The sequence below is a fragment of the Mya arenaria genome, chromosome 16 (genome assembly GCF_026914265.1).
Source record: "Mya arenaria isolate MELC-2E11 chromosome 16, ASM2691426v1".
Classification (NCBI taxonomy): domain Eukaryota; kingdom Metazoa; phylum Mollusca; class Bivalvia; order Myida; family Myidae; genus Mya; species Mya arenaria.
In genome coordinates, this window is record NC_069137.1 from 43500790 (window position 1) to 43638099 (window position 137310).

General features: G+C 34.5%; 2 protein-coding genes across 2 annotated transcripts; both read right to left on the reverse strand.

Annotated features, from left to right (window-relative positions):
• Positions 1–31308: 31308 nt before the first annotated feature.
• Positions 31309–32862, reverse strand: LOC128221101 (uncharacterized). The gene is made up of 2 exons (XM_052929548.1): positions 32474–32862; positions 31309–32178 (listed from the first exon to the last, which is right to left on the reverse strand). Exons 1-2 carry the CDS (start codon positions 32814–32816, stop codon positions 31769–31771), a joined length of 753 nt encoding a protein of 250 aa, XP_052785508.1. The 5' UTR covers positions 32817–32862; the 3' UTR covers positions 31309–31768.
• A 30077-nt stretch (positions 32863–62939) lies between these two features.
• On the reverse strand, positions 62940–115773 carry LOC128222353 (uncharacterized). Its single transcript, XM_052931329.1, has 6 exons — positions 115487–115773; positions 71956–72427; positions 70549–70713; positions 69732–70185; positions 66643–68705; positions 62940–63369 (listed from the first exon to the last, which is right to left on the reverse strand). The coding sequence occupies exons 1-6, from the start codon at positions 115603–115605 to the stop codon at positions 63334–63336; spliced, it is 3309 nt and encodes a 1102-aa protein (XP_052787289.1). The 5' UTR covers positions 115606–115773; the 3' UTR covers positions 62940–63333.
• Positions 115774–137310: the final 21537 nt, after the last annotated feature.

Consider the following 137310-nt stretch of genomic DNA (forward strand, 5'->3'; position numbering starts at 1 on the left):
TTAAAATGTTAATGAAATAAGTTGTAGCATGTTTTTGTTTTTTAAATATCTGGAAAAAAATGAAAAGAAATGTTGCGCCGTTAGTAGAAATCGGCCCTAGGTCCTTTTTGTCTGCAATCGGGGACACTATGTACAACACCACAGTACACATATGGTAAGTTACGGGGCTAGAAGTTGACCCGATACGGTGCAAAGGAAACCATATCGGGTGGGAGCGAATATTGTTTCCTGCGCCCCGTATATCCCATATCGGGTCACCTACTAATCCCTGTTACGTAAAACTCAAGTCGACAACCTGTTTACATGTTCAAATGTTTCATTTGTTCATCGGAATCGGAAAATAGACGCCATTTTGGTACGGTATAAATTTGGTAACCCAATATGGAAATACATGGGGTCACCGCGTGACCAGTCCTGGACCAATGGCGTTGCGTCATTCATGTTGGAGGCGTGATATGATAAGTTACGGGGTTATAAGTTGACCCGATAAGCGATATGCGGGGAGGAGGAAACCGTATATAGTTTCCTGCACCCCGTATATCCCATATCGGGTCACCTACGTGACGTATATATCACGTCGACAACCTGTTTAAATGTTTCATTTATTCATCGGAATATTCATCGGAATCGGAAAATAGACGCCAATTTGGTACGATATAAATTTGGTGGCAAAATATGGAAAAATAAGGAGTCACCGCGTGACCTGGCCGGGACCAATGGCGTTGCGTCATTTATGTTGGAGGCGTGATATACATTTGTAACTTCATACGGTTTTATGTATTCTGAAACTATTACGGTGAAAAATCATTTGTTTTCCTAATAATTATCTATAAATCACTGGAAAGCCCATACTGATCTGTGTACTTTTCTCGTTTCAGGACAATGTAATGAACCGTAAGTTTAGACTTCATTTACCATTTACGTTTTTACTTTATTCGGGATTGTTGGGATGACCCCCCCCCCCCCCTCAGTAAATTTACATTTTACTAACCATTCCAAGGCGGTACGTAACAATCCTTAATAAATATACCTGGTTTTGTATATAGTATGTATATATACTGTGTTGTTTGTGGAGTATTGTGCTGTTGATCCATGTTTCTGGTTTGTGATTGTTAGTTTTTGTGTTCCATGTCTTTGGCGTTTACCTTGTGCCATTAAACCGGGTTAATGTTTAAACTTTCGACCACTGAGCTTGTTTCTGTAAATTTTCATATTAATACTTTATTGAGAGAAAGCGAAATTGTAGAGATACGCAAATTGTACTGATTCTTTAAAAAAAATAAGTGGATGCTAGTTTTTGTGGGCCACGTCATCATTGTGTGGCACGTCATCAAATTGTACGGTTACGTATTACGTATACCTGCATGCTAGTTTTTGTGTGTCACGTCATCATTGTGTGACACGTCATCAAATTGTACGGTTACATATTACGTATACGTGCATGCTAGTTTTTGTGTGTCACGTCATCATTGTGTGACACGTCATCAAATTGTACGGTTACATATTACGTATACGTGCATGCTAGTTTTTGTGTGCACGTCATCAATAATATCAACAAAGCAAACAATTAAGTTAGATTTCAAACATTAAGGTTCTTGATTGTAATGCTTGGAAACTTCCAGGACCTTTGGAGATAAATTTTCTTTAGCTATGGTGACTGATATTCACCCCGTCGCATGTTCGCATTTTCGCCTTCAAGTAGGTATTCGCAACGTTAAGTATACCGATTGATGTCATTGTAAACCGCCCATATACATCCGGAGTTGTTTTCGGTAGAAAATGGCCGAGGAGTTTCGAAAGGATGAAGTGTCCAAAATGGAAGGCACGTCAAATGTTAGAAATTTTGCCTGAATCCCCCCCCCCCCCCCCCAATATTGAACAGATGCAAACGGATACAAACAACTATATTTATTTTTTCACGTACTGCCGTTTATTTACACGAATACAAAATGGCAGAATCTGACAGTGTGTGCACTGTACACTCTTTCAAGTAATCGCTTAATTGACACATTCGAGTTGTGCTCCTTACCGGAAATCACGTTGATTGAAGATTTAATACTTTCCGATATGGAATAAGAAAGCATGAAGAGTATGAAATTCAAATAAAGCTGTATATCTATGTACTTTTATTTTGACAGTTGATGGTGAATGCTTTTACTCCGACGACAATACTAACAGTCCTGTTTCTGTGAGGTTAAAAATCAACGAGAATGACCTTGACTTTGTCATGTTGGACAACGACGGAAATGACATTGGAAACGTGGAGTAAGATTTGTTTTCTTTATAAATATTGACTATAAAATTAATCGTCGATTTTACGTTATGTAAAAAAGCAATAAATTAAACGATGTTTTTATTCTTCAACTGAACGGTTTAATTTCATCATCTTCTTTTTGAGATGGTCGTGTTTTATGATCTACTGTTTTTAGATTCTCGAGTTTTATGATCGTATTCTTTTTGAATGGTTTTGTTTCAAGGGTCTAGCTCCTGGTTTGTAAAATGCGCTTTATTCGAAAAAAATACTACAAAATAAAGTGTAGAAAATCATAAGGAGTGTTATAACTAATCTACTGACAGCTTGAACCCTTCAGTAAATGTTGATATTTGCTCTAATATCGTATTCGACAGTATTCAGCTATTCATTGCGGCGTGATTGGTTGATTGAAATTACCACGTGATGCTATCAATGTGTTCTGCAAACGTCAAAATTTCATTTTTGTTTATAACGACCTTGTGGTTAAGGGGTCATTTCTTTAAAACAATTGTCTTGTTTCTACCGGCGTGGGTTTGCACTCCCCATTCAACCAACAATTTTGTTTTTTGCTTTAAATGTATTTTTTCTGCACTTTCGGTGTCAAAAGGAAAAAAATAATATGATAAAACTAGTGTTTTCAGATGCATAACCATTCTTCTTCGGTTGGTCTGTTTTGAGATCGTCTTCCAATCTAGATGGCTGTGTTTTATTATTGGTTCTATTCTTTTTCAAATGGCTGTGTTTTAGATCGTCTTACCATCTTTCTTATATAGATGGCCGAGTTCTCAGACCGTCTCCCCACCAAGATGGCTGCCTTTTGTTATTGATTCTACTCTTCTTGAAATGGCTGTGTTTTAAGATCGTCTTCCCATCTAGATGGCTGCGTTTTATTATAGGTTCCATTTTCTTCAAATGGCTGTGTTTTTAGATCGTCGTCCCATCTAGATGGTCCTGTTTTATTATTGGTTCTATTCTTATTCAGATGGCTGAGTTCTCAGACCGTCTTCCCATCTAGACGGTCGTGTTTTATTATTGATTCTATTCTTCTTCACATGGCCGTGTTCTCAGACCGTCTTCCCATCTAGATGGCTGCCTTTTATTATTGATGCTATACTTCTTCAGATGGCTGTGTTATTAGATCGTCTTCTCATCTAGATGGCTGCGTTTTATTATTGGTTCTATACTTCTTCAGATGGCTGTGTTATTAGATCGTCTTCTCATCTAGATGGCTGCGTTTTATTAATGGTTATATTCTTCTTCAAATGGCTGTGTTTATAGATCGTATTCCCATCTAGATGGCTGTGTTTTGAGATCGTCTTCCCATCTAGATGGTTCTGTTTTAATATTATTATTTTTTCTTATTCAGATGGCCGTGTTCTAAGACCGTCTTCCTATCTAGATCGTTGCCTTTTATTATTGATTCTATTCTTCTTCAGTTGGTCTGTTTTTAGATCGTATTCCCATCTAGATGGCTGCGTTTTATCATAGGTTCTATTCTTAATCAGATGGCCGTGTTCTCTGATCGTCTTCCCATCTAGACAGTCGTGTTTTAACATGTTTTTTTATTCAGGTGGTCATGTTTTATGGTCGATCTTGCAAGTCTTGATATGAACGTCGATCCCGCGGACGGAGCCACTACGTGCCAGGGGACGGGGAACAAGAATAACTACTTTATACGGCAAGGGCCCGTGAACCCTGACCCTGGGGTAGAGGAAGTGCACTACCGGACACACATTATGGAAATTGACGGTAGGACTTTGCACAGCTTATACGATAAAAGATTGTCCGCTTTGTGCAGTCGTAAGCGCACTCACTTCTCACCAAGGTGACCGGTCGGGTTTGATTTCTGGCCACAACAAAAGACCATAGATATGCACCAGTCAATTGTAATCACCTCCCCCCCCCCCCCCAGATGCGGAGAAAAGCGGGAACATTGACTTTCGGTCCAGCCATTCCCGGATAAAATCCCCGTCCTTCGGAGACAAACTGCTGGTAAAAGGCCCGAAAACTGCTCCCGCACCCCGGGGACATCCTAGGTAAGGCCCATTCCTCGCTATTTTCGGCGCGAAAATAAAACCACAACCGCATTCACTCAGCACTGCGGGGCCATCTGGAAGGTAGAAACACGGCTCATTTCCCCCGCTAACACCGGTAAACACCCGGAATAGAGGGGGCGGGAGGGTGCGGTGCGTGGTTGCAACTGACTGGTGCATTGCGCGCAAAATCGTGCCAACGAGAGCAAGACTAATTAGGAATCAAAGCATCGAAGACGTCGCGAATGTTGTTGAAACATGACTCAAAGGAAGCAGATGCAATTTACTAGCATACCAAGTTTGAGGAGCCTGGATTTAAGCATTCTTCAGATATTGAAAGAAATCGGACTTCTACCAAGTTCGAGGTCTCTAGGCCTAAGCGTTTTTCAATTATTGATAGGAAACATTGTATTTTCAATTTACGGTCACATCGACCTTGACCATAAGCCCACTGAGCCCAAAGATAAACTCAAACCAAAAGTCGGGTGGTGCTAAAACCCGGTGTCCGGTATCCGGTATCACTTTCCAGTGATACAGGGATATTATCAGATGACAAATCTCGGTACCCGCTCTTTATTGCCTATTGAAGGAATGATTATCAGATAAAGATCTTTGTCCGTAATTTTTCAAGTTTACCAATTTATCAAAAATCAGATTATTTTAAATCAGCAAAACATCTTCCTTTTTCTGAGCTTTGATGAATCGGGTTTTAAGGTGCATCATTCTCATTCATCAGAGGTTTGACAATGATAAATAAATCTAACCTCTGATTCAATCGCTGTAAAATCGAGTGCAAAACTATAAATATATCATTTTCCTGATGTCATCGTCGACCAATCAAAATGCTCGTTACATTAAGCATACTAAACTATTGATCACTGACCATCAATACGCTGTTTTGCTGCTAATTTATTTTTAATTAAATTTGTAAAGTTAATTAAGCACTCTGTTATGAGTAATCTAAGCAAATATTTTTTTCAGCGATTTACATTTCAAACACAAGGCATTCAGATTTTTATTTTCATAATGGACAAATATTTTAATGAAGTACTAGTTTAAAAGCGAACAAGTCAATCATCAAATATTGATATAAAGCTACGAAACATTATATTAATCTCAAACAATAAATATAAGATGGACATATTTCACAATTGTATGTTTTATAATGCATGTAGTTTTAAGGACACTTTTGTGCGAGAGTTCTTCTGGGGTGGAGCTGTGGGGGGGGGTATATTGACGTTGACACAATTAATTGTTCACACTCACTAAGGATTATTAAATATATATATTTAAAATATCCAATGTGGTACGCATACCATCATCACTCTGGTGAACGAGGATGAGGTCCGTTAACCAAGCTGTAAAAAAACCGTAGCCTACGATCTTGGGGGCGAGTTATCAAATACCCATTGCATGTTCCCAAAGGTTTGAAATAACGGTATAAGACATAGCCTTTTTTGTAACTTGATGTTTCCTTTTTCTTTAATTAGTTTATACAATTGTTTTTTTTATAAAGGTTTTTTTTTTATCAAACACATTTTATAGTTTTATTTTATAATAATAATTTGGCTGGTCCATTTTGATCACGTGATCCTCCATGGTACAACATTGAGACCTATCCCAAACTGACATTTAGTATGAGCTTAAATATCTTTCCTCACAACCGTTGTTAATAAATAAAATTTTAACGAACAGATACGATGTTGAACTATTTTCGGGAAATATCCTTTTTTTCAAAATGTTAATATTTAAGGAATGAATTGCGGGGTTGATGTCATTATCGGGGTATGAACGCAATTGGGTTGGCCAATTTGTGTGGAGTCCGAAGGACTCCACGCGTACTTTGACCAACCCAATTGCGTTCATATCCCCGATAATGACATCAACCCCGCAATTCATTCCTTAAATATTTACACTAATAGTTCATTATTTCATTCAAGAATTGTTAAAAAACTACTTCATTTCATTTCAGAAAACCTTCCATTAATCCGTTCTTACCCATTCTGTAAATAGAACGACCCGACTATAACCGGAAACATTTTTTTCAAATGACGTCACTATAACGCGGGAAAATATCAACCACTTGAAATCACTTTAAAACGTCAAAAATGAAACACTTCTGGCACCAATATATTTAAAATATAATAAACTAACACTTTCTAAAATGTTGATCAATATTTTACGGGACCTGCTGACACAATACAACCAATAACAAGATCAATAGCTTTCATGAATATTGTTATGCTATGAATTACGATCCGAACATATCCGAAGATGTTGCGTTCATCGATTGATGAACGCAATTACCGAAAGGCAGTTCATTTAAGGAATGGAAGTTGGGGTGTAAATATAACAGTTTAAAAATGTGATTGATAATACTGGACAAATTACTTTTATTAAATACTGAAACATTATTTTACAGACATTGACACCTCTTGGAAATGTAAACATTACAGACTGTTATTTCGTGTACTTATATTATGTTATGTTAATATGAAAGATTAAACATTTCGTTTATCGTTTACAAATGTTGGTAGTTCTGGACAAACTAACTATAAAGTACACAGGTTCGTGTGTATTGACCCTTCTTGGCAATGTAAATATTACAGATTGAAAATTTCGTTTACAGGTTTTGAAACTTATTGACAATGTAAATATTACAGATTGAAAATTTCGGTTACAGGTATTGCAAGTTATTGACAATGTAAATATTACAGATTGAATATTTCGTTTACAGGTTTTGAAACTTATTGAAAATGTCAATATTACAGACTGAAAATTTCGTTTACATGTTTTGAAACTTCTTGACAATGTAAACATTACAAAATGAAAATTTCGTTTACAGGTATAGAAAATTCTTGACCATGTAAATATTACAAATTGAAAATTTCGTTTACAGGTATTGACACTACGACACAGGGATTTGGAATACCTTGTGGAGGAGAAATTTGCGGCCCCTATGTGAGTTAAGAATACTTTAGGGCTATAATTATTACATAATAATATGTATCTTAATCTTAAAACATTGACCTGAAAACGTATTTTATTGAACTTCAAAGTGAGAGTACTTCTGTACACGTAAATTGCTAATTAACATAATGAGTCCATGTCAAAATTTAAAATATACGGTTCAGGTGCGGTATTCATCAAGCATCATAAGACATTTAAGATAACTTAAGTCGATTTTCATAGTCATATTAAATGAAATATATAATTGTATAACATTAAATTTTCTTTCATGCTTTACGATGAAATATGGGGTTTTAACAGTGAAATAACAACAGTGAAAATATCAGTTTGATATTTTCACTGCAAAATAAGGAGTGAAAATATCAACTTTCAGAACTACTTTTAAATTCCTTTGTTGTTACATGTACTTGCCTTAATCAAAACAGAACACTGGACTTCAGTAAATTATGTCAAAAAATGTTTAAAAAAAATAAAGAAATGTTTTATAAATTTAAATAAATATATAATTGGAAATTAACAACTAATCGTTTATTACCGATTATCCCGTTTATCAAACATTTTACTGATTTTTGAAGCTGAATGTTCGAACATTTGCTTTCATACCAAACAAATTACAGACAATAACAACTGTTCGAACATAAATAAAATTTTATATCATTGTTCAAATGTATTTTGAACAGTTAACCGTTGTAGTACGTAAAATGAGCTTCCTGGATAATTCACACAACAATTAACAGATAGATCCGATATTTTTTACCCCACCCACACCTCAAAATGTGTCAACAAACTAGCGTGGCATTTACTCTTTATCTGGAAAACAAACATTTTAAAGCGAAACAGACTGGTCTCTGACAGTAAGATGACTGAATATTAACTTACTATAAAACTCGCGTACATGCAGTCTTAAACTAAGAAGAATGGTTAAAATCCAATGAGTATCCACATTTGTTTTGCTAACACATTTGACCTTCCAAATTTTCATTCTTTAAATAGCGGCGTAGTAATTTGGTTATGTATTCATGCCCAACTTAAAATAAAAAGTGTTTTCATTATTTTTTGGAACATACGTGCACTAATAATACTTCATTGTTTACTGTTCATAAAGCTTTGCAATAAAAATGAGCGAATATTAAGCTATAAGAATGAATAGCAGAGAACTTTTTCTCAGCAAACCGAAAGTAGAAAAGTTGACAGCTATAATTATGCATGAGGGGCGTTCCACGGGTAGCGGCGTAAAGCCCACCCTTTTCAGAAATAAATAAAAAACAAATAAAACTCCGAAAATAAGCATAAAAGAAACAGAAAATTTGCCACTCGTGTAAATATGTTTTTCTATGACACTCGTGAAATAAAATACGATCTTACACTGAAATAAACAAATATCCTCTATATATTTTGTTTAAAAAGGTCATGAACATAATGGATTTGGGAAATACCTTATTTTTTTATTTCATATGATTAAACAGATAATTAAATTAGGAAGGTAACTTAAGTTAAGAAATGACTTAAGAATAAATATGAATATCGCCCTGAAGGTCGTAAACCGTTGGGCTAATGAATGTTTTAGTTTCAAAAGAAAGGGTCACATTTTAACTCGATACCATACTTCTTCTTCGGGTTTATTTTTCCATGAATTCAGCCGTGCTTGAAAATTCCATCTGGCACCCCCATGCCAGATGAGTAACACTCTGTGACGTAATACTTTATACACTTTATGTAACCATAATTTTGTGATTTCAATAGATGAGTTAACATTAACCTTTCAAAAATATACTTTAAAAACAAAACATTATAACCCTTAAAAGACGTGATACTGAAGGAAAACTGAAGGAATTTCTTGACGTATGCAGTGAATAAATGAAGTCAGTAAATATCACCGCACGCGTTTTTTGGTGAAATTTACAAAATCTTTTTCGAGGATTTTTTTCACAAAAATGTAATCTAAGGTACACTAGAAAAGTATAAATCATGTGTTGTGTGTCCGGTCCGGATAGAAAATTCCGACCCTCGGGCACGCTGCGTAACCGAAAGCTCGACAAGCCTCGTTACCTGGGAACACAGGTGCTCTCGGGTCGGATTTGGCTATCCGGACGGAAACACATAACAGATATACTGTGAAATCATTAATGTTCGTGGGCATGAAATTTCGTGGTTTGCCGAAAAAAAAACAATTTCGTGGGTACTTGAATTCGTGGATTTTCATTTTTTTAAAAAAAAAAAAAAAAAATCGAAGATGCGATCGTCCTAGATCGTCTGCATAATATCCACGCGCTGGCCCGTGACTTCCGTCTTTACGTCACTCGGTTTATGACACTCACTAATGTGGTACGACATGCCAATTAGTGCATATACCCATGTCACTTATCGATATAATTGGGAATAAAGGTAATAAAAGAAGATGTACCCTGATCACAAATACAGATAGTGGAAGCCATTGAATGCCAATTAAGAATTTTGCAAACTGTGAAAACACCGAAAAGGTGCGTATATTGTCACGTTCGGTGCTTAGTAACCTTCAATATACTAGTAATCGATTAATTATTTTATTAAATAAAAAAATCGAGTATGGACACTCATCACGCACATCTTGTAAACTTGGAGATTTTCATTAACAGCACACGTTTAAAACGTGCTTATAACTGTCATTTGCTGCATAAAACACATTTAATTGATTTGGTTAATTATTTGTTAAAGGCAGTTATAATATATTAACATAATAATGATCGTAAGTTATACAGTGAGACAGGTTTTAACACTGTATACTGCGACTTCTGTAAAGAATATACTAGAGTATGTACGTAACAAGGCAATTGAAAAAGTGAATAAAGGGTTTATATTTCGTGGGATCTTGAATTCGTGGATCACCCAACCCACGAAAACCACGAACATTAATGCCCCACGAACATTAATGATTTCACAGTAATTAGTCTTTTAATTCCATTTTTAAGGCATAAAATGCAAAGAAAAAGATGTCTGTTACTGTTTTAAATATAGGCTTTAGCTGGCAATATATTTCACTTCTTGAACACCAAAAGTGAATATTTCACACGTTTTGGGTGAACTATAACTATTGGTGCACACTCGGTGAAATATATTACGATCTTACACTTAAACAAACAGATATCCTCTGTAATTGCAGATAGTGTACACAGCGAGATGCACGAGAGACGTTGATTTTACGCAGCTGGGTGACAAATATCTCACATTCTTGATAGACACCCAGGAGTGTTTTTCAAAGACTATGGACTCCATAGGGACTCGAGTTAGGTAGGGATAAGTCACTGGCACCGGATTTTCAAACTGATAATTCGGAACTAAAAATCATTATACCAAAAATGTGAAAAAATATTGAAAATATTTTTTTTCTAAATATGCACTTTGTACTGTATAATACACTAAAATATTATACAGTACAAAGTGCATATTTATAAAAAAAAAAAAATTCAATATTTTTTCACATTTTCGATATTATAACTTTTAGTTCGAAATTTTAATATTTTTTTTTTTGATTTTTTATAAAAATGATTGAGTTTGAAAATCCGGCGCCAGTGGGATAAGTCACATCAGTGTGTGTATACCACGTTGTTAATGACCTCATATATGTTATGTCGGAAGGCAACATTTTGCTTAAAACGAAGACTAAAAGCAAAGGTAACTTTTCTTTTTGTACACTATTTTAAATGAAACAAAGGGCAGTCTATGCCGCTCAAAGAGCCCCGCTTTCATTTGCATCTTCTTCGTTTTATGATCTGAGTTTGCTTAGGTAATTAGTTTCTTCAAATACTTTGACAAACCTGTTTACAAAATAATGTTTGAACAGTGCTCCATCAGGCAATGGTTTTGCGAAGAGGTTTGTCGAAGAGTTTTAAGAAACTTAACTCTCTATCAAACTCTGGTAAACGTCCGAAGGCGGCTTTCTCTAAGCGGCGTAGACTGAGCTATTTCATTTAAAATGGTGAAAAAATATATATTTATCTTTGTTTAAAGTCATCATTCGAATTTCTTTAAACTGTGGGTAAACAGCCCCGCCTTGCTCAAATTTTCCGAGGCTCGAAGTATTTTTGCCGGTCTCTGGGACTTCGAGCCAACTAGGGTCGAAATGTAACCATCATTGTAGTATGTTACATTTCAGCCATATATGTCGAAATAAAATACAGTGAAAACTCGCTTTGTCGAAGTCATTGGGACCTCGGAAAATACTTCGAGATAGCCAGCATTCGATATAACCGAAATACAAAAAGTCTTTAACCCAACACATTTGAAAACAGTTGACATAGCCAGAATATCGATATAACCGAGTCCGGCATTGCAAGTTTCGACTGTATTACAAAGCCCCATTTTTTACAAAACGTTTGGTGTGCACTCGAGCCCACAAAGGTAGCCTTTGACATAGTTTTAAATAAGGCAGTCGTATGAATCAAAGTTTTTTTGTATGCACTGGTGTTAACCTAGACAAATCATGTCACACACCACTATATGTAACAATTGGGTTTCACTGTATTGCCATTTCTCAAAAAGAAAGTTTATCGACCCCTTCTTACTCTCCATAAGGAGATAAGAAGTCCCTTAAACGCGCACCTGCCACTTCCGGGTAGTTCACCTGAATGCTTCGGTTCACAACGTAAATAGAACTTGAACGACTCGCCAAATTTAGCTATGCCTTCGCACCAGCGGTATACACGGCCTCTTAATGGTGGTGCAAAGAATTGAGCTATCAACACTTCCGTGGTGCAGCTGTGACCTGTGTTTATTTCTACAGACGTGAATGTGATTTATATTTTATTTGATAATTTGATTATACGGACATATGGACATAAAATCGGAAAATGTAATACCGTGTAAGAACACTTTAACTTATTAGTTTCGTTGCGTTCCGGCGAAAATACTAAACATAACATATTTACATGCGACAGACTGTTTTTACACTGTGCGTAAGCAACGAAGTGTACTTGAAATGCTAGCAGATCTCAAAATATGCACCTGTCCGACTCGGGAGAAAAGCTCCTGGCACCACAGTTCGCACAATATTGGAACTAAATGGTAGTCAGACGGCAGTAAAATTTTCGATTTACGAAATATGTCCGTTTGATAATGTTATCAAATTAAATAAAAACCACATTCACGTATGTAGGAGTAAACACAGGGCACAGCTGCACCACGAAAGTATCGACAGCTCATTTTCTTTGTACCACCGTTGAGTGGTGGAGCTGGCGTTTAGCGGCCGTGGTATTGTTGTGTTTGAAAAAAAAATGGGGGGGGGGGTAAACTAGTTGGTGGAAGGAAAATGTCTATGCACCGTTTTACTGCGGATTTGCGAGAAGGAAATGCAGTGGTAATCAAGTTCGGAAGCTGACTGTGTGTAACCTTCTAATGCAATAGAGCTGGTCAAAGTCCGCGTGGACTCCTTCGGACTTCACACACTTTGACCACCCCAATTGCGTTCACATCCCGATAATGACATCAATCCCGCAATTCATTCCTTAAATAGTCATAGATGTAAACATACTTTTTTGTTTTGTTTTTAGTTGTTTGTGCTTTTAGAAAAAAGATCCAGATAACTTTAATACATGTAAAGGAAAACGCTAGTCAGGAACTTCTTTTAATGCATTTACCTTCTCTGCAAAGATTTTTCGTTGGCTCGAATTCACGAGGACTGGCGAAAATACCTCGAGCCTCGGAAATTTTTTCGAGCCAAGCGTTAATGTTTTCCTTCAGTATAAAGAAATCGGTCATTTACACCTAGTTTGAGCCAACAAAGATTTCGAGCCAAACGTGTTCGAGCCAACACGGCTTAATTATACAAATACACTAAAAATAAAACATGTTAAATTTTGTCACTGTTAGAGTTGTACTGATGACGCTGCTCATTAACTTTCTTTTCAGAGACCCAGAAATAACTGGTCTTGTTAGAAAACCTGAAGTGACCCTAAATATCTACTCTGGAGAACAAGGAGCCAATGTCTATACAAAAATCAGGTAAGATTACTACACTACTCGAAACATATCCGAAATAATCTTCATCATATTGACGATTGAGCGCTTGAAATTTCTTCGGTATTCTCCGTGAACCAATTAAAATTACAAAACCAATACCGGAAATTCACGAGTTTAAACGATATGCAGTTTATGTGTAGAATCTCGGTAAAACCCATAACTCACGTACCTATGACGTAGCCTCACGCGCGGGTAGCAGTTCATACTGTTTACCGATCAACAGTTTAAAACATGGTAAAGTTGATCATTATTTGTAAAACAGTCGAAAAAAGTGAATTACATTTAAATAGGTCATTGGGTAATAACGTTCAATATCTAGCATGCGTATAAGTGAAAAGCGTTGTAATTTATCCCGCACAGTCGTTACGGAACGGTTAAGCTCCGGCAACTTGTTACCATTCTAATATTTTAAGTTAATACATAGAAAACAAAAAGTAATTACTCTTCAACATGGTACAAAGAAGAAAACAGCTTTTAATAGCCGATAATAAGGGGTGCTCGTTATTTATACTGTATATCAAAATAGGTATCCATAAACTACGTAACTTATTTAAATGTCTTAAATGCAGCTAACATTAGACCAAATACATTATTTATTTCAATTGCAATGCAGATTACGTCCAAAACATAACTTGTTTGGGCGACGTAAATGCAAACAACTTAACGCCAAACTCGTACCTTTTTTATCGAACCAATGACCTTACCGTTTATGACGTAACCTCACACATGTTTCTTGCTTTAGGTACTGGAATGCGAGTAAACGTTACCTAATTCAGTGGCCTCAACGCAGATTATGTAGTTCATCAAATCCATTACTTGTCTCAGTTAACTAAATGCAGCTTACGTAACGTCATATCCATTACTTGTTTCAGTGACCTTAATGCAGCTTACGTAACGTCATATCCATTACTTGTCTCAGTTAACTAAATGCAGCTTACGTAACGTCATATCCATTACTTGTTTCAGTGACCTTAATGCAGCTTACGTAACGTCATATCCATTACTTGTTTCAGTGAGCTTAATGCAGCTTACGTAACGTCAAATCCATTACTTGTTTCAGTGACCTTAATGCAGCTTACGTAACGTCAAATCCATTACTTGTTACAGTGACCTAAATGCAGCTTACGTAACGTCAAATCCATTACTTGTTACAGTGACCTAAATGCAGCGTGCCTTACGTCATATCCATTACTTGTTTCAGTGACCTAAATGCAGCTTACGTAACGTCATATCCATTACTTGTTTCAGTGACCTTAATGCAGCTTACGTAACGTCATATCCATTACTTGTTTCAGTGACCTTAATGCAGCTTACGTAACGTCAAATCCATATCTTGCTACAGTGACCTAAATGCAGCGTGCATTACGTCATATCCATTACTTGTTTCAGTGATATAGTTGCTGCTAACGTAAAGTCAAATGCATTACTTGTTACAGTGACCTAAACGCAGATTACGTAACATCAAATACGTTACTTATCTCAGTGGCCTCAACGCCAATTACGTCGAACACATTACTTTTTTAACAAACTAAGTGTAGCTTAAGTGACGTCAAATATTTTACTTGTTTGATATTATGTAATGCAGCTTACATAATGTCAAATACGTGTCTTGTATTAGTGCCCTAAATGCAGCTTACGAAACGTCAAGTACGTTGAGTCTTTCTGTGTCATTAATGCAGCTACCATGTCATCACTACGTTTTCTTTTGTCTCAGTGACATACATCAAGATAACATTTCCTCAATCAACTATTTCACAACCATTTAACGTCAAATCCTTTTCTTATTACAGTGACCTAAATGCAGCTTACGTAACGTCAAATCAATTACTTGTTTCAGTGACCTAAATGCAGCTTACGTAACGTCAAATCCATTACTTGTTTCAGTGACCAAAATGCAGCTTACGTAACGTCAAATGCATTACTTGTTTCAGTGACCAAAATGCAGTTTACGTAGCGTCAAATGCATAACTCGTTTTAGTGACCAAAATGCAGTTTACGTAGCGTCAAATGCATAACTCGTTTTAGTGACCAAAATGCAGTTTACGTAGCGTCAAATGCATAACTCGTTTTAGTGACCAAAATTCAGCTTACGTAACGTCAAATCCATAACTTATTTCAGTGACAAAAATGCAGCTTACGTAACGTCAAATGCATAACTCGTTTTAGTGACCAAAATGCAGTTTACGTAACGTCAAATGCATAACTCGTTTTAGTGACCAAAATGCAGTTTACGTAAAGTCAAATGCATAACTCGTTTTAGTGACCGAAATGCAGCTTACGTAGCGTCAAATGCATAACTCGTTTTAGTGACCAAAATGCAGTTTACGTAGCGTCAAATGCATTACTTGTTTTAGTGACCAAAATGCAGCTTACGTAGCGTCAAATGCATTACTCGTTTTAGTGACCAAAATGCAGCTTACGTAGCGTCAAATGCATTACTTGTTTTAGTGACCAAAATGCAGCTTACGTAACGTCGAATGCATTACTCGTTTTAGTGACCAAAATGCAGCTTACGTAACGTCAAATGCATTACTTGTTTCAGTGACCAAAATGCAGCTTACGTAGCGTCAAATGCATTACTTGTTTCAGTGACCAAAATGCAGCTTACGTAACGTCAAATGCATTACTTGGTTCAATGACCGAAATGCAGCTTACGTAACGTCAAATGCATTACTTGTTTCAGTGACCAAAATGCAGCTTACGTTACGTCAAAGGCATTACTTGTTTCAGTGACCAAATACAGCTTACGTAACGTCAAATGCATAACGTATTTTATTGACTTAAAAGCAGCTTACGTTACGTCAAACCACTTACTTGTTTCAGTGCCCTATATGCAGCTTACGTAACGTCAAATCCATTACTTGTTTCAGTGACCTAAATTCAACTTACCTAACGTCAAACCACTTACTTGTTTCAGTGTTCTAAATGCAGCTTACGTAACGTCAAATCCATTACTTATTTCAGTGACCAAAATGCAGCTTACGTAATGTCAAATGCATAACTCGTTTTAGTGACCAAAATGCAGCTTGCGTAACATCAAATGCATTACTTGTTTCAGTGAGCTTAATGCAGTTTACGTAGCATCAAATGCATAACTCGTTTTAGTGACCAAAATGCAGCTTACGTAACGTCAAATGCATTACTTGTTTCAGTGACCAAAATGCAGCTTACGTAACGTCAAATGCATTACTTGTTTTAGTGACCAAAACGCAGCTTACGTTACGTCAAATGCATTACTTGTTTTAGTGACCAAATACAGCTTACGTAACGTCAAATGCATAACGTATTTTATTGACTTAAATGCAGCTTACGTAACGTCAAACCACTTACTTGTTTCAGTGACCTAAATGCAGCTAACGTAACGTCATATCCATTACTTGTTTCAGTGATCTAAATGCAGCTTACGTAACGTCAAAAAAGTTACAGACTGATGCGTCATACAAAATTGAGAGCCCTGGGAATCCTGCTGAACTAGGGGAACCGATTTATTTCGAAGCGTGCATCGGAATCGCCGACTCCAGACACTATTTTAGTAAGTTCCCTTTCGCTAAGTTGGAAATGACTGTTCAGTCGAACCCCGTTGGCTCGAATTCCCAGGGACGGGCGAAAATACATCGAGCCTCGAAAAATTATGCCTAGCTTTAGTATAAAGAAATCGGTCCTTAATATCCAGTTCGAGCCAACGAGGATTTCAAGCTAAGCGAGCTCGAGCCATAGGGGTTTGACTGTTTTTATGATAGGTGACAATATCGGTCAGGAATGGTGAATTATTTCATATCGCTTTTTGATGTTTCCGTACACACTTGCACAGCGGAATCGATAAATATTATGACAACATATATCGATAAAATCGGTTTCTCAGTTTACAGGGGACGGTATCGATTTTCTTGTCGTTTCCGTTCACTCCTACACAGCGGGATCGATATATATCGAGACTAAATATATCGATAAAATCGGTTTAACATTTACAGGGGACGATATCGATTCTTTTGCTGTTTCCGTACACTCCTGCACAGCGGAATCGATTGATATCGAGACTAAATATATTGATAAAATCGGTTTTAGTTTTACAGGGGACGGTATCGATTCTTTTGCTATTTCCGTTCACTCCTGCACAGCGGGATAAATATATATCCATACTAAATATATCGATAAAATCGGTTTAACATTTACAGGGGACGGATTGAGGCTCTTGGTGTTTCCGTACACTCATGCACCGCACAATCGATAAATATTCTGACTACATATATCGATATTATCGGTTTAACTTTTACGGTAGACGGAATTGAGGCTCTTGGCGTTTCCGTTCACTCCTGCACAGCGGAACCTATAGTTGGTGATACACTGTTTAGAACACCAACGAATTTCCCCATTTCTTTGGTAGACTCTAATGGGTATGTTCAATAGACTTAAACCGATGCAAATGCTTTATTTTGTAATATTCAAGTAGTTTAGACATTATTTTATAAAGATAACTGCACAAGTTGACCTTAATGGCCTAGTTTAAGCCTTGTATAAGTGACCCCCCAAAAAACAACAACAACAAAACAACAACAACAACAACAAAAAAACAAAAAAAAAACACCCCCAACCCCAAAAAAAGAAAAAAAGATGTATTTGTACACAAGCTCTGTTAATTGATCTTAATCTTATTGCCTAATTGGCTTATCAGATCTCCAATCTGAGTATCCAGCTGTGCAGTTTTCATGTTTTATTATATAAATGGAACCTAAAATGGCCCTGAGCTAATAAATGAATACACAGGAAATTAGGTATCATGCCAAACATTCCTTAAACTAGGCCTTTAAGACAACCTGAATACAAACTGTTTCTTTATTTTTCTAGCTTATCTTAAGTTTCGATCGAACTCGTAGATAAAAAAAACACATTTCCGAACAAAACATTCGTTTTATGTCTTAAAGGCCTAGTTTAAGGAATGTTTGGCATGATAATACCCTGCTGTGCATCTCCTGCTAATTGCACTGGTGTCACAGTAGGGACCAATTTCCTGTGTATTCGTTTACTGGCTCAGGGTCATTTAGGGTCCATTTCTATAATAAAACTTTCAAAACTGCACAGCTGGATACTCAGATCGGAACTCTGATAAGAGGGATCAAGACAAGTAGGTTAAGATCAATAAACAGAGGTTGTGTACTGTACACAGTTGTTTTGTGGGAGGAGGGTCACTTATTGAAGGCTTGGCCATTAAATAGATTTAAGAACGATATAGCTAATCGGATTACTTGTTATCAGTAACTGACCAATTGAGTGAATGAAGTCAATGATGTATGTCCGTAAAATAAACTCATGTTAAATATTGAATACCAACCCAGGTCATCAGCTTGCAATTGTGTAAAAACGGTGATTTTTAGTTTCGTCAAAGTTAGCCAAAACATTATTGATTGGTATTTATTCAAAATAACTACTTTCCAATTATGTCATTTCAAACTACATTAAAGATAGCATGTTGATGACTGCTTATCGAAGTGTGTGTAAATGAGTGTAAAGAAGTGGCTGATATTTTTTTAAGGGACACAATATAGGTTGATGCCATTGTATATATATTTATCATTTTTTCATGTTTGTTACAGTTTTATGCATATTATGATATTTTAAAATTAGATAAGCTAATACAATAAAAAGTGTGCACGTTCTTTTATGTTCTTTTATAGGTACTTAAGTCAGACTTTCAGTGATTCATAAGAGATTCAGACTTTTAAATATCATAGCACGGTGCTGCATGTTATGAATTGTGCCGAACATTGTTTACAAAAAATCCAACAAAACAGTCCGCTTCTTATACGGCCTACTTAAAAGTTTGTTCCACTTTGCTGGTGTATATTTCTTATCTAATTAGATTACGTCTTTAATGAAATGGACAATGAATACTGTTTTAAGCACATGTTTTACTTTTTATCATATTTGGTTGATCTATGCTGAAGCGGAGCATATGTAATGTCACACTCTTCTTGTGTGACAACTTAAAAACGAATATTTAAACTTCTAAACGTCTTTTTTCAACTAGCCTTAATTAACAATTTTCATTAAAATTATTTGATTTTAGTCAGAGACTCATGAATGGCCTATCTGTTTTTAAAGCTGCACTATCACAGATTGAACGTTTTGACAACTTTTTTTATTATTTGTCTTGGAACGAGCCAATTTTTGCGAAAATCCATGGAAACCAATTATATAAGACTGCTGACAAAACAAAACATGATGTTTTATGCATTTTTCGTATGCCATAAAACATTAGTTTTCGAAATGAAATATGGAAATCTACGATCTGATTTTTGCCAGCAATCTAATCATTGGTTTGGATATATTACCGCAAAAATTTGCTCTTTCAAAGACAAAAAATAAAAAAGTTGTGAACAATGGTATATCTGTGAGAGTGCAGCTTTTAACGTATTATTGTTTAAACTCAATTGATTTCAATTATCAAAACAAAAAACACCCAACTCATATACGATTTGTGTCCATTTAAACAAAGTATTAGCCTTTATAAATGGGATTTTCAATTAATGTCTTACGTAGCCACAACAGTCCCAGTTAAAAAATATCGCTACAATTTTTTTTCTATCTGTACAGAAGTCACAATTGTTTTTGTTTGGATCATTAAGTCGAATGAGTAACATAAAACTGGATTTAAATGATTTTTGTTTGCATGAATCTATATGCCCCTTTAAAGCTGCACTCTCACAGATTTACCGCTTTTACAACTTTTTTTATCTTTTGTCTTGGAAAGAGCAAATTTTTGCGTAAATATCTGCAAACCAATGATAAAAGTTTGCCGACAAAAGATCAGATCGCAGATTTTGATATTCCCGTTGGAAAATTAATGTTTTATGGCTTAAACCATTACTTACGGTTTAAAGAAAAGGCATAAAAAATCAATTTTTGAACTTAGATATAAAAATCTGCGATCTAATTTTTGTCAACAGTCTTATATAACTGATTTACATGAATTTTCGCAAAAATTGACTCGATCCAAGATGTCACGTAATGCCAACGCTCACTTAACTTTCGTGATAGTTCGTTCAGTAACCAACCAACAACTGTTCAAGTGTTCTAAGTCTTTATTGTTCCCCGTTCTTTCTAAGTATAATAATCAGTATATAATACAGCATGACATTTAAGGTAATCCCACATCCTAACTGCCGTCCATTAAGGACCCAAGGCCGGTCTCCTTGCCGTGCCTAACCCAACTCTCTAACATTATAATCATGCGTCTATATATACCACTTTTTTGTCTAGCTAGTGACAGTTGTGCATATTTAATTTCTTGTTTTATACAAAAAGAACGTATTCTACAGTCATGAACTGTCCAGCTAATTGGACTAATAGCCAGCGGCTATCACGACTGTCACCAGCTAAGTACATCTACATTTAATAATTATGATGAAGTATTTGCTTTTGTTACAAATAAACTTTGAATTCTACTATTGATTTTTGTTATTACTTTAAAGTGTTTCATACGTAACTTTTATGTTACGTGACACTTTTAAAGTGTTTATACTACGTTACGCGACAAAGACAAAAACTAAAAAAAAGTTGTCAAAACGTTCAGTCCGTGAGAGTGCAGCTTTAATGGTATACCTTAGATGCGGCACTGGCGACTCTCTAGCCTTTCAATGGACAAAGGACAAGTTCGTGTGTATTTGTTTAATGGTTCAGGGCCATTTAGGGTTCAGTTCTATTATAAAACTTTCAAAACTGCACAGCAGGATACTCAGATCAGAGATCTGATAAGAGGGATCAAGACAAGTAGACGAATACACAGGAAAATGGCCCCAAGCATTCCTTTAACTAGGCCTTTAAATAATTTAATCCTCTCTTAATTGGGTTTTCAATCAAAACGTTCAATTTCATATGTTATTTAAGAAAACACAAAAATGTCGATCATATTCTTTTTGTCTGTACTCAATCACCTTAGATGCGGCACTGGTGACTCTCTGGCCTTTCAATGGACAAAGGACAAATACGTGTTTGTATACGGAGCAGGAGGAGCGGCTGAAAATAACCCACAACTTCAGACCCCCAGTTGCTTCAGGTAGTATGTTTTGTCGGTTTGTTCCCACTTTCCAAACCCAGGGGGTCCAACGTGTTTTGTGTTTTCCGAATTTTGAGGGAGGGAAATGTTTGATGCGAAATAATATTTTCACCTGGTAAAACTAAATACACAGTTTTAAGTCAAGCAATTTTCTATTTTCACTTTGTAAACAAGCAATCGTTCAGCTTGTACATTTATTAACTTTTTTGTTAAGGCCTCTAGAAACATAGGTTGAAAAACAGAGAAAAGCTTTCACGTGTGGCCTCCGGTTAGGCGTAATTATATTGCGAGAAAAGTGATAAAACTTACTTACCAGTTTAAAATATCCTCCCAAAACACCAACATCTTATCGAACACCGCCATTTTATTCCGCATCACACATTTCCCTCACTTAAAATTTGGAAAACACAAAACACGTTGGCCCCTTGCAACCGTAAGTTCAAAAATCAGCCATATATTTCTGTTATTTTATTAAATTTATGAACCACTTTATCAAAATGAGAAACGCAACATATTCATCACAGTATAGCAATTTTCGACATTCATCAACTTTTATAAACAATTATCAACTCTATTGTTATAAAAAACTATACATCTCCCCAACCCAACCCGAACCTCAATATTCTATAGGAAGAATTAGCGGTTGGAATGTGGGAACACCCCGTTTTGTGTCGCCTGTAAGGTATGGCTGGCACTAAGTGATTACCTTGCCCGGCGTCATCATACACGTCGGATTCACACTTTCAAACTTGGTATACACATTGGTTATGGTGGATAGACAACATATATTGCCTTAAGGGTCAAAGGTTATAACGACCTTTTCACAGCAACGATGTGCATTCCCGATAGGCGAAACATCAGATTTGCCGGAATTTTAGTTTTATTTATTCACAGGATCTGTATACAATCAGTTGGGAAAATATCATCCATATTTGGGAAAAAACGATAAATTTTTCGCTAAGGGAAACAGCCTTTAGATGGCAGTAAATTACACCATAAAAATCACACTGAATATAACAGCTTAAGATACAATATAATAATATATATTACAAGATATAAAATGTTATTTGTTCATCGGAAACGTTGAAACGCGCCACACCATGGGAGCCGCCATTTTGTTTAGTCACAGGTAATTATGACGTAACCAGTTAATGTCAACAAACAGTCATATGTTTTCAGGTCTGAGATCATAGAAGCGGTGTCGCTGGCACGGAAGGACATTGGACAGAATCTCATAATGAAGATCACTTGTCAACTAAGCTACTGCAGGCGAACCAGTGACGAGGCCTGCTTTGTGAGTGACTAACTTTTGTTGAAGTTATTGATAAAAATGCGCGTTCTGTGTTCGTTGGTTACAAGATTCCTCAAAATATTTTTATCACTATTATTATTATTTTTATTATCATTAATGTTATTATTTATATTAATATTATTATTATTATTATTATTATTATTATTATTATTATTATTATTATTATTAATTATTATTATTATTATTATTATTATTATTATTATTATTATTTTGTTTCTTCTTCTTCTTCTTCTTCTTCTTCTTCTTCTTCTTCTTCTTCTTCTTCTTCTTCTTTTTATTATTCTTCTTTTTATTATTATTATTATTTTTATTTTTATTATTATTATTATTATTATCTTAATTATTATTATTATTGTATAATACGTCTATCATTGCTGCATGTTGGCAACCATATTTAAATCTCGCAAAATTGACAGAAAAGGACATCGCATAATTGAAAATACCGTATATCTAACATTCAGGGACCGTACACACAGTGCGATGAAAATACAACCAGAAGGCGTCGATCCGTCCGGGATAGAATTATGGAAAGGCATCTGCCATCAGAAATCAGCGTCAGTTACTCCGTCAATGACCTTAGCAGTAAGAAGGATGCTACAGGTAAACATGCTTTTTTTCATTTATGACGCCTAATCCGCCTTTTCAAATCTTCAATAGTTGATTGATTGATTGATTTATAAATTTATTATCGATTGATTAATCGATTGATTAATTGATTGACTAATTGATTGGTGATTGATTGATTGAACTATTGATTGATTGATTGATCGATTGATTGATTGATGATTGATTGATTGATGTATGTTCACTCAGATTAAAACACATTCTATATACACTTTGGTTAATATAATACAGTATTATAAATGTAAGAGCTTAAGAAAACTTGAAAATATATTACGGAAGCTTTTAACAACATAAAATCTAAACTAAAGGCAGACTATTAAAATCTTCAAAATAAGGCAGAATATTTACATGACTGTGGACAAAGAGCTTAAAAACCGTAGCTGATTACTCGACTTAAGTTTATTGTGTAATTACCTAGGACATTTTATGAAAGCCTTATGACGAAAATTTAGCATTAACAAATTTAAAAACATGGAGACGGAAGTGTCTAAAATCATTCAAGGGGAAGACTATGGATGTTGACACTTAATTGGACATTTCTGAAGTTTATCGTTTAGTCCCTGTTTTAGAATTGCGTATCAAGGAGAACATGTATCATAAAATGACACTGTGTAAGAACAGAACATACGTACATTCTAGTTTTAAAATCAAGACATAGATCTTAGCAAATGTATGCATACACTTCAGGCGTGAGAGTACTTTGCTAACATTATATAAGCAACTCTTTCTCCTTATAGTGAAACATCAAAAGTAAGACCTAGATATTTAGCAAACTGTGGAAAATTGATTAGTTTGACCATGAAATACATATTTACGTTTTTAACTAATAATAGCACATTCAGTTCTTCCAAAATGTACTAATAACAATTTAATCAACTAGCCGAGATCACCACGACACTTAACATTGCCAAGTGAACTCAAGGTTCTTGATGAGTAAACAAAATTACATTCTCATCTGCCTATACACACACACAATTTACACTAAGGGTCAATACTAATAAGCATGTCATTGACAAAAAACAACAACAGGGGTCCTAAAATGCTACCCTGAGATACACCACATTCGACTTGTATACAATCTCATCAAACGTTGTGTAGACCAACAGTTTGGTTTCTGACGGTCAGATAAGACATAAAACAAGCATTATTATTGGCACGCATTAATTCAACATACAAAATCAAGGTTGGTCGGTCCGCAGTTTAAAAAGCTTTCTTTTAGTCTACCAATACGATGTTATTTATCCTTAAGCACGTATACCTCTTACTACACTATCAACTCATTAAAGGGGCGCAGTATAAGTTAACACGTAATAGAAGCTCCAAAATTATTATTAATTGTAATGCATTATTATCTTGAACTCATTTGTCTGTATTGATAAAACAGAATATGATTTGTGTACATTCGAATGATATGTGTTCTAGGTACCCTGACGAACAAACGGAAGTCTGACTGTTTTGACAAATCCACCTTCCTCTCACTCGTATCCGTAAGTAATTTAATGATGTGATGGAAAATACCGGCATAATCTCGTTGTTAAACTTATAACGAATATCATGTTCAGGGGGAAATGTTAGAGTATTAATGGCAGACAACGTCACAAAACAACACAAACATACCGCACATGCCTTGTAATATCTCCACTAATAAATTGATCCAATTGCAAATGAAGCTAAATATGAATTCAATTGTCACAATATAGCTGAATTATGCTCTTAATTGTGATTTTGACAGGTTAATTTCTTGCACTAAAATGCTGCATCTATTAGAGACACGTATCACCACAAACCAATACAGATACACTTAAAATATGCATCGTAATAAAATTGTCCAAATTTGAAGGAAGTAAAACATGAATTAAATTGTCATGGTATGGCTTAATTGCATCATTAATTTAGAATTTGACAGATTAATAAATTACATTAGTAAATGCTGTATTTATCAGCATATTTCATCTTCGTTGTATATAAAATTGGCTGTGAGCGACATATTAATATATGAAATTGCTAGTTGTCACTGAAAATAACCAAAGAATTCAGATTGAATCATATAATTACATTGACGTCAAGTTTCTTGCATAGCTAGGCCTGTTTGGATTTACGACATCCTTATAAAATTGTAAAGCTTCATGGAAATAGTTGTAACGTCCAATTTAAAATTTATTGTTCGCTCGACACCGCCGTCTACTTTCAAGTTCTCGTTTAAACAAACATTGTACTTCAGGTGCTCTCCTTAACAATCCTTGTGCTCGTGGTTACTTCGATTTACCTCGGGATAAAACTGCGCATGCGTGATTACCGTGACGACAACATGACGTCATCTGGAACTGTTTCCGGGATAAACACGATTAGCAGCCGGGTATCCAAATAAAATACATGCCTTACGTGTTTGTTTTTACGTGTACGCTTACACGCATTCCTGCAGACTTTGTTCATTGGTTTTCACTTTCAAAGCAGAGAATTCCATGTAACACTATTGAAGGTTTTCAATGTTTTTCATATATGGGTGCCATTTCACTGCACTATTGACAGTTATCTTGAATTTTGATGCCTGGGCCAGTATTCATTGTTGACCTTATCCTTATCCGGAAGACATACCTCAGTGATTCCATTCGGCCTATTGAACAGCTAAATATACAGGCCAATCAAAATACTTAGTTTCTAATTTTAAATTCAATCATAGTTGTTTATTGAATACGGCCCCGGGTGACTCGACATGCAAATTAATACCTGTATATTTCTATCACTCTGTATTAACATATTACTTGTATGTCACCACAATGTCATTTGAAAAAAAATCATTAAACCAAACAGAGCCTCTGGTGTTTAAACCATTATTCGTATAACATAGTTGATGCCTTGTGATACTGCTCTATTTTGTAAACAACACAAATTCACGGAGGCCCTGCTAAGATTTTATACACGTACATGTATTGATAGTTATATTAACGTACTCACACTTATGATATCTGCACTATATCCAAGATGACTGTACCCGATTACGAACAATCAACATGGGGTTTATATATATTATTATTTTCACGTTGTGGTATATTATGTATCCTGGGATAGTAATAGAACGAGTTTTGAGTTGAGTTGAGTTGAGTTTATATTTGAAAGGACATTACTTGCTGATTACCATTATTTTAAATAAATTAAGGAACATTCTTGACATATAAAATATTACGGTTTGTAGTTAAGTTCTTTGTTTTGAACTGAATTCGATGTGAAATCACTTATTTTGCAATCTTTCAAGGCAAAGAATGCTTTGATGTAATATCTTTGCGTGTGTTTACACGCTTTCAAATGATAAGGGCATAATAATAACTCAATTTTCCATGATTTTAAATAGAAAACATTAAAGCATATTTTCATGGGACAACCAGAATAACTGTGTTTTAGCTTATTTATTATCGATCACTATGCCCACCCACTGAGTCATAAAGTCGATGAAGCGAAGTTTAAATTGCGCGATGAAAATAGTAATGTCGCCTACGTCTTGCCATAACCAGTCGTATCCAAATCCATATTGATATACTATTTCTCTAACTTTGGTTACCCAATTTATTCTTCCAATATCGTCTTGACTTTTTTTAAAATAACGTAACAATGTTTGGGGTAGCGATGTATTTGCATTTGCAGAATTTAATACACAAGTGTTTATACATGTATTTAATACATTTCCGCGTTACCACAGTATTTCGATATACGGTTAAGCTGCACTTGTAAGTTATCCGCGGTTTTCTGCGCAATTTTTAACACGTCTGCGAATAGCAGACTTATAATGTCGGGAAAACCATTTGTTGTCAAATTTCCACACAATGAAACAAGAACGTTTAATAGTTTGCCACTAATGCCTTTACTCATCAAACTAGTAAACAGTTTTTAACTAACGTATAAAACGCCTTTTTTAAAGTCGACAAACAATACGTAAAACCTCCATCCAGGCTTTGATATATACTTCGTTATTATTGATTGCAAAAAGAAACAAAACAGCTAGTAGGTATTTTGATGTATGGAAATCAATTATAAATCTTGTAATTGAATGACAACATCACTAAAATGCCCTTATGTCTGCCGGAACAAGATGAAAGGTAAATTAAAAACCAATAAAAAATAAAATTTCATGTCTTAACTATTGGAATAGTGTACACTGAAAAAGACATCCTGATTTAGAACTACAAATAGCGACTGAGGTCACCGAAATCCTTCGTACCTCTAATGGCCAGTTGCTCAGCTGTTTCTTATCCAATCTTGGATTAGATTTAAATAGCTAGCAATTAAACTACAATAAGCATAGTTCCTTTTTATCTAAATACACAGTTTAGGAATATTTTAAGCGCGCTTAAAAAACTGGACCCGAAAACGAGAAAACAGAACAGGTAGTTTATTTGAAACTAAATATAAAAGATAAAAATGAAAATATAAATAGTTTGTGTTAATAAAATACAGGATGACATTCAGGTTAACATTGGGAGTGAGGTAAGCTATCAAATAGCTATTAAAACTATTTTGAAATATAAATGAGTTGTGTATCATAAAGAATTCATTCATATTATTCATTATGAACTGAAGTTATTTATTGATGAAACTAAAATACAGATGGATTAAAATAGAAGTAACGTTTTATATAAAAAGTAGTTTTTCGTAGTTTGGAACAACATCGACAAACACATATGAAATGAAACATACTGAAATAGACATCGGATGGGGTAACCTTCAATATGCTCAATATGCTCAAATATGCTTTTGTTTAAATTGATGTACACGTGAACTAGTCTGTGTTTATCTAGGGGAGGTAACTAAGTTTCATTAGGAAATGTAGTTTTGTTCGCAAGATATTTGACTCATTTCCCTTCTACAAAATAAAAAACAAAACAAATTTATAACACTAGTGTTTTTTTTAAATGCCCGCAGAGGCAGGACTCTTTGACTATTAAATATTTGGTATATACTTATTTCTATTTAAACGTTCAATGAGGCGTATACTTACTATCAATTTTGATGGGTGACTTTGGGAAAAGTTTCCCAAGATTGCATGGATTTACTTTTTGGTCTCAAGTTAGCTCTACACAGGGTGACCTACATTCTGTCTGTGCGTTATACAGCAAAGATACGTACACTAGTGCCGATGAGTGGCATCGTAAAGCAGACGTGCTTTCCCCATTCCTTGCAGAAGGATATTCACTCTTCCAGATGGATCATCTCCATTGCAGAAGGATATTCTCTCTTCCAGATGGATCATCTCCCTTGCAGTAGGACATTTCCACTTCCAGATGGATACTCTCCCTAACAGAAGGATATTCCCTCTTCCAGATGGATCATCTCCCTTGCAGGAGGATATTCTCTCTTCCAGATGGATCGTCTCCCTTGCAATAGGACATTTCCACTTCCAGATGGATACTCTCCCAAGCAGAAGGATATTCCATCTTCCAGATGGATCATCTCCCTTGCAGGAGGATATTCTCTCTTCCAGACTGATCGTCTCCTTTGTAGAAGGATATTCTCTCTTCCAGATGGATACTCGACCTTGCAGAAGGATATTCTCTCTTCCAGACGGATCATCGCCCGTGCAGGATGATATTCTCTCTTCCAGATGGATACTCACCCTTGCAGAAGGATACTATCTCTTCCAGATAGACCATCTCCATTGCAGTAGGATATTCTCTCTTCCAGCTGGATCATCTGCCCTGCAGAAGGATATTTTTCAGAGCACCCATTCGGAATACATCGGCCATTTTCCATCGAAAATGACCTCGGATGCATGCCGATACTGCAGTAGATGTAGTTCGTAAAAAGTAAATAGCAGCAATAATTAATTGTAGTGTTTTTAAGTGTATTTTCAATTACTAAGTTTAAATTGATTAACAATTAAGTGTGTTATTGCGTAGATAATTAAGATTCCGAAGAATAAAGTCATTTAGTTTAACTGCTCCTTTGAAATGACAGCGCGATCTACTTGCAGCGTAGTCAAACTGTAAAAAAATATGACCTAGTAAACCGTCCATTTATATACCAGATGTTATTTTCGGTCAATGCAAGGGGATCTATAAATAGCGCTCAGTAGAAAACTCATATATTCATCCGAGGTTGTTTTCGGCCGTTGCAAGTGAATCTATTGATAGCGCTCACCAGAAAACTCGCAACACATGAAACAATGAAGAAACATAGATGGATATCGAAGGATTCTCCTGACTTGGTGAAGAATGCACTTTTGCAGAAGGTATGTTGTGCAGATTGTAGACGTCAATCATTTGATCAGTTAACAAGGATTGTTAAAGGAAATTAATTTCTTTTCTTTTCATAACGTTTATTTTTAAGCCCCCAAATGTGGGCATATTAAAATCGCATTGTCCGTCCGTCCTACCGTTTACCCGGCTCATCTTCTCGTGTCCAGGCTGTAACTTTCTCTTGTATAGACAAATTTTAAAATAACTTGCCACATGTGTTCGGCATATAACGACGATGTGCTGCATACACGGCCTGTGTTCCTTGCTTTTAGTTTTACGTTACACTAAGTGTTTGAATACTATGGAATGCTGCATAAAAGGATATAGAGTATAAGTGCTCGTATCCGGGCTGTAACTTTCTCATGTATGGACAGATTTTAAAATAACTTGCCACATGTGTTTCACATATCAAAAGGATGTGTCGCGTGCAAAACCCATGCCCCTACCTCTAAGTCAAGGTTACACTTTATGTTTGAATACTACAGAATGCTGCATATAAGGCCATAGAATATAGGTGGTCGTGTCCGATCTGTCACCGTCTCATGAAAAGACATATTTAAAATTTACTTGCCACATGTGTTTCATATACCTAGAATATTTGTCGCGTACAAGACCTATATCCCTACCTCTGAGGTCAAGGTCACACTTTGTGTTTGAATACTATCGAATCCTGCAAATTAGACATAGAATATAGGCGGTCGTGTCCGAGCTGTAGCTTTCTTTTTGATGGACAGATTTTAAAATAATTTTCCACATGTGTTTGACATACCAAGACGACGTGTTGCGTGCAGGGCCCGTGTACTTACCTCTAAGGTCGAGGTCACACTAAGTGTTTGAATATTATGTAATGATTCCTATAAGGTCACAGAGCATAGGTGGTCGTGTCCGGGTTGTACATTTCTCTTGTATGGACATATTTAAAACTTATTTCCACATGTGTTTGACATACCATGACGACGTGTCGCATGCAAAACCCGTGTCCCTACCGTTAAGTTTAAGGTCACACTAAGTGTTTGTTTACAATGGAATGCTGCATATAAGGCCGTACGTCAAATATCGGTGTTTTTTATGTTCAAATGCAATTTAAAATAACTTGCCGTATGTATTTGACACGTAAATGCAACGTTGCATTTGCAAGACCCACTATGTATTGTTGTCAAGCAAAGAGGAGTTTCAATCTTATGGCAAAACATAATGCCATGTGGTCTTACAAATGCACCAACCATGTTGGTTAGACAAAATGCAATGGCGTCTTGCAAATGCACCCGCTATATTGGTTAAACAAAATGTAATGTGACCTTGCACGGCCGCAAGCCATGTTTGTTAGACATCATGCCATAATTGTGGCCTTACACATGCACTAGCCTTGTTGGTTAGACATAATGCCATGTAGTCTTGCAAATGCACCAGCTACGTTGGTTAAACATAATGTCATGTGGTCTTACAAATGCACCAGCCATGTTTGTTAGACGTATTGCCATGTTGACTTACACATGCACTAGCCACGTTGGTTAGACATAATGCCATGTGGTGTCGCAGATGCACCAGCTGTATTGGTCGGACATAATGCCATGTGGTCTCACAAATTGGTCACATACTGTGACAGCTCTTTTTAATGGTAAGACTTTTAAGAGAATTCAATCTTTTTCAAATGCGGGGGTCTTCAGCAACAAATATATATATATATATATATATATATATATATGTATATATATAACTCTTTTTACCGAATCATGATCGCTGTGTTATTAGTTTTAATATATATATATATATATATATATATATATATATATATATATATATATATATATCAAAAATAATAACTCTTACAGCGTTCATGATTCGTTAAAAAGAGTTTATGACGGACATATATTATTGAGCTTTATATATACATAAATAATGAAATATATCTGATAAAAAATTATGGTTTTAGTTAACTACATTCGTCACATGACGATTAATGTCACACGGTAATGTTGCTGGACGACAATGTCGATACTTTCTCACTTGATATATGTTGATAAAGCTCTTAAGGCACACCAAGGTTTAAACTGAACATAGTAAAACTTTTATCATAATGTTAACAGTGATTGCATCTTTTTAAATAAGACAAACTTATTTATCCGACAGCCCTTCAACTATGGAATTGCGTCTAATTCCTCGATGTTCAATCGCATTTCGATGAGTGGTATGAAGCACGGCTATGTAATCAAAATCAATAGAAAGAAGTGATTGGTAAGCAACACTTGATTATATAAACACTTGTATCACTACTTTAACCTGTCTACACAAAACCATTCGCTATCCCTTATTCAGGAGCAAGGCAGAAAACATATTCCAGTGACTGCCACTCTGAAGCAAATCTACATCTTTGACATAAACCTGAATCCAAACTCTTTTCCCAACTTTGAGGGTCAGCAGTTGTTGCACGGAATTGCAAGAGTATGCTCGATATTCATACATTTCACCACGAAGAGTGTCCTTGCCATCAATTACAAGTCCGTAGTAAAGGTTTTGTTTATTTTTGACGCACATATGCAATGATACCAGGTACGTTCCGTCTACTGGAGTTGTGAAGATGCCCGTTGTATTATCGTACCCGTTTCCATCATTTACCAGGGTCTCAGTAAAAACGATCGTGTGTCCTGTCTTAATTGAGGTGTCAGCAACATTTTTAGAATTGAAGAAAACAAGGGGAAGAACCGTTTTCTCTGAAAAGATGAAAGACGGGCATTGTGTTGGATAATAAAAATCAATAAAAATAGTTAAAATTATGATTATAGATGAAAATAATAATAATAATAATAATAATAATAATAATAATAATAATAATAATAATAATAATAATAATAATTTTTATTTATTTTTGTCTAATTTTGTTTTATCAATGATAATGTTTAGCATTTTGAAGTTCGCTTTTCTTAGTCGGAGTCAATAAATTCAGACTCAAAATTTTACACAAAACGAGCCCAGGGTGGGAATATAGCATAATGCAAGTTAGCATACCTTTAACTTTCTCCAAGTCCGAAATCGATATTTGAACTTCGTCTTTGAGATTGCTTTTGAGTTCTTTATTCTCTCTTTTCAGCACCTGAAGTTCATTTGAGAAAGTGTTCAACTTTGCAGCCACTGTTTCTAAGATATTTGTAACATCTTTCTTTTGGTATTCCAACTCCATTCCCATACGGACAACTCTTTCAAGAATCTGTTCTTCATAATGGTAGCGAGAGCACTCTGGCTCCTTAAATCCGCTGATTTGTTGGATAACTAAAATCACAAATAAGCTTAAGGTAAAAACGTACATTTCTGGAAGTATCTGAGTAACTGTCGGAAAGTAATTGTGTATCATAGAGCGAGTTGGCTAGTCTGTTACAGAAAATGTAACCGTGTAAGAATACCGGATGGAACTACGCATCACCGCGAACGAACGCTAATGGAAACTGTGTCTAATTAAAGGAGCATTATTTGATGAAAACTATAAAATATAGTTGTGTTTACAGAGAAAGTTTTAAACTGATAAAATCGGTTTAACTTATCAGTGATATCTTGTTTGTACGTATAGTTTCAAAACGATCATCCAATCATCGGTTTTTAATTTCACTGCTTTTGTTTTAATGTTATATCTGTTCGATAATTGCAAAAACAGTTCTTGAACAGTTTAAGTGTTAACGTTAAATGGCCTGTTCTAGAGCATCACGTTCTATAACTTTTCAAAAGTAATAAGTTCTGGAACTTGTTTAAGCCATGAGGTCTTGAAATATGTTAGAATTATTTGAAGTTCTGACAGGCCATTTTGATTTCTTACACTGTTCTAGTACCAAGTTCAAGAACAATTCAATAATAAAATAACTGAACAACGCAAAAATGTTCCATTGCTTGTTCTCGGACTTCATGATATTAAACTGTTATAGAACATGATATTTGTTTTTAGAATCGGCCATTCCTTGAAAAGCCCTTGCGTGAACACTGTGTTGGAAGTTTTCATTGTGTAAGATTAATCAAGTGGAGGCAATTACCTGAATAAAACAGATGTCAAGAAAAATAAAAATTACCTCTGAACAAAATTGGAAAATATGTCATCCCAGAATACTCGCCAAGGCGGAGCAACTAGTTTAATTTCAGAAAGAATATGTCCATGTATTTATGTATTTGACAGCAACTACATACTTCTGATATAATCCGAGGAAACTCGTGCTTTGCCTTTTTGTTTCATATATGTTTTCATATCTTAATTTAGTAACATCAGGAAAGAATACCGGAAATTTCTTGATTATTTAATTCATATTTAGACAGACATAACCATGCATAACACATTTTAAATGCTAAACTTAACTAATGATAGCTATTCAAAATAATGATTGAATGCAACTCAATTCAATTCAATGTTTGTAGAATTTGCAAGTGTTTATTTCATTAGTCAGAAATATGTCCGAAGGACCAAAAACATGCGTCGCAGATTACTAGTTGGTCAAACACTGTATTACAGATTAAATGCCAACCTTTAAGATTTCAGTCGAAATATATTTTTTGGTATGACAAGTATTATATTTGTCATATGCCCTGCCATGATGAATAGTTATGGCTTTAATGATATTGTTTGGCAGATTACCTGGAATGCATGCCTGTAACAAATTAGCAACGTGTCAGTTCTACATACCATGCCGCAATGGTACATACCGCTGATCATGTTTTGTTCAACAAATTTGCCAACGCAGTTTCCGTGTATTTGGAGCATTCGGAGCTCCTCGGCCATTTTTTCCAAAAACAACCTCGGATGTATGCCGTTACATCAGTAGAAGTAGTCCGTAAATTTTTGATTTGTTGTATTCATTGCTCTCACTTTAAATTGATTGCCAGTGAAGTGTATGTTTGCAAACATAATTAAGATTCCCAAGAGATAAGTCCTAAAGTTTAACAACTAATTAAGATTACTACGCGATCTATTTGCAGCGGACTTAAACGTACCACTTTTTGAGCATGTAAACCGTCCAAATACATCCGAGGTTGTTTTCGATAAAATGGCCGAGGAGTTCCGATTGTATTTGGAGTTGTACAGTACACTCAACTACAAACTATGTTATACCATGTATATTTATTGCTTTGCCTGTTCGATAATGTTTTTTCATTAATTGTAGCGGAGATCGTTTATATTCTTAGTTGCCCCCTTAGAACAACGCTACATTGAATTTATTACTCATTATAATTATAACACAACACACACTTTGAAGTTTGATTTAGCTCCGACGGAACGGGACTGTCGGAGCCTCCGTCTGAGCCTCCGTCGGTGTAATTCGCATTTTGCGACGCTCCCACCGAAACAATTAATAATAATATATCAGACATATACTAGTAGCATATTATATAGATATACTTATATGTTATATAATAATCACACTAATATATAAAATAATGACATTACATATTTATGAAACAAATACATTTTTCAAATGCAAATGTAATCACTAAAAAACTGCTACTTGCAGTATTATTCAGCAAAGCATTTATCAATGGTTCATCATATGTTCAACATTTGTATATATATTTATACATGATAAATTAAGACAGTTACTTAATAGTTAATACATATCACATAATAACTGCAACCCAGCAGTTTAAAAAAGTACTATCAGTGCAGTGATACATTTTTATAATTATTTATAATACACATTCACTTTATTCTTGGTCCAATTACACTGATTGAACAAAGTCCATTCCACCAGTCCTGTCAATGATATGAGTAATTTTGAGCGACCATATCCTTTTTTTCTGAATACCATTAAAGGACTGGACATACGGCACTATAGCGGTGCCTTTACTGTCATTGTCGCTGATTTCCTCCACATGTGGTTGATACCTTGGGTGTTTTCTGGCACAACACGAAGGAGGGACAGCACCACTTTCGGTACTGCTTGTGTTTCCGGGTACTTTACCGGAATCACTTTTATTTGGAACATTAACACTACTTTTATTTTTAACATCAACACCATTTCCGCTGAAGCGGACGTTTCCGGTGACTTTACCGGAACCACTTTTACTTCCGTTTTCACGGACACTTTTACTGGAAAACATGCTTCTTCCGCCAACGCGGACACTTCCGGCCTGACCTATACCATATACTAATGTTCTATTCCGACCGGGAACACTACTAGAAAAACGCCCTTTCACAGGAACATTTCTGGTATCTCCACCTGAAAACATGCTTCTAGGGACACGGGCGCTACTACTTCAGTCGGCGCGGACACTTCCGGACATACGTGATCTGGACCCTTCGGGTCTCTCCCGACCGGAAACACTGTTACCTGGACTTCCGTCAGCACGGACACTTCCTGAATGTCCCAATTTGGATACTTCCGGTCTGTCCAGACCGGAAACACTTGTACCTGGACTTCCGTCAGCACCGACACTTCCTGAATGGCCCAAACTGGATACTTCCGGTCTGTCCAGACCGGAAACACTGCTTTCCGGCGTGTTCGAAGATATTGGAGTGTCGGACAGTAGCCCAGTATCAAATGAAGCGATCGTGTCATCATAATCCTTTGAGACACATCTATTATTATTAACATCACTAATAATATCGAATACAGAGTCATCATCGCTGACTTCATCGTAAAACGCACTGGATTTGGGTCCTTTTCTCGAGCACTTGATGCTGAGGTTCATTGCGTCATTCTTTGACAAATCATGCTTAAGAACTAAATGTTTAAACAAATATTTCTTCCTGATGAATTTTGAATTACAGTTTGGGATAGAACATTCCCAATGCTCTATTTGAAGATGTTTTTCTTTAATATGCCTTTGTAAATTACGTTTATGTTTATATTTGTACGAATGATAGCAAGTGTCACATACGAACATTTTGACTGAAATTATGTGTTAAAATGAATAATATCACCACGAGTATTTGACTCAAATTCCTCGTGCAATTGTAGCTTACTCCCACAGAGCTATTGCATTTATATACAATGCGGCTATAAACACCAAATAACGAATAAGAGGCTTTAACCCCCAAAAATGTCTGAATAATTTTATAAAGACTCGTCCATGAGCTGTGACTTTATTCGTCTTTTTGCACACTCAGCAGCTTTTCTACCAGGCAGTACTCTTGGTGGTATAACATCATTTTCACCAGAGTTTTTAGGACAATCACTCGTAGACTTTGAAGATTCTGATATCTCGAGGGGATAGAGTGCGTTAAGTGCACGTCCCATTATTCTTCCTGACTGCAAACGTAGCTTTACAGACCTGATGTTCCCATCACGACTTTGAACCATCGAAATAATTTTTCCTAACCTCCAACAGCCGCGCGGCAAATCATCTTTGACAAGAACTATGTCACCTACATTTGGTGATTGTTTGGCCTGTATCCGTTTACCTTTTAACCTGGTCTGTGTTCTTTCCCGTAAGCTCAATAAATATTCATCACGCCATAATTTCCAAAAGGTACTTAAGAGTTTTTGCCCTTTTTTCCACATATTCAATAAGTCAGAGGCATTAGAGGCTTTTGGCGTGTAGTTATCATCCTCGTGACATTCTATGTCAGGGATGCTCAGACTTAAATTTGGTGAAATAAAGTGTGCAGGTGTAATAGTTATACTAGAATTAATATCCTCACCTACGTAAACTAACGGCCTTGAGTTGACAACTGCTTCTATTTCTTTAATCAACGTTTGCAGTTGTGCGTTCGTTAACAATTTCCGGCCAAGTGTCTTCCTCAATGAACGCTTAACTAGACCAACTAAACGTTCATAAAAACACCCATCCAAGGTGCGAGTTCTACAATGAACCTCCATCTCCATCCAGAACTTATTACTTTTGAAAAGTTATAGAACGTGATGCTCTAGAACAGGCCATTTAACGTTAACTCTTAAACTGTTCAAGAACTGTTTTTGAAATTATCGAACAGATATAACATTAAAACAAAAGCAGTGAAATTAAAAACCGATGATTGGATGATCGTCTTGAAACTATACGTGCAAACAAGATATCACTGATAAGTTAAACCGGTTTTATCAGTTTAAAACTTTCTCTGTAAACACAACTATATTTTATAGTTTTGATCAAATGATGCTCCTTTAATTAGACACAGGTTCCATTAGCGTTCGTACGCGATAATGCGCAGTTCCATCCGGTATTCTTACACGGTTACATTTTCTGTAACAGACTAGCCAACTCGCTCTATGATACACCATAACTTTCCGACAGTTACTCAGATACTTCCAGAAATGTACGTTTTTACCTTAAGCTTATTTGTGATTTTAGTTATCCAACAAATCAGCGGATTTAAGGAGCCAGAGTGCTCTCGCTACAATTATGAAGAGCAGATTCTTGAAAGAGTTGTCCGTATGGGAATGGACCAAAAGAAAGATGTTACAAATATCTTAGAAACAGTGGCTGCAAAGTTGAACACTTTCTCAAATGAACTTCAGGTGCTGAAAAGAGAGAATAAAGAACTCAAAAGCAATCTCAAAGACGAAGTTCAAATATCGATTTCGGACTTGGAGAAAGTTAAAGGCATGCTAACTTGCATTATGCTACATTCCCACCCTGGGCTCGTATTTTGTAAAATCTTGAGTCTGAATTTATTGACTCCGACTAAAGAAAAGCGAACTTCAAAATGCTGCACATTATCATTGATAAAACAAAATTAGACAAAAATAAATAAAAATTATTATTATTATAATTATTATTATTATTATTATTATTACTATTATTATTATTATTATTATTACTATTATTATTATTATTATTATTATTATTATTATTATTATTGTTATTGTTATTGTTGTTATTATTATTATTATTATTATTATTATTATTATTATTATTATTATTTTCATCTATAATCATAATTTTAACTATTTTTATTGATTTTTATTATCCAACACAATGCCCGTCTTTCATCTTTTCATAGAAAACGGTTCTTCCCTTTGTTTTCTTCAATTCTAAAAATGTCGCTGACACCTCAATTAAAACAGGACACACGATCGTTTTTACTGAGACCCTGGTTAATGATGGAAACGGTTACGATTATACAACGGGCATATTCACAGCTCCAGTAGACGGAACGTACCTGGTATCATTGCATATGTGCGTCCAAAATAAACAAAACCTTTACTACGGACTAGTAATTGATGGCAAGGACAGTCTTCGTGGTGAAATGTATGAATATCGAGCATACTCTTGCAATTCCGTGCAACAACTGCTGACCCTCAAAGCTGGGAATAGAGTTTGGATTCAGGTTTATGTCAAAGATGTAGATTTGCTTCAGAGTGGCAGTCACTGGAATATGTGTTCTGCCTTGCTCCTGAAGAAGGGATAGCGAATGGTTTTGTGTAGACAGGTTAAAGTAGTGATACAAATGTTTATAAATCAAGTGTTGCTTACCAATCACTTCTTTCTATTGATTTTGATTACATAGCCGTGCTTCATACCACTAATCGAAATGCGATTGGAAATCGAGGAATTAGACGCAATTCCATAGTTGAAGGGCTGTCGGATAAATAAGTTTGTCTTATTTAAAAAAAAATGCAATCACTGTTAACATTATGATAAAAGTTTTACTATGTTCAGTTTATACCTTGGTGTGCATTAAAAGCTTTATCAACATATATCAAGTGAGAAAGTATCGACATTGTCGTCCAGCAACATTACCGTGTGACATTAATTGTCATGTGACGAATGTAGTTAACTAAAACCATAAATCTATCAATAGTAAAGTAATAGTGATAACTTTCAGTTCATTAAAAATGGTGTGTCAACGTAAGTATACTCCAGAAAAAGCTATTTTTATCAGATGTATTTCATTATTTATGTATATGTAAAGCTCAATATATGACCGTCATAAAATCTTTTTAACGAATCATGACCGCTGTAAGAGTTATTATTTTTGATGTATATATATATATATTAAAAATAATAACACAGCGGTCATGATTCGGTTAAAAGATTTTATGACGATCATATATTGAGCTTTACATATACATATATATATATATATATTTGTTGCTGAAGACCCCCGCATTTGAAAAAGATTGAATTCTCTTAAAAGTCTTACCATTAAAAAGAGCTGTCACAGTATGTGACCAATTTGTGAGACCACATAGCATAATGTCCAACCAATACAGCTGGTGCATCTGCGACACCACATGAAACTCTGGCTAACCAACGTGGCTGGTGCATTTGCAAGATCACATGGCATTATGTCTAACCAACAAGGCTAGTGCATTTGGAAGGCCACATGGCATTATGTCTAACCAACAAGGCTATTGCATGTGTAAGTCAACATGACAATACGTCTAATAAACATGGTTGGTGCATTTGTAAGACCACATGGCATTATGTTTAACCAAAGTGGCTGGTGCATTTGCAAGACCACATGGCATTATGTCTAACCAACAAGGCTAGTGCATTTGGAAGACCACATGGCATTATGTCTAACCAACAAGGCTATTGCATGTGTAAGTCAACATGACACTACGTCTAACAAACATGGTTGGTGCATTTGTAAGACCACATGGCATTATGTTTTACCAACGTGGCTGGTGCATGTGCAAAACCACATGACATTATGTCTTACCAACAAGGCTAGTGCATGTGTAAGACCACAATTATGGCATGATGTCTAATAAACATGGCTTGCGGCCTTGCAATGTCACATTACATTTTGTTTAACCAATATAGCGGGTGCATTTGCAAGACTCCATTGCATTATGTATAACCAACATGGTTGGTGCATCTCCACACGGCATTGTGTTTGTGCCATAGGATTGAAATTCCTCTATGCTGGACAACAATACAGCATGGGTCTTGCAAATGCAACGTTGCAACGTGTCAAATACATAAGGCAAGTTTATTTAAATTGCCTTTGAAGATAAAAAACACCCATATTGACAACGTACCCTCTTTGGGCCTTATATGCAGCATTCCAAAGTAAACAAACACTTAGTGTGACCTTGACCTTATAGGTAGGGACACGGGTCTTACATGCGACACGTCCTCATGGTATGTCAAACACATTTGGACAATTTGAAATATGTCCATAAAAGAGAAATTAACAGCCCGGACACAACCACCTATACGCTATATCATTATATGCAGCATTCAACAGTATTCAAACATTAACTGTGACCGTCCCTTGAGAGGAGAGGTTAGGAAACGGGTCTTGCCAGTGATATGTCGTTTATGTATGTGGAACACATGCTATTTTAAAATATGTCAATACAAGAGAAAGCTACAGCTTGGACACGACAACCTATACTATATTTCCTTATAAGACACATCCCACAGTATTCAAACACTAAGTGTGACCTTGACCTTAGAGACAAGAACACTAGTCCTGCTAGCGACACGTCGTCTTGGTATATCAAACACATGTGGTAGTTATTTTAAAATAATTCCATACAAGAGAAAAGAACAGCTCAGACACAACCACCTATTCTCTATGTCTCATTTGCAGGGTTCAAACACTTAGTGTGATCATGACCTTAGAGGTAGGGACATCGGTCTTGCACGCGACATGTTGTCTTACAAGGTTCCCACACTACCGGGAAAACGGGAAAAAGTCGGGAATATCATAAAGTCTGTTCCTGGTCGTGAAAATGCCTTGAATGTTGCGATTATAGGTTAAAATCGGGAAAAAGCCGGGAAAAGTACTAAAGTTCGAACCGTTTTGGGTACGAAACTAGTAAAAGTAAGTAGTCTCGATCATCTAGACGCTTGCATCTGACACTGTTCTGTATTGAATTGACTGATCAGAGCGGCTGAAAGATCGAGACTAAGAAGGTATCTGTTACCACATGCAAGCGTTTATTGATCATGATTAGTGGCTGTGTCTGCACTGCCGTTTGCATTTAAAAGTTATTTTAAACGAGAAATTGGACGCAGTTCGTCGGGATTCGCTTTATTATAAGCTGTCAGTAAGTATCGTGGATGCTATCTACAATGATCTTTTTAGTCTATAGTATACTATTGATCATGGATATTAGCGATCTCTGCATTCATCGAAAGATATTTTAAACGTGAAATTGGCCCTAGTTCATTAAAATAAACTTTACATACGCTGTCAATAACATACATGAATGCTAATTGCAATGATCTCACTAGTCTGAGAAATGCTACACAGCCTGACAAATATTTGCTATTCAAGTGTGAATCTATGAATGATGCCTTTAGACTGACCTTGCTCATATTTATAGACATTGAGAAGACCACAGTTCTTTGGCAAGTAGACATCATAATAGTTTTAAACTTGTGCAAAAAAGTCATTTATTTTGCATTTTCACCCATGGTTGAAGCAAAGAACATGGATTTTCTTAGCAGAAACACAACTGAATGGCAGTACGGTAAGTATTCTCTGTATAGTTTTGCAAATTTCCAAGATATACATGGAGCGATTTCACTTTGTATGCTGATAAAATCGGACATTGTTTCATCAATTGATAGTCTTCGATAGAAATCATTCGAAACGTATTATCTTATTGATTTTCTTACACGGCTTTTCCATATCGACAGTTCAGGAAATTGTCCGCTTTCAATATATGTCTTCAAATGTCCATGTAATTTATACTTTCCAAGAATTTTGAATATATCTGGGAAAAAGCCCTGTATGTTTTGTGGTCTTTTAATGTATTGTACAAGTCGAAAATTGAATAGATTCTTCACACTCTTGTGGTATGATGAGTGACACATTTGGCCTTGAAAAAATAGTTTCCTTTTATCGATTTCATTTTCAATAGGAATTAGGCCAACAGATAATAAAGCAAAGTCGGTTTTTGTGGATATCGGTAAACACTGCATAGCTTTAATGCATTGTCGGTGTACGGTTTCTAGAGATGATCTGTGTGTCTCCGACATCGACGACCATAGCTCACATCCGAATAGTCCTTTACGTAAAACTATGATTTCATATAGATGTTTTATAGAAATTGGATTGAGCACACCACAGTCAGATAGGCTGAAATACGCTTTCCTTATTTTATTATAAGCGTCGTTGATATTTCGATCAATCGATACATTTTTGTCACAATACACTCCTAGGTGGATAAAGCCGGTTTCCTCTTTAACGATTTCGCGACCCAGTTTCCATTTTAAGCGATTACTTTCTATAATGTTTTCATTAAACACCACAACGCTGCATTTGTGTGCATTGTATATGTAGTTTTCATTGACTGAATTGTTGTAACATACGTTCATCAAATGCTGCAGGTCATCTTTACTAAGCGATAAAAGAATCATATCATCAGCATATGTTGGACAAACAAAACTCGCATTATTTATTTTAAGGCACCGTTTATCGGTTAATAAGTTGTTCATAAGGTCATTGATATAGACAAGATATAACATCGGGCTTATACATTGACCCTGCCTCGTTCCTTGTTGAATGTCAAACCACTGTGGAGAGAATTTTTGTGTTCTGACACAGCTTTGGATGTTTTTAAACATTTCGAATATTGTTAGAAATATATGGCTATTTATCCCAGTTTTATGCAGTTTTAACAGAAGCAAATCGAAGGTTACATGATCAAATGCCTGCCGGACATCAAGTGCGCATGCGTATATTTTCGACTGCTTTTCACGTGCGAAGAGGATGCTTTCTCTCAACATAAATGACGTCATCGTACTGCTGTACTTCTTTTGGAAGCCGCCTTGAAGATAATTTAGCGTTGGCCCACCTAACTCGTCTAACTTGTTTTCAAATAGTTTAAAGATTGTTGAACATAAGGAAATTGCTCGATAACTATTAGGGTCTGTTTTATTTTTATTTCCACCTTTGAAAACAGTGGTTATTACTCCTCGTTTTAATTATTTTGGAACAAAATGGAATTTCAACATAGTTTGGAAAAATATTGTCAGTGTCTTTATGATTACCTCGCCGCCATATTTCAAATGTTCATAGTTAATGTTGTCGTAGCCACTTGATTTCCAATTTTTACAGTTCTTTAGTTGTTTGATAACATCTGGTTTTGTAATGGAAGGTAACCATTTTACGTCACATTCTAAATTTTCTATAACATTGTTTAATTCTGTTTTACGTAACATATGTCTTTCAATATCACTTTCACCAGGCGAATAAAGGTCAGTAAAATAATGTTTCCATCTTCCGGTCTATTGCAAGTTTTACCAGAGAAATTCATTTCAAATATTTTATCGAATTTAACTTTTTGCGTTTGTTATTTATAAGCTTCCAGACTTGATTTTGGTCCATTTCTGCTGTTTCGTCTATCTCTTGTTCAAGTTTCATAATAAAGTTCTGCACTGCATATCTGTAAGCTTTTCTGAATTCCGCTTTAGCCGTTTTATATAATTTTCGTGTGTTCGACGATTCGTGCGTTTCACGTCCATTTGGTATCCATTTACTTCTAGTATCTGTCATTTTCTTGTGTAGGAGTGAAAGATTCTTAGTCCAATATGGTTTGATATAAGGTTTGAATGTTGCCTTTGGTATGCACTTTTTGGTTACCGCGTTTATTTCTGTGACAATTTCTCGGTAGTGAACGTTCATATCTTCTTCTTCACGAGGACTTTTACTAGATATATTTATTAACACTTTGCTCCCTTCTATACTAGCCTTATAGTTTTTAATGTCTCTCGGCTTAACCGACTTCCAGTTAACAAACCGTGTGTCTGTATTCGACTGCTCAGTTTCTTTAAACATATATATCGGAACGACATTATGATAAGGCGATGTGTTGAAAAATGTGTACAATCATCATGTTATATTTGGTAACCAGTAACAAAGTTTACATCATGCAATTGTACAAGTATATGATCAATAAGAGTTTCTCTTTTACTATTGAAAGGTACGTTACTAAAAAGCGCACTAGTGCAAATTGACAGACCATTTACTGCTACAAGGTTATTTATAAGTAAAATATCTGTTAGAGACTGGCCTCGGTAGTCTATGCACATATGTTTTTGTTCCCGCGAGGGGAGTTCTGTGTTACAATCGCCCATTACAACAACCGTTCCCTTATGTGAAAATTGTATAATAATATTTTCTACATCATTTAGGGCGTGTCTAAATGTATCTACAGAATAATTTTTACATAGAAGATATACCTGAAAAACATACAAATATTGGCCAGGGCTTACATTAAGTTCTATGCCTATGATATGTTTAGAGTTGAACGTTTACGGCGATACATATTCATTTAAATTACGATGCCACAATATTGCTAGTCCTCCTTTTCCGACCCTTCTATTGCTAGGTTTTAAAAGATCGGGGTCTGAGATTGCGTGGCTACAGTACTGATTGTTTATACAATTTAAGAAATACAAATCACTGTTATATAACCAATGTTCAGCTATTCCACATATGTGTATGTTTCTTTGCATTAAACAGTCACTCAAGTAGCTAGCGCTGGACATTACGCCTGTAACATTCCATGTTGCTAGGTTATATTAGTTTATCCTTATAATCCTTTGTTTGTCGAGGCTTTGGTCATTTAGAACGTCATATTTGTTATAATTACTGAACCCAGAGTTGGTTCTTGCATCGCGTTCATTCCAATATCCGATCTGCCGGTCTCCAGTCTGCCATCGTCCCAGTGCGCGGCTAGTCTCGTCATCCGAATTGTTTCGACGCCTGTAAGTTCCATACGACACCCATGGCCTGCATATGACGCCGCTAAGCCAGAAGCATGGGTCGTCTGTCATATAGCTCGCGTTTTCGTCATCTTCTACGTTAACGCGTATTATAACATTTCCATATCTTGTTTTGTTTATAACAATCCTTGATACTCTTGGGCCACGTTTTCGTATAAAATTTCCTAGTTTGTTCTCCGTAATGGAAGGCCCGAATCATCCGACAAAGAAACGTTTTGTCCGCTTTCTGACGTACTGTGAAAAGTCATCATCGTCGTCGTTGTTGTTGTATGTCCATGCTGAATCATAGTCTGCATACGAATTGTAATTTTTGTCGAAATTCTCCCTGCGTTTCTGGTTTGCATGCTCGATATCTTTATCTATAACGCTAAAGTTTATTTTACTTTTATTTTTATTTTGACTGCGTTTTGATTTAACACTTCTGTTCGTCACGTGTGTCGGGATCGGTGTTCCGTTTTCGGGTTTCTTTGCGCGCTCATTCGGTTGAGTCTCCCTTGAGAGAATAGTGGCGAACATTTCATTTTGTACAGGCGCAAAGTCGTTGCACTCGTTCATCAAAACTGGCTTACAGGAAGTGGATGGTTGTACCGTCTGAGCGTGGAGAGACGCTGGTACGGGGTCTGGTGGGGGTGCGTCCTGGATGGGTATCGCGAAGTATTCTCCCATAAGTCCTTGCTCTATACGGTTGACTTTGGATTGAACATCCAATATCGAGTGTTAGAGACATTTTATGATTTCAGTTAACTTTAACAATTCTGTTTTGCATCTTGTTCTGTCACCATTTAATGAGTTGTTAAATTCAGTGGCGCATTGATCAATTGACGATTTTAGCTCTTTTACTGAGTTTTTCCTCAGACACATGGTGGTATCTGTTGCAGCTTGTCTCTGTTTAACAAGTAACAAGTCTGCTTGTACAGATATGAGTCCGTCTTTTTGTACCGCTATTTCCGGTTTACACGTGCATTTTTCTCTTGCTGGGCTGCGGTTGATACTATGCGTTGTGTATGGCGGCGCGCTTTTCTCTTTGAGGTACTAAGAAGATCTTGGATTGGTTGGTAATCGTCCCCTCGCACAATTGAGAGAACCACACAGATATCACGTGCTAGTTTCTCTGCGACCGATTCACCCTTACCAACATGCACACGCTTCTTAAGGTCTAGCTCACGATTGAAGAGGTAGTCCTCGGCCTGTCTGATAATTTCAAACAGCATTTGTCTGTGTGATTCTAGAGTTGTTTCTGAGTGGTGATAGTCCAGCAGAATATGGTCAATGAACATATCATGCGGTAGATCATCGAACAATAATTCGAGTTTATACAATTCCGATAAATCAGGGTTCGCTGTAATATCAAACGTTTCAGTCACATCGGTATCGGTAGGTAAATCAAATGAGATAACTGGCTCCCGTATAACTAAAATACTCTCGGCTTGCTAGCGAATTGTTCTACCAGCTGTATGAAATTTTTTCGGATAACAAACTTCACTGACTGTCTGACCGGAGTGATTTAATACTTTGACACAATTATGAACGGTATTTAATTAGTAACGCTAGCCTTCGTGCAAAAGTGAGTCAGTGCATATCTTGAGCTCTATGAGTGCTAGAACACTTGTGGTTAATTCGGAGTCAATTGAGCTAAAGCAACGGTTTTGCTAGATCTGAAAGCACATTCTTTTCAAAGAAACTTGTTTATCATAGTTTATAGCTTCTATAATTAAACATGTGTTGTGACTATGCTCGAAGTCATTGTTCTTAATTACATCATTTGCCCATAATTCCATAATTTGGAACTACCTGTATTTCACCCCACCAACCCCTAGTTTCTACTGGTAATCACAGCGTATGGTTGTACTCCGGACGGTCTCTTGACTGTTTGTATACTACCAGGTTGCCCAATAGGTTTCCCTAGTACAGCACGGATCTGGTGACCCTTGTAAAAAATGCAGCTCTTCCCTTTGTATGTTTTCCATTGGTTCAACTATTCCCGGTGTATTTAAAAAAAAAATCTTTGACAGTTTGTTAAATGAACAAGGAATTTTGTATTTAAAAACCTTTATTTTGCCTTTTACTATTGCACCATTGTTTGATTTTGTTATATTTCAGTAAATGCTCGTGTGTGAATAACTGATTAGTTATAAACAAAGACATGTTAACTTCTAACTCAAAGCATGCCGAATTTCTTTATTATGTTAATTGTAGTGATGACAGTTAAGTAATGAACGATCCAGGAAGTTTTTTCGATGACTACTGCATATAATAAACATAAATCAAATTTACCAAAAGGTTAGACAACTCAATAAAAGTACACAACCGGTTTATCACATTAGGTAGAAATGATGTATTACTAAGTTTCCGACCAATTTAAGTAAAACAGTCTTCCTGTTAGTAAGTATGGCGTAAACCTATACATGAATACAATTTATTCCGATTTTTATTTTTCTGCTTAACACTGATATATGATGTATATTATAACCATATTATCATTGTATTCCATATTTCAATGACGCAACCAAATAATGATCGCATTTATTTTTTTCTGCGAAATCAGAATATTTTTATGTTTTATTTTTCTGATCGCAAATAAATTTTTTTACAAATATATGAGAAGATATAACACAAAACTTCATAAGTTCATTGTTTCGGTTTTTATGAATTTCCATGATTTAGTATATTTGATGTTTTGACAAAACGTGGTTCCATTGTACTTGAACTATTGATTGCAGCGTAACCAAAGTACAGCAATGGCAATGGTCTTATTCTTACAATACATCATATTTTGCTTGTTATTATTCTTATAATCTGTAGTATGTGTAAGGTTTGAGATAGTATGATATTTAAGTAATTAAGTTATTATTAACTATAAAAAGAGTTACATTGTAACACTGAATGGGTCTATTTTTAATACAAATTATTGTAAATATTTGTCAAACAACCCATAAACATATTCAAAAGCTCAATTAATTACAGCATATTTTATCGTTATCATTGTTTCACAAGCTTACTTTGTATTCAACGTGCAATATACAATGGCCAAACACACTTTAATAAATATGGAATATTGCATGATAATGTGTTGTTCTTTCATATAATATCAAAGAAATAGTTATTCCATCGACTACATGCACTACATGACATAAATCATGCACAACGAGCGCGAGGCCCCAGTTTTGAATAATTTAAAGCACGATGATTTGATTAAGTATGCTTTTTTAGCATACTGGTAGGCTTACAGTGTAGTAAGTAGCGTTCATGTACTGAAATATCGTTGTTACTTACCCAGAGGCGGTGATCACGTGGTATATTGTTTTGATACAATGCACTAAAAATGTCAGCGCCAAGTGAGAATGTACTTAATTTTGTTTCTTTTCTCTCCATTATTTAATAATTAAACTTCCCAACATGGAACATGTTCCAGCGCGCAATTTCCCCTGTAATTTAGTACCTTTATTATGATGAACAATTTTGTTGCTAACTCGGAATGAGTGCCACAAGTTTTGAATCGAGGCGTAATGCGCTGCGGACCTTTTTGAACCAAGCAGGAAATGTCCATTTGACCACTATTCGTTATCATTATACGTCATTTCAATTAATCAATTCATAGAGATTGTGTGTATACCTATTGATATACCCCTTAGTTATGTTTCCATGGCAAAGTACGTAACTTGAAGAAATGATGCCATAACAATGTGAACCAAGCATCAACGAAATATTATCCGAACCAAGCACTACACATGTTTATACGTTCCATATTTTTCATTTTCAGACTGATTAACAAGCCCTCCAACAACTTCTAACGTCGAAGGACAAAGTACAATTCAAAGATATTCAGAGTATGCAAGGATGGATTTTTCTCTCGTCCTAGAATCGCACAAGGTTTGGCCATTTAAAATTGTTTTATATAAATTGTCATATATGTTAAATTTCTATTATATCCTTTAAATGATTTCGTTATATACGTCACAACAAATAACACATGCATGTTTATTATCTGAGGACTGTTTTGTTGTCATCGTTTGATATAACTAATATATTTGCAAAACTGGGATCTTGCCTTTGATTCGCTCGGAAAAGGATACCAGGCCGAAACGCAGGATGAGATACGAAAAACACGTCGAAATGATTCTAAGCTGCTGACTATAAAACGGATTGGCTTGGAATGAATAATGACTTACCATGATATATACTCGTTGGGGAAAGAACTGAACATATCAGTACATTGTATGAGTATAAATTTAAAGTCTTATTTTGGAAAGTAGCTAAGACGCAAATAATTAAATCGAACAAAAATGTGTCTAAATTGATAAAAAAACGCATTGTGAAAAAAAAAGAATAAAAAAAAAAGTATGACTGTATGCTTTATATATTTACCAACTGTTTATCAAACATTGTTAAACATAACACGTTTGCTGTATAAGCCTCGGTCAACTATTTCGTAAAAGTATTCATTGCCATTATCGTTCATACAAACATATGCTATATCCATGTAACAAATAGCCAACGTATTGTAGTATACTTTGTTTTATGCAAATGCGTACAATAAGAAATATGTTACAAAAATGAAATAAACATCGTTTTATGTACTATAAACATGGTCATTGCTGCACATGTGCTTATGTCCGATGTATTTATTACTAAATGTTTCCCATGAACAACGTTAATAAGTGTTCCAATGCTTTCACTATTCGTCGACAATATTCTTAAAAAGAAGCACAGGCGAGCTGATAGTCAAGGATATTTGTTACAAGAGTAGCAAGGCACATCTGGTGCTTAAATAATCTAATTGAACAAACCAAAATTAAGAACATCTAACACAGTAAATAACACAGGATGGTTGCAGCAATAATATTTTACAACATTGTAATTAACAATAATGGTAATTGAAATTTCCATGACACGATACTTATTTCATAATATCTTTTGAAATACTTGACCTTATCGATCGAAGTTATAATACATAAGACTGAATAAACAAGTGCACTTTCATCCTTTTGAAACATGAATAAAGTTTAAAGTTTATATTTTGCCAACTCTTGAAAAGAAATGTTTGGCTCATTCGATTTAAATCACCTATATGTCGAAACACATTCATTATGAAAAGTAAATGAATTTCAGACACCATAAGTTACATTGTGTACCGTCTACTAATTTCCGTAATTTCACAATATATCTATTAACTTTGGAAAAGTTAATAAATTGCAGACACCATTAACTTCCGTTCATGTACCGTCTAGTTAGTTCAGTAATTTAACAATATCCTAATTAACTTGGGACAAGTTATTGATTGCAGACACCATTATCTTACGTTAATGTTCCATCTCCTATGTTCAGTAATCTAACGATAAAGTAATTACCATAGATAACGTAAATAATTTGCAGACACCATTAATTTACGTTCATGTACCGTCTACTAAGTTCAGTAATTTAACAATATCGTACTTAACGTATTAATTGCAGACACCATTAACTTACGTTATTGTTCCATCTCCTATGTTCAGTAATCTAACGATAAAGTAATTACCATAGATAACGTAAATAATTTGCAGACACCATTAACTTACGTTCATGTACCGTCTACTTAGTTCAGTAATTTAACAATAACCTAATTAACTTGGGACAAGTTATTAATTGCAGACACCATTAACTTACGTTAATGTTCCATCTACTAAGTTCAGTAATTGAACATAATAGTAATTAACTCGCGAAAAGTAAACGAATTGCATACACCATTACATACCGTTCATGTCCGTCTATTTAGTTGAGTAAGTTAACAATATAATCATTACAATTCGGGAAAGTAAATAAATTTCAGACACCACTAATTTACGTTCATGTACCATCTAGTACATTCAGTAATTGGACAATATAGTAATGAACTTGAAAAACAGTAAATAAATTGCAGACACCATTAACTTACGTTCATGTAACGTTTACTAAGTTCAATTAATGAACACTTTACTCATAACAATGTAACAAGTAGATAAATTACAAACATTATTAACTCACTTTCTTGTACTGTCAATTATAGGTTAATGTGTCTTTTTCATTGTAGAAAGCAAAATACTAAACATCATACAATGATCTGTACGTACATGTACCGACTTCTACGTTAAATAAATCAATATTCAAACTGGTAAAACAATATATATATCCTCAATTAGTAAATGTCAAGGAAACGTATACAGAAAAGATTATTTCCTCTTTTTCTTAATGTTTATCATTATAAATTCCATAATTTATCCATAAAACATATTCACAAGCTATGCAACGCAAAACAACAAACTATCATACACTGATCATAAATTACACCTAGCGGCTACTTATTTAAATAAATTAACAATTTATAACCTAATTGTGAATACTACAATTGGTGAGAATTAAAAAGGTTAACAATTCTGCTTAGTGTTACATTAAACGAATACATTGCGAGGCAACATGCATAGAAAATAATGTTTTTCCTTCATGTTTTTATGTGTTCTGTCATTAAATGTTCATTTATTCATCAAAAACAACATATTCACTTTTTATGCAAAGAAAACAACACACATATCATACATTATCATTTGTTTCGCATACCGCTTACTTACTTGAATAAATCAACAATTTACTTTTTTACATGGGCATACTAAATCTGATATGAAATAAATGGGTTAAAATGTTTACATTGATATATAAAATAGATAAATTTTAACGTGCCCAGGATACAACGATTTTTTTATCTATTTTCATCTTGTAAAAAACTAATAAAATTATCCAACAATGATATTATCAAGTAACAACACATCATACAATGATCAGTACGTTCAAATTTAAATAAATTAACAATGAATATGTTAACATCGGAATACTTCAACTAAATTAAATGTGAATTACCAACTTAGGTAGACACTCTTGTACAGTGATACACTCAACACATTAATTGCAAGGAAACGTGTACATAAATCATTGATTGTTTTTATTTTTCAATGTTTTACATCATAATATTTAAACCCCAACTTCCATTTCTTAAATGAACTGCCTTTCGGGTAACGCGGTTATCACATGATGAACGCAACATCTTCATAGATGTTCGGGTCGCGAATCATCGCGTAACAATATACATGGAAATTGTTATCTTGCCAGTGTTTGTATTGTGACAGCAGGTCCCGTAAAAAAAGAATTAACATTTATGAAAGTGCTGATTTATGATATGTACTGTTGATATTAATGTTTCAATTTTACGTTAAAAGTGGTTGATATTTTCCCGCGTTAGTGAAACGTCATTTGATAAACTGTTTTCAGTTATGCTCGGGTCGTTATATTTACATAATAAGTATGTTTTTTACCAATTCTTGAAGGAAATAATGAACTATTGGTGTAAATATACGTAATGCAATGTGGGATTGATATCATTATCGGTGATATAAACTCAATTGCGCTGGTCAAAGTACGCGTGGAGGCCTTCGGACTCCACCCACTTTTACCACCCTAACTGCGTGCATACCCCGATAATGACATCACTCCTACAATTTATTCCTTAAAATAAATCATTTAAACAGCAATAAAGTATTCACTACTAAAAAATCGTACTATGATCAGTACGCTCCTCTTCAGTCCACTTAATTGAGTGGATGAACAATGTACTTATTAACATGGAAATACTACAGTTGATATGAATTACAAAGGTAAACTGTTTAAAACAATATTATGTAACGTTATATTAAAAAAGTATTTTACATTGAAACGTGTACAGAAAACATGGATGTTTGTCTTAACTGCTTCATAAATACCCTTGATTCATCCAAAAAACGTATTCACAAGTTATGTTAAGCAAAAGTCCCACACAATATCATATTATGATCATTACTTTTAAATAAAATGGCGCGAGTGCTATTGTATCAATAAATATTGACTGATGATGTTAAAACATTGTCAATGAAAATAAAAATAAAAAGGAAAATAATGAAGTATGAAAAAACGTATATAACAGACAATATGTTATATACGTATTTTCATGACACATTTGTTTCCTATTTTGTGATCGATAAGTTTTGCAATTAATCAATCAATCAATTAATCTTATCTCTATCTGAAAGCTTTGTATTATTATAAATTTACCATGCCAGCCTTAGACTGTTATTAAAACCAATGTTAAATACACACGTAGGTATCCATGAACACATACAGTACTAAAAGAGTATTTTGTGCAGATTGAAGATCACTCAAACACCAACAACTACTTTAAAATCAAATCATTAATATTAGATAACTTTTTTGACATTATCATCTCAAAACGACTAATACATATTAAATAGACTTGTGGTAAAGTCAATAACATTAACACAACTTTTTAAAAAAGAACTTTGGCAATTGCGTCAGAGAGTCAACAGTTTGGCCGTTTCACCGAACGTTCCCACTCATGATAAATAGGCAATTGGAAAGGACTACTCTTGATAAAGGTGGAAATGGAAAAGAAAACTCTTAATAAATGGCAAAATGAAAAAGACAATTATTGATAAATGTCGCCAAATGGAAAAAATAACTCTTGATGAAGGAGCCAAATGGAAAACAAACAAAAAATCTTCATAAGGGGGTTTAAATGGAAAAGAAAATCTTTATAAAGGGCGCCAAATGAAACAGTTAACTCATGATAAAGGGAGCAACATTAAAAAGATAATTGTTATTAAGGGTGCCAAATGTGCCAAACTCTTAATGCAGGGGGCGACAAAACAGATGTAAACTCTTGATAAAGGGGGCCAAATGTAAATGTTCTTATAATTTAGAATATATAGCTGCTTCATTTTATCTAAAAGAACCTATGCAAGTTTCTATCTTTTACAAGTTCTTTAAAAATGGATGCACATGATACATGTAAAAGAACAATTTTATACATTGTGGAAACAACTTTCAAAGAAAAGAAACTCCCCATTGCAGGCACCAAATGTCTTTCTTGTTACACTTTGCATGAATGTTTTCTCAGTTTCTCGATTGCAGGTAGCAATTGTGTCAATTGTTCTTGTACATTTTGTATGAATGTACTCTAAGTCTCCCCATGGCAGTCACGAATTGTGTCAATTGTTCTTGTTACACTTTGCAAGAATGTACTCTAATTATCCCCGCTCTAGGTACCAAATGTCTCTCTTGTTACACTTAGTATGTTTGTTTTCTCATTCACTAGATTGCAGGTAGCAATTATGTCAATTGTTTTTGTTACACTTTGCAAGAGTGTACTCTCAGTCTCCCCATTGTAGGCACCAAATGTCTCTCTTGTTACACTTTGCAAGAATGTACTCTAAGTCTCCAAAATGCAGGCACCAATTGAGTCAATTGTTCTTGTTACACTTTGCATGAATGTACTCTTAGTCTCCATAATGCAGGCACATATTGTGTAAAACGTTCTTCTAACACTTTGCATGAATGAACTCTCCTTGGTGATCTCACGTTGTCAAACATTCTGACGTCCTTTCTACATGCATACATGTTTCGTGACTTCGGGATTCTCTGCAGTGGACTTGGTGAGTGCTGACCTGAATCGACAGAAACGTTTCAGCTAGGTTAGAATTTGATATCCGTTTTATTTTAAAAGATTAGTTGATTTTTTTCAAACGAACAAGCTATACCATTATGAGCATGTTAACATTACTGCAAGTCATTTCAGATCAATGTGTATCTGAAATAACGAACATCTGGCCAGGTATTCAATATTGTTCGAAATCGATATAAGAGCAATGTAAGTAATCGGATTCCTTGTTTAACAATAACAGCCTAATAGAGAAAATAATGTCAATGATGTTTGACCCTAAGATTAACTAAGTTTGCATATTGAATACCCTAGATGTTAAACTAAGTATTCGAAATCAAAATTAGTTTAAAATGACATCATTGTGTTTGGCTACTTTTGATACTTTTTTGTTTTCAGATCCGCCGGACGCATATGCATATTCATAACCAGGAGAGCATCAGCCTTACAGTCAACGATTATTTCAATATCCCTGTCATCACTTATAAAATATATCATATGTGTCCGGTCCGGATTAAAAAATCCGACCCGAGTGCACGGGCTTAAGACGGTAATGAGGCTTGTCGGAAGAAAAGGATTTTTGTTGCATACCTAAATCTATTCATTTATAGAACTATTAAAGAAGAATAAGCATTTTAGTTCATTTCACCAAAAGACACGTACGACCTTCCTCACTAATGTCATGAACCTTAGTCATTTAAGAACCGGTTTACATCAATTTTATTCTCACTAAAACTCGCGGTTTTGACGATTATTTGTTTTTGTCTTTAATTTAAAAATTTGCATTCTTATTTTTTTATTGCGCCTTATTAAAATGGTTATGACATAACGAATTTTTTAATTAACTATACAATGAAAGAAATATAAATTGGGGCGTTGTTACGGCTGACTCAGCTGGCATTTGGGATTTTCCATCATTTCTCAATTCACCGGAATTGCCTATCTGATATGCGATTTGTTTAATGTATAATTTGTTGAAAACAATGTATGTATGCATTTTCCACTGTAGGTCTATGTAACATTAAAAAGTAGGAATTGTGATTAGTACAAAAATACTTCATACATCGTCATGGTCGGAAATGTAATATATGGCAAACATTTTAAAGCTGGATCTATTATGTTGTGTTAAGCTGTAATGGCGAGACTCTTATAAAGTGCTGAAACAGACAAAGATACTCAATATGTTAATGTATTCCACTTCTTTAAACAAGCAATTAATAATAAGTTTGATTATTAAGGTAAACCGTCCTTAATTAATACAACAAATATATAACTGCTTAAAAATGCACTCTTACTCCCAAATTAGATTTACCGCAATAAAGAATATTGTTTTAATTTTCCATAAAGGATGAATGAATGTCGTAAACAATGGTTCTTATGACGGATTCCGAGATTAGTTTGCAAGAAATGTGCATAAAACACGGTATGTATACTTATGCTATTAAATACACGTTTATATATTTGTTATCAGTATTTATAATGTTCCATAAATACATTATTTAGGAAGAAATAAAGGTTTATCAGTCAAAATGTATGTTTGTTACACATGTGTATATATTGATTTTGAATTAAATTGTCATTTTAAGTTATCCGTGTTTAAAATATAGGCTTCGAGTGGCTTGTTTGTTTATTTGAGTTTATCAAGGTCTGCACGCGCCCATTGGCTCCATTATGGCTTGACCCCGCTGTGACGCCATCACGACTTAAATTGTGTTTTTAATGCCATAAGCGTCATGAGATAGAAGTGACAGCAATTCGCAGTCAAATCCAGACATTGGAAGACTTGAAGAAACAGAGTGAGACACAAGAGATCCGGGTGCGATACCCTAGCTCTTTGCGAAGAGACCTCTTGGTTCTTTAACGTGCTCGGTGTAAAGCATCGATACACGGGATACAACTTTCCTGGGTTGAACCAGTACTGAGTACACCATCGTACATCGAGTGGCTATAACAAACGTTACCATTTACCGTGTTTAAATAAAGACTTCGAATAACTATAACAAACGTTACCATTTTCCGTGTTTAAATAATGGTTTCGAATGGCTATAACAAACGTTACAGTTTTCCGTGTTTAAATAAAGGCTTCGAATGGCTATACCAAACGTTACCATTTTACGTCTTTAAATAAAGGCTTCGAATTGCTATAACAAACGTTACCATTTTCCGTATTTAAGAAAAGGCTTTGAATGACTATTAAGTACAGAATTGCATTCCATATAACGAAAACTCACTTACATCTTTGCTTTTGCTTGAAAATGAATGTCCCATGTTTGGTCAGGATTATAACTTTTGGGCCACTTCCAGTGATGATCGTCATTGTTTGGTTCAAACTTGAATTCATCGATTTGAATGGCAAGGTCTCCCTTCATCTTATCCTTCAATGACCGACCGGCAATCTGGGGACCATAAATAACACTTGTCTAACACAAACTCAACCAATGGTCCAGATTCTGCCGCTTGACAGGCGAGACATTCCACTAAGTCCTGTGATATTGCTACGATAAGAAATCTGATTTTTGCTGTTTCAGCTGATGAGTGGATGGCAGCCATCTGGTGAAAATGATGGCTGTCTGCATTTGGTACTTTAAAGGGCAGTATTTCACAATATGATATATTACACGTGTATCCAAAATGAATCGCACTGGTAGCAGCATACCAAAACAATGTTTCCGAAATGTTCATGTCAGTGATCACAATATGTTTGGAACAGTCCTGTGAGGGGTTTGGTGAAGGCCCCATCTGATTCGTCAGCGGATCGTACTCGTCTGATACTTCGGTACACATTTGCAATGTTAATGTTACTGAATGGCTGAGTTGATTCATTCTACGGACGATTTGACAAATGCGTTCGGTTGACATCTTAATACCAAATAGTTCCAACTCCGTGGTATAATCAGCTGAGATAGGCTGTGGATCCACCATCGGAAAGGCTGGTTGTTCAACAGCAGGGTTTGGTTTCAGGGTTGTGTTTTCCATGGTACATTTCACGCATTGACCGCATTTGGTCACGTTATCAATAAGACTAATAAGCCCCTCTACTGTGATGGTAAGACACCAAAGTTCAATATTTGTTGTACACCCAGATGATATTACCTGCTGCTCGAATGCATTCTGAAGCTGCGGTACATCATCTTCCCGTTCTATGGAACAGTTCCAAAAATGCAATGATGTACCTCCCGCTTTTATGAAAGACTGCAATAGTCGTCTAAACTTCTTCTCTGACATGCGGATTTTAACCAAGCGTACGTGCTTTAGGTGAGAGAAAAGTCCTTCGCGTTCATTCTGTGGAATAATGCTTTGTTGTTATTATGACATTTTTTCATGAAGAAGTATATATATAATAATAAGTATTTGTAGTAGTCATATCAGGTTGTAAAAATAATAATATCATGAACTAAGGCGCTGCCTCTGCGGGCTTGAAATGTTATTGCCGGACACTTTAAAGTTAAAGTTATCTTAATGACTAAGTGGAACATACTAGGAGAAAAAGAGAAACCTTTTTCATATGTGTAAATGAAACATGGAAGTCTTTCTCTCTATTTTAATAACAAGCAGTTCTGCTGCTGTTGGCAATTTATTTAGTATATACACAATAATCTACAATCATATTGTATACATTGGCCCGGTTGTTCAAAACTCTCGTTAAGAATTTAACGTTAACTATCATCGTTAAATGTTACGCTGTCAACGTTAAAATTAACGTTAACTTAAACGTTGACAAAAAATGAGTTGTTCAAACTTAACACTTACGCTGACGGCGATAAAGTAGGCGCTAACTTAACGACTCTTCTAACGTTGGTCTGGACCAACGTTAGAGGCAACGTCAAATAGTCTGTCAACGTTAAAAATGGCTGACACAGTTGGTGCTTTTCTCAACAACAGAAGAAAAGAGAGGATTAAATTATTTATTTTGATCCACATGAAAAGTGTTGACTTAGAAATGCGATGCCGCTACTGTTTTGATATCAATGAATCAATTGTACAGCTGCTTGCCGACGACTTTCAACGTAAGACTTAACGGTCAGAGCGGTGTCAGCACGGGAGCGAGCAAGTGTGGCTCTGAGGTGGTGAATTTATTAGATATGTCGACCATACTGTCCCTGACATTTGATACTATCCTCTGACTGATCACTGCAAGTTAAATCACCAACCACCTGTCGCACATTTGAAACAATAAGCGCAGTGTTTTTAAGTACCTGTTACTATGCTACTTACACATTTATTTACAGTACCAAACTGAATCAGTAATTGTAAACAGGCTATGAAATGATTATGGTTACCAAATAATTGCAGAATATTTACCTGCATAAATGATCCTGAGGTGAAATATCTCCATGATGACAGATTGGGCTTCCACAAATGCACTGTCAATGTGACAAGTGTGGTAGACCACTCACTTTCCTATTTCCATAGAGGAAGCCACTACAAGTACAGTTTTAAATCCAATTTATCTAATTAAAAAATATTTTCTTCCACTGTTTACATCATCCGAACGATTGAAATTACGACACAGATAAGTCGGTAAATTAGAAACGGTCGGACGCTTCACCCCCACTAATAAATCGCCCCTTTTATGGATCAACCTGTTTCACTTCAATTAACAGGTTAACAGGTTAACTGTTTATCTTATCAAAATACAAATAAGCATGAATATTGCATTAGAATCACCAGTTTTGAACAACATAATTGTGAAAATGCAACATGAAAGTATTGCAAAATTATATTTGAGGAGGTTCCAGTTAAAACTCCCCATACCTGTTTAATAAAACCCAATGCTTTCCATTTCTGTTGTGATCTCCATTTTTATATCATGTTCTGTTTATATATGTAAAGCATGTTTTTGCTCCAATGTTGACATATTTTACAAATTAAGTTTTTTAAGCTGCCCTTTGTGGTATACATATTGCACATGGGTGCACAAGTTTGGTCTTAAAGCACTGTATATCCCCTGTTTGGTCTATTTAATCGAACACCATTTAAGTGTTTATACTTATCACGCAGATTAAATTAAAGCATTAATCCACTTTACATTTGATAAGTCAATGCAAAGTTAACTAGATTATTATACTAGTAATATAAAAAAAATCAATAATAGGACGGTATTAAAAAAGCTCAACTGATATCCTAGTTAAGGGCAAGTAGTTCAGTCAACATGAATATTTAGTGTAATGTAACCTCAAATCATTTTTTCCCCATTTTTTCGTTGTGGTTAAAACATGGCCTTGACATTCATGAAAAAAACAACAACGGATTTTAAGAAGCAGTTGTAGAATTTTGGTAATATATATAGATATACCAGTGTATATATATCATGTTATATATACCTTTAAGTATAACGGTTGGTTTACAAAACAAAACGCATCCTTAATTTTTATATCATTATTCATTTAATATTGACTAAAAAATAGCAAAGTGATGAAATGAATAATGAAATACACCACTGCCTGTGACTTAGTTATACAAGTTTAACATTTTAAGTGGATTTACCCTTCAAGTGGACGGGGTAAGTTTATTTGTAATTTCGCCGCATCAGACCACAGAAATTGTAAAGGATTATGGAAATACAAACAGGAAGTGAGCTTAACGCTGGTGTTAACGCCAACACGTAAGCGTTACATCAGTGTTAGCTAACGCTTACGCCTATAGATTTTTGAACAACAGGATAACGCTGATGTCGTTAGTTAACGTTAACGCTAACGGTTAACGCTAACATGTCAGCGTAAGCGTAAGTAATTTAACGAGAGTTTTGAACAACCGGGCCATTATGTATAATGCATTACTTTATATATTGTATCGATGTTTGGAGTTGTTCTTTTCTCTTAACTTAAATGCCTTTGAAGAATATGATACAAACAGAAAATAAATAAAAATGATCACATAACAATAATGTTGCTCTGAAGTATATAAAAGTCAGGGGTAATTATATTTTTACTAGAATTGAATGGGCAAAAATCCATTGAAATATGATGGTACAACATGGCAAAACATTTACTCAATTACTAATAATAATGAAACAAAACTCCCTAACCAAAACTATTGATTGTATATGAACTATTTGTAGCCAAGCAACTCCGACAGATCATCTGCAAAACATCTCAGTGAGAATACAGCATAAATTCTTATTTGTTTGTTATAAAAAATGATAACCACGCAAAACATGTTGCAAAATGTTGAATATGAAAAATATGTGTTGTTTATATTCAAGGCCAAATACAGATACTGATTTTATTACATCTAAACAATGCTTTCTATAAACTTCTCAAATAATTTAGTGTTTGAAATAACAAGTGAATTTGACAAACATCATGTTTAATGATCAAAATGAACTAATTTCCAATTAATTCATATTTTTAACAGATTTGCTAAAACCAGTTATATACTTAAAGATATCTGTTTAGACATTTGACAGTTAAATATGCATGTTCACATGTATTCTTTACAAAAAACAATTGTTTTGCCTTTTTCATCTCTGGTGGGAAATAAAATTGTATGAATATATTCATGTTAAATTTTTATAGACTTTTAAAGGCCCAATATGTTTAAGTAATGTGAACTTACCACATTATAATGTGTATGAATATCTAAATGACCTCTCTTAACATGTTTGACATCAAGTATATTTTGAATTAAGCATGGATATAGTCAAAGCAAATTTCCATATCATGGGACTTTCTTTAAGACCCAGTATGTTAGAGAAATTTAAACTTTTCAAGGCGTAATTCCATACAAATGACGTCTCCTCACATACTATTTTAACCCACATAATGATAAAAGAAATCATAAATTTCAATAACAATTAACATTCAACAGAGCTGAAAGTATGTTCCAAATTTAGCGCATATATTGCATATACAGAAAAGTAATCAAGTCAGTGATATTGTTGGACATTTTCATACATTTTTTTTAATAAAGCACTAAGTGGACATTGAGGTTTTATCCAACATTATCTGAAACTGTTTTATACGCATGTTTTTAAACCCTAAAACATTCTGGGCCATTAAAGTATGAACCTGATTTCCTATAAAATAATAACCAAGAAAATATCACAACTGTTAGCTGAGCTTACTTAGTACTATTTCATATATATATATTTGTTGAGTGTACCGACAAAAAGAGCAAGCCCCAATTTCCACTCGAAAACCATTCATATATAAAAGCAATTGAAACAATTAAAATGATTAGATTATATTATTTTCGCGGAATGCCACAATGAGGCTAATTATGCACATATGTTAATATGCAGCAATTTAGGCTACAGTTATCTTTACCATTACTCGTACTTTCTATAGATTAATCTAAAAATATGGTTGCAATACAGTGTCAAATTATGTTAATAATATCCAGTGTTCTCAAAAGCACATGCAAGGTTTTCTTTACTGACAGCTGGATTTTCAATATATAAGTTGAACAATATACAAATAGTGATCTTGGATTCATTGACAGCCAAACACCAAAATAATTATATGCCGAACTGATTGCTTCTCGAACAAATCATGCAATAAAAGAAACCGAACAAACAAGCAAAAACTGAAAGAATCTGGTTTTAAATGCTATATTTGGCACAGAATTAAAAGAACGGCGTTTTGCAACTGTCAATATGTTGCTTAATTATTACACAATTGCTATAAATGTCACACTTTGAAATATTTACACACAAACAAGTTTGACAGGGGTGACTAAAATCTTAATTCTCTTGAAATATGGGATTCTGTGCTGCATCCACTCCAAGTTTCAGATTGTTTGACCACTTCAGGCTGCTGGCACATCAGAAACTGCAAATAACATAAAAGCAATGTTTTTAATGGAATAAAACTAGTATCTTCTACTGTGAAGGTATGCAATATGCCAGTTAACAATCATTTGAGGCATATACAATTCTATGTCTAGTCATAAACTTTGATATAGTCACATAGTGTAATTTCATGTATTCAAAGATCAAGACAAAATTGATGAAATATATTATGTTTGAATATTTTGCAGTGAGTATTTAAAATCTCCAAGGTAATTGACTACAAGGAAGCAATTTGGAGGAGTCATAATTACACATGCTTAGAATGTATACTTGAAGACAGTTACCGTTCTCTGGAGGCGATATGGAATTCCAGACATAACTATATTCAGCAGCATTTTTGTCCTTAAAGGGCCTCTAGAGCTTCAGCAACCAGGTGGCTATAAAATAAGAAACAATACATTTGTGGTTTTACAGAATGTTTAAATGTATTAAGAATCATCTAGGGTTAAGTCAAAAACCTTAATGCAACCGGCACACTTTTTATCCGATTTGCCTTGAGATATTTTAAGTAACTCAATTTAAAACACTTAATGAATGATTATATGAGAATTAAAGAGGTGTAAGGAGTGTGTTGTAGTATTTCTTTAAAATAGGATTTCGTTTTATTTTGTTGTCATGATTGTTGAAGTATTTGGGGTTTTTCTTGTCCAAAAGCTGAAATCAAATGTAAAATAAATCAATCATCAATCTTCATCATAAAGAGACCAGTTTTGTTTAACTGCTTATAGAATTAGTTCTAAATGTAAAGCTCAACAAAACAGACAGACACGAAACATGAGAACATGATATAATCTCAAGGCCGCGATCAGAAATAATTTACAACCCGCATGAAACAAAGTCATTTAGGAATGAAACATACATACAAAAAATAAACTAAAATTAATCATACCCACTCAAACAATGCTACAGTTTGGATATTCCATAAAGTGATTGTGAAATACTAATCAATTTCCGGATGATGTTTACTCCAATTTAAGTTCAGCTGGCTGGTCTGTCATCATCCCCATATCCAACCTGTCGCAAACAATAACAGAATAATATTAAGTTGTTAAGGAATTTGATTACTAGAAAACTTATTTTCATAAGGACATTCACTAAAGGCTTCGAGCGGAGTTGGTAAAGCTGGGGTTTATACTAAATTGTGTTGGTGTGGATTAATATCAAATGTGGGGGAGGGGCAGGGAAGCCGTCAGTGTCAAATGCTACTCGCATAACCGGAAAACACTTAAGTTTTCATTATCATATGAATATATATAATTTTGTGCAAGGGGGTGGAGGGCTTTGGTTTAAACAGGCACTATATTTTTGGAGTGGTACATCACACTTTGGGAGTTTGGCCTACTTTCCGTGCTCACACTGAGGATATAGATTTCTTGCATACCGGACGTTTGTTTCCGGTCATGTTTCCAGTGCTAGAGAAAGCCGTCTTACACGCGCCATTATTTATTTCTTTTATTGTTTGGTTTATGAAAAGTATACTATGCAATTTCATTAACACGCAACCAAATAAATAAGCATGCAAGACTTTGTAAATTAATAATAGTAAAAACGCGATTTTAGAGGAATTATTTGACGTCAATAGTGATTTAAAATTACTGCGATTTATGACGTCAGTAACGCTTTTCGGCGAAATGTACAAAAGGTCGTTATACTGAATGTTTTACCTATTATATGGTATCGTGTGTACTTTAAATAACATTAAATGACGAAGATAAGGCGAAATTATCGGCCATTATGTGGCATATAAGAGCAATACACACAGTTGACCTTTGACCTAATTCTATGGGGCCAAATCTCTGGTGGCAGGTGGCACTATCAGATAACTTATATATCAAAGTACATCAAAATTTCCATATAGAATGTATGACAATTGCTACCCACCGATGCCTTAGCTCTTTGTTTTTTTCTTCCGATGGACTCCTGACTATATAAGTTACTTCAATACGTACGCTATTAATTGACTGAACAGTTTAATTTTCAAGCATGTACAATTAATTATAACCTTTATCTTATTAATTGACTGAACTGTTTGGTATTCAAGAATGTATTATTAACAACAATATTTATCCTATTAATTGACTTAACAGTTTGGTTTTTAATCATGTATTATCATCTACAATCTTTATCCTTTTGTTTGAAATTAGAAATGTACAATGACAATACAGAATACTATAAGGTTCAATTGAAAAAAAATGGTCATTCGGATACTGTACAAATACTGTTTTGTTACGCCTCACAATTATATAAGCGTTTCAGTTTCTATCCTTACTATGAAGGTTACGCACACTAAACATCAATTGGTATATTTTACATTTATGCCAAAAATGTTAACTATATACTATTACAACTTACCTTATACAACTTTGAAAGTGTGTGTCTCAAATTAAAAATATACGTTTGCAATAAATCGGATATGCAAACTTAAACAGGATGCTGGTCGTAAATGTACGTGATTGTTTGTTTTGTATTCGTTTTCTAAAAAACATATGCAATGCAATATCATTACATTGCAAATAATTATACTAACTACGGGCTGATTATTTAATAACATTCAAGTTATTGATAAAAAAATACTGTCACAGAATTAAGCTGATGGTTAGTGTCCATTACTCCGATTAATTTGTAATGAGGGTTACATAAAAATATCTTTTATGATTATATATTTTCTCTACCCACTTGCAACTTCTAGCGTCCCCTGACACACAAACACACTCACACACGTACATACAGAGTACTAACATCCGGGAGGGGCTTTATCTCATCAGGACCGTTTTGGTTTGTATCCGCATACAAGCCGTCAAGGGCATATTTATATCAGGACTCGAGATTTTTCAGTTTCAAAGGGCACTCTCCCAGCACAACTCGATAACATGTATATAAATGATCCATAAATGGTACACATCCATTTGACTCATTCACGTGTTAACGTTTTATGTTAGATTAAATACAGATATTAAAATTTCAACAAGAAGCGCGCCAGAAATAACGTTCCATGTTAATATTATTATATATACAATTTTGAAAATAAACGTTTTAAACTGAATAAAACATACACAATGTATAATCATTAAAATCATAAATTACTTAAAACTAAATTTCTCTCGAATATTCGTTTCTTTCAAACAAAAACCACTTTAATTCATAATATGAATTAAAATTATGTCTTTGCCCTTTAGGTGAATATGGCAGTCCGCAATTATCTATAGTTAACGTTAGTTTGGATAAGGGTGCTTTATATTTCTGTTCCAACGAATCTTTACTCTAGTAAAATATGTTTAAAGAGGTTAATCCAAAGGCCTGTTAAATATAAAATTACCGACCTTTGGATGTATGCTTTGCAAATATCACAGACTAAAACAACTTGTTTTTGACATACCATAGTTTACCCTATACGATTTTCAGATTATATAAATTCGAGTCACTGGCCTAAGCAGCTTGAATGACCTACAGGAGCGAGATATAGTATAAGATTAAGGCTTTCTTCTAAATTTTGTTCGCACTGTTGTTTTGTGCATAATTTAGATGTTCTTTGTTTAAATGCATAACATATTTGGTCTTTGTTAACGTTGATTATGCTCAAATTTGGTAAACTAAACTAATTGTAAATATTATATCGAAATAAATATTCTTTAAACCAAATATCAGTCCTTTTTATAAGGCGCTACCATTTGTGACAATAACGTTTCAGGATAAAAAACAAACCTATAATCCGTTTTCGACATTGGCATGATTATAATTGCGTGTTATTCCAATGCGCATTCAAAACAAGGTGAACAGTATTTCTGTATGTTGTAGTGTATTTAAAAAATACAATTTACACCATACATTAAATTAAAAAGCATCATTCGCAATAAAATAAAATGTTTGTGAAGCACAATCGTATTTACTCGGCAGACTCCGGCAACTTTCGGAAGACATATCGAAGTGTTCCGATTGGCTAACAACATATTTGCCCTCTATTTTGACAGAAAGGTACGTAACAGGGCACATAGCATTGTTCTAAAATAAATACTGTAAACTATAAAATGAAAATAAATCATTTCAGTCTCTGGTAAAACAAACGTACTCAAGCCACATATCTAATATATTTCTTAAGGCATTCCGTGTTAATATAGACTAGGTATAAAGTTAATTTTATGTTCAAGACACCCTAATTTGGTACAGTTAAGCGTATTGTGTACAACAATAGAAACATTTAAAGTGTATTTTAACACGGCGTATAAAGAATTGGAACAATGCTATTGGTTAAAACTAATCTTATACAACTACGTTGAAAAAAACAGTCACCTGACATGTTCCATGTGCGGATAACGTTGAAATAAGCTGTCGTGCTTGTTGTAGCTCATTGAATGTTACTGTAAGCTTATGCAGTCTCAACTTGTGAAGATTCACCACGTCTGAGTATGACAGATTTTCTAATACAAGTTTAGAAAGGTGTTGAAGGTTTGCAAGTCGTCGCATATCAAGAATTCCATCGCGTTCTGACCCTTCTTGTAGCCAGTTCAAGTCTGTCAAATTTGACAATTCAAGTGTTTTCATTCTTTTCAAACATTTGTTATCAGATTTATAAAATGAAGATGTGAGTCTCGGAGCTTGCTGTGGAGTTTCGAATCTGATTCTACATTCTACTAAATGTTTCAAATTCAAACCAGTAACATCTTTGAAAGTTGTATTGTTTACATGTAAGTACTTCAGACCCTTGAATTTCCTTAAATCAAGTACTTTGTTGTCGCTTCTCTTCCCTAAATGTAATGCGTCTTTGGTATTCTCGTTGTCTATATGCAATGATATAATCGATGATGGGTTTGTCGTAATGTACTGTTTTAAGACATTTGCTTTCTCCCTTTCTCTTGGACTTTCGTCGAACTCTTCTATATAGATGTGCTGCAAACACAATTTTCTCCCAGAGTTGTCACTCCTCTCTAGCTCCATTCGACCTTGTAGGATCTTATCTTGAAGCATACGCGATCCCCTCCAAGAATAACAATTTCTATCGCAAAAGTTCGTGAACAGCTTATTCATTATTTTCGAAAGTTTTTTGGCAGCTTTTTTATTCAAACCACAAAGGAAAAGGAAAACCTGGTACAAGCTTATTCCGCTATCGTTTGTAGTGTGTTTGTATTTGTCTTTGATGTACAAACAACCCTTTGCAATGTGTTCTGATAAATACAGCGCCGCTAGGTACTCTTGAAAAGTTTTGTGCAAGAAGTAGTATTGCGGAGAATCACCTGGAACATTTGTGCGGAATAGGATGCCAGATTCAAGCGATGCAGACTTTTGACGATCGAATTTCGTATATTTCTCCTCATCTATTTCAAACACAATTGAATTATGTTCATCTTTGGCAAATAACTTTTCAAAGGCTATTTTGCTCAGGGCGTTTATCATGTTGCGGTAAATGGATCCATCATCTGGATTCCTCTTGCCACAGGATTCCAACCATCGTTCATGCAACAATGTACTGTAAAGTTCAGACTGTTTCATATCTACCAATAGCTTTCCCTTGTACCAATCCCAAACGATGTGAACTAACACGATGGGACATTCACTAAAATGCAACAGTTCTTTATCTCGTATTTCCTTAATGCATATTTCGTGATTCAGTGGTAATCTTGAGGATTTTGGACCCTGGGACCGTCCTATGTCGTACATTTCATTCAAACTAGATACCACTTTCTCGACCAACCTTTCTGGGTTCGAAACGCCTTTCAACATCACGTGTTTTCCAATCTGAGACTGGCTTATTTTTAGCTCAGCCATTTTGTATGGCCTTGTGGTAATGAGTATGGTACAATTTTCCCATTTTGTTTTTACATGGGGAATTCTTTCATCATCAGGGCATGTTTCAGGGTGCATCCATTCGTCTAGACCATCAAGCAGTAGCAGACAGGCGTTGGATTTCAAAACATCATCTAGCAATTCTTCTGTGCTTCGTTTGTCAAATCCAATCCTGTTTATGATATTTTCGAATATCATTTCCTTTACCTGACATATTTTCTTTGCCTCACGGAGAATTATGTAAAACACAAATTCAAACTGACTTAAGAGTTCGCGTCCTTTGACCTCTTTTCTTCCATCACGTTTTGTTTCGCACCACTCATGAACGATCATCTTACACAATGAAGATTTCCCTGAGCCGGGTTCGCCTTCAACAAATATCGTTTTAGCCATTGTGCCGTCTTTGTTTCGAAAAATGTAATTCACTTCAGATAGATCATACTCTTTGTCCTTTTCCTTAAAAGTAAATTTAGGATCTTCATATACTTTTCCAACTGCCTTATCGATGTCAAGTCGAATACACAATGTGCTTGCATTTTTGTTGTACAGTTTAAAAAGCTCCTTTTTCAAATCTGAAAACCAAATAATTAACAATCAGTCATTTATATCAACAGAGGAATAAGTGCCGTGTGTAAAAGCCTTTTGGAAACTGAAATTTCGTGAAAGTTGAAAATAAATCAAATGTGATAATTATTGATAAAATCATATTGTTTGCAGTTAACATAAATTTTGTGCTTAATATAAATTGTACCAATAACGCAACTAGTTTTTCACTAGTTATATTAAGCACAGATTGTCGCGCAAAATGAATATTGACTATTCATTTTGCCTCAGTTTTATAATTAAAAAAAAAACAAACAAAATAACTTGTTTTGTAATCTATTGGTGCCCAGATTAATATTGAAACGATTTTTTTGGTTCATATAAACGAAAATTTTAGATAACATTATTTGGATTGAAACGTTTTACGAATTGTACGACAAGTGTTATATTACGTTTCTAGGCCGAGACTGAGCACAATGGAAATCAAGATGTATGTAGTAATTGATTACAAATGAAGGGCTACGAAGTAGTAGAACAAATGGAAAAATGCATACGTATACAGTGATGTTTCGAAAAGACCGGGCGTTTTGAAATTCTATAAATATGCAAGATTTCTAGAAATATAAATAAAAAAAATGTACGCACAATATAAAAACGTGTTTTCTACATTTAACCAAACCCAACACACGACTGTCATCGAAATGTTTTTAAAGGACTGAAATTAATGGATAAGCTGATAAGGTGATTGTTGACATTAAATACCACAAACTATGTATAGATACGCAAAGCTGCAAATTAAAGTAGAGATCTGAAGTTTCAGTGTTATCGTTGAACGATATCAAAGCAAATACAAATAAATTGTAGTGATATATATCTGGTTGAGCGATGAAAAGTAACGTGGGTCTGAAATACTCCAAGCAAAAGCAATTGGCAGAACGGAGAAAGCTGTAAATGTGGTTGAAAAATTGGCAGATTGCATCAGTAACTTAAATGCATAGGGCGAACATTAACGCACAGCATAAACATGTATGTATTCTATAAGGTTTATAAATTACCTGCTTTGGTAAGATTGCCACTTTTCTCATTGAGCTTCATCTTAGCATCGATCTCCCGTTTAATTTTCTCCTCTATATTTCGTTCTCCAGTTTCAGTAATTTTCACAAGTTTACCTACTCCTATTTCAGTCGTTTCAATGATCATACGTTTACCTTCCACAATATGTTTTTCGATTATCTTTATCCCATCTTTGATTGAATTGGCTATTGTTTCCTGAGAAACTTCTAATGTTTTCTTAATATCACCCAAGGCGTTTTCACCTCTTGATCCTAATTTAGACAGAATACTGTCACCGAGAGACTGAAAGTCAGCTCTCTTCTTGTCTGCCTCTGTTAGCCATGATACTTTTTCATCTTTGCATAAGTCATGGATATCTTGAAGACATTTAGTTGCAATATCTTCAATAATAGATTTCCAATGATCTTCATGCAGTTCAGGAAGGATAGTCTTTAACTAAAAGCAATAAAATTATAATACATGGAAGCTACATATACATTTGTATATATAACCTTTCTAGTGTGTCCAACATGAGCAGTGTACATATATAGTTAGCAGATAAATGTACTTTTTGCCTGTATGCTTAAAACAGATCGGTTGGCTATTTAACAGTAGACGGGTTAAAGATTAGAACTGTTTTTCATGTATAAAAAACTTAATTTTTTTGTGCATCTATAAGATTATTTTAAATGGTAGGTTTGGTTTTTTTTTCGTCAAAAAAGTATTTACCTCACCAATATCATTGCTAACATTTTTGTTTTCTAATTCATTATTATTATGATTTGATGTATTTGTGAATGCACAATGGACAATCATTACCTCATCAAGTTGTTTCAGAGCTTCCTGAGCATCTTGCCCTATGTTTAATGTTGGATCTTTCAGTAGCGTAGACAAGTTATCAATACATTCTGTGGTTGCCTGGTCTGTAAGGGCACTGGAACACTTGTCCGGCATGTGCCGAAGCTTGTTGATAGAAGCACGAGCCTGAAATAAAAAAAAATGCAACTGTAATTGTGATTTGGTGGCTTTGTTTAATAAAATAATATTTGTCGGAATACTGCGTTCGATGTTGTTAAAGGTTAATCTTTGCTCTTATTGACAAATGCTTGTTTAGGTGTAATATCGAGTAGTTGTTTAAACCGCCACGTAAACTACTACCTTACTGATTCATGAGGATATTAAAATGCATTGTTTGTCGCCCTTTGCCGTTGTCATTCAGAAGTAAGTCAATAAAAACTATACGACAAATAGCAAAATAATTCAACCAGGGTCAAAACCAAGCATATTTAAAACGAGAGTATATGTATCACTATAAGCAATTATAATTGTTTCCATTCATTTCTTAAATACAGTAAAACTGCGATCGCTCGAGGTCGCCGGGGACCGAGCAAAAACTCGAGGGAACCGATGTTTCGAACGACCCGATTTTCAATTCTCCAGTCTGTTATGAAATATATTTCAGTGTATTTAAAGTATGAAGTAGTCTGTTTACTAAGACACCGATTATGTGTAGCGTTGTGGAAATCGCTCATATGTTCAAAGCTGTCGTTTACTATATGTTTACTAAATATAAAATGTAAAAGAAATATCATTAAATCAATAAATCGATTTTTTTAAAAAAATGGCCATATTGTAAAGCAAAATGACAAAAATAAGTTCTTTTCAGAGATTCCGATGTTGGGTCGATATGGTAGAGTTTATTAATATTTTTATTACTCATGTACATTTCTCACAATTAACTACTCATAACTATCTTCTAAAATCGCACATATCAACTAATATCGGACACGTGTTAACAGTGTTAAACGGGTTTTCACACCTTATCAATTGCCTTTCAACTGTCTTTGCAATTTTTACAACATGCGAATATTTAAATAACTAGCAATTGTTTATTTATTTTGGAACACGCGTTCGGAAAAAAGTGTGAAATTATGCCCTCGAGCCATAAGGTTTTGTGCATGATTTGTGTACTTGGGACCGAGAATGTTGCTCGACTCCTCGACATAATTGGGTTTCGATGCAGCGTAGGTATATTTTATATGAAAATAGAAGGAAAAAAGTTCGGGACCAAATATTGTACACTGGAACCTACAGGGACACACCAAACAGCCAATACGAACTGCATTCCTGTGTTTGTACGCATCGACAGACAGACCCACTCGACCAAAACGAAACCCAACACATTACAAATACAGCATATCAACCAGTATTGTTTTAGTTTCATACCTGATCTGAAGATGTCTGCACGGTGGTTGCGAAACGGGTACAGTTAACCATGAAGGCTGCAATACCGTTAAAGTCGATTTGATCAAAATCGTTTTTTTCGGCATACCCTGAGGGCTGCATAAACAACTTGGCGATTGAAAATGCGTCATTGTGCCAAGTGTCAGTCTTGGCGTTTTCCCAAGACGGTCTCTTAGTATGTAGACTTTTGATTTCAACAAGAAATGCGTCATGAAACTTACAAGAAAGTTTCGACCCGCCTTTTTTTATTCCATGGTCTTGTGAACAAACGGGCGCTGGCAGCCTCCCCAGAATGTCTTTATGCAAGTCTACTGCCTTGGACTTTACAGCAGGCAATATAACTTTCCTCGTGATGAACACCGCCAGATATTGTCGCAGCCAGTTTTGTGCCTCGGGACTGTCGAAAACACCCATATTTCCCGCCCGTTTTCTTTTACCCAATCCTCTTTTCAGTCTTAAATAAACAAATATTAAAAAAGGATAAGAAAATCCAAACAATCGTTTAATTCTTGCAAGAGAACCGATCCTTTGAATAAAGTTCGAGCTATTAATATACTTACGTGTTTGATGTTGATGAAAATGAATAAAGTGCTTATGTTTCATCTCAATCTTAACGTACATACACCATGACATGAACAGTAGATATGGTTCAAAATATTGTTTGTATGTCATATGAAAATATTGATGATTCATGAATACAATTCAAATTGATGGTTCTTAGTATTAAAAAAGGTTCCCATATCGGACTAGGATAGGCATTGTATTAAGGTATGTTGTTTTTCCTATTAATCTACTTTTTTCATGGTTAACCTTGATTCCTAGCAGATGATATTTTGCCCGACATTCAGTTAGTATTTAAATTCAAGTATTATCATCTTTTAACCTTTCTAAACAGACGTCTTTGAGAGAAAAAATATAGCCTGGTGTAATTTAAAACAAATAAATATTGTATTTGCCCTGGCAAAAATGATCATAACAATCTAGTTTTGTCTTCAACTATAATTAAACAAAACAATGTTTTTGTTCCTCGATACTATTTTACAAAACAACGTTGTATTATGGACCGGTGTTGTTTCACACAACAACGTTGTATTAAAGACCGGTGTTGTTTCACAAGTCAAGTCAAATCAAGAAATTTATTAAGTAATCAAAGGCCACCGGCCCAAAATACGTGACATACATAATAAAACAAATAATATAGGAGTTGTGCCAAGACAAGGATTTTAAGCATATATCCAAACATAAGTATATCCTTTTAATTTTTAATTTCTAAAAGAAGATGATATACATAGAAAGACAACTTACTTAGAGTCTCATAATTAGTTGTTTTCATAAGGCTATAAAAGTCATTTAAATCTATACCAGCAGAGTACCAATTAAACAAATATTGTATTCCTATATTGTCATACTTTCTACAGACAAAATATGCATGATATTCACAATCTAAGACAGATAAATGTTCGTTATCATAACAAAAAGTACGATCATCTTTTGGTATGTTTTGATGCCTACCAGTTTCTATTCTCAATTTATGGTTTGAACATCGAAATTTTGAAAGTGCTATCTTGTGCTTAAATGGTATAGCTACTGATAGGTATCTTTCAACATTCAACAGTGTTTTAAAGTTTTTGTAATGAGAACAGCGACCAGAATTATTACAGATTCAAACCAGTTTTGGTTATAACAATCAATAATTCTCTGCTTAAAGATTGTTAAAAAAACGTTAACACTTCCAACGTCTTACGTTATCCAAATATATCCAATCCATATGTAAACAACTTGTTTTTAATATTTGTTACCCAGCAAGTTCGTCCAACTGTAAGTTTCGGATATCTAGTATTGGTCATTATTAATAATTTACAAAAATATCTCATACAATTAGAAAAATATGATGTACACAATGGTAATCTACCACACTCTCCAAGAACCATGCAGGTGTTCGTAGTCTTATTTACCCAAAGGTGCTTCCTGCAAAAGTCATTATGTACAGACTCAATACTTGGACTGAACTCATATCCCCAAATTTGAGAACCGTAACATAAAATAGGGTTAATCACGGTATCAAATATCTTAAAAAGTTCTTTGGTTGGGAAATAACCGAAAGGCTTTTGATAATGTTTAATTGCAAATATAGTTTTTTGTGACTGAGCCGACAACATTTCTTTAGCTGATGTCCAAGACAATTGTGGGGTAAAAAGAAGTCCCATATACTTATAAACTGAAGTAGTTTTAACGTTTAGTTCACGAAACTGCCATTTTTTCATAGCTCCTTAAAGGTCCACTATTTCTAAATACAATAATTTCTGTTTTCTCAAGGTTCACCTCCATACCGGAATTAAGACAAAATTCATCTATCGTATTGAGCTGCTGCTGTAGTTTTAATGCTGTTTCGGCGCAATTTGCAATGTCATCTGCGAACATTAAACATATTATATCTGGTATATCATTGGTGATGAAAATGTCAGACCCACATTTCTTTCTTAAAAGAGCAGATAACTCATTTATAAAGAGGATAAAGATTGTCGAACTTGATTTATCTCCTTGCCTCGTACCGATATTACAGGGAAACGAATTAGTTACCCCACCATTTGTTCTAACACATGAATTAAGGTTAAAGTACATATATATCAAGACTCTTAAAAATTACCATATACACCTAACTTTTGAAGTGATTGAAATAGTTTTACGTGGTTAATTTTATCAAAAGCTTTACGGAAGTCAACATATAAACAGTAAAAGCGTCCTCTTTTTTTTGAAAGGTATTTCTGAACCATAGCTTGTAAACAAAATATATTATCAACCGTGGAATAATTTCGACGAAACCCAGCTTGACATTCATCAATCTTATTATTTTGCTCAGCCCAATTATAAAGTCTTTTATTTACAACACCAGAAAAAATCTTATACATGGTATTTGTAATTGATATACCACGGTAGTTTCCTGGTACAGTATTTGACCCAGATTTATGAACAGGACATATTATACTCCAAGATTGTGGAAACTCTCCTGTTGACAAAATCGTATTGAATAATAACAAGAAAAAAGGTCCTATATCAGAACATGTATATATATATATATATATATATATATATATATATAATTCAGACGGAATTCCATCTAACCCACAACTTTTATTATTTACTAGTTTGGAAATAGATGATTCTACCTCCGATAAAGTAAAAGGATCATTAAGTGTGCTAGCACTTTCGTCTATAAAAACATTTTCACTATTCGGATCAACCAATACTGCATTTTCATCATAGAGAAGGCTTCGGAAATAATCGTGCCAGTTATTGGCAGCAATACTAGACAAAGCTTTCGATTTCTTTGTATCAAGTTTCAATTGCTTCCAAAATGATGTTTGGGTTTGCACTGTTTAATAATTTAAATCTATTCTTACATTGATACTCGTATTGCTTCACACAGCAAACGTTTTTAAACGCGTTGCGCTTATCTTATATATATATTTTAAGGTCATTGCTACTATTAGAATGACGAAATGCACGTAGGGCAGTGTATTTTAATTGGTTAAGTTGATAGCATTCTTCGTCCCAACATGGAGGTTGGTCTGACACATATTTAATTTTGATTTTCATACAATTTCCAGCATCATAGTATATTTTTGTCAGTACTTCAATACATTGATTTATACCATCGTTCATTGATTGTAAAATAAGAGCATTACGAGCATGCAATAAGTTACGTATGTTTTCTATAAAGGTATCACACAAATTATTCTGCAACTTGTATCTATCATTAGTCGCATTTATGCTATCAGTCATAACCGTAGTTTGCGATAATTCCTTGGACTTCAGGTTTAACATATATGCGATTTGAAAATGATCAGAATCATCTGCATTTAACACTTTAAAATCTGTAATATATTGAAAATGGTCAGAGGAAGCTATGATATAATCGACTGTACTGACACCATCATTGAAAAAAAACATGTAAATTCTCCGTTTAAATCGCACGGGAATATACCATTTAGAATATGAACGTCAAAAATGCAGCAAAAATTAACTAATGTTTTTCCAAAATTATTCCCCCGAATCATATCCTTATTGTTTCGTGACATTTTAAAATAACTCCCCTCATATTCTACATCGCCAAATACATAGTTAAGATTATCATTGGGTATAAAATCTAAGAAGTCTTTAGTACGAGAATTAAAGTCACCTGATAATAATAGTAAAGTATCTGCATAATCTTGTCTAATAATTTCGAAATGGTCAAACAACTGTAATATGCCATTTTTATCAGTTTTCCTATCGTAATATGTGAAACCCTCTGGCGAAACATATGCGAAATACATAATAATATCATTACATTGATATAATGACGATAAGTTGACATGTAAAACAACACAATCTTCAAAATGCTTAAATATGCGTTTGAATATGTTCAATGTATACAGAGAATGCTTAATAAATACACTTATTCTCACGCTATTACGTTTAGCATTACCTATCATACATCTTACACTATCAAAATGAAAATATGAATCTAAAAAACTATCGAATTCGCCTGTTATCATGCCCCATGTTTCACATAAACAAATGATATCAAATGAACTTAAAAACCGCGTTACACTAATTTTATCATTATATTTCTTTAGTCCACCAATGTTCCACGTGACAATATTTACATGTGAGTACGTATTCAATGTGCCTCGGCCTAATTCCTAGTCCGTGGTCAAATCGGAGAGAATATCATCATCGGTTTTTTCAGTTACATCGCTGATTGGTGTTGATGGACCACGTGCTCCAACGTCGCGGTCTTCGTGCTGAATCGTAGCCAATGGTCTGCTCGCATCGAGAACGGGTTCATCTCCATGCGGTGATCTGACAAGTGGTCTTGTGAATGAGCGTTTACCAATGAAAACAATCTGATCACTGTTATCATCATATTTGTAAATAGAATCATTCACATACAACTTGTCATAACGAATGAACGCATATTTGTTCTGCTGGCGTTCATGGATCATTCGCTCCCCGAGTATTCTTCCGGTGTCTTTTTACACGGTCACTATAGTCCTGTTGTACTAGATATTGTGGATTGCGCATACCTTTGAAAACAGTGCTTGCTTTGTCAATAATAGTTTGACAGTCCTTGAATTTATTGAAGCGTGCTATAATTGTACATGATGTAGGTCCTTCGATTTCACTCTGTGCGCACGGTCAATCTCAAACTGTTCAGCTTGTTGACCTAAATTTAATGTCGTGTTAAGAAAATCCCTCAGTTTTTGTTCTGTAGTATCCCATCTCTCGTTAATATTTCCTGGAATGCCAGTGAATCTGAGATTATTGCGTCTTGATTGATTTTCTATTTGATCAAGCTTGCTCTGTAATTCTGACATCTGATGATTAAGTTTTATGTTTTCCTGTTTCAGTTCATGATAATCCGCTTTTAGCTCCTGTACCGTAGTAAGAACTTCATCGATTTTGCGATTAATTGCATTAATGTCACTAGAGACACGTTCGTTCTGAGTGATTAAATCGCTTTTCATTGTTTTAAGGAAATCAAAAATTTCACTAGGCTGACCTTTTTCATTACCCTGTATGATGTGCGAAGGTTCATGTGAACTGTTAACGTTGGTGTGCGAGATTAATGGTGCCTGCGCTGTTGTCTGAGTGGTGTATGACGATATACGTCGTTGCCGCGTCTCCATAATGGGGGTTTCCTGGGATGGCCTTGGGGGTCGGGGCGACTCCCCTTGATACACTTCCTGCTGTTCACTTACGGCAGTTCTTCCGGATCCCCTGTTCTGTTTGGTTGCAGCTCGCCGGGTGCCATCGGTTTTAGGAGGGCCAGGGTTGGATTTAATGTCACCACATACCAGTAATATAGCCAAGATAAACGTGGCTAGCCTGAGAGTTATTTTCAGTTTCACAAAACCACTTGGAAGAACTAAAACCTTAATAATCCTCACACATTTGTTTGGCTGTGTAAAGCATCCAATCTGCATACGCCATTGATCAATATTAATTCCCATACTTGTTTAAATTTGATAAATCTGTGACACGAAAAAACAACGTGCATCCATTACATGGGACACAACTCACACAACCATTTCATATTATGGATCGTTGTTGTTTAACACAACAATGATGTATTATGGACCGGTGTTGTTTCACACAACAATTATGTATTATGGACCGGTGTTGTTTTACACAACAATGTTGTATTGCTTTCTGGTACAATTTTACATAATAATGTTGTATAACAGACCAGTTATTTTTTTAACAAAACCATGTTGTACTATGGCCCGGTGCAGTTAACAAAATAAGGTTGTAAGGAGACCCCGTGTAATTTTACAAAATTATGTTGTATTATGGGCGGGTGAAACCTACCATAACAGTGTTGTACTGTGGCCAGGTTAAATTTAGCATAACACTGTTGTATTGTGGCCAGGTAAAATTTAACATAATACTGTTGTATTGTAGCCAGGTAAAATTTAACATAACACTGTTGTATTGTGGCCAGGTAAAATTTAACATAACACTGTTGTATTGTGGCCCGGTGTAATTTTACAAATGTGATACCTTTAATTTTTCATTTATTACCCATAATAACCACAGCTGCACATATTGTTTCAAGGCAAATAATACTCTGTCCCACAGAATTGGTAATGATATTGTCATAGACATATCGCTCAAGGACAACATCAAATTGAGTACAAAATAACTTTTGGGGACCTCATGCAACAATACATCGCTAATAGTTACAACCACACATAAATACTGGAAAAAAAACAACAACAAAAAGCGTTGCAAACTTTAACAGAGGTTGCTTAAACTCCAAAAATGCAATATCAACCGTACATCTGAGACCGTTCGAGTATAAAATTAAGTAGACGGATTTAGTCGAATAAGTCATCGTACTTCGCGGAAAGGTTTTAAGTTAATAAACGTTATCATAGATAGAACATTTCCTTTGTACATATTGAAATATTTACAATAAAACAATTTACTGGAATAGTTATCTGAGTGAACTGTAGAAAACAAACTTTGATTCTTATCTGACGCAAAAATATACAAGGATTTTAAACAAATTGGAAAACGACTTAATCAAAATATTTAGTAAAATCATTTTTAACCCGATACATATTGGTTATTAAATAAAAGCCAGTGAGTTACAATGATGACAATTTAACATGTTGTATAGGTGTACGAAGGCCTCAGATGTCTAAACAACTAAAATTGAAGACCGCTTTGAAGGTCACTTGAATTGAAAATTGGCTTAGTAGCTAGAGAGGAAAATGCGAATTAGCGCACTGGTGTTGAAAGGATATTTGCGTAGTAATTCAACCTGAGTTTTATTTTCCTTCAAATTGTTCCCAATGTGTTTATGCTTAACTCTGGGGCCTAATCATATCTTGTGCTGGTATAAGTTTTGTTTCGGGTGATATAACAAATGAAAATGATCTTCCCATTTATTCCACTTACAGTTCAATTTTTATATCAAATAGAATGTGTTCATTGTATTGAGTTTATTAGACGCGCGGCCTGAAGGCCGCGTCTGTAGGTATACATGTTTGCAATTGTCAATGGGGAAGTGTATACAGATAAATTTTAGTTATGAAAAAAAAAGAATATTTGTTAATGATATCAACTCTTTTTCAAATTCACTTAATATTTGTCGCCAATAACCGTTTTGATGCGTGTAAAACTTCCAAAACGTCACATAAAACGAATAAGCCTAATGTTTAAAACAGGAAATTAAAAAAAGTTATTCTCTGTGTTTTTGTATTGATTGGTCGCCGGTCATACGAGTTCGTTATTTTAGAAATTTACTTTCTGTGAAAACGATTTATGTACACGCTGTGGTAGTAAATAAGCATGTAAGAATTAACGGGCATATTGTAAATAATAGTTTAAATTATGCATTTGATAACAAATATACTGCCTTTACACTACATTAATTGACTATTTTAAGTTTAAGTGATATAAAATGGAAGTACAAAGCTTAATTCACACGATTTTATTAACAAATATAAGTCGCAATAACAAAATTAATACAATTTAAATTTAACTGATATAAAATGAAAGTTCAAAGCGTAATTCACACGATTTAATACAAACATTAATGAATAAAAGTAGGCCGAAAAGGATCAGGCCGAAATGATATCTCGGCCGAATCGACCTGACACCAATAATTTTATCGGTGATAATGCAAGGTACCAGTCTAAATAATTTACGCATGCCGGAGACGACCGAGCAACTACGATCTAGAAAGTTGATTAAACCGTCATAGTTCGTCTATGTCCGTGTTTATTCGGAATATTAACAATTGTATGGACGATAAGTTAGTTCCTTATTCCTTATTACTTTTTTCGAAAAAGGAATAGGGAACTAATTCCTTATTCCTTATTCAAAATAATTAATTGTAGATATGCATAAAATCACTTCTTTTTTATGTGTTTCATATTTTCATAACAATTAAACAGATATTATAGACCACTTTTGCATAGTTATTTTGTCGAAAAGTGATAAAACGAGTAAGTTAACTTTATGACGTTTTCAAGATTTCTGTTCCTTATTCGGAGTTTGGTACGATTTTAAAGCACTTAAAATACTAAAACTCTCTTGAATAGACAATGCATTTCTGTAAACTTTTTATGTAGACCACTTCTGCATAGTTATTTGATCAAAAAATGTCATACTCAAAAAGTTGAAAATTCACCGTTTCTTTTCCTTATTCGAGATTGAATAAGGAATAGGGAACTAGTTCCTTATTCCTTATTCGACTAAGTGTGCGTTATAAAGTACTTGAAACGTTCCATCCCGCTGAATAAGACAACGCATTTAGTCAAATTATTTGATAAGATCAATGTTCAATTGGTACTTCGGCAAAAAAAAGAGCGAATTAATCACTTTGAAATTGAGTTTGTTTTCGTAAAATCTGTTCCTTCTTCGGATTATGGAGCGTTTTTAAACCACTTTAAGCTCTAAAACTCCCGTGAATAGACAATGCATTTCTTTAAGCTTTTTTATATAAACCACTTCTGCACAGTTATTTTGTAAAAAGTGATAAAACGAGTAAGTTAATTTTTTGACTTTTTCAAGATTTCTATTCCTTATTCGGAGTTTGGTACGTTTTTAAAGCACTTTAAGTACTAACACTCTCTTGAATAGACAATGCATTTCTTTAAACTTTTTATGTAGACCACTTCTGCATAGTTATTTGATAAAAAAATGTCTTTCTTAAAAAGTTGAAATTCACCATTTCTGTTGCTTATTCGAGTTTGAATACGGAATAGGGAACTAGTTCCTTATTCGACCTAGTGTGCGTTATTAAGTACCAGGAACACTCCATCCCGCTCAATAAGACAACTCATTTATTCAAATTATTTGATAAGATTAATGTGCAATTGATATTGCGTCAAAAAATGGCATATGAAGCACTTGGAAATTCAGTATTTTTCCGTAAATTATTTTCCTTATTCGGATTTTGGAGTGTTTTAAAACACTTTAAGCGCTAAAACTCTCTTGAATAGACAATGCATTTCTTTGAACTTTTTATGAAGACAGCTTCTGCATAGTTATTTTGTCAAAAAGTGATAAAACGAGTAAGTTAATTTTTTGACGTATTTCAATAGTTCTGTTCCTTATTCGGAGTTTGGTACTTCACTAAAGCACTTTAAGTACTAACACTCTCTTTAATAGACAATGCATTTCTTTAAACTTTTTTTATGTAGAACACTTCTGCATAGTTTTTTTATCAAAAAATGTGTTACCTAAAAAGTTGAAAATTCAGCGTTTCTGTTCCTTATTCGAGTTTGAATAAGGACTAGTTCTCTATTCTTTATTCGATTTTTTTCTATGTTCGTGCATTATTTTATTCACAGAGTTGTTTAATTGCTATGAAAAGACGAAACACATTACAAAGAAGTGATTTTATGCATATCTACAAGTATTTATTTTGAAAAAGAAATAAGGAACTAGTTCCCTATTCCTTATTCGAAAAAGGAATAAGGAACTTTATTGAGCCAATCGGTTATCGATGAAATATATTAATATTCAATAAAACCCATTCAGCCACTTTTTTGATGCCTAACATCAACATTCGTCTTGTTATTATATGCATACTAAATACACTCGTATAGTGGGTCTAAACATCCTACTCAATGATCTTATTTTGAATGAATATATCGAGGGGTGACTGTGATAAGGTTCTATGTAACATTAAATAAAGAAGAAGATTGAACCTTTTCGCTTTCACTCCTCGATGTGTAAGTCGTTTATAGGTAATGATTAAATTATTTTGCTGGCTCGGTCGCTATATCTCCTTTGTATAGATCTACAACCTTTACATAACATAAGCAAAATTATTATACATAAACCATGGTATTCGATTATAAATGTACAGGTCTATGTTTTATCCAAATGTTAAAAGTTGATTTTACCGATCCGAATATCGTTTTTGATGCTTGGCCACAACCAGTTTTCGCCAAGATTTAGAACTCTTTATACAAAACCTTGCGAAACAATGACTCTCTGTATTGGGGATTCCATTCACACAGTGTATGAAGGATTACTGACACAGCATGGATTTTACCACTCTTGTCAAGAAAGAAATTCACAGATTCCGGCTTCATTTATTTTAAATGTTACTGTAAAAATGCCGGCGACAATGGAGGAAGAATTACGAATTCAATTGCTAAATATATTGTATAGTTGATTGATTGTTGCCAATATATTAAATGAAATGAGAAAACATGAATGGACCACTTTCCTTTAAAAGTATGCATAACTCAGTTAATAACATCTGACTCAAAACGCAGTTGAACAGCATTTCGATAGTATGAACAGTGAAGCTGGTTATAATGTATATTTCTTTGAAAATCATATAACAAATTATTTTAAATAGTGTTTGATTATTATACAGTTCTTACACTAGTATACTTAAAGACATATCTGAAGTTGATAGTCTGCACGAAATACGTAATATAACATTTAGACCAGGGCATTAATTACAGGTAAACATTAGTTTGTGTATGTTATTCTTTTGAGTTTGTCCTTTGATTACAAGAAGGTGGTGTAGTGGGGTATAAATCACAACCATTGATAATTTTCATTTTTCATTCAACTTTTCAGGGAGAAAAGTGGAAGAGTTCTTACGGTACAGAAAACATGAGCATTCCAATTGTCGACGTAGGAAGGAAGCATTTCCTATGGAATATATTTGTATGTGTCTTAGAATTTACACTGACTTTGTTTTTTGTAAAAAAAATAATTTGACACTTATACTTTGTATAAGGTACATGTATATATATAATTGAATCAAAACATGCCGTCAAGCGTCTTATCGAATATATGATGTATGCAAACAATATAATGTCATATTTGATATTATTCTGGTGTACTTTTTTATTGCATTTTACACATGAATTGTTATTGAAGGAAACTATTATAATTGTTTTGAGTGATTCCCTGTTTCTACAAAAAAGGAATTGCCTTTTTGTCAACCCTTGCAGTGAGGTCAATGGACGATTTAACTGTGTGTGTCTGTCAGTCAGATATTGTCTCATCTATATTTTGTCCATGCTTTGATAACCCGGCACACGCGTCCTCGATGAGAAAATTGTAAGAAGTTAACTAAACACACAAAAAACATACAGATATATGCTAATCATTACCTTATACAAGCAAATAAATCAAATCCCCAGTAAAATGCCAATGTGTGTTAAGATAATTTGATGTTGAGTGTATTTATGAGTCGCCTTGCGTTTTAAACAATACTTATGTGAACAACTGCAGAAACAAGCACAGTAGCAAAAAGTTTAAACATTAACCCGGGTTTTTTTCGAAACATTTCGGATTGTTTTCGAAACATTCACCAAAATTTTGTAGGTAAAGAAACGACAACAGCTGTAGAGGTTATTTCTTACATATTGGACTACTTTACAACATACTTTTGTTTTTATTTATATATTGATATTCAAAAATTGCATTCGCATTTAAGATATGTCAATACGTTATAATTTTTGAGTACTTTCCCGTATTTAAAATTGATATTGCCCTAAAAGTATTGGTAAACAGAACTTAATTATGGTTTTTGTTTTTGTGCTAGGTTTGTTTCGGGCCCCATTGGGTACATGTTAAGGGGATGAAAATGAAGACATTGGCTTTAGACAAACAAGATGACATGTAACTCGTCAACATCATGGGTAAACACGTCAAGTAAGTTTGCTTGTCAAACAATAGACATACTTATTGTAGTGTATAAATATTACTTTTCAATTTTAAAACAACATGTCCTAGAGTGTTTACGTTTGGTGTTACCAGCTTAATGAGTTTACATTCAAAATCAAATCTATCTTTGGGATAATATAAAGCCCAATTTGATAAGTTCAAATTCCTAGAGTTATATTTAAACCGACCACAAACTTCTGCTTCTTCTAACAATCTTGTTCGGAAGTATGGTTTATTAACCTGTATTATTATAACATTATTAATATGTTAGAGAACTTTCAACTGTTTAATAAATACAAATAATAAGTACAAATAGGTTTGCTTTTTATTAGATGTTGACACAGATTACATGTAAGTTAGGTGTTACGTTGTCCTTGGCACAACTTTGTACTAGTAGCCAAAAAAACCCATGAAAGTATACATTTCCAAACTTATTTGGCTTTAGATTGTATTGCCATGTTTTTGTAAGAAGTTGAACATTAAAGTTAATTATATGGAGAATGTATGAAATTTCAGCTATTACAAACATTGTGCTATACTAGTTATATTATTATGCCTCATCATGCCTTCTTAGCATTTGTTAAAATAAGGGGAAATCTGTTTGAACACCTTATCACTGAAACAAACTTCCTTTACTGACTAGAAGTCCAAAAAGTCAGTACACACTGTTAAAACGTTTATGCGCTCAAACTACTGAAAACGGTTTGGCCTACGGAACAGATTTTAACTGCTTTAACGTATTCTGGTGACCGAACAGATAGTAAGCACTTGTGATTTGTTCAAGCGCTCAAACAAAATATCTTACATAATTACCATACACACTAGTCTGGTCAAATGATTGAGCGCTCAAACAAAAAGAAACCTTTGGTAAACAATTATTTGGATGCCTAAACAAATTACTTATATAGAAAAATGTTTGAGCGCTCAGACAAAATGTCTTGAATGAAAAAGAGTTAAGGTGTCTACACAGTCTGCGTTTACAGGAAAATGTTCGAGCGCTTAAAACAAATGTCTTAAATAAAAAGGGTTAGTGCACCCAAACAATGTGTTTTTACAGAAAACTGTTCGAGCGCTTAAACAAATGTCTTAAATAAAAAGGGTTAGTGCACCTAAACAAACTGTTTTTACAGAAAATTCTTCAAGCGCTTACACAAATTCCTTAAATAACAAGAGCTGTCGTAAGACAGCGCGCTCGACTACGCCGCTTTGACTTAGAAATGAATACAATAACGATGCAATACGTGCCTGTCAAAAGCAATAAAACAATCAAATAAAAAAGTGAACAAGAATCGCGATGTGACAAAACCAGGTTTTTAATGATTGGCAGAAGAGATTCACTTTCAACTGCTTTTTTCTATTTTCTGTAACAGTGACCTTGATCCTAAGAGCCCCAAACACAATACCATGAAAATCCTCCATAAACTCTTCCTGCATATCAAGTTCGGTCACAGTATGTCAACCATAACTGAAACAGTAATGTATTTTTAGTAACAGTGACCTTGACCCTAGGGTACCAAAAGGCAATCCATCAAAGCTCTGCAATACCTTGTCCTATATACCAAGTTTGGTCACACTATATCAACCCTTACTTGAGTTATTCAGTACTAACCATATTTCTTTTTTTAGCAATTGTGACCTTCACCTAGACCATAGCTCTCGGGGCCCAAAACACAATCTCAGGAAAGGTCTCTATAAACTCTTCTTATATACCAAGTTTGGTTACAATATGTAGACCCTTACTGAAGTTATTCAATACCAACCCTTTTGCTATATAATAGTAACCTTGACCTTGATCGTAGGGGCCTCAAATGCACTCCCATAAAAGGTCTCCATAAACTCTTCGTATATACCAAGTTTGGTTTCTTTATGTCAAACCATCCCGCCCGAACAATGACGCAAGTCACTCAAATAACTTGTTTTCCCTTTATGAAAATGTGATTAAGAATATAAAAATGTGCCTTTCAAAAGAAATTAAAATATAATTTAAAAACAAATAAAAACATCAAGGGCCTTAATTTGTATTTAGGGTTAAAATGGAGTTTTGTTTCTTGTTGTAAGATGGTCGTCAATAATTTTGCATTTTATTAAGTGAATTGAATGAAGGGTATATAAGTTGTTTTATTAAAATCCCAACTTGCCCTTAACTTTGACTTGTCCTAAAACTTTAACCTAAGGGGCTATAACTTGTATTAAGGATAATATGGAGTTATGTAACCTCATTGTGTGATGGTCCTGAACAATTGTGTAAAGTATTAAGTCAATTGAATGAAGGGTATAGAAGTTACTAATAAATATCCCAACCTGTCCTAAAACTTTAACCTAAGTTACACAGTCAATCAGGGGCCATAATGTGTATAAAAGCTAATATTAAGTTATCTTATCTCATTATGTGATGGCTCTGAACTACCGTGTGAAGTATTGAGTCAATTTAATGAAGGGTATTGGACATTAGTGAAAATCCAAACTTGCCCTAAAACTTTAACCTGCCCTAAAACTTTATTACTGAGCGGGAGGTTGTGGGTTCGCTAGCATCGTTTTTATTTTATTTTCATGAACGGGAAGTTTACCAACAGCCGATGTTTGTCCATGCAACAGATAAATATCTCGCATTGTTATGATGAAAGTAACTTTGCAGGATCTTAAGGTAACATACACCTTATAAAAACCACCACTTGGAACTCTTTAATTGTCATGCATCAGCCTAATAGTATACTGTAAAGTACATGACTACCATTCGTTTGTGGGTTTTAATGGGTTTAAATCCATCCTGAAGGACAAATGTTTATTTTATTATTATATATATATATATATATATATATATATATATATATATATATATATATATATATATATATATATATATATATATATATATATATATATATATATATATATATATATATATATATATATATATATATATATATATATATGGACAAATGTTTATTTCATTATTATTATATATATATATATATACTAGCTTCTTTGAAGGTTTCATTAAATGCAGGCTATCTGAAAAAGCTTGGTAGGAATTTCAAATTCTTATCATTTCAATCAGAGACGGCCAAACATTGTAATAGTTTTTATATACTATTTTGAAACGATTTAAAGTAAATATTAATAAAAACTCTTGAATATTTTCCAGAACGCTTTGATTTGATTTAAAATGCTTACCCAACCAACTTATTTCGTTGATATTGTATTACCACATGGCACATTAGGGACAACTTGAGTATATTTGTTAATAATGGGGTCAATAATGTATCATTATGGATTTATTTTGTCTTTCGAGTCATGTCGTTTTTATCAATAATTCTAAAATGGTTGTAGTTTTAATCAAGTTTAATAACTATTTGTTGACGGTTAAATAGTTTTAAATGAAGCCGATCATAGTTTAAAATGATGCCATTAGCGTAACTTTAATTAACACTTGTTATGGTTGTTTAAATAAACAATTTATATTAACGCATTACAACAGGTTTCACGAGGTAACGATAGTCTGTGTCAGCTAACCTTTAAATCAAATGTAAGATTGTTTGTAAGAATATTTTGCTGATTTATTTCGATGCTCAAATATACTGAACATTCCTTCGATATGTTATCTCTATGTTATTGCGAAATATCGGATGCAGTAGTTTGAATGATAGAATTAATTTAAAGTTATATTGTAAGTCTATTTTGGGGTCCTATAATGGCTACGGTACATGCTCATTTGCTATACTGTACGTCTATTCTGAAGTTCTATAATGGCTACGATACAAGCACAGTTGCTATAATATACGTCTGTTCTGAAGTCCTATAATGGGAACGATACAAGCACAGTTGCTATAATATACGTCTATTCAGTTTCCTATAATGGGAACGATATATGCACAGTTGCTATAATATACGTCTGTTCTGAAGTCCTATAATGGGAACGATACATGAACATTTGCTATAATATACGTCTGTTCTGAAGTCCTATAATGGCTACGATACAAGCACATTTGCTATAATATACGTCTGTTCTGAAGTCCTATAATGGGAACGATATATGCACAGTTGCTATAATATACGTCTGTTCTGAAGTCCTATAATGGGAACGATACATGCACATTTGCTATAATATACGTCTATTCAGAAGTCCTACAATGGGAACGATACATGCACATTTGCTATAATATACGTCTATTCTGAAGTCCTATAATGGGAACGATACAAGCACATTTGCTATAATATACGTCTGTTCTGAAGTCCTATAATGGCTACGATACAAGCACAGTTGCTATAATATACTTCTGTTCTGAAGTCCTATAATGAGAACGATATATGCACATTTGCTATAATATACGTCTGTTCTTAAGTCCTATAATGGCTACGATATATGCACATTTGCTATAATGTACGTCTATTCTGAAGTCCTATAATGGGAACGATATATGCACAGTTGCTATAATATACGTCTGTTCTGAAGTCCTATAATGGGAACGATACATGCACATTTGCTATAATATACGTCTGTTCTGAAGTCCTATAATGGCTACGATACAAGCACAGTTGCTATATTATACGTCTGTTCTGAAGTCCTATAATGGCTACGATACATGCACAGTTGCTGTAATATACGTCTGTTCTGAAGTCCTATAATGGGAACGATACAAGCACAGTTGCTATAATATACGTCTGTTCTGAAGTCCTATAATGGGAACGGTATATGCACATTTTCTATAATATACGTCTATTCTGAAGTCCTATAATGGGAACGGTACATGCACATTTGCTATACTGTACCTCTATTCTGAAATCCTATAATGGGAACGGTACATGCACAGTTGCTATAATATACGTCTGTTCTGAAGTCCTATAATGGGAACGATACATGCACAGTTGCTATAATATACGTCTGTTCTGAAGTCCAATAATGGGAACGATACATGCACATTTGCTATACTGTACGTCTATTCTGAAGTCCTATAATGGGAACGATACATGTACATTTGCTATAATATACGTCTGTTCTGAAGTCCTATAATGGGAACGATACAAGCACAGTTGCTATAATATACGTCTGTTCTGAAGTCCTATTATGGGAACGATACATGCACATTTGCTATACTGTACGTCTATTCTGAAGTTCTATAATGGGAACGATATATGCAAATTTGCTATAATATACGTCTGTTCTGAAGTCCTATAATGGCTACGATACAAGCACAGTTGCTATAATATACGTCTGTTCTGAAGTCCTATAATGGGAACGATATATGCACATTTGCTATAATCAACGTCTGTTCTGAAGTCCTATAATGGGAACGATATATGCACATTTGCTATAATGTACATCTTTTCTGAAGTCCTATAATGGGAACGATATATGCACAGTTGCTATAATATACGTCTGTTCTGAAGTCCTATAATGAGAACGATACATGCACAGTTGCTATAATATACGTCTGTTCTGAAGTCCTACAATGGCTACGATACAAGCACAGTTGCTATAATATACGTTGGTTCTGAAGTCCTATAATGGCTACGATACAAGCACAGTTGCTATATTATATGTCTGTTCTGAAGTCCTATAATGGGAACGATACATGCACATTTGCTATAATATACATCTGTTCTGAAGTCCTATAATGGCTACGATACAAGCACAGTTGCTATAATATACGTCTATTCTGAAGTCCTATAATGGGAACGGTACATGCACATTTGCTATACTGTTCTTCTATTCTGAAGTCCTATAATGGGAACGGTACATGCACAGTTGCTATAATATACGTCTGTTCTGAAGTCCTATAATGGGAACGATACAAGCACAGTTGCAATAATATACGTCTGTTCTTACGTCCTATAATGGGAACGATACATGCACATTTGCTAAACTGTACGTCTATTCTGAAGTCCTATAATGGGAACGATATATGTACATTTGCTATAATATACATCTGTTCTGAAGTTCTATAATGGGAACGATACAAGCACAGTTGCTATAATATACGTCTATTCTGAAGTCCTATAATGGGAACGATACATGCACATTTGCTATAATATACGTCTGTTCTGAAGTCCTATAATGGAAACGAAACAAGCACATTTGCTATAATATACGTCTATTCTGAAGTCCTATAATGGGAACGATATATGCACATTTGCTATACTGTACGTCTATTCTGAAGTCCTATAGTACCTACGATACAAGCACAGTTGCTATAATATACGTCTGTTCTGAAGTCCTATAATGGGAACGATACAAGCACAGTTGCTATAATATACGTCTGTTCTGAAGTCCTTTAATGGGAACGATACAAGCACAGTTGCTAAAATATACGTCTGTTCTGAAGTCCTATAATGTCTACGATACAAGCACAGTTGCTATAATATACTTCTGTTCTAAAGTCCTATAATGGGAACGATACATGCACATTTTCTATAATATACGTCTGTTCTGAAGTCCTATAATGGCTACGATACAAGCACAGTTGCTATATTATACGTCTGTTCTGAAGTCCTATAATGGCTACGATACAAACACAGTTGCTATAATATACGTCTGTTTTGAAGTCCTATAATGGGAACGGTATATGCACATTTTCTATAATATACGTCTATTCTGAAGTCCTATAATGGGAACGGTACATGCACATTTGCTATACTGTACCTCTATTCTGAAATCCTATAATGGGAACGGTACATGCACAGTTCCTATAATATACGTCTGTTCTTAAGTCCTATAATGGGAACGATACATGCACAGTTGCTATAATATACGTCTGTTCTGAAGTCCAATAATGGGAACGATACATGCACATTTGCTATACTGTACGTCTATTCTGAAGTCCTATAATGGGAACGATACATGTACATTTGCTATAATATACGTCTGTTCTGAAGTCCTATAATGGGAACGATACAAGCACAGTTGCTATAATATACGTCTGTTCTGAAGTCCTATTATGGGAACGATACATGCACATTTGCTATACTGTACGTCTATTCTGAAGTTCTATAATGGGAACGATATATGCACATTTGCTATAATATACGTCTGTTCTGAAGTCCTATAATGGCTACGATACAAGCACAGTTGCTATAATATACGTCTGTTCTGAAGTCCTATAATGGGAACGATATATGCACATTTGCTATAATCAACGTCTGTTCTGAAGTCCTATAATGGGAACGATATATGCACATTTGCTATAATGTACATCTTTTCTGAAGTCCTATAATGGGAACGATATATGCACAGTTGCTATAATATACGTCTGTTCTGAAGTCCTATAATGAGAACGATACATGCACAGTTGCTATAATATACGTCTGTTCTGAAGTCCTATAATGGCTACGATACAAGCACAGTTGCTATAATATACGTCTGTTCTGAAGTCCTATAATGGCTACGATACAAGCACAGTTGCTATATTATATGTCTGTTCTGAAGTCCTATAATGGGAACGATACATGCACATTTGCTATAATATACATCTGTTCTGAAGTCCTATAATGGCTACGATACAAGCACAGTTGCTATAATATACGTCTATTCTGAAGTCCTATAATGGGAACGGTACATGCACATTTGCTATACTGTACGTCTATTCTGAAGTCCTATAATGGGAACGGTACATGCACAGTTGCTATAATATACGTCTGTTCTGAAGTCCTATAATGGGAACGATACATGCACAGTTGCAATAATATACGTCTGTTCTTACGTCCTATAATGGGAACGATACATGCACATTTGCTAAACTGTACGTCTATTCTGAAGTCCTATATTGGGAACGATATATGTACATTTGCTATAATATACGTCTGTTCTGAAGTCCTATAATGGGAACGATACAAGCACAGTTGCTATAATATACGTCTATTCTGAAGTCCTATAATGGGAACGATACATGTACATTTGCTATAATATACGTCTGTTCTGAAGTCCTATAATGGAAACGAAACAAGCACATTTGCTATAATATACGTCTATTCTGAAGTCCTATAATGGGAACGATATATGCACATTTGCTATACTGTACGTCTATTCTGAAGTCCTATAGTACCTACGATACAAGCACAGTTGCTATAATATACGTCTGTTCTGAAGTCCTATAATGGGAACGATACAAGCACAGTTGCTATAATATACGTCTGTTCTGAAGTCCTATAATGGGAACGATACAAGCACAGTTGCTAAAATATACGTCTGTTCTGAAGTCCTATAATGTCTACGATACAAGCACAGTTGCTATAATATACTTCTGTTCTAAAGTCCTATAATGGGAACGATACATGCACATTTGCTATAATATACGTCTGTTCTGAAGTCCTATAATGGGAACGATACAAGCACAGTTGCTATAATATACGTCTATTCTGAAGTCCTATGATGGGAACGATATTTGCACATTTGCTATAATATACGTCTGTTCTGAAGTCCTATAATGGGAACGATACAAGCACAGTTGCTATAATATACGTCTATTCTGAAGTTCTATAATGGGAACGATATATGCACATTTGCTATACTGTACGTCTATTCTGAAGTCCTATAATGGCTACGATACAAGCACAGTTGCTATAATATACGTCTGTTCTGAAGTCCTATAATGGGAACGATAAAAGCACAGTTGCTATAATATACGTCTATTCAGAAGTCCTATAATGGGAACGATACAAGCACAGTTGCTATAATATACGTCTGTTCTGATGTCCTATAATGGGAACGGTACATGCACAGTTGCTATAATATACGTCTGTTCTAAAGTCCTATAATGGCTACGATACATGCACATTTGTTATAATATCCGTCTGTTCTGAAGTCCTATAATGGCTACGATACAAGCACATTTGCTATAATATACGTCTGTTCTAAAGTCCTTTAATGGGAACGATACAAGCACAGTTGCTATAATATACGTCTGTTCTGAAATCCTATAATGGGAACGATATATGCACTTTTGCTATAATATACGTCTGTTCTGAAGTCCTATAATGGGAACGATACATGCACATTTGCTATTATATACGTCTGTTCTGAAGTCCTATAATAAGAACGGTACATGCACAGTTGCTATAATATACGTCTGTTCTGAAGTCCTATAATGGCTAAGATACAGTCACAGTTACTATAATATACGTCTGTTCTGAAGTCCTATAATGGCTACGATACAAGCACAGTTGCTATAATATACGTCTGTTCTGAAGTCCTATAATGGGAACGATACATGCACATTTGCTATACTGTACGTCTATTCTGAAATCAAATAATGGGAACGGTACATGCACATTTGCTATAATATACGTCTGTTCTGAAGTCCTATAATTGGAACGATACAAGCACAGTTGCTATAATATACGTCTATTCTGAAGTCCTATAATGGCTACGATACAAGCACAGTTGCTATAATATACGTCTGTTCTGAAGTCCTATAATGGGAACGATATATGCACATTTGCTATAATATACGTCTATTCTGAAGTCCTATAATGGGAACGGTACATGCACATTTGCTATAATATACGTTTGTTCTGAAGTCCTATAATGGGAACGATACATGCACAGTTGCTATAATATACGTCTGTTCTGAAGTCCTATAATGGGAACGATATATGCACAGTTGCTATAATATACGTCTGTTCTGAAGTCCTATAATGGGAATGATACAAGCACAGTTGTTATAATATACGTCTATTCTGAAGTCCTATAATGGGAACGATACATGAACATTTTCTATAATATACGTCTGTTCTGAAGTCCTATAATGGGAACGATATATGCACAGTTGCTATAATATACGTCTGTTCTGAAGTCCTATAATGGGAATGATACAAGCACAGTTGTTATAATATACGTCTATTCAGAAGTCCTATAATGGGAACGGTACATGCACATTTGCTATAATATGCGTCTATTCAGAAGTCCTATAATGGGAACGGTACATGCAGATTTGCTATAATATGCGTCTATTCAAAAATCTTAAAATGGGAACGGTACATGCACATTTGCTATACTGTACGTCTGTTCTGAAGTCCTATAATGGCTAAGGAACATGCACATTTGCTATAATATACGTCAATTCTGAAGTCCTATAATGGGAACGATATATGCACATTTGCAATAATAAACGTCTGTTCTGAAGTCCTATAATGTCTACGATATATGTACATTTGCTATAATTTACGTCTACTCTGAAGTCCTATAATGGGAACGATATATGCACAATTGCTATAATATACGTCTGTTCTGAAGTCCTATAATGGGAACGATACATGCACATTTGCTATAATATACGTCTGTTTTGAAGTCCTATAATGGCTACGATACAAGCACAGTTGCTATAATATACGTTGGTTCTGAAGTCCTATAATGGCTACGATACAAGCACAGTTGCTATAATATACGTCTGTTCTGAAGTCCTATAATGGGAACGATATATGCACATTTGCTATAATATACGTCTATTCTGAAGTCCTATAATGGGAACGGTACATGCACATTTGCTATACTGTACGTCTATTCTGAAGTCCTATAATGGGAACGGTACATGCACAGTTCTTATAATATATGTCTGTTCTGAAGTTCTATAATGGGAAAGATACATGCACAGTTGCTATAATATATGTCTGTTCTGAAGTCCTATAATGGGAACGGTATATGCACATTTGCTATACTGTACGTCTGTTCTGAAGTCCTATAATGGGAACGATATATACACATTTGCTAAAATATACGTCTGTTCTGAAATCCTATAATGGGAACGATACAAGCACAGTTGCTATTATATACGTCTGTTCTGAAGTCCTATAATGGGAACGATATATGCACATTTGCTATACTGTACATCTATTCTGAAGTCCTATAATGGGAACGATATATGCACATTTGCTATAATATACGTCTGTTCTGAAGTCCTATAATGGCTACGATACAAGCACATTTGCTAAACTGTACGTCTATTCTGAAGTCCTATAATGGAAACGATATATGCACATTTGCTATAGTATACGTCTGTTCTGAAGTCCTATAATGGGAACGATACATGCACATTTGCTATAATATACGTCTATTCTGAAGTCCTATAATGGGAACGATACATACACATTTGCTATAATATACGTCTTTTCTGAAGACCTATAATGGGAACGATACAAGCGCAGATGCTATAATATACGTCTATTCTGAAGTCCTATAATAGGAACGATATATGCACATTTGCTATACTGTATGTCTATTCTGAAGTCCTGTAATGGCTACGATACAAGCACAGTTGCTATAATATACGTCTGTTCTGAAGTCCTATAATGGGAACGATACAAGCAGAGTTGCTATAATATACGTCTTTTCTGAAGTCCTATAATGGGAACGATGCAAGCACAGTTGCTAAAATATACGTCTGTTCTGAAGTCCTATAATGGCTACGATACAAGCACAGTTGCTATAATATACGTCTGTTCTGAAGTCCTATAATGGGAACGGTACATGCACATTTGCTATAATATACATCTGTTCTGAAGTGCTATAACGGGAACGATACAAGCACAGTTGCTATAATATACGTCTATTCTGAAGTCCTATAATGGGAACGATATTTGCACATCTGCTATAATATACATCTGTTCTGAAGTCCTATAATGGGAACGATACAAGCACAGTTGCTATAATATACATCTATTCTGAAGTCCTATAATGGGAACGATATATGCACATTTGCTATACTGTACGTCTATTCTGAAGTCCTATAATGTCTACGATACAAGCACAGTTGCTATAATATACGTCTGTTCTGAAGTCCTATAATGGGAACGATACAAGCACAGTTGCTATAATATACGTCTGTTCTGAAATCCTATAATGGGAACGATACAAGCACAGTTGCTATAATATACGTCTGTTCTGAAATCCTATAATGGCTACGATACAAGCACAGTTGCTATAATATACGTCTGTTCTGAAGTCCTATAATGGGAACGATACATGCACATTTGCTATAATATACGTCTGTTCTGAAGTCCTATAATGGGAACGGTACATGCACAGTTGCTGTAATATACGTCTGTTCTGAAGTCCTATAATGGGAACGATACATGCACATTTGCTGTAATATACGTCTGTTCTGAAGTCCTATAATGGGAACGATACAAGCACAGTTGCTATAATATACGTCTGTTCTGAAGTCCTATAATGGGAACGATATATGCACATTTGCTATACTGTACGTCTGTTCTGAAGTCCTATAATGGCTACGATACATGCACAGTTGCTATAATTTACGTCTGTTCTGAAGTCCTATAATGGCTACGATACAAGCACATTTGCCATAATATACGTCTGTTCTGAAGTCCTATAATGGGAACGATACATGCGCATTTGCTATACCGTACGTCTATTCTGAAGTCCTATAATGGGAACGGTACATGCATAGTTGCTATAATATACGTCTGTTCTGAAGTCCTATAATGGGAACGATACAAGCAGAGTTGCTATAATATACGTCTATTCTGAAGTCCTATAATGGCTACGATACAAGCACAGTTGCTATAATATATGTCTATTCTGAAGTCCTATAATGGGAACGATACAAGCACAGTTGCTATAATATACGTCTATTCTGAAGTCCTATAATGGGAACGATACATGCACAGTTGCTATAACATACGTCTGTTCTGAAGACCTATAATGGGAACGATACAAGCACAGTTGCTATAATATACGTCTGTTCTGAAATCCTATAATGGCTACGATACAAGCACAGTTGCTATAATATACGTCTGTTCTGAAGTCCTATAATGGGAACGATACATGCACATTTTCTATAATATACGTCTGTTCTGAAGTCCTATAATGGGAACGGTACATGCACAGTTGCTGTAATATACGTCTGTTCTGAAATCCTATAATGGCTACGATACATGCACATTTGCTATAATATACGTCTGTTCTGAAGTCCTATAATGGGAACGATACAAGCACAGTTGCTATTATATACGTCTGTTCTGAAGTCCTATTATGGGAACGATATATGTACATTTGCTATACTGTTCGTCTGTTCTGAAGTCCTATAATGGCTACAATACATGCACATTTGCTATAATATACGTCTGTTCTGAAGTCCTATAATGGCTACGATACAAGCACATTTGCTATAATATACGTCTATTCTGAAGTCCTATAATGGGAACGGTACATGCACATTTGTTATACTGTACGTCTATTCTGAAGTCCTATAATGGGAACGGTACCTGCACAGTTCCTATAATATACGTCTGTTCTGAAGTCCTATAATGGGAACGATACATGCACAGTTGCTATAATATACGTCTGTTCTGAAGTCCTATAATGGGAGCGATACATGCACATTTGCTATACTGTACGTCTATTCTGAAGTCCTATAATGTGAACGATATATGTACATTTGCTATAACATACATCTGTTCTGAAGTCCTATAATGCGAACGATACAAGCACAGTTGCTATAATATACGTCTGTTCTGAAGTCCTATAATTGGAACGATACATGCACACTTGCTATACTGTACGTCTATTCTGAAGTCCTATAATGGGAACGATACATGCACATTTGCTATACCTTACTTTATTTTGAAGTCCTATAATGGGAACGATACATGCACATTTGCTATACTGTACGTCTATTCTGAAGTCCTATAATGGCTACGATACAAGCACAGTTGCTATAATATACGTCTTTTCTGAAGTCCTATAATGGGAACGATATATGCACATTTGCTATAATATACTTCTATTCTGAAGTCCTATAATGGGAACGGTACATGCACAGTTGCTATACTGAACGTCTGTTCTGAAGTCCTATAATGGCTACAGAACATGCACATTTGCTATAATATACGTCTATTCTGAAGTCCTATAATGGCTACGGTACATGCACTTTTGCTATAATATACGTCTATTCTGAAGTCCTATAATGGCTACGGTACATGCACATTTGCTATAATATACGTCTATTCTGAAAACCTATAATGGGAACGTTACATGCACATTTGCTATAATATACGTCTTTTCTGAAGTCCTATAATGGGAACGGTACATGCATATTTGCTATACTGTACGTCTATTCTGAAGTCCTATAATGGGAACGATACAAGCACAGTTGCTATACTGTACGTCTACGATACATGCACATTAACTATACTGTACGTCTATTCTGAAGACCTATAATGGGAACGATACATGCACATTAACTATACTGTACGTCTATTCTGAAGTCCTATAGTGGCTACGGAACATGCACATTTGCATTACTGTACGTCTATTCTGAAGTTCTATGATGGGAACGGAGTATGCACATTTGCTATACTGTACGTCTATTCTGCGGTCTTATAATGGGAACGGTACATGCACATTTGCTATAATATACGTCTATTCTGAAGTCCTATAATGGGAACGGTATATGCACATTTGCTATAATATACGTCTATTCTGAAGTCCTATAATGGGAACGGTACATGCACATTTGCTATAATATACGTCTATTCTGCGGTCCTATATTGGGAACGGTACATGCACATTTGCTATACTGTACGTCTATTCTGCGGTCCTATAATGGAAACGGTACATGCACATTTGCTATAATATACGTCTAGTCTGAAGTCCTATAATTGGAACGTTACATGCACATTTGCTATACTGTACGTCTATTCAGCGGTCCTATAAAGGAAACGGTACATGCACATTTGTTATACTGTACGCCTATTCTGAAGTCCTATAATGGGAACGATACATGCACATTTGCTATAATATACGTCTATTCTGCGGTCCTATAATGGGAACGGTACATGCACATTTGTTATACTGTACGTCTATTCTGCGGTCCTATAATGGAAACGGTACATTCACATTTGCTATAATATACGTCTATTCTGCGGTCCTATAATGGGAACGGTACATGCACATTTGTTATACTGTACGTCTATTCTGAAGTCCTATAATGGGAACGATACATGCACCTTTGTTATACTGTACGTCTATTCTGCGGTCCTATAATGGGAACGGTACATGCACATTTGTTATACTGTACGTCTATTCTGCGGTCCTATAATGGAAACGGTACATTCACATTGGCTATAATATACGTCTATTCTGAAGTCCTATAATGGGAACGATACATGCACATTTGTTATACTGTACGCCTATTCTGAAGTCCTATAATGGGAACGATACATGCACATTTGTTATACTGTACGCCTATTCTGAAGTCCTATAATGGGAACGATACATGCACATTTGTTATACTGTACGCCTATTCTGAAGTCCTATAATGGGAACGATACATGCACATTTGTTATACTGTACGCCTATTCTGAATCCTATAATGGGAACGATACATGCACATTTGCTATAATATACGTCTATTCTGAATCCTATACTGGGAACGATACATTCACATTGGCTATAATATACGTCTATTCTGAAGTCCTATAATGGGAACGATACATGAACATTTGTTATACTGTACGCCTATTCTGAAGTCCTATAATGGGAACGATACATGCACATTTGCTATAATATACGTCTATTCTGAAGTCCTATAATGGAAACGGTACATGCACATTTGCTATAATAAACGTCTATTCTGAATCCTATAATGGAAACGGTACATGCACATTTGCTATAATATACGTCTATTCTGAATCCTATAATGGAAACGGTACAAGCACAGTTGCTATAATATACGTCTATTCTGAAGTCCTATAATGGAAACGGTACATGCACATTTGCTATAATATACGTCTATTCTGAAACCTATACTGGGAACGATACATGAACATTTGTTATACTGTACGTCTATTCTGAAGTCCTATAATGGAAACGGTACATGCACATTTGCTATAATATACGTCTATTCTGAATCCTATACTGGGAACGATACATGAACATTTGTTATACTGTACGTCTATTCTGAAGTCCTATAATGGGAACGATACATGCACATTTGCTATACTGTACGTCTATTCTGAAGTCCTATAATGGGAACGATACATGCACATTTGCTATACTGTACGTCTATTCTGAAATCCTATAATGGCTACGATACAAGCACATTTGCTATAATATACGTCTGTTCTGAAGTCCTATAATGGGAACGATACATGCACAGTTGCTATAATATACGTCTATTCTGAAGTCCTATAATGGGAACGGTACATGCACATTTGCTATTCTGTACGTCTATTCTGAAGTCCTATAATGGGAACGATACATGCACATTTGCTATACTGTACGTCTATTCTGAAGTCCTATAATGGGAACGATACATGCACATTTGCTATACTGTACGTCTGTTCTGAAGTCCTATAATGGGAACGATACATGCACATTTGCTATACTGTACGTCTATTCTGAAGTCCTATAATGGGAACGATACATGCACATTTGCTATAATATACGTCTGTTCTGAAGTCCTATAATGGGAACGATACATGAACATTTGTTATACTGTACGCCTATTCTGAAGTCCTATAATGGGAACGGTATATGCACAGTTGCTATAATATACGTCTATTCTGAAGTCCTATAATGGCTACATTGCTTTAGTTTCTAGTTTAGTATTCATTTGAATTACAGATTTTACTTTTGTGAATGGTAAAACATAGATGGTTCTACTATCCAACGGCGATTACGCTATGTTCGAAGTTTAAAAAAAACAATTTTGTTACTTCACATACATGATTGACTTAAGCCAAAAGCATATTGTTTTCATCATTAGTTTTAATTCATATTCCAAACCAGATAGTTTGGATATTCTTAACGGTTGAAGTTACTCCTCAATGGAAACATGCGTTTATAACGATGTATAAAACATTTAAAAAAAAAACTAATGTCAAGTGTGCATTTAGTTAATTTTATCACATTATCACATTATCATAAGTTTTAAACAGAATTAAAGTAAAACGTAGATAAGTACATAAAAAATCATCCTCGATTGAGTAAGTATTTAGTATCGTATTTTAAGAATTTCACGTGCATTTAATAATTAACACAATCTTTATATTCTGTTTAGTATTTAACTCTTAAAAAAACGATCAAATTTCGGAATGATTTGTTTAAACCCTGGTATACCAAAAGTGACGAGGCCATTTCGTCGGATTTTCTGTTTTGATTTTTGATTATTGTTGGTAATAAAAGAATGCCTTTTGATTTATCCCGGCTTGCATGATATTTTAATACCAAAGAGGAAAGGCTTCTCCTGTTCCTAAATACAGGCTTCTGAAGAAAGTAACCCCCCTTTATTTTAATTTGAAACGCATAGTACTTTAATCCCCGCCCCTTTGTCAGAAAATAGCTCATTGAGCTAATGTTTCTTGTTAACACATACCGGAATTTAAATAAAGATTCTTTTATCTTGTATCTTGTGTGCACATATTGCTTTCATCCCCGCCCTTTCGTTGCACATATTGCTTTCATCCCCGCCCTTTCGTTGCACATATTGCTTTCATCCCCGTCCTTTCGGCGCACAAATTGCTTTCATCCCCGTCCTTTCGGCGCACAAATTGCTTTCATCCCCGTCCTTTCGGCGCACATATTGCTTTCATCCCCGTCCTTTCGGCGCACAAATTGCTTTCATCCCCGTCCTTTCGGCGCACATATTGCTTTCATCCCCGTCCTTTCGGCGCACAAATTGCTTTCATCCCCGTCCTTTCGGCACACATATTGCTTTCTACCCCGCCCTTTGCGCGCACATAGTGCTATCAACCCCGCCTTTTGGGGTTACATATTGTTTTCATCCCCGCCCTATGGACGCATATATTGCTTTCATACTCGCCCTTTGGGCGCACATATTGCTTTCATCCTCGCCCTTTGTGCGCACGCAGTGCTTTCACCCCGTCTTTTGGTGCATATATTGCTTTCATCCTCGGCCTTTGAGCGCACATAGTGCTTTCATTCCAGCCCTTTTGGCGCACATATTGCTTTCATCCCCGCCTTTTGTTTGCACGTAGTGCATTTATCCCCGGCCTTTGCGCGCAAATAGTGCTTTCAACCCCGCCTTTTGGGCGCATAAATTACTTTTATCTCCGCCCTTTGCGTGCACATAATGCTTTTCTCCCATGCCCTTGCGCACACATAGTGCTTTCATTCCATTTCATTCGCGCACACATAATGCTTTAACCCCCGCCCTATGCGTATAGCGTCTGTGCCGTTTATAACTACTTACTTATTTATCAATCAATTACGAATCATGTACACGAAAATAAAGCTCAATATGATACAATATAATGTAAAGTATATCAAAGATAACAAGGGTTAGCATATATATCGACGTCTCATAACATGACATAATTTGGCGGTCAACAAAAAAAAGTTTCAAATGTTAAGTATTGTATTGCATAAATATCACGAGATGAAATATCAAGTACACTTCCTATGAACCTCATTTTAGAATTTGACTGACCTTTAACGCTTCGCATTGTTATTTTTATGAAATATTGTTCCATTTTTACTGAACTGTTAGTATTACCCTGTTAATGTACACACAATTAAACATTAAGGCCGAGTTTTAACAACGTTTTAAGTCTTAATCATATACTATCAAAATTAAAATGTATAATAGTGTAAAACATTGCTCTTTACCTTCAAGTTTTTATTCACTTTAACTATTATTTAAGAGTTGTTAAAAAGGCGTTAAGAAAACGGCTTTTTGTTTTCTTAAAGCGCTCACTTATTTATTACATATTTTCTTTCCGTTCAAGAAGCCTTTATATCAAAATGGTATTGTCTGGTTTATCAGACGATCTTATATTGAATGTCACGTCCTGGTTTCGAAAGTGTCTTGGTTTACTTCTAATGAACAAATGCGAACCTGATATTTTGTTTAACGATAAGTCTTCATTTCGTATTTCATAGTGTCAATGTATCGGATAGCAACTCACATAATCATTTACCGTTTGTGGCGAGTGTTTCGCATGTTTGTTTAAACGTTTGGATGAAAGAAAACATTAACTTGTCAAAGAATCGAAAGTATAGGAAAAGCTATGCATACTTATTTAATTCAAATCTTAACATGTTTTTTTTTTACAATTTCAGTTTAGTATTAACATATTCTGAACATTACAGTTAATAGTTAAGACATCCACAGACCAGATATAGCTTATAACGAAACAAACCTTGTTTCAAGTATATTCTTCGTAAAGTAAACCTTTATTAAAAGGCCCCTAACCTATCATAGGAATGCTTGAACAAACATGCTGTGGACGATATCTTGGGTGGTATTCAATATGCAAGTTTAGTCAATATTATGTTCACACATCATTGACTCCATTCACTGTAAAGGTTCGTTATTTATATCGATCAATCCAATAACTTACATAGTTCTTAGATCCAATGAAGATCAGTATTGAATACCACTTCAGGTGGAAACAAGCTATGTTTGCCACCTCCCCTTTGTTATAGCGTGAGAAGCCGTGTTAGGCGGAGACAAGCTCTGTTTGCCCCCCTATTCGTTATAGCGTGAGGAGCCGTGTCAGGTATCGTTTCGCATACATATCATTGGATCAACATTCAGCGAAGTTTAACCGATAACTAACCTAGAACGATTTCCGTAAAATATCTTTCAATGAAAGTAGTAACTTATAACTTAGATATTTTACAGAAATAATTGAATTTACACAATTCATAAGCAACAGCAAGTTTTCATATTATAGGTCTTCACAACGAGTAAATCAGCAAGCCTGTCGAAGCCTGGCGTCGTCTTATAAGAACACAAATCGATGCAGCCTTTCTAAATGTTCAACACTAAATTGACGTTGAAAGCCTCTGTACTACTTAATCAACAAATAAAGTCAATTAATTAGTATATGTACTTTAGATGATTAATTTAGATAATTAATTACGTTATTAAGGAAAATACGTCGGTTGTATTCTGCTAATTTATTAAAAGTGAATCTGTCAGACGATATCCTTGACGGAGACGAAAGCCTAGTCCCATAATGATTAAAGACATGCGCATGTTAATTTAACGGCTTTCTACGTTGTACTCTGCTCAATAGTGTTGTACTTGGTACGCGGTACACTGAAATTTATTATTGGCATATGTTGGTACTCAGACTTGCATTAGATATATATGTATTATCTGTTCGTGTAGAACATGAAGGAGTATCGATTCTCAAGGGGAGTGTTTAAAACCACGTTAATCTCATGTATAGCAAGTCATCGGTCTGTCAATTTGGAAGAATATAACGATCAACATTCAATAGTCTTTACCCTCTGCAAAACACTTTCCGTAATTCCCCTACCACTACGGAATGAAAACGTTCACAATATATTTTTCACGGATCATGTTATATTTAAGGATTACACTTTCGAATTGATGCATAGACGTACCATTCATTTTAACATTGCAGGTGGTTTTGTCTATAGTAAATTTTTAGATACGGTCAATTGTTGTTTATCCTTATCAGGAGAGATAAAAAGGTGTGCTTAGGTCATGGAACACTACATTCCATCACAGCAGTTTGTAACATTACTACCAAAAGGAGGCTGCTGATGAGATTAACCAATAGCATGTCATAACGACGATGTAGTTTCATTGAGAGCGTTTGCATTACACGACAGGTCTTTTATGGACTAGGATTTGAAAGTTATGTGTACAAACTTATGTGGCGAATACTAAACAAACACTACTAAACAAAGTGTGTGTATTTGATCAAAATCAAAACTGCAGGTTCACAAACGGGACTGTTCGATGAAGTTCTTCTCAAGCCAGTTTGCAAAAACGCTTTTCCATACATAGATACTATTACTCTTGCTAAACTGAAATGATATCATTTTGATCCTTTCGCTGCAGACAGAGTAATACGATAAGCTATAATTTACAAATATTTTCCGCAAATTCATCCATATACATGATAAACATTTTGTAATCTGAAATAGCCGTTCTTTGTGCCATTAACGCTTAAAAAGAATCATATTACCCCGCTTGTAGTGTAATTTCCCTGTTTATGCAAAACATACGATATTCGATAGGTTTTTGTGACATTTATACGTTTTCCATTATCCATGATATGATAAACATACTAGTAAACATGTACAGTGTATGAGGGTCACAGTTTATCCCAGTTTACGCTACAGGTAACACTTTGTTTACGTGTTTGTCAAGTGAAGATATTTGGATAGCTGTGCTATGAACGTTGTCTGCTGGCATTGCGTTTCTTGTGTTGACGTGGTTCAAAGTATATCCAACTTGGCATGTTCCTGTAGTCTCCATTAATGTCCAATATCTAAATAAATCAAATCTGTACAGTCCTAAATTCTGCGCTATGGAATAAATGTGGAAACACTTAATTCCCCCCCAACACCAACACACACACGCACACACCTACCACCTACCTACACTAGACATGTTCACGTTATATTTCTTCAAGGACCATGCAAAAACTCATGGCTAACCGTTTCGAAATGGTTCACATAAGTACCAATCGTGAATAGAGTATCCGGTGGTCTTTACGGTAGTGATTTCTGTGAAACAGTAAGCTGATGCGTATTGTTATCGACAGATGAATTTCATTCCTATCGAGCACGTTTTTCAATCAAAGGAATATGTAACATTTCACGCACATGTGTGTAGCTTAAGGGGATAACGATATGATTCAACCAGAAGAAACAACGAGTCAGTTCAGTCAGTTGCCCTGGCAAATACTTAACACAGTATATGTGATATTTATTTGTCTTAGAGGCTGAAGGATTCTCATTCAGGGAAACGGGCTGCTTACGACGGATTGAGTATTTCTATCGTGCGCCAAGCATACATGCTTGTGTTTTTTCTTAATAAAAAGCGTATTGAATTGCCACCAAAGGTTTCATTTGTTGCTATTTTAGGAAAAAATGTGATGATGGCCGGACATTCCAACATTAGCCTACAAAAACTATCTGACAACAACAGCTTAGATTGATACTTGATTGGGACAAGATACTACCGCCCAATTACTTAGGGACGGTTTTCAGAGATGTCGCAAGGTGATGCCCAAGAAACTAAGAAACTAAGTACACCCTCTTCTCAAATAATACTAACAATACGTTGTTTAAATGAGTACATTGGAGTTTGACGACGTTCATAATGAACGATTTAGCCATTTTAGTCTAAAATAATACATTTTCATATTCTTTCTCGGATATTGACATAAAAAGTAAATATAAACACATATTTTTAATGAAAATAGGATATACACTTCAATTATAGGATAAGGTGTTATGATATGTTAACAGAAATAAATTTAATATTAAACCATGCTAAATTGTTTAAGCGTACACACAATCCATTTAGATATGAACTGAAAGTTCATGAAAGATTGGTTTAAATACTTCATCTCAAGCCAGATTGAAAATGGTCACATGTTATCATTTAACTCCAGCCAGAGTAAAATGCTCAAGTTATCATTCACAAGTAATCTCCACTCTTTCGCACGTTAAACACAATAGGTCCACACTTTCAAATAATCAAGGACAATCTGGGACCTACATTCACTGTACTTTGTACATCATTGTACCCTTTCTTTGAGTTAATCAAGGGCTGCCCGCAAGTCATGACTACAATATGACAGCGCCATGACGCCAGCACGACTTAAATTGTATTAAAATTTCCCTAAAGGCGATGAGATAGGAGTAACTGCAATTTCCAGTGAAATCCGGGTATTAGAAGAATCGAAGAAACCGAGATCCGGATGCAATACCCTAGCTTTTTGCAAAGAGACCTCTTTAATTAGTATACCATGTTAGGCAAGTTGATAGCGTATCAGATCTTAATTGTGTGTTTTGACGGATTTGCAAAACTGTTACAACCTTTAGTAAAAACGCATTAACAACAACATTTGATATTGACTATATTTGTTTCAGAGTGGTGTTTCATATAATAAAGAAATAAACCGAGTTTCAGATTTTCCACAAAAAACAAATATAATCATTATTTTCATTTAACATAACACAGTAAACTTGAACAGTGCGCGCCAGGTGTGCCCCGTCTATATTTTCTTCAATTATATGCATATCAATTTCCTTTTTCCAGATTCAACAGTGAAAATACAGCACACCGTATTAAGAAATCCGTATCATCATTCTGTCGTTTTCTGATTCCGTATCATACGAGTACCGTGTGTAGTCTATAGTCTATAGGACCTACTTTCTTGTCTCTAAAAATAGAGACTCGAAAAGACCATTCTAAATTTAGATACATAACATGCATGAACTATTTTTTTAACTAACCTTGAAATGTTAAGTTATTTTTAAACTCAGTCCAAATGAGAAAAAGAAAACAAAACTAAATAAATCTAATAACTGATAAAATATTCAATAAAACTATTATAATTTACGTCAAAGAGCGTCATTGTATATCATGTGACCTGTTTTCGTCTGCAACCTAAGTTTATACATTTCGGTTACGCCCTCTACGATGACTGTGCATTGAAATATTTTCAAAAAATGAATGAATAAACATTTGGAGAGTTTGATTTGAAAGAAGTGGATTTTCTATCAGATTTATATGATAAACAATTAACTTTAAAGTTTTTCGGAAAATAAAGAAAATGAAAAAAATGACAATGAAACAAAGTTTGTGGAGAATAATTTTGAAAATGAAAATGGTCAAGCCAAGCTGAGCTAGCTGCTACAAAACCAAACAAAACAAGAACCCCAGTACGTTTGGACACTAACAATGAAGAGAAAAAAACAACTTATGCAAACATGAAAAACAAGAACACAGAAAGGTAAACGGATTATTGAGGCAGACCATTTCAACGCTGGTTATCACAGCCACCAGGATTTGAGACCCGCGACATCTGGGTGATACCATCAAAAGAGTTGGACAAGCATATTTGCAGCTTCCGCCTGTCAATGCGGAAAGGTTATGGGTCCGAATACGAACCTGATTCGCTTACAAGCTATCATCGTGAAATAGACAGGTAAAACTGTTGATAACTTAGAGAATAAAACAATAATTAAAAAATAAATCAATAAAGATATTTGATACATATTTTTAAAATGAACTTGAATGATGTTAAATTCCATGAACACGGTAATGTACAATTGACATGTTAATTAAATAGAGTGTTAAAGTTATTCCATAAAAATTGTAACTGGCAAGACAACAAACCATAGCGCCCAAAAAAACACATGCACAAAGCTGTGGTCCAGCAACAGACAGTTCATAAATATGTCCAAAGCATTAATAACTATGCTGTTGCCAGCCCTGAACAGCAACAGCATATGTCGGATATTCTCTCTAACATATCTCAAACTGAATCATGCAACTTTCAAAAAACAAATCAAGAACTTTGCACAACATCACCACCAGCAGCTGGTAAATATCCAGGAGCAAAATATTACAATAAACAAACATGAAGACGAATAATATTTTCTCAGCTAAGACAACATCAGATCGGTCTGGTCAACTGTTTGCCAATTCGAAGATGAATTGCAACATCACTATCAACAATGACATGAGTAGCTCGTCAAAACAAAAAATGCGAATTATTTAATCGATTGCGATAGCGATTGACAGCGAACATCCCTCTGTTTTTCAGATATCTTTTGACTTATATTGTCCATAAATTCTAGTAAAAAATATAGTAAATATACTTTTGACTGATTAATCAAATGGCCGTGTTTTTTTCTGACCTAGAATATTACGAATCGTTCATACTCGTAAAAAACAGAACCGTTTATGTTTGTTTGTTATATCATCTGTGACATTTGATAACTGGATTCGTATCAACGATTTGTTTATTTTGTTTTGAAATAAATATTGTATTGTTATTTTGTTCAATAAAGTGAATTTTGTAAGTGCTGACTTTTTTCGCAAGAGTAGCCTCAACAAAAAATTGTTGATAGACAGATATATACTAGTTGATATATTTATTTCAACAAAAATGTAAAATTGACATTGCAATTTAAAATTAAGACATCCAGTTGTAAAACAATGAGCATGAATTAATAAAGCCATGTCGACCACATTATACGATAACGGTATCACAAAAGAGTTGAAATAAAACTATAATCTTAATCTAATAATACAAAAAAAGATTCTCAAACCAGAGTGAAAATGATAAAGTGTTCTTCCCAGCTATTGGTAAATTATCAAGTCAGTTTTCACTAACTTTCCCTCGCTCAATTAGTATTCCTTTTTCGGCCAGCAAGTGCTTCAATAGAGTCAGATTCCAATTGCTGTTTTATGCCTACATCCGATATTTATTATGGTATGTTTACATATATACGATTATAATTATTCTTAAATCACGGTAAACCGATTTCGTCTCTATTTTCAGTGGATGTAATACATAGTTTGTCACGGTTTACGCTGCCACACTTTACTATTCAATGTCCGGTTTAATCGCAACCTAAAATATATTTGAGCCTCTTGATTGAAAATCATCAATTCTTCGTAAATTGAATATCACCATATTTAAAATCGCATATAAGATATTAGTTAAAATATATCACTCATTTAGACATTGAATATTATTAAAAAATACATGTAGGTCATTAATGTATGGTTATGGTTGAACCGAGTGTTTAGGCGTATTGAGTTGAGCGCAGCCTGCACGCACTCGCTCTAATCTGCAGAAGTTTTCCTCGTTTTTGATAGGCACGTCGGGTATTTAAAATGTATTTTACTATCGTTTATTTAAGGTCACGCTTTTCAAATCAGAAGGCGACAATAACGAAAACGATGACGTTATAACGCCGACCGGTCAATTTCAAAATATTTGTCAGTTTCATAGAACAGACAAGGACAATGTCAATTTTGCTTTTTAAAGATTATTATGATAAAAGTAAGCACACACCTTTGAAAACCGTTTTTATACCAAGCGTTGCCATTGCACCAGTCGTTACAGAATACAAATTGTTATATTTAAGGAAGTGTCTTAGAGGTAATTTGGAGGAGGACGACGTAAAGTAAACATCGTTCTTTATTAAACAAACTGATTTTTCAAATATTATTACACCTGGCAAAACTGATGATTTGTACGTATGTATGCAATTTTAAATAATATATCTATCTAATCTGGTTGACAAGTTAATAGCTACGTATGCAAGCTGTGTATTGTAGATTTAAAATGAACCAACTTTATATTATAAACAGGTAACATTGCGCTTGTATGTGCAGCAAAAAACAAATGCAGTTATGTTATGCTGTTAAAGTGTAATTTGAACAGTTGTTGAACTGAAACTATAGTAGCTATATGTTCGAAAACAAGCATTGTTATTCATACTTTTAATATATTTAGATATCATGTAATAGTGATAGTTCAAAACTCGCTTTATATGATATCAAATAACCTTAGTTGCATTGAGCCCTCGTGGGACAATAGGATGTTCGCACGAATGGTAACTGTCATCTGTGTACATACGACACATACTTGGGCATAATTTTAATCTCGTCTAGGTAGTCGCTGGTTTCAGTAAAAAGCAGTCCTATGATAAAGGATGCAATTACCTCATTTGCATAAAGCTACTAGATGTACTCCCGTAAGACGAGTATTGCCAGTGATATAACCCAAAACCTGTTTGCAAATATGTATCAAAAATATTTTGTCAATTCTTTTAAGGTGTCTGTTGTTGTGAATAATTAGAACTTCCATAGCAATATAAAGCTGTTTCATCTTATGTTTTTATGATCATCATCGTTAATAATAACAAATCATAATTGAGTAACAATCAGGTAAATACATGATTGTATAAGATGTATGTGAACAGCACTTTCCTATATTAAAATCTGTCTATGTTACTTTTTAGTCCCGGCGTAAATTTACAACCCAAAATATTAAAGAATATCAATTAAAAACACAGGTATGTTCGCATATGGCAATTATTATTAAGGGGATAAGAATGAATAGTCACATGGATGTTGGTTTACTCAAAATGCAATTACAATTTAGTATTTACCTACCCATTTACCATTTCGAGGTCAAAGGAATTGTAATGTCAAAGTATGACAACTATAACAACAGTTGAATTTCTCAAAAGACGCATCTTCTTATAGGGTTTAACAATTTTAGAAATTGTGTCAAAAGAAGAAAACAAAAATTTGGTTGAGGCGTTGGGGTAAAAGATTTCAGATTTTGTAAAAATCATGAGTTCAATGCATTAAAGCGTGGCAAAGATGTTCTAAACATCGCTTTTGCTGTAAGTGTCTCATAAAAATGTGCTCCTGTCAATCAAATAATATCTAAATGCATGACATGTATATTGCATACATTGCTTCATGAAAGCACAAATAGCTCAACTCTTCAATATAAACGATGGAAACGTAGAGGATAATTCAGTGTCGAATTATAAAAACTTGTCTGCTCCCGTCCATTTCTTATTTAATATGATTTATTTTGCAAGAAGTTATCAGGAATTCGAAATCATTAATATTTATCTTTGTTCAGTTACTTTTAAATTAAATGTCTTTTTTTAAGATTTAAAACTTTTTACTAGAAGATTGCTTTACTGTTACATATTTATCTTAATTAAAATGTAATTGCTTTCTGATATACTTGATATTAAATTACTTAATTCCTCATTTTATTTGAAAAAAGTCATAACATTATTGAAATCACTAGCAGTTGTGCTAGATTTAATCTGTTTAACCGTACTAAAAGTCAAGCTTTAACCATACAACGTCCCTTCTTTAGCCAGTTGAGATTCATATAGGCTCTACTACATCAAACCCAGTACCAAACAAACACAAATGAAGCTAATATTAGGTCTATTATGTGTATGGCAAACATTAAAGCAGCTCTTTACAATCAGGATTCCTAACGCAAAGGCTTCTTCCCAAACCCTTCAAGGGTCAAGCAGGTCCTATTGGAAATACAGTCAATGATATGCATAGATTAAACAAATCCCAAATATTTAAATCAGTTTAGTTCTATAGAATTCTTAGTGTGACTAAATAAAGCACATGCAGAGTCAAACAAACTGATGCGTAGTTCAGGTTAAGCCCGTTAAGCGTAACAAAAGCCAGGTTGGCTATCAAACGTCCATTTAACGAAGCATGCGAATTTCGAATAATGATAATCCTACTCAGTGCCAAAGGGCATCCATGAAATACTGTTAGAGCCAAACTTGTGTGGCTAGATGTAAGCCTCCAGTGTGCCCGCTAAATTTCAACCAAATCAACGTTCATAGCCAAAGGAACCCTCCGAATCGCTCGTGGCACATTTTAAGTCGAATGGACCATGTTTGCAACCATTAACCTAATTCAGGGCCCAACAAACCCATATGCAGTTCTACTTAAGACTAATGAACAAAATAAACCCGTTTTGGTGCAAAACATACCTATGTGCAGCAATTAGTAAGCGTCCTCAGTGCTAAAATTACAACATTTTGGCGACAATAAATCCCATTTAAAGCCACACAAGCTCATGTGCATCTGTAAGTATGCATTTTCAGTGCAAAGAAAGACATCATGTTGGCAACCATTAAGCCCATTCAGAGGCAAACTCTAACCGATACGCGGCTCTAATTTAGCCTGCTTCATGACAGACAGAATTTTCCAGCCAAAATGATACCAAAATATTCCCAAATATATAGTTGAGTTGATGATTTTATTTTCATCAAACGTCGATAAAAGTTTATATATTATACTACATCAATATCTTATTTAGTCATATGATATAGTATATGCACAATAAATGGTTATAATAGCAACCCATAATTATCCAGTATCCCTGAAGTTTTCATTTAATTATTGATATTCAATGGGGTTGCGCCACATGTTATGAAATATTGGAAATAGGTCAAGCCAAGACTATTTAATTATCTTAAAAAATATGTGTTTCTACTATTCAAAGTAAATTGTATTAAAAAAGGAGCATTTCATAAGTAGAAATAGACAAAACAACAAGTTACTTTATAGTTCAATGTTAATCATACCGATCAAACACGCACCAGAAATCCGCTGTTCCAAATACATTCAACTTTTACTAACACTGCGCGCGTTGTAAAGTTTCACAACACACGATGTAATTTAATACCTCACAGCTGTTCGATTTTGCACAGTATGCTTGTTCCAATATTAAATGCATGTAAACACGTTTTTGATCAGAACAACCGGTGACCTTGAACAAAAAGGGCTGACAAATATGTCAAGGCAGAATAAAAAAGCAATAATGGATTGCACTTGCAATTTCACACTATAAAGGTGTCGATTAGCTTCAATGAAAGCAATTGTAATTTAAAATTATTTTCGCGGGTCGCATCTGATATTATATTTAGATACTAAATTAGCAAAGAGCAGGGTCAGCTTAGTTGTATGGCAGCTCAAAGGTTACATACCTTACATGACTACATAAAACAATGGTTACTTTAGACGGGCCATGAAATGATGCTTACTTACCCTACATGGCTAGATAAAACATAAGTTAAACCAAATGGGCAAGGAAATGAATCTTACATACCCTACATGACTAGGTAAAACAGTAGGTATTCTTAACGGGCAAAGAAATGAAGCTTACATACAGTAGGCATTCTTAACGAGCAAGGAAATGAAGCTTACATACCCTACATGGCTAAGTAAAACATAAGTTAAACCAAACGGGCAAGGAAATGAAGCTTACATACCCTAATGGAGAGGTAAAACATAAGTTACACCAAACGGGCAAGAAAATGAAGCTTACATACCCTTCATGGCTAGGTAAAACTGTAGATACACTTAACGGGCAAGGAAATGAGGCTTATATACCCTACCTGGCTAAATAAAACAGTAGGTATACTTAACGGGCAAGGAAATGAAGCTTACATACCCTACCTGGCTAAATAAAACAGTAGGTATACTTAACGGGCAAGGAAATGAAGCTTACATACCCTACCTGGCTAAATAAAACAGTTGGCATACTTAACGGGCAAGAAAATGAAGCTTACATTCCCTACCTGGCTAGATAAAACAGTAGGTATACTTAACGGGCAAGGAAATGAAGCTTACATACCCTACCTGGCTAAGTAAAACAGTAGGTATACTTAACGGGCAAGGAAATGAAGCTTACATACCCTACCTGGCTAAATAAAACAGTTGGTATACTTAACGGGCAAGAAAATGAAGCTTACATACCCTACCTGGCTAAATAAAACAGTAGGTATACTTAACGGGCAAGGAAATAAAGCTTACATACCCTACATGGCTAAGTAAAACAATATTTACAACAAACCGGCCACGAAATGAAGCGAACATACCCTACATGTCTAGATAAAACAATATATACACAAACCGGGCAGGAAATTAGACTTTCAAAAACTATATGGCTATATAAAACAATAATTAATCAAACGGGCCAGAAAAATAAAGCTTACAAACCTGACTTTGCTAGATAGTTCAATAGTTACACCAAACTGGTCAGAAAATGAAAGTTACAGACCCTACATGGCTGGATAAAACAATAGTTACACCAAACCGGCCAAGAAATGAAGCCTACATTCCCTACATGGCTAGATAAAACAATAGTAAACGGGCCAAGAAATGAGGCCTACATTCCCTACATGGCTAGATAAAACAATAGCAAACGGGCAAAGAAATGAAGCTTTCATACTGTACATGACGATATAAAACAATAGCAAAGGGCCAAGAAATGAAGCCTACATACCCTACATGGCTAGATAAAACAAACGATTCACCAAACGGCCAATGAAATGAAGCTTACATACCCTACATGCGAAATAAAACAATAGCAAACGGGCCAGAAAATGAAGCCTTCATACACTACACGGCTTGATAAAACAATACATTGACCAAACGGGCCAGAAAATGAGGCCTACATACTTTATATGACTAGATAAAACTATAGTTACACCAAACGGGCAAGGAAATGAAGCTTACATACCCTACATGGCTACAAAGTTTACATACCCTACATGGCTAAATAAAACAAAACAAAACATTACCAAACGGGCCCAAAACGTTATCAGTATTTTTATGGGATCAGTTTCTTACTGCGGCATCTGGAATATATTAAGGTGACTGCCCCCCCCCCCCCATCCCTGTTTCACCCGTCATAAGAGGATATGTTTTACATAAAACAATTTAATTAGTTCTGTCTATGACACTTCTGGCGTAACCCGTATGTGTAAGCCGAGAAGATTATTAATAATTATGTTACTTGAATCCGTAATGCTGTGCAAATCACGCACAAAGGTTATGTTATGCAGTATAAACACGTATTTTATTGTGCAAATTATCCCAGTTAATTCAAAGGCTGTATAAACAATGTGTGATATTAATAAGAGAGTCCGTTTTTCGTCTAACTTTTTTATGTTCACGTCGCTTCATTTTGTAATTTATTTCCAACTGATTAAATTAACAAATATCAATGAGTTACAAAAGAAATGTCAACTTACTTTAGCACAGAATATATCCATATTGTCTCCCACAAAAAACACTTCAAATAAGTTAAAAAAGAAGCTGTTTTTACATGTTTCTGATACTGATGATATTTCTTACTATTAATAAAACACATTAAACACTACAAGGAGCACTTGCGTCCATTTTAATTCTTTGAAAGTAAATCACAAGTTCCATTTCACTGTTCTAAACTAGCACAATGCGAATGAATCCGGCTCCGCGTCAAGTATAGGTGTTTTTGTTTGTCTAAATAGTTTGGGTTTACTCTTACCATACGTTTACAGCAAACTATGATATAGCCTATCGGGTGACAAATTAGATGCAGTTTTCTCCGCTGAATGCTTTTTCAAAACCTTCTTTGCAGCAGGTTTTCGAACATTAAACGCATATTTGCTATACAGTTCGTCTATTCTGGTGTGGTATAAACTTGATATGGTTTGTTTATTCCAACATAAACATTACATATAAATTGTTCGTATAGTATCTGCATTTAATGATATTTCATAAGGGGGTAAAAACGAAGATTAGTCTCCATACACAAACACAAAACACTATATAGACAGTTGTTAATCATTTTAAAAGAAGATAAATTTATAACAAAGATTATTCGATGAACATTTATGAACATTTATATTATTAACAATTATATTCATTTATAACGATGACAAGAGTATGTGAACTGTATAGGATTAAGGAGACCACTTGTATTTCATAACAAGCATTAACGGTGGAATAGGGGTATATTTACAGACCGTCCTTTTACTAGATTGCATACACAATCTTAAGTATACTACTATATCTCTTTGAGAGCATTACATTTTGTATAAGAAATATGCTTTTTATACAAACTCCCTCATTACTCGAAAAATTATGTCGGTGTTTGCTCCAAACAAAGCGATGAATGACAGTGATGTCAATGCATTGCAAACAGAAATGGCTATGAACTATAACAATACATCATTCTTGTAATGGATTTATTATTAATTTGGTCCAGTTATAGGTGTTAAATATATATGACCAGCCTGAATTGATAATAGGTCATTTATTTGCCAAAACTTGAGGCTGAACTACAAAAATTAAATTTAAATCAAAATGGTGTACAAGACCCAAAATAAGACAAAGCATGTAGATTGCCATTTAATCTGTGTAGTGTTGAGGCCATTGTAAAACACGGCTTACATTATCGTCCCTCTTAAGAGATTGCTCAGCGTGATTTATTCGTTTACAGGTGATGTTGGTATCCGGTCGTTCAGTAATTATAATTTATTCATCAGTTTATATGTAAGTATTTACATTATTCTTCATTGTTTTTAAGTTGATGCTTTCTCTGCTGATGCAATCTCATCATGTATTGGTAAAACAGTGTGTGGTCTGTTTTTGCTGTTTGTTATAATGTTTGCGTAGTTTATAAGTTTTTTTCTCTAGTTCATTGCTGTTTGGACAATTGTTTTGTGCATATAAAGTCTTATTGTTTCATTATCGACTATTCTGCTTGTCCCTGTAGTTTTCAATATCTTATATAAAATTAAGTTTAGTTCTGTGTGTCTCTTATTCATTGTCGTTTGAAACTTGCATTGTGCCCCTAATCAGGGTGCTTTCAAAGCGGCGTTAAAAGATAAAAACTTAAGGATTTAAGGTTGAGTCGTGAGTCCTCAAAAAGTACAGATTTTGAATGTCGTATTGATAATAAACGGTATATACGACTTAACAAACATGGTCACAAAGGAAGAGTACACAAACATAATAATTAACTAACTTTCAGAGGTACGAATGGCTCTATAAGTTTCGTCCCTCCATGGCCCAAAGTAGACAGTATAAATGATCAGGATCCAACTATCATATGGTGTCTGGGGAACTCCTTCAAACACATTTGAGCTAATTGAGGTATAACCTGATGTTTGTGTTACCATATTGACATAAACTCATGTTTACTTGAATAATTTTTGATGGGGCATCACCTACTGTAACCATCAGTTATTATAGCTGAATTATGTCCTCTGTATTAAGTGTATCAGTGCTCTATTTTGTTTATTCATCTTAGTATTTATAATCAATATTTTATGAAGGCCTAACCCAGAATAACATAGCAGACATTTTGTATTCTTTCAAAAACATAGTCAGCCCATAATGCTAAGTTTTCATTTGATTTGTAAAAGATGGATGTGTTGTTTTCAACCACTTTTTCCTCATTTTAAGCTACGTGTAATATAATCCAGCACAATTAACAAGATACTACTTTTCTACTAATTATGTTCTTTACAAGCGTTACAGTGGGAATCGGTGACTAGAACCCCCTGAACCTATCCATAGTGTTGTGTTTATACCAAACAAAAACAAAAAAACAAAAAACACGGACACCAAAATGCACATTTTATTCTGAACAGCATTGAATATCTTGAGATGCATGTAATCAACTAATGACGGATTCGTATCTGTTTAAGCGTTCATGTAATATAAACGCTAGGGCGCGATTTTGAAATTCCATTAATCGCATTACCTTACAGTCAGAATAGTTTATATTATATTCAAGCTTTACAAACTCTAGCTTAGTTTGCGGATACGATAAATCACATGATGTTTACATCTTCTTAAGTAACTAGATAGTTTTCCTTGTCTGGTTTTAAGAAAACTTAATCGTCTTTAGGCTTTAGGGTGCAGGCCTACATACTTTAGTACCGCAAATCGAAATTAAGTTTTCTGATATCTACGGTTTGATATGACATAAGATAATAATGTGCCGGGGTTAGAAAATGGAGCGTATAACGTTATGTGGTTTGAAATAGTGTGTGTTTTAACACCACTTTATATTTATACGTCTATAATATTGAAAATTTAATGTGAAATTAAAAAAACCCGACGAATCTTATATATATTGTTTTGTAAGTAAACGAGGGTAATAGAGAACTACAGTTTCGTACGCAGACAATTGACATGTGTTATCTAAATGACCCTGCCATACTTAATCTACAACAAGTAGTCAAAACGTCTCCAGCAAACAATGTGTTCATTTAATTCACTTATACAGACAATAAACGCGCGGAAGGAAAGTACTGTTCATATTATAACTATATAGGTTTATCAGTTAATGTTAGAAAACAAGCTAATTGTATGAAAAATTGTATTACAGAAACACCTAACATTACCTTTTCTTAATAGTTAATGACAGGAATTTGTCGGGTACAATTTAAGGTAACTCAATATTTTATTTGGATTCGACTGTTATTGCCTGACAACGGAATTATAAGAAAGTTACATTACGCTTGTCGACTTTACAGTATTTAAACGCGTTCTGCGCTTTCATGATAATTTTCATTCTACGGCTGGGAAGAATGCAAACAGCTGACGTTTCCCAGGGCATAGATACAGAACATGCTTGGTTATGATGAAAGTAACGTTGCAGACTCCACATCTTATATCATTTCAATCTACTAACCACAACACTATCATAAAAACACATACATACACTAATTACTGCAGGTTTTAAAAGGTAAACGATATTTTTTCAGCTGACTTTGCAATAACAAATACAGGTTTTGTTTAAGAATAAGGAAAATTCAACGTGCTTGTAAACAATAAAAACAGCATGGTATTTCGATATTACACTGTTAAACTCCATGCATAATGATCGATATTTCGACTTATTTGTTCCATCATGACGTCGCTTGGTTTGTAAGAAGTAATTCCCGTTTATTATCATTTGAACCAGAAAGTGAATTCAGCCAGCACGTTGCCCTGAGTTTCTATCCTGTTTAAACAAATAATAAAATTATTCATTGATCACGAAAGATGTACATTAACACGAATGTTAATAAGATATTATAGTCAAAATCATCCTTAAAATACAATCGGGGTTAGCATATATATCGCCAATGAATACCATGACATATTAAAGGGACAAGACCCTAGGTGATACAATTGCAAACAAAATAATTTTCGAAAACGTACATAATATTGATATCGTTGTGCTCAACACATTGAATCTGATTTTAGGATGAATCACATCGCTTGCGAAACAGTTTTTGCGGGTTTTTTTCGCATTCGAAACTTATCAGGTTTGATTACCACCATACAATACATTTCAATTTAAAAAATAACATCGGTATATGTATCTGGTCTAATCACGTGATTTTCACATGCTAAATATACCCATTCTAAAAGTGGAAACCATAACGCGCTATTTTCTTTTACGGACACACACAGCTTTGACAGTGACGAAATATGGTTTGAATCATGTAAAGTGATATATTATCGACCTCAAACCAGTTCAAATTGACAATTCCATGCTTGTATAGGAGAAATGCAGAAATTGCCGATTTAGGACAATCCGATGTCTAGTCCCTTTAAGAGTTTATAAGTCCATCATAATGAGCCCGTCAACAGTAGCAGTTTCACTTCTTAGGTATCATATTGCAAGATATGCAAAATACACGTCCTATAAACCGAATTTTAGAAATTTACTGACTTTGAACGCTTTGCAAAGTAATTTACACACCTATTAGATGATGAAAACAGTAATACTAGCCATGTTTTTGAACAAAACTGTATTTTAATGTGAGTTGAGTTTTACTTAGTTCATAAATCATAATGTTTAAATCTTGGTAATCGGATTGAGAAATAATGTGTGTATAATGGCGTTGAAATCTGCTCGTTATTTTAGAGAATTTATTTACTTTCATATCAAATATACTAAATAAAATTGTGTTACTTTTAAAGTTTAATTTTTGTTTAAATACATCACATAAAACATTTTTTTGCTAAACAATGTGTTTCAAATGAATATCATTATAACAAATAACTCAATACAAGCACAAACAGGTCGAATTGCAGTATCATTCAAAATAAGAGGCTTAAGTCGCGGATATAAACTCAGGTATTTACACAATTAAGCAAACGGGTTATAGTTTCCTTAACAAAACATTATTTATTTCAGGTTAAAAAGCCTTTCGAAAATAATACCTTTATTAGAAAATGATATTATGCGTAATAAATTTATCTTTTGATTCTGAAAATATGATCGCATTGACAATAGTTTGCGCATTGTATTGGTTTATCTGACGATATAATATTGAAGGTTCTTCCTAATCTAGATAGGATCATAGTATACTCCCAATAAAAAGGTGAGCCTGCTATTTCGTTTGTTTTAATAATGTTAGATTACGAAATACACTGTGTGACGCCAAAATTGAGCTCGTATTTCTACGTGTCATGACGTCAGTAGAGAAAACTGCAAGTGAAATGAACAACGTGTGATTTCTACGTCATTTTTTACAACAAAACAGAACATTCAAATTTTTGAAAATAAAAGTCATCAATATTCCGATCCGGCTGTGATAATCCGACCTTTAGGCACGCTGTGTGGCTGATAACCCGGCAAACCTTGTCAGCGTTCGGAGTTTTCACTCCGGACCGTGAATTCTGATTTATATAAATATTATGTGACTTTTAAAAACAAACACGTGTAACAATCAAGATGAACTATTAATCATGTTTAAGTAATTTGGCCGATTGAGACATTGGCGAAAATACATTAATCTAATAAATATAGGTTCGTCATGATGATTGTCATTTAGCCTTTTAGTTTAATCAACGAAAAAGAGTATGGCTTGTACATAAAACATTGACTTTTAAGGTAGTAATTTAACAGCAGTATCATTTAAATATACCAAACAAGATATTTTATTTTTTCAGCAACTATAATCTTCTATAAAACAGGCGTGTATCCCAGTTTGCTCAATTGAATATTATGCAACGGGATATTGAATTGCATATGATCACACAATAATATATATTCAGACTTGGGTATCTTCACTAAGAAATATCAAACTTTGGTTTCGTTCAAACAATTAAATATGACCATATTCCAAAAAGTATAAACATATATGAATGATATGCAGAGGGTTATTGTTTTTTGAGTGCAAGGTCGCAATATATTTCACTAGGTGTGCCACGTTATGAAACATCACAAAAACGTCAGTATTCTTATGCATAATATGAATGTGTAGTGCATTTACTGTAGACCAGTATTCATATGCATAATATGAATGTGTAGTGCACTTACTGTAGACCAGTATTCTTATGCATAATATGAATGTGTAGTGCACTTACTGTAGACCAGTATTCTTATGCATAATATGAATGTGTAGTGCACTTACTGTAGACCAGTATTCTTATGCATAATATGAATGTGTAGTGGACTTACTGTAGACCAGTATTCTTATGCATAATATGAATGTGTAGTGAACTTACTGTAGACCAGTATTCTTATGCATAGTATGAATGTGTAGTGAACTTACTGAAGACCAGTAGTCTTATGCATAATATGAATGTATAGTGGACTTACTGTAGACCAGTATTCTTCTGCATAATATGAATGTGTAGTGAACTTATTGTAGACAAGTAGTCTTATGCATAATGTGAATGTGTAGTGCACTTACTGTAGACCAGTATTCTTATGCATAATATGAATGTGTAGTGCACTTACTGTAGACCAGTATTCTTATGCATAATATGAATGTGTAGTGCACTTACTGTAGACCAGTATTCTTATGCATACTAGTATGAATGTGTAGTGGACTTACTGTAGACCAGTATTCTGATGCATAATATGAATGTGTAGTGCACTTACTGTAGACCAGTATTCTTATGCATAATATGAATGTGTAGTGCACTTACTGTAGACCAGTAGTCTTATGCATAATATGAATGCGTAGTGCACTTACTGTAGACCAGTAGTCTTATGCATAATATGAATGTGTAGTGCACTTACTGTAGACCAGTATTCTTATGCATAATATGAATGTGTAGTGCACTTACTGTAGACCAGTATTCTTATGCATAATATGAATGTGTAGTAGACTTACTGTAGACCAGTATTCTTATGCATAATTTGAATGTGTATATCACTTACTGTAGACCAGTACTCTTTTGCATAGTAAGAATGTGTAGTGCACTAACTGTAGAATGAATGTGTAGTGCACTTACTGTAGACCAATATTCTTATGCATAATATGAATTTGTAGTGCACTTACTGTAGACCAGCATTCTTATGCATAGTATGAATGTGTAGTGCATTTACTGTAGACCAGTATTCTTATGCATAGTATGAATGTGTAGTGCATTTACTGTAGACCAGTATTCTTATGCTTAGTTTGAATGTGTAGTGCACTTACTGTAGTATGAATGTGTAGTGCACTTACTGTAGACCAGTATTCGTATGCATAGTTTGAATGTGTAGTGCAATTACTGTAGTATGAATGTGTAGTGCACTTACAGTAGACCAGTATTCATATGAATAGTATGAATATGTTGTGCACATACTGTAGACCAATATTATTATGTATAGTTTGAATCTGTAGTGCAATTACTTTAGACAAGAATTCTTATGCAAAATATGAATGTGTAGTGCTCTTACTGTAGTATGAATATGTAGTGCACTTACTTTAGTATGAATGTGTACTGCACTTACTGTTGTATGAATGTGTAGTGCACTTAATGTAGACCAGTATTCTTATGCATAATATGAATGTGTAGTACACTTCCAGTAGACCAGCATTCCTATGCATAATATGAATATGTAGTGCACTTACTGTAGACCAGTATTCTTATGCGTAGTATGAATATGTAGTGCACTTACTGTAGACCAGGATTCTTATGCATAATATGAAAGTGTAGTGCACTTACTGAAGACCAGTATTCTTATGCATACTATGAATGTGTAGTGCACTTACTGTAGACCAGTATTCTTATGCATAGTATGAATTGTAGTGCACTTACTATAATATGAATATGTAGCGGACTTACTGTAGACTAGTATTCTTATGCATAATATGAATGTGTAATGCACTTACTGTAGACCAGAAGTCTTATGCATAGTATGAAAGTGTAGTGCACTTACTGTAGACCAGTATTCTTATGCATAATATGAATATGTAGTGCACTTACTGTAGACCAGTATTCTAATGCATAATATGAATGTGTAGTGCACTTACTGTAGACCAGTTTTTTTATGCATAATATGAATGTGTAGTGAATTTACTGTAGACCAGTATTCTTATGCATTATATGAATGTGTAGTGCACTTACTGTAGACCAGTATTCTTATGTATAGTATGAATGTGTAGTGCATTAACTGTAGTATGAATGTGTAGTGCACTTACTGTAGACCAGTATTCTTATGTATTATATGAAAGTGAGGTGCACTTACTGTAGACCAGCATTCTTATGCATAGTATGAATGTGTAGTGCACTTATTGTAGACCAGTATTCTTATGCATAGTATGAATGTGTAGTGCACTTAATGTAGACCAGTATTCTTATGCATAGTTTGAATGTGTAGTGCACTTACTGTAGTATGAATGTGTAGTGCACTTACTGTAGATCAGCATTCTGAAGCATAGTTTGAATGGGTAGTGCACTTACTGTAGTATGAATGTGTAGTGAACTTACTTTAGACCAGCATTATGATTTATAGTTTGAATGTGTAGAGAAGTTACTGTAGTATGAATGTGTAGTGCACTTACAGTAGACCAGTATTCGTATGCATAGTATGAATATGTAGTGCATTTACTGTAGACCAGTATTATTAGGTATGTTTTGAATGTGTAATACAATTACTGTAGACCAGTATTCTTATGCATACTATGAATGTGTAATGCACTTACTGTAGACCAGCATTCTTATGCATAATATGAATGTGTAGTGCACTTATTGTAGACCAGTATTCTTATGCATAAAATGAATGTGTAGTGCACTTACTGTAGACCAGTATTCTTATGCATAATATGAATGTATAGTGCACTTACTGTAGACCAAATTCTTATGCATAGTATGAATGTATAGTGCATTTACTGTAGACCAGTACTTTAATGCATAGTATGAATATGTAAAGCACTTACTGTAGACCAGTATTCTTATGCATAGTTTGAATGTGTAGTGCACCTACTTAAGACCATTATTCTTAATGATAGTATGAATGTGTAGTGCACTTACTGTAGACCAGTATTCTCATGCATAATATGAATGTGTAATGCACTTACTGTAGACCTGTAGTCTTATGCATAAAATGAATGTGTAGTGCACTTACTGTAGACCAGTATTCTCATGCATAATATGAATGTGTAGTGCACTTATTGTAGACCAGTATTCTTATGCATAAAATGAATGTGTAGTGCACTTACTGTAGACCAGTATTCTTATGCATAATATGAATGTATAGTGCACTTACTGTAGACCAAATTCTTATGCATAGTATGAATGTATAGTGCATTTACTGTAGACCAGTACTTTAATGCATAGTATGAATATGTAAAGCACTTACTGTAGACCAGTATTCTTATGCATAGTTTGAATGTGTAGTGCACCTACTTAAGACCATTATTCTTAATGATAGTATGAATGTGTAGTGCACTTACTGTAGACCAGTATTCTCATGCATAATATGAATGTGTAATGCACTTACTGTAGACCAGTATTCTCATGCATAATATGAATGTGTAGTGCACTTACTGTATACCAGTAGTCTTATGCATAATATGAATGTGTAGTGCACTTACTGTAGACCAGTATTCTTATGCATAATATGAATGTGTAGTGCACTTACTGTAGACCAGTAGTCTTATGCATAGTATGAATGTGTAGTGCACTTACGGTAGACCAATATTCTTATGCATAATATGAATGTGTAGTGCACTTACTGTAGACCAGTAGTCTTATGCATAATATGAATGTGTAGTGCACTTACTGCAGACCAGTATTCTTATGCATAATATGAATGTGTGGTGCACTTAGTGTTGACCAGTATTCTTATGCATAATATGAATGTGTAGTGCACTTACTGTAGAAAAGTATTCTTATTCATAGTATGAATGTGTAGTGCACTTACTGTAGACCAGTATTCATATTCATAATATGAATGTGTAGTGCTCTTACTGCAGAACAGTAATCTTATGCATTATACGAATGTGTAGTGCACTTACTGTAGACCAGTATTGTTATGCATAATATGAATGTGTAGTGCACTGACTGTAGTATGGATGTAAAGTGCACTTACTGTAGGCCAGTATTCTTATGCATAGTATGAATGTGTAGTGCACTTACTGTTGACCAGTATTCTTATGCATAATATGAATGTGTAGTGCACGTACTGTAGACCAGTATTCTTAGGCATAATATGAATGTGTAGTGCACTTACTGTAGACCAGTTTTCTTATGCATAATATGAATATGTAGTGCACTTACTGTAGACCTGTATTCATATGCATAATATGAATGTGTAGTGCACTTACTGTAGACCAGTAATCTTATGCATAGTATGAATGTGTAGTGCACTTACTGTAGTATGAATGTGTAGTGCACTTAATGTAGACCAGCATTCTGATGCATAGTTTGAATGTGTAGTGTATTGTATTCTTTCAAAAACATAGTCAGCCCAAAATGCTAAGTTTTCATTTGATTTTGTAAAAGATGGGTGTTTTCAACCACTTTTTCCTCATTTTAAGCTACGTGTAATATAATCCAGCACAATTAACAAGATACTACTTTTCTACTTATTTTGTTCTTTACAAGCGTTACAGTGGGAATCGGTGACTAGAACCCCCTGAAGCTGTCCATAGTGTTGTGTTTATACCAAACAAAAACAAAAACAAAAAAACACGAACATCATAATGCACATTTTATTCTAAATAGCATTGAATATCTTGAGATGCATGTAATCAACTAAATGACGGTTTCGTATCTGTTCAAGCGTTCATGTAATATAAACGCTAGGGCGCGATTTTTAAATTCCATTAAACGCATTACTTTACAGTCAGAATAGTTTTTATCACATGCTTACCCTTGTTTTCCTTGTAATATACCCATTACGAATACTTTTATCTTAAACATGTGTAAGAAAACCTATCAGACATTTCTATTGGCTAGACTCACACGCAACCTAGGTATCGCACCGCATTGTTTGTAAACAAAATGGTTTAAATGCCAACAAATACTTACCTCAATAATGAAGCTGTAAGACTTCCGGAGACAAATGGCTAACGAATCATAGTGCCAGAAAGCATCTTGTACAAAAAACTTTCTGATAACAATGTTCCGCCAACCAGATAAAAAAACTCGTTTAATAAAATCTTGTATCTACTGTGTAGTGAACTTACTGAAAACCAGTAGTCTTATGCATAATATGAATGTATAGTGGACTTACTGTAGACCAGTATTCTTCTGCATAATATGAATGTGTAGTGCACTTATTGTAGACAAGTAGTCTTATGCATAATGTGAATGTGTAGTGCACTTACTGTAGACCAGTATTCTTATGCATAATATGAATGTGTAGTGCACTTACTGTAGACCAGTATTCTTATGCATAATATGAATGTGTAGTGCACTTACTGTAGACCAGTATTCTTATGCATAATATGAATGTGTAGTGCACTTACTGTAGACCAGTATTCTTATGCATAATATGAATGTGTAGTGCACTTACTGTAGACCAGTAGTCTTATGCATAATATGAATGTGTAGTGCACTTACTGTAGACCAGTAGTCTTATGCATAATATGAATGTGTAGTGCACTTACTGTAGACCAGTATTCTTATGCATAATATGAATGTGTAGTGCACTTACTGTAGACCAGTATTCTTATGCATAATATGAATGTGTAGTGCACTTACTGTAGACCAGTATTCTTATGCATAATATGAATGTGTAGTGGACTTACTGTAGACCAGTATTCTTATGCATAATATGAATGTCTAGTGCACTTACTGTAGACCAGTATATTTATGCATAATATGAATGTGTAGTGGACTTACTGTAGACCAGTATTCTTATGCATAATATGAATGTGTATATCACTTACTGTAGACCAGTACTCTTTTGCATAGTAAGAATGTGTAGTGCATTAACTGTAGAATGAATGTGTAGTGCACTTACTGTAGACCAGTATTCTTATGCATAATATGAATTTGTAGTGCACTTACTGTAGACCAGCATTCTTATGCATAGTATGAATGTGTAGTGCATTTACTGTAGACCAGTATTCTTATGCATAGTATGAATGTGTAGTGCACTTACTGTAGACCAGTATTCTTATGCATAGTTTGAATGTGTAGTGCACTTACTGTAGTATGAATGTGTAGTGCACTTACTGTAGACCAGCATTCTGATGCATAGTTTGAATGGGTAGTGCACTTACTGTAGTATGAATGTGTAGTGTACTTACTTTAGACCAGCATTATGATTTATAGTTTGAATGTGTAGAGAACTTACTGTAGTATGAATGTGTAGTGCACTTATTGTAGACCAGTATTCTTATGCATAGTATGAATATGTAGTGCATTTACTGTAGACCAGTATTATTAGGTATGTTTTGAATGTGTAATACAATTACTGTAGACCAGTATTCTTATGCATAGTATGAATGTGTAGTGCACTTACCGTAGACCAGCATTCTTATGCATAATATGAATGTGTAGTGCACTTATTGTAGACCAGTATTCTTATGCATAAAATGAATGTGTAGTGCACTTACTGTAGACCAGTATTCTTATGCATCATATGAATGTATAGTGCACTTACTGTAGACCAACATTCTTATGCATAGTATGAATGTATAGTGCATTTACTGTAGACCAGTACTTTAATGCATAGTATGAATATGTAGTGCACTTACTGCAGACCAGTATTCTTATGCTTAGTTTTAATGTGTAGTGCACTTACTGTAGTATGAATGTGTAGTGTACTTACTGTAGACCAGTATTCGTATTCATAGTTTGAATGTGTAGTGCACTTACTGTAGTATGAATGTGTAATGCACTTACTGTAGACCAGTATTCTTATGCATAGTATGAATATGTAGTGCACTTACTGTAGAACAGTATTATTATGTATAGTTTGAATCTGTAGTGCAATTACTGTAGACAATAATTCTTATGCAAAGTATGAATGTGTAGTGCACTTACTGTAGTATGAATGTGTAGTGCACTTACTTTATTATGAATGTGTAGTGCACTTACTGTAGTATGAATGTGTAGTGCACTTACTGTAGACCAGCATTCTTATGCATAATATGAATGTGTAGTGCACTTACTGTAGACCAGTATTCTTATGCATAGAATGAATGTGTAGTGCACTTACTGTAGTATGAATGTGTAGTGCACTTACTGTAGTATGAATGTGTAGTGCACTTACTGTAGACCAGTATTCTTATGCATAATATGAATGTGTAGTGCACTTACTGTAGACCAGTATTCTTATGCATAACATGAATGTGTAGTGCACTTACTGTAGACCGGTAGTCTTATGCATAGTATGAATGTGTAGTGCACTTACTCTAGACCAGTATTCATATTCATAATATGAATGTGTAGAGCTCTTACTGTAGAACATTATTCTTATGCATATTATGAATATGTAGTGCACTTCTGAAGACCAGTATTCTTATGCATAGTATGAATGTTTAGTGCACATACTTTGACCAGTATTTTTATGCATACTATGAATGTGTAGTAAACTTACTGTAGACAAGTATTCTTATGCATAGTATGAATGTGTAGTGCAATTACTATAGACCAGTATTCTTATGCATAATATGAATTTGTAGCGCACACACTGTCGATCAGTATTCTTATGCATAGTTTGAATTTTTTGTGCATTTACTGTAGTATGTATGTGTAGTGCACTTACTGTAGACCAGTATTCTTATGCATAATATGGATGTGTAGTGCACTTACTGTAGACCAGTATTCTTATGCATAATATGTACATGTAGTGCACTTACTGTAGACCAGTATTCTTATGCATAATATGAAAGTGTAGTGCACTTACTGTAGACCAGTATTCTTATGCATAATATGAATGTGTAGTGCACTTACTGTATACCAGTATTCTTATGCATAATATGAATGTGTAGTGCACTTACTGTAGTATGAATGTGTAGTGCATTTACTGAAGACCAGTATTCTTATGCATAATATGAATATGTAGTGCACTTACTGTAGACCAGTAGTCTTATGCATAGTATGAATGTGTAGTGCACTTACTGTTGACCAGTATTCTTATGCATAATATGAATGTGTAGTGCACGTACTGTAGACCAGTATTCTTATGCATAATATGAATGTGTAGTGCACTTACTGTAGACCAGTTTTCTTATGCATAATATGAATATGTAGTGTACTTACTGTAGACCTGTATTCATATGCATAATATGAATGTGTAGTGCACTTACTGTAGACCAGTATTCTTATGCATAATATGAATGTGTAGTGCACTTACTGTAGTATGAATGTGTAGTGCACTTAATGTAGACCAGCATTCTGATGCATAGTTTGAATGTGTAGTGCACTTACTGTAGTATGAATGTGTAGTGAACTTTCTTTAGACCAGCATTCTGATTTATAGTTTGAATGTGTAGAGAACTTACTGTAGTATGAATGTGTAGTGCATTTACTGTAGACCAGTATTCTTATGCATAGTATGAATATGTAGTGCATTTACTGTAGACCAGTATTATTATGTATAGTTTGAATGTGTAATACAATTACTGTAGACCAGTATTGTTATGCATAGTATGATTGTGTAATGCACTTACTGTAGTATGAATGTGTAGTGCTCTTAATGAAGTATGAATGTGTAGTGCACTTACTGTAGACCAGTATTCTTATGCATAAAATGAATGTGTAGTGCACTTACCGTAGACCAGTATTATTATGCATAATATGAATATGTAGTGCACTTACTGTAGATCAGTATTCTTATGCCTAATATGAATGTGTAGTGCACTTACTGTAGAACAGTATTCTTATGCATAGTTTGAATGTGTAGTGCACCTACTTAAGACCATTATTCTTATGCATAGTATGAATGTGTAGTGCACTTACTGTAGTATTAATGTGTAGTGCACTTACTGTAGACCAGTATTCTCATGCATAATATGAATATGTAATGCACTTACTGTAGACCTGTAGTCTTATGCATAGTATGAATGTGTAGTGCACTCACGGTAGACCAATATTCTCATGCAAAATATGAATGTGTAGTGCACTTACTGTAGACCAGTAGTCTTAAGCATAATATGAATGTGTAGTGCACTTACTGTAGACCAGTATTCTTATGCATAATATGAATGTGTAGTGCACTTAGTGTAGACCAATATTCTTATGCATAATATGTATGTGTAGTGCACTTACTGTAGACCAGTAGTCTTATGCATAGTATGAATGTGTAGTGCACTTACTGTAGACCAATATTCTTATGCATAATATGAATGTGTGGTGCACTTCCTGTAGACCAGTAGTCTTATGCATAATATGAATGTGTAGTGCACTTACTGTAGACCAGTATTCTTATGCATAATATGAATGTGTAGTGCACTTAGTGTTGACCAGTATTCTTATGCATAATATGAATGTGTAGTGCACTTACTGTAGAAAAGTATTCTTATTCATAGTATGAATGTGTAGTGCACTTACTGTTGACCAGTATTCATATTCATAATATGAATGTGTAGTGCTCTTACTGCAGAACAGTAATCTTATGCATATTATGAATGTGTAGTGCACTTACTGTAGACCAGTATTGTTATGCATGATATGAATGTGTAGTGCACTGACTGTAGTATGGATGTAAAGTGCACTTACTGTAGGCCAGTATTCTTATGCATAGTTTAATTATGTAGTGCACTTACTGTAGACCAGTATTCTTATGCATAATATGAATGTGTAGTGCACTTACTGGAGTATGAATGTGTAGTGCACTTACTGAAGACCAGTATTCTTATGCATAATATGAATGTGTAGTGCACTTACTGTAGACCAGTAGTCTTATGCATAGTATGAATGTGTAGTGCACTTACTGTTGACCAGTATTCTTATGCATAATATGAATGTGTAGTACACGTACTGTAGACCAGTTTTCTTATGCATAATATGAATGTGTAGTGCACTCACTGTAGACCAGTTTTCTTATGCATCATATGAATATGTAGAGCACTTACTGTAGACCTGTATTCATATACATAATATGAATGTGTAGTGCACTTACTGTAGACCAATATTCTTATGCATAGTATGAATGTGTAGTGCACTTACTGTAGTATGAATGTGTAGTGCACTTAATGTAGACCAGCATTCTGATGCATAGTTTGAATGTGTAGTGCACTTACTGTAGTATGAATGTGTAGTGAACTTACTTTAGACAAGCATTCTGATTTATAGTTTGAATGTGTAGAGAACTTACTGTAGTATGAATGTGTAGTGCACTTACTGTAGACCAGTATTCTTATGCATAGTATGAATATGTAGTGCATTTACTGTAGACCAGTATTATTATGTATAGTTTGAATGTGTAATACAATTACTGTAGACCAGTATTCTTATGCATAGTATGAATGTGTAGTGCACTTACTGTAGTATGAATGTGTAGTGCACTTACTGTAGATCAGTATTATTATGCCTAATATGAATGTGTAGTGCACTTACTGTAGACCAGTATTCTGATGCATAGTTTGAATGTGTAGTGCACCTACTTAAGACCAGTATTCTTATGCTTAGTATGAATGTGTAGTGCACTTACTGTAGTATTAATGTGTAGTGCACTTACTGTAGACCAGTATTCTCATGCATAATATGAATGTGTATTGCACTTACTGTAGACCAGTAGTCTTATGCATAATATGAATGTGTAGTGCACTTACTGTAGACCAGTATTCTTATGCATAATATGAATGTGTATTGCACTTAGTGTAGACCAATATTCTTATGCATAATATGAATGTATAGTGGACTTACTGTAGACCAGTATTCTTTTGCATAATATGAATGTGTAGTGCACTTATTGTAAACAAGTAGTCTTATGCATAATGTGAATGTGTAGTGCACTTACTGTAGACCAGTATTCTTATTCATAGTATGCATGTGTAGTGCACTTACTGTAGACCAGTATTCATATTCATAATATGAATGTGTAGTGCTCTTACTGCAGAACAGTAATCTTATGCATATTATTAATGTGAAGTGCACTTCTGTAGACCAGTATTCTTATGCATAGTATGAATGTGTAGTGCAATTACTATAGACCAGTATTCTTATGCATAATATGATTGTGTAGCGCACACACTGTAGATCAGCATTCTTATGTGTAGTTTAAATGTTTTGTGCATTTACTTTAGTATGAATGTGTAGTGCACTTACTGTAGACCAGTATTCTTATGCATAATATGAATGTGTAGTGCACTTACTGTAGACCAGTATTCTTATGCATAATATGAATGTTTAGTGCACTTACTGAAGACAAGTATTCTTATGCATAGTATGAATGTGTAGTGCACTTACTGTATAACAGTATTCTTTTGCAGAGTTTGAATGTGTATTGCACTTACTGTAGTATGAATGTGTATTGCACTTACTGTAGTATGAATGTGTAGTGCACTTACTGTAGACCAGTATTTTTATGAATACTATTAATGTGCAGTGCAATTACTACAGACCAGTATTCTTATGCATAATATGAATGTGTAGCGCACTTACTGTAGACCAGTATTCTTATGCATAGTATGAATGTGTAGTGCACTTACTGTAGACCAGTATTCTTATGCATAATATGAATGTGTAGTGCAATTACTGTAGACCAGTATTCTTATGCATAGTATGAATGTGTAGTGCACTTACTCTAGACCAGTATTCGTATGCATAATATGAATATGTAGTGTAATTACCTTAGACCAGTATTCTATGAATAATATGAATGTGTACCTCACTTACTGTAGACCAGCGTTCTTATGCATAGTTTGAATGTGTAGTGCACTTTCTGTAGTATGAATGTGTAGTGCACTAACTGTAGACCAGTATTCTTATGCATAATATGAAAGTGTAGTGCACTTACTGTAGACCAATATTCTTATGCATAATATGAATTTGCAGTGCACTTACTGTAGACCAGTGTTCTTATGCATAGTTTGAATGTGTAGTACACTTACTGTAGTATGAATGTGTAGTGCACTTACAGTAGACCAGTATTCTTATGCACAGTTTGAATGTGTAGTGCACTTACTGTAGTATGAATGTGTAGTGCACTTACTGTAGACCAGTATTCTTATGCATAATATGAATGTGTAGTGCACTTACGGTAGACCAATATTCTTATGCATAGTTTGGATGTGTAGTGCAATTACTGTAGACCAGTATTCTTATGCATAATATGAATGTGTATTTCACTTACTGTAGACCAGAATTCTTATGCATAATATGAATGTTTAGTGGACTTACTGTAGACCATTATTCTTATGCATTGTTTTAAGGTGTAGTGCACTTACTGTAGTATGAATGTATAGTGCACTTACTGTAGACCAGTATTCTTATGCATAGTTTGAATGTGTAGTGCACTTACTGCAGTATGAATGTGTAGTGCACTTACTGTAATATGAATGTGTAGTGCACTTACTGTAGACCACTATATTTATTCATAGTATGCATGTTTAGTGCACTTACTGTAGACCAATATTCTTATGCATAGTATGAATGTGTAGTGCACTTACTGTAGTATGAATGTGTAGTGCACTTACTGTAGACCAGTATTCTTATGCATAGTATGAATGTGTAGTGCACTTACTGTAGTTTGAATGTGTAGTGCAATTACTGTAGACCAATATTCTTATGCATAAAATGAATGTGTAGTGCACTTACTATAGTATGAATGTGTAGGTCACTTACTGTAGACCTGTATTCTGATGCATAATATGAATGTGTAGTGCACTTATTGTAGACAAGTATTTTTATGCATAATATGAATGTGTAGTGCACTTACTGTAGACCAGTATTCTTATGCATAATATGAATGTGTAGTGCACTTACTGTAGACCAGTATTCTTATGCATAGTATGAATTGGTAGTGCACTTACTGTAGTATGAATGTGTAGTGCACTTACTGTAGAACAGTATTCTTATGCATAATACGAATATGTAGTGCACTTACTGTAGACCAGTATTCTTATGCATAGTTTGAATTTGTAGTGCACTTACTGTAGACCAGTATTCTTATGCATAGTATGAATGTGTAGTGCACTTACTGTAGACCAGTATTCTTTTGCATAGTATGATTGTGTAGTGCACTTACTGTAGACCAGTATTCTTATGCCTAATATGAATATGTAGTGCACTTACCTTAGACCAGTATTCTTATGCATAATATGAATGTGTAGTGCACTTACTGTAGACCAGTATTCTTGTGCATAATATGAATGTGTAGTGCACTTACTGTAGTATGAATGTGTAGTGCACTTACTGTAGACCAGTATTCTTATTCATAGTATGAATGTGTAGTACACTGACTGTAGTATGAATGTGTAGTGCACTTACTGTAGTTTGAATGTGTAGTGCATTTACTGTAATATGAATGTGTAGTGCACTTACTGTAGACCAGTATTCTTATGCATAATATGAATGTGTGGTGCACTTACTGTAGTTTGAATGTGTAGTGCACTTACTGTAGTATGAATGTGTAGTGCACTTACTGTAGACTAGTCAGTTGGTGATTACGTCATTCATTCGGGTATTTTGATAGTGGCTGAAATCTTGTTTCGTATGGTAAAAAGGTGAAGTGTTGAATGCAAAGATTTGACAAAAAAGTTCATCTATAGTGACGTTAGTGTTCCATTGTAAATCAAGTATTTAGTGAAAAATATAGCGATCAGTAAAACGCCCGAAAATAATAAAAGCCATGTTAAGAGACACACATGTACTAAGCCTAGCGGGCAATGATGATGATAACGTTACTTGGTATCTGAAAAAAGGGACTGGATTATGAAAATACAACACATTTTAGCCACTGCAAAATCAAAGCAACATGTTGCAGAACATCTGTACGAAATAATTTAAATACAACATGCCCGTATTATTCTACTGCGATTGTATCGAAATTTCAACCTGCGTGGTTGATTGCATAGTTTGTCAATTAATCATCTCGTTTTGAAAGACGATTATATATATGTTTTCATCTTTTGAAGAATCTTATTAGTTTTCGGTATATGATGTGAACGACAAGAGATTGGCAAATCATGTGGAGTGTTTATATTAAAATAATTAAGGCAGGAACCACTCAGCAAATATCGTCTTCGAAGACAGGTTTGGTTTATTTACATTATCACGCGAGGTAAAAAATGTATGAAAAAGATGTCAAATCCTTTATAAAATGTATCGTAATCCTCGTGGTCTAGTGGTTCAGGTGATGTTTTCCTGTTGCTGTTTTATCTAACGGCATGGGTTCCCATTAAAGCCAAAATATGTTTTGTACAATGACTACTAGTATATATTTCTGCAAATTCGATAATATAGAGTACAAGAAAGATAAAATGAGAGTTTTCAGATGCATTTCCGGTAAACAAAAACAAAAATATTCTAATCGCAAAAATGCAAATCATTATTATATCAGGCAAGTAAGAATTTAAGTTATTCAGAAAGTCAGGTGATATACAAATTTCGTAATGGCGCTGTGTGCGCTATAATAATAATAATAATATACTTAGATTATACAGTGGCTTCGTTATATGTTGTAACTGCATGCTTATCTTTCTAGGGGAATAGAGGTCAAAATGGTTGAGAAAACCATTTGGATACACATAAAACAAGTTTGCGTCACTAATACATACTGGGACTTTAACAGTCGCCTCGCTTTGTAAAACGATTTACAGGATGTTTACACCAATTGAAGAAACTTGATAGTTTTCCTTGTGCGATTGTTAGATATTTAAATCATTTTCTGAAAGACAAGAGTGCAAACTATACTTGTTCCATCTAAGAGTTTGCCTTCACACAGATGCAGATCGCGTTTGCAATTTGCTTTCTGAACTCAAGTTTTAAGTAAACACAGCAATAATACAACTTCGATCTTAAATTAATACATTAGGTCTCACAAGGTAAACGGTATTTTATATCCAACAAAAGGAAAAGTTTGCTGGTAGGAATATATTATGCTTTTTTATGTTCACTTAGATTAAACGGAGTATTGAGTTAAATAAGCTTTAAAGCATGTTCACTGATTGAATACGCTTTAACTGAACAAAATATGCATTTGCTGGTAGTCGAATGCATTGAATTTATATTATTGAGTTAGTTTTAAATATTAATTAGTTTAAACTAAGAAAATATTATTAACAAGAAAATGAAAAATGTAGGTACGTAAAAAACAAAACAGCAGAGGTCGAGTTACACAAAACAATATTTATATGCAAAAAGCTACAGAAACAAGCTCAGTAGCAAAAAGTTTAAACATAAACCCGGTTTAGTGGCACTGGGCAAACGCCAAAGACATATAACATAAAATCACAAACACGAAACATAGAAGAACAGCACAAAACTCCACAAACAGCACTGTGCATACATAGTATATATATATATATATATATATATATATATAGGTTGATGAAGAATTGTTAGATACAGCCTTGGAACGGTCAAGTCAAGTTTTATATGTAAAGAAAGGCATCCGGCCCAAAATACAGTATATACATTACGAAACATAAACTCTTTAATGTTGTGATTTCTAAATAACAGTCATTTTTCCTTAACTTTCTGTTTCATTATAACATTTACAAAGTATGCTATATTTTTATTCGGTCATCGTTTAGACTTTTCATTAGATTTATTACGTTTTTGAAGTCCTGCCTACCCGTGTATCATTTATAGATATAAGATTGCCTTGCTTGCCTGATTTTGTTACATTGAAATAATACATGAAATTCATCTATACACTCTAAAATGATAGAGGAAAACCTATTAATTTGCAAGTATTTAAACACCACATACAGGCCTAAACTATTTATTGTGCTATATT

Coding starts and splice junctions, on each gene's coding strand:
- LOC128221101 (XM_052929548.1), bottom strand. CDS start 32,816: ATGATACACAATTACTTTCCGACAGTTACTCAGATACTTCCAGAAATG. Junction 32,179..32,473: donor GGACTTGGAGAAAGTTAAAG/GTATGCTAACTT, acceptor TCATCTTTTCAG/AGAAAACGGTTCTTCCCCTT.
- LOC128222353 (XM_052931329.1), bottom strand. CDS start 115,605: ATGTGTTTTATTAATAGTAAGAAATATCATCAGTATCAGAAACATGTA. Junction 68,706..69,731: donor TGGCAATCTTACCAAAGCAG/GTAATTTATAAA, acceptor TTTGGTTTTCAG/ATTTGAAAAAGGAGCTTTTT. Junction 63,370..66,642: donor CCGCACATGGAACATGTCAG/GTGACTGTTTTT, acceptor TGTTTGCGACAG/GTTGGATATGGGGATGATGA.